Source organism: Anopheles cruzii, chromosome 3, assembly GCF_943734635.1.
Source record: "Anopheles cruzii chromosome 3, idAnoCruzAS_RS32_06, whole genome shotgun sequence".
In the NCBI taxonomy this organism is placed as follows: Eukaryota; Metazoa; Arthropoda; class Insecta; order Diptera; family Culicidae; genus Anopheles; species Anopheles cruzii.
In genome coordinates this window covers 81,700,526-81,838,773 of record NC_069145.1, presented here as the reverse complement: position 1 = coordinate 81,838,773, position 138,248 = coordinate 81,700,526, and the positions used below count along the sequence as shown (strand labels likewise).

The window sequence follows — 138,248 nt, the reverse complement described above, 5'->3', positions numbered from 1 at the left end:
GGGCTCCCCAAGGATTGCTCTCGCAGATTGGTTTCGATAACTACTATCGGTGCTTTCCTGGCACGTCAGGTTCGGGGGCGTGCCGTGTACGTGCCTTCATTCGATTCGCTTGGATTAGTTTTGCGCGCACTTGCGGGAACGTCCAATCCTAACGGCAAACCACCGGAGACCGGAGTTTCCATCAAATCATCCCTATCGATTGTCGAGCGACGTCACGGAACGTCGACCCGAAAGATGATAAAGTCTCTGGACACTTTCAATACCTTTCGTGATCTTCGTCCATCGTCCATCGGCAAGAGAACAGTCTCCCGGACGCCGTAGAAAAGTGCAACGGCTTGTCGCTATCCTTTCGCTACTTACTTACTTACAGGTCCTGTGTCCGCCGTCTTATCGGCGCGACAAAAGGGATGAAGTTAAATTTCTCCACTGCTGACGGTTACCCGCTATCGCCTTTACCTGGCGCCAGGAAAGGTTTCCGTCAGCAGCCCGGATGTCGTCGGCCAGGCTTCGCCGCCAAGAGCCTCTGGGCCTGCCCCTCCTCCGTTGCCCTTGCGGGTTCCAGTCCAGTACCTCCCTACAGATCTCGTTTGCACCTCTTCGCAGGGTATGTCCGATCCACCTCCACCTGCGCTCCCGGATTTCAATCTCAATCAGTCGCTGCTGGCATCGACGGTGGAGTTCCTCGTTGGATATCCAACTGTTAGGCCACCATGCCCGAATGATGTATCGCAGGCAGCGGTTGACGAAGACTTGCAGTTTTTGCGTTATTTCTGTGGATACGCACCACGTCTCACAGGCGTATAGCAACACAGATTTAACGTTAGAGTTAAATATCCGGGTTTTGGTGTGCAGAGTGATCTGGTTTGAGCGCCAGATATTTCGAAGACCTGCAAATGCACCCCTGGCCTTCCTGATCCGCATGGCTATATCTTTCTTGGTACCTCCATCAGGCGTTGTCTGGCTACCAAGATATTGAAAGGTTTCCACCTGCTCAACTTGTTGGCTCGCTACTGTGAGGCTGGAGGGGTTGTCAGCGTTCACTACCATTGACTTAGTTTTCGCAACATTCACTGTTAAACCTGCCGCCTTAGAGCAGTTGGTGAGGTCATCAAGTTTGCTCTGCATGTCAGTTCGACGTTGCGAGAGCAAAACAATGTCGTCGGCTAGGTCGAGGTCATTTAGCTGCTCCATCGTTATAGGGTTCCACGGTAGTCCTCGATTAGGTTTGCTGTCAATAGCTCCAGCAAGAATCTCATCCATCACGACAAGGAAGAGTAGCGGCGATAGTATACAGCCCTGTCTCACGCCAGCAGTGACCCTTATGGGGGCGGACAAGACGCCGTTGTGCAATACCTTGCACGAGAACGCCTCATACTGAGCTTCGATGAGATGGACTAGCTTATCTGGAACTCCTCTGCGCCTGAGTGCGCTCCAGATGTTTTCCTGGTTGAGTCGGTCAAAAGCTTTTTCGAAATCAACGAACACCAGTAGGAGGGAGTCCTGGAGCTCGTTGATTTGCTCCAGTATTATGCGGAGCGTTGTGATGTGGTCCACACATGATCGGCCGGCACGGAATCCGGCTTGCTGCCGCCGGAGAGTAGCGTCGATTTTCTTTTGGATCCTATTGAGGATCACTCTGCACAATACTTTTTGTGCAATACAGAGCAGCGTGATGCCGCGCCAGTTACTGCATTCTGTAAGGTCCCCTTTCTTAGGAACCTTCACCAAGATGCCCTGCATCCAGTCCACCGGAAAAGTCGCGGTTTCCCAAATAGTTGTGAATAGCCTATGCATCATCTGGGCTGACAAGGCTGGGTCAGCTTTTAGCATCTCGGCCGGAATGCGGTCTACTCCTGGCGCTCTGTTGGATTTCATACCCTTGACTGCTGCTTCGATTTCTGTCAGTGATGGTGCCTCAGAGTTCACACGGTTGATGCGACGCACTGATGGTATCACTTGCTGCTGATTCTGTTGGTCTGTGACACTCGAGACACGGAGAAGTTCTTCGAAGTGCTCAGTCCAGCGATTAAGTTGGTCTGTTCGGTCAGTCAATAACTGGCCAGCTCTGTCCTTCAGCGGCATTCGAGTATTTGTCCTGACACCACTTAGGCGGCGAGAGATATCGTACAACAAGCGGATATCACCATTGGCGGCGGCGGTTTCTCCCTCTTCGGCTAGGGAGTTGGTCCAAGCTCTCTTGTCCCGTCTACAGGCTTGCTTAACACCTCTCTCCAGTTCGGCGTATTTTTGACGGGCTACGGTCTTAGCCGCTCTGGTTCTCGCTCGCTCAACACTGGCTTTCGCCTCTCTCCGCTCGTCAATCATTCCCCAGGTTACATCCGAGATCCATTCTTTCCGTTCACTGCGCGCCTTGCCGAGGATTTTGTCACTCGTCGTGATGAAGGCGTCCTTGATACCGTTCCATTGCTCTTCGACAGATCCGCCTGGCGACATATCCGCGGCACGGGCTTGAAGTTGATCGACAAAAGCCCTCTTAACCTCCGGGTTCTGCAGCCGACGCACGTCATAGCGGCACCCTACTTTCTCTTCTCGTCGCTGCACACGTGCGACGCGCAGGCGTACCTCGGCGACAACAAGATGGTGATCAGATGCGATATCAGCGCTACGTTTGTTGCGTACATCAAGCAAGCTCCTTCTCCACTTGTGGCTGATGCAGATGTGGTCGATTTGGTTTTCTGTTCGGCCATCGCGAGATACCCACGTGACCTTATGTGCTGGTCGATGGGGAAAGAGCGATCCACCAATCACCATGTTATTATTGCCACAAAACTCTGTGAACAGCTCACCGTTTTCGTTCATTTCTCCTAGGCCGTGGCGCCCCATGACACGCTCAAGGTCCGCGTTATTCGAGCCTATCTTTGCGTTGAAGTCGCCTAGATGGATCTGGATATCCCCTTTTGGGATTTTCTCAACCACGCTGTTCAGCTGACTGTAGAAACTCTCTTTCTCGTGTAGGGCGGCAGCGTCTGTTGGTGCGTAGCACTGGATGACTGTAAGGTTTCTAACCCGCGTTCTGAATCTGGCAACGATGATTCGGTCGCTTATCGGTTCCCACTTCATCAAGGCTGCGTGGGCCCCTGGACTAAGTAGGAATCCAACTCCACGTTCCCGAGGAGCGTTTTCGCCTCGTATGCCAGAGTAGAGCAAAACTTGTCTGGACAATGCCTTGTGCTCACCAGTATTGGGCCAACGGACTTCGCTCAGCCCCAGAATTTCCACTTTAAGTCGGCTAGCCTCCCTCGCTAATTGTGCTAGTTTACCTTGCTGGGCAAGGGTCAGTATGTTCCAAGTTCCAATTCGTGTCCTTGTTTTCATGCTCAGGGTCGTTGCCAATAATCCAGATCGAAATTTTTCTTCATTTTCCGTAACGTAGTGTATTTTCGGGTACAGTAGGTTGTTAGCCTAAGGTCCCTATCCCACGGTGGGGCTGCCACCTTAAAGCGTGTGGGAGCCGCTTGGTTTGTAGTCTCTTAGCGTTACCCAGGGTGCGCCACGCGGAGGCGAACTACAGTCGCACCCCCACCTTTCGCTACGCGAGATGATTTCATCCGGGACCATTACGGTTGATGAAGAACGTTACCGTTCCGTGCCGCCCATTCCGACTGTCCCTTAATTGCAGCTGCAGCTGCTTGCTCCTCTCGTCCCGCCAGGGTGGCCGATGGGACGAAAACGTGCTAATTTGTATTTATGTGTGCCCCCGTTGTGTGGCCGGAGTCGAAAAACACCATGCGCCTCCATCTGAATGGGCGACTGTTGATGAATGAGGCTAAGGCGCGGTCAACGTTTGTCGCTTTGCACCTGAGGCATGTTTCGGTACTAAACTAAATGGAGTCGAAGCCAATGGAATCATTGTGTGAAATTGTAAACGATTAAACTGTTAATGAACTTGATTGTGCTCTTCGTTAAAGCGGAGCGTAATGAATTTATTAACAGTAGCTCAAACAGAGTCTGCCACTGAACGGTACCAAACAATAACAACACAATCTATTGCTTTTCATTCGTCACCCGTTGATTGACCAACCGCCGACCATCCAACCATCCAACTGCCGGTGGGCAGGATTGAGCATCAAATGTTACAACTGCGACTCGACCAGCAATGAAGAATGCATGGACCTGAAAAGCAATTCCGCCATCACCGCTGAGGTAAGCTTCTTGGGGTTCTGCCCTGTTCTGTGTGCGTGTGTGTGTGTACGTAGTGCACTTCAATATTAAATATCAATTAAGCTGCCACACCGGCGAGACGCGGCGAATGATTCAACATTAAGAGACCTCGCCTTTTGTATCACCTGGTGCCGATCCTTGATACTACGCTCCGCCACATAGCATCACACAAACAACGGGCTGGACGGGTCCTTCGCGATGAATGCCGCAACACAGGGCAGCCATATTTATTATTCCCTGACCACCATGAGTGACACGCCCTTGTTACTGTGACCTTAGTTGCACCGACGGCGGACTTAGTGGGCCACAAAAACCACACTCGGGTGTCCTTCAACTTTCAATCGAAACCGAGCCGTGGAATACGCGATTCAACACACAACTCCAGCGCGGGCTGATAAATGGCGGTCGAGCTGGAGTGGACCGCGTTGACGATTTGGCTCGACCATCAACCTATCGCCCGTTGGATTTTTTTAACCTCATTATACCGGCATTAGGTTTGCACAGTAGAGTTGCACACTTTCCGTTTGCGAGTTACGGGCATTCGCTGATATTTTTAGCGCCCCGGGGCAGATTGAAGAGAACATATACTAACGGTGTCTTTCATCCGCTCTTGTTCCAGGTCTGTACTCCGAGCAAAATGGCTTCGACCACCGGGAACTGGCTGGCGGACCTGACGCGTATCGAGTACTTTGGCGGAGCGGAAATCACTGTTCCGATGGTGTGCCAGAAGATTGTCGCAACGAACGGTAAGCCCGCCGGCCTGGTCCCGTACGGAGTGCGTAATTGATCGGTTCCCTTTTCTTTGTTACAGAAAACGGTGACATGATGACGTTCCGTGGCTGCCAGCTGGACGGCGGCAAGACGGACCCGTGCCAGATCGCGTACGGCAAGGCGAAACAGCAGCGTGGAATTAACATCGAGTTCTGTTCCACCTGCAAGGAAGACGGCTGCAATGCGGCTCCCCGTACAGCGGGACGCGTCTCGTTGGGCCTTCTCCTGCTGGGCACCCTGATGGCACTGGCTGGCTCGCTGGCAGTTTCGCGCAAGCAGCAGCTCCTGTAAAAGCCGCTCCCAGCGTAGCGGCTAATTCGAAGACGGGTCGATCGTTCGCGATCGCGACACAAACACCCTCCTGTACATATGATTTATTGGACAAAATAAATCAACTTGCAACGATGCACACGTGGAATCTGCAAACCGCATTTGGCCCCTAGCGCCGTAGCCCCATGATACTAATAATAATCAAACATTTCACTATGAAAAGGCACATAACATAACATGCCATCCCATTCTTAATGTAGCAAACAATGGAAGGGCACGATCCGGCACGCCAGAGTCACGGCGCGTCACCTTACAATGCGGTCGCGACGGGCGAGCTTAGTGCCCCATGATAAGCGGGACATGATTCATTTTTATCTTCTAACCCAATAGGGCAAACAACAACACCGACCGGCGCCGGGTTGAAAGGTCGCACCGCGCATGATGAATTAGCACAGTCAGGCACCAGATACTTCAGCAGAAAAGCACTTGCCAGGAATGGAAGAAAGCGGCCCGACTCTTAGACGGCATAACAGTTAGCTTACCGTTTAGGCATCTGACAATTAATTCGTATGAAAATTGGTAAAAAGAAATCAAATTCACGCATATGCCTTCATTCGATCGTAAACTACTTGTTGGGAAGCATAAGTTATGGTTAAGACGTAAGTTTGGCAACTTTCAACTACAACCCCCCCAGGCGAACGAAGGAGTGACGCATCTAGCATCACTTCGATCGAAGAGGTTAATGAGGAAGATCTTCTTAGAACGTAGCACGGATCGCATTGATTAATTCGAGAAAAACGTAGACAAATAATTACCACAAACGTACGGCTTAGCCACAATTTAGGAAGGATCCATTGTCACACGATCACATAGACAGAAGAGCTTGGCAAAAAGCATCGAGGTAGCCAATAGCAGAGACATTAGAAACACCATACGCACCGATACCGAACTAGCGACACACTCTCAATTATGCTTGTCAATTCCTGTTTTATACAACTCATCCTCACGATACAACTCTACACACCAGTCGCGTTTAGACGGCAATTATGAAACCGAACGTAGCGAATGTAACAACATTCCAAACTCAACACTCAATAGAAACAATGGAATAAAACAAATGAGACTATTGCCGCTTATCCCGAGTATCAGTTGAATGATTTTAGTAACTTATGGTAAGTGCCGGTAAGTCATTATGATCATACACCTTAGTAGTTTTGATCGGTCCTTTAGGAATCGTTTTCATTTTTAAGCAACTGAACGTGAAAAGAAGACCTCATATGTTGGATAAGTGTTGTTACAAACAGCCACACTTGGGCATGACCTTAATATCGCCATTGGAGCAAGTATCCGGGCGGTCACAGCTTTGTGTCACTCACAGGCGTAGACAATCAACATGATTAAATGATCACTCACGTGACCTTTCGCATCAGTTAACACAGCGAACGTGTTGCTTGCCTATTCTGTCGGACTTTTTAAGTGATTCCCGACTAACAAAGGCACAATTACTATCTAATGTTCTTTAAAGGTATTTCCCTTCCTTCCCGGGTTCCCGGTTAGGTGATTCATTGCCCTGAACTCTGTCGCTTACCCCCGGGCAATGTAATGAGCTAATGATAACGAGCCACCGTTTGGCTGGCAAATTGTGTGTACTCTCCGCCGGCAGTGGTTACAGCCAACCGATTAACATACGGTTATCCTTGAACTACTAACACAATTTTGGGGCGCCTGTCACTCACCCGTTCGGCGGTTCGGGTAACTTGGGATCAGAGGATATGCTGTTGCTTCGCCGGATAGCCACCGAGCCGATGTTTTCTAGTTCTCCGTCGGGCAGGATGACTGCATAGAATGATGCAGACGTTTCCCCAGAAAGTGAGTCACTCGCCGAATCGGCACCAATCGACTTCCGAAGGGTAATTAAATATCCATCGATTCCATTACGTGCGACCTTACCCGAAGCTAACGGTGTTAATTTTCCACACACCCGCCAACACCGTTTAAGCGTTTATTGAGGGGCGGGTAAGTTTACGCATTAGATGGCCGCGCGGGGTTCGGTGCGTTCTCGATTACGATTACGGAGCCGATAAGACGAGCCTCGGGAGAAGGTTGGTCAGGGGTCGCGAGCGGGCGGGCGGACGGGCGGTGCGTGGAAAATTAAGCCATCAGGTACCGTGGCGGGGCGGGTCACGGTTTTTGGGTTCCATATAAAAGCCAAGCCACAAGCGGAGGAACGACTTCAGTAGCGTACCATCTTTCGGTCGGTTCCGTTGCGCGTAGTGAAACGAGTCGCCCCCGAGGCCTGAATTACTTGCACCGGCTTGTGGCCACGTGTGCCACGGTTCGTAGGGTGAACTATCAGTGTCAGTGTTGCTAAAAGAAACCCCCTCGAAGCTCCACAATGAACGCGAAATCGGTCGCTTCATGTCTGCTGCTGCTGGTGGTGACTTTGCTAACAAACGAAGGTACGGGAACGCTGTTTGAGGCCGGGTAGTGTCCGTCCGTTCCGTTGATTCGTGGTCAACGATCGATGCTGCCCGCCAAGTGGATTACTAAAAGGATATCTTTCTGTCGCACGCAGCTCACGGGCAGCTCCAGTGCTACGTGTGTGAAAACTGTCCCGACCCGTTCGATAGTTCCGCCCATTCGCGGCAGCGCTGTCCACCGGATGCGGCCACCACAACGACGCTAGCGCCCGGACAGACGACAACCATTATCCTGACCCCGCCGCCACTGCCCGGAGTGGACACGACGACGATCGTGCCACCGACGCCACCGATCGTTCCCAATCCGCCGGTGGTCGGTCGCCGTAGACGTCAGGTGGACAGCAACGCGGACTCGTACCGTTGCTACCGGATCGAGCACCGTAAGTAGCGGACGTTGCCGCTATCGTACGGCAATTACCTTAACCCTCTCTTCGACAGTTGGCATCGTGCGCCGGGGCTGTGCCGCGTTCATTAACAACGCCCAAGACACGTGCCAGTCGGTGAACGGTGGAGTCATTCCGACGGACTGCCACGTGTGCGATTGGGACGGATGCAACGGAAGTGCGGCCGGTCTGCGGGTATCGGTGATGGCGGTGCTACTGGCGGCACTACTCACCACGCTACTGCGGGACTAGAGAGAGAGTGTTCGCCAAAGTGCCACTAGAGTGCAGGATCCGTAGAGGAATACACTACTCACGCCGTCACCATCGTCGAGCTTGCTTCCAGTAAACCTCCGACGAGGTTGGCCGCATGCTATTCATCACCCTTTTTAATTTAGGGTTTTGTGTGCTACACAAAACGTAACATATCGCAAATATGGATAAGACTTAATGTAGGCCTATTTAATGTAGTAGATAAATACAGCCGTCCGGCTGGGCGGCCGTCTGAAAGTGCAATAATGTTCAATGATTAAATAAAACCTATTCTAAACAACTCAAACCGTCGTTTCGTAATCAGCATTTAGGGGGGAGGCCGCGGCGGAAGTACTCGATGACGAATGGCGTGGCGTGGCTGCATAATTACGCGCTACGCTGGCACAGTTTGGTAAGTGCCCCGAACTATGATGGATGCCCTTTCGGAACCGGTTGTGATAACGAGGGACACTGGCATAAACCGAGGTGCAAACAATCGAGGTTTGGATAAACTGGGGCGAGGCCACCCAATCTGCACACCGCACGGCGGAAGTTGATGGATGTGCGACACTGGCGTGGCGGCGATACCGTTGCCGGGTTAAGGTGGCGACTAAAATCTGGTGCCAGTCGTATTTTTTTTCCTATCGCCCCCCTCGGATTTGGTCATGCGTCACTGTGAAATGGATGATGGAAAGCGTCATAAACGGTTAGCCTCTCCTGTGCGGGAGCCCGCTATCTACTTCCGACCGATGTGTTTTCCTAATCGCACGATAAAACCGCCGATATCATTTCGGACACGAGCGTAAACCCCGCGCGCGATAAAGTAAACATGTTTATGGTACCTGCAGCGCACATCCCTCACTTGTTATTCAAAAAACTATCTTATTTCAGGGGACCACTTCAAAGGACGTCTGGTTGGAACAATTCAAACAATCGAGTGCTTTCGGCGAATGAATGTAAAGGACTTGGTTCGGTTCCTTGGTCAACGCGGACGAGTTGCACAATATGACGAAACAATCTGAGCCGGTCTCTCTACGCCGCTCTTTGATGAAACATGTTGAAAGCTTATCGCTTATCGCCAGTGATAGGCAAGCTGATAATGAACTGATATTAATCCCATTAATCCGTTTGCGGTTTTTTAGTTGTCATCGTGTTAACCGATGAGAACACCGACGAGACCTTTCGGTTGTCAGCCGGTCAATCGATCATATTGAACTTGATCGTTTATTGAATAACAATTAAATTTAATTCAATTATCACTAAGCAAACCAAGAATCATGCTCCGTCTGAGCGAGAGAGCGCAAACCCGGAGTTTATTCTGAGGCAGATAAACGGTAAGGCGTGGTCAGCGAGAGAGACAAATATTGTGCGGTTACCCTTTCGCTCTTATCTGCGCGCGATCAGCTACCCGATCGCGTCATGATACCCTGTTACTTTGGCTGGATTTGGACGATTCGTAGGGGTTCGGTTTTCTTTCTGTGCTTGTTGATGATCGATCTTCGTTGCCGCATGCTACCCGATCATGAATCCCTGGTACAATCGCTTGGCAAAATGGAACCGGGCAAAACTCGTTTGAATCGGATCTCGATCTGTTTACGATAAAGACTTTAATGCAACGCAAGACAGAAACTTTTCTCCCGTACATTTCAGCAGCAACACATAAACCATCGATCGCTTATTGTATCTTGTATCGCTTACATTTTCGATATAATTTATTACCAGCAATCAACAAAAAAGCTTCTTATCTACATATCAACATTGTTTTATTGAACCGCCATGTGCTCAATTTGGTCACCCTATTCATTGCACAGCGAATAGCTACAAACTCGGCAACTGAACACTCCGTCGACTGGACCCAACTCGAACCGGCAAACGTCCATGGCGTGTCCTTCGATTTCCGCACAACCGCGCCGGTGAATAAGGTCCTTCGTTTCATCTTGTGCTGCAATAAAAGCTGGTTCATTACTAGGAATCGACCAAGGCCATAGCGGTGGCGTGATGAGAGGCGTACCTTTACTCTGGACCGTCACACAAACGAACCGTTTCTGAGCCATCCTCCGAGCGTCCTTTCCGAACGGATATACGGGCGGTGGCGTGAGAATCGGATACGGTGGCGTTAGCAGTGGATCTCCCCCGCCACCACCCACCAACGGAGGTGGCGTTAGTAGCGGATCTCCCCCGCCACCACCCACCAGTGGAGGTGGTGTTAGGAGTGGATCTCCTCCGCCACCACCCACCAGCGGAGGTGGCGTTAACAAATGCGATGTTGTAAGCATTGGCGTCGTGATTACGTTGGCACGAAAACCACTCAGATCGATCGATCCACTTTCCGCCCCACACTGCACGATCACCGGTTGTTGTTTGGTGCAATCGTCACACGCGAAGCATCGAATGTTGTCGGCACGAACGCCAACTAAACACACCGTCACAAGGGTCACGATTGTCACTCCGCTTAAGCTCATGTTCCGCTTACGTTTAAGGCACTCTTGCTGCACCGAATAGTATCAACCTTCGTTTGGTCGTCTGATAATGAGCTGCCGTTCCTTTTATTCGTAGCGCGTTCTTCCGGCAGCCAAATCGAACCAGATGAAGCCCTCGATTCCACCAATCACCGCGCTGATCGATGAGCCAGCGGACCAGGGTATCTTATCGGTGCCGGATCGGTACTGATTCCGGGTACATGCAAATTGCATCTCGTTTCGGCACCCGTTTTAAATTTGCCTATACGCCGTCTTATCAGTGGGACATGAACCGTGACGTGAAATAGTTCAACATCACATCAGATCGAACACTATCTAAGGGAGAAGCTGATTTTGGCTTATAATTGTTGTTGATCGGTTCTTCTGTATCGCTGACGGACAGTCTGGGGTGTTCGATGAATCAAAGATTGGGCGGTAAAGGAATGCAAATGTAACGGTAAAGGGCGATGATAATTTGACCCACCGGGGGACGGTATGATAATCAGCATCATTTCACTGTGTCACGCACCCAATGTGACACTCATGACGCAGTAACGAGCGCGCGGCTATCAATGATAAATCACACATCTACAGATAGTGCAAGCATCCGGATTCATTGCGAAAATATCTGGATCTTTGCGGGTATCTTGAATTTCTGTTTGGTACACTGTTATGACACAGCAGGTCGTTGCAGGGCTTACAGAAACACGGTAAACCAGGAAAGCTAAAGCAATCTATAGGCATATGGTCGCTCCAATAAAATCCAGATTAAATCGTCAATCGGCGGAGGTTGAGGACAACGGATGTGCCTCTACCAACTGAATCGGATTGATAAGACCCTCGGCCTAGGACTGGAAACTCCACATTCGTTCCTGTATTACGCTCTAATTAGATTGGTAAGCAATGGATCGTTATCTATTAAGCTAGCTTAATATCGAGCACGTTTGAAGTGAGCCACCTGGTCTACCAGGCGCCTCCATTGAACTCCTCTCATGATGTTAAACAATTTTCATGACTTATAAAATGCGCCATCTTCACCGTGCCAGACGCGATGTCTGAAGACAGTAAAGCCCACAATCCTGGGACTCAACGACAACCTCGTTGTATCGTTTCTCTGTTGCATAATTTCTCAAACCACTACTTACTCGTTTCTCAACATAACAAAAAAGGGCATTTCATTTATTACAAAGTTCAGATTCAATTCAGTTTATTTTTTTCACCGGAATTGTGAGACTGCTTTCGAAAAACGGTTCAAACAATTCATGAACATGTAATATGGCGATGGTAAAGAAAAGAAAATCGCTTCCCTCCGCAATTCAGGAAGGGCACGCGTTAGATAGAGAACGTATAGTGGAATAGTAACAATAACAAATCCGTAGAGCTTAGGTAATCGATTTGCGTGAAAGAACAGCTCATATCGTAACCTTTACGACTTATATGGTGGTATAGTTCGAGTACAGGAAAAAAACGATGAAAGTATTATCACCTAAAAATAGAAATAAATCCCCATTAGTTAGCCGGAGATTAAACGGCTGTGTATTGAGAAGAATAAGAGAAACAAGTTACATTTTAACTTCTAATAAAAAAGATAGACAAGGTACATGAAAGCAAGTTTAACAATAGAGCGATCACCTATGCGATCTGATTGAATGAGATAAAACCGATCTTTTGTTTGTTTTCCATAGCGCCGTCCGCTCGCACGCCTTAAAAGTGTAGCACCAATGTTTTTTTCAATTCCATCTTATTCGTATGTCCACATAGCTTTCTTAACCAACGAATATTGGCGCTCTCGTGCAATGTTCTTAAAATTGACAAAAACATCATGTTATCCGTGTTTTTCAAATGTTACGACAATAAACCATATTTCCGTGCCGTGCCTAGGTTCAATAAGAAACAACGAAAATACTGTAATAATCGACCGCACATCCTTTCGTCATGGAGCTCAACAAAATACCTGTGGTTCTGTGCGCGCCTCTCTCTAGGCGCCGCTGTGATTCTTGTTGTTTTTGACGTTTATTTTACAAAGTTTTAAAAACACCCACACCGACATCTCTTTACAACCTTTCGCGCGCTCACAGAGCACAACAAACGAAAGCAAAACGCCTCTAGACACACTAAGGCACAGAGTTGGTAGCGATCGCGATCGGCCACGTTACCGGTCCCTTGAGCACAATGTCCGCGAGACATTGCTTGATTTTGATGAAGCGCCGCTTGAACTCCAACCCGCAGCCCTTCGAGAGCCGAAAGTCGCACAGTATTTTGCCGTCCATCTCGACGATGTTCGCCTTGAAGGTGAGCTGTACCTTCCGCCGGTCGATCGTGGAAATGGTGATGATTCCCTCGTCGTTCGACTTCCACCCGTAGCCCAGCTTCTCGAGGGCGGCCGAGAGACGCTTCAGCGTTTCGTCGCAGCGCGTCGACACGAAGAAGCGCGTCATCCGCCGGACCAGCCGCTGGAAGGAGTTCTGCGACTGCTGCTGCTGCGTGCCGACACTTTGCGTCGGGTTCAGCTGGGTGCACAGTATCAGATCGTCCAGCATGGTCGGCTGCGAGAAGCAGAAACCGTGGCGGGCCTCGATGGCCTCCTCGACGCCGTGTACCTCCCGCTCGGTGTGTACCATCGTTGGCACTGGCTGCGATTGGCACATGCGCGACGTGGAGTCGTCCAGGGGCGTTGAAATGTCCTGATTCGAACACAGTCGTTTAGCACGAGGCGAGGGCCGACCGTCGATCACGTCACAGCCAGCGCCCATACCAGCGCCGCCGTTGTTGGCACCGATGTCGGCAATACCTGCAACGGAAAAGAGGTTTGCAAACCGGACAAAGGCAACGATTAAAAACCAACCAACTTTGAGCGCAAATTTCACTGTGATAGAAATGGAGCTTATTTCACTTCGTACAATAATGGCTGTAAATCCCCGTTTTACCTGCTTTTAATCACAAACTGTAGCAAAAACACAAATTCAAACAAATTAAGAAAAACGCGTCACACTGATTCGGGGGGATGCGGTGCCAGGATTAATGTATTTTTGCGGTGCTTGAAAAACAAAAGAGTAACGAAACAAAAAACAGGTGGAACTTTGAAACCAAAACGAACTCAAAATGTACTCACACATTAGGTTTTTGGTGACAAAGCTATATGTGGAATGTGTACATAAATCATACAGCTAAAATCACCAAAGACCCAATAGGTGGCAAAAGAGGCAGGCAAAGGCAGGCAGCAGGCAGGCATAGGGAGAGGGGGGCAGAGCAAAGGAGCAAAACAAAAGGGGACATATTTTAAAACTCAAGCGGCAGTCAAAGAAACGATAAAGGCAGGCAGTAAATAAACACTAGAAAATCAGGACATTGATTGAAGGAAACAATATTAAAGCCAACAAACGATCAGAAACGAAGTTCCTTTTTAAGGGGGTTTGGAATCTGGCGCGTGAACACTTTAGTGGTAACATACATGCTTTATAATACTGTGCAAACACAAACGCGCAGTGCAGAACACAAAAGTTTGATATTAGCAACAAACAATCTTTAAAAGGCCTGATGACACACACGTTAAATGTTAGAGCTCATTGATTTGTTCCGATCGCTTGGGGCTCCTCTTTGGCGATCGTCAGTGGAAGGATCCTGTGTCGTGTTTGTTGTTCCCTCTCTTTCGTCTATGCTTTGGTAATCTAGCTTTATGAAATACTTCAAATTCTATCATACAGCTAAAGCGCCAAAGCAGAGAAAAAAGAGCTTCCATTTTCTTGAGAAGGCACATCACAGCTTCGTCGTCGTTGAGGTGACCGGGCGTCGAGCGATGACAGTGGTCCACACCCGGCCAGGTACAGGATTCCCCTCAGAATCGCTTATACAACTGAGAGTCATCCAGTACCTGACCATGTGCGGACCGCCTTTTTGCGAAACCCTAGGTTATAGCTTTATTGCTGTTGCGGCGTTGTTCTTGCACTGGCCAATAAGGAATTGGAACATTCAACTGAATACCGCTTATTCTCCTTTCTGTTTGTCCTCGTTACCAATTAAGAACCGATTCGGACGGTAGACCCCCACCACGTGGGACTGTTGCCAAAACGTGCATATTCTTGCTAAAAGCTTTTCCGACGAACCGATTCACGGAACATTTTCGTGATGCATGCTCCACTCGAGAGAACAAGGGCGAGCGCGCCGCACCCGAGCAGCAATGTTAGTTTAGGAGTTTCTGTGCTCCAATTTTAAATGGCCATTAGTGCAATGGTGCCGCATGTGGGGTGCGTCACGACCAAAGACAAATACGGGTTTTGTTCGCTTTGGGTGCGCGCCGTTCGTTCACTTTCGTATGTAAGGCCCCCGCCGCTGGGAAATTATAAAAGAAAAAACGAACGGAAGCAAAAGTATGAATCCGGCAACCGGAGGAGCTTACCTTGCAAGTGAAACTGCGTGTGGCACCATTTGTGGTCTTGCAGTTTGTCCAGCGTCAATCGTTGCGCCGGATTAGGCACCAGAATCTTTCGCAGAAGCGACAGCGTCAGCGTGTCCAGCTTGCACCAGGGCGTCGAGGTAGTGTACTTGTTGTCCTTCCAGCAGAGATACTCGGCACAGCCGGACGATGGCTGGTTCCAGGGCAGTTCTTTGTTAACATTATTGAACCATTCAAAAGCGCGTGAAGAAAAATAGGGCAAGACAGTAGGAGAACACATTATTTCCAATGGTTGCTACCGATGGTGGTAGGTAATTAAGTGTGGTGAAATCATCATGGCTATATAGTGAAAGACAGTGATGGTGTGACGATGATTGGAGTAGGCCATGCAGCAGAGAGCTGCAGCAGAGAGCTGCAGCAGAGTGTGATGCTCGCTCTTCGTGTGTTTTAGAGGGTCAATACATTCGCAAACACAAAAAAGCTCAACTCGGTGCCAAACGACAAAACCAAAACACGTGCGGCAGCAGCAAGGTAAGATCACACACTTCGGTTTCACACACTCATATTATTATTCTTTTGCATTTTTGGATACATTTTCAAGGCACTTTTCACAAGCATCGAATAGGGCACGATGGCGCGGATGCAACGGCGACAAACACAGACACAGAGAGAGAGAGTGAATAATGGTTGGCGATCGTTGTACAGGCGAGGAAGTTCACACATTCACGACACAAAACCGGAACACAGCGAGCGTGTGGCGAGCGATTGCGAAGGAAGCATATAGCATATACGAGCGAGCGGGGGAGCAGAGTGCAGTTTCTAACTTTATTTGCATAAAATAAAGAACATCGATCGAAGGGGAACACAAAAAGAATTATTTTATTTAATTGGCGTACTTTGGCCACAACAACAATACACATCTCGTTCGAGCGAGCGGGCAAGAGCAGAATAGTGATGGTGAAGAAAATGGTGTTTATAAAACCAGGATATAACGGATACGACAACAAAAAATACACCGAAACTGCAATCGATAGCACACACACACAACACACATATCGCAATCGTAATTCAACACACATTATAGTTCATAGAGCATATATATAGATTAAGGTAAAATGAGGGAAAACAAAAAGTATCACAACAGTGCAGCAGTGCAGCGGCAGCAAGCAATTCCCAGTTGGACCTCTGGTACTAAAGCTTTAGAGATATTACAATGAAAACAACATTCTACAGCTAGAATACCAAAGACACAGCCGGAAATCAATAACCGAAAAGAGAATTGGTGGGGAGCATATGCAAAAAACAATCGTTTGGTTGGTTTTCCATTTTGTTTTGTTTTGTTTTTGTTGTGTACGTGTTGGTGGAGGTTTTTTGGCGGGCCTATGATGCGAGCTTTGTGTTTTTTTGGCGAACGAAAAGGAGAGCACACACACACATGGAATAAAATGCAAACGGAAAACACACGAAAAATGAGCACATCACACAACAGACAATAATTCGGGTGGCGTATCGGGGAAAGAAAGGGCTAGGGAAGGGAGGACAAGTGTGGCGTTGACAAGGCAGCAGTGGCATCGATTGTGTGCGTGTCTGGATGGGAAGTGAAGCAAATGACATAAAAGTCCAGTCCAGCGACGAGTGATCGATATCGCATGGATCCTCTGTGATCAGATGAAGAAGGATCTTTTACACACCACACACAATCCTTACAAAATGGGCACATTTAAAGAAAGGCCACATTTGCACAGAAATACATAGAAAGCATAAATTATGCTCCAATTCTTGTCAACTGGCTGGGCCGTGCGGTTGGGTGCAAACGTAATTCACACGAGGCAACGTTTATTAAAAAGGTCTCACTTGTTGGCGTAGGATAAGTACTTTACATGGAACAGTGAAAACGATAATTCATGCGTCAGAGAAAACGTGTTCCACGTGCTTGCGGAATTTGCGTGAAAAAAGTGGCCGAATTCCTTCACATGCCGGACGATCGCATTCCACCGGCAGTGAAGTGTGTTAGCAAAAATTAAAAGCATTGCAAGAAAAGCTTAACGTGGCGTTATCATCTCTTTACAGGGGGGGCATGTGCGTGCAACACACTCGGTGGGGAGCGAGCGCATTGTGCGTCAGACAGTGTCAAGCGGAAGGGAACGGGTGGTGGTGGTCGTGAGGGATCGGCAAAAGCATAGCGACAAACAAGAGAAACTTACCTCCAGCAAGCATCGTGACTAGGATGATCCCGCAGGACCAGAGGTCGGCCGGTGTTGCCCGGTACGGTTTAACCAACACCTCGGGGGCCACGTACGGCAGTGTTCCACACTTTTTGTCCAGCAACCGTTCCCGGCCTTTCATTCTGTAGCGACATGGCAAGAGAAATGGTTAACCGTTAGAGATCGCCGTGAAGAAAGTAGGACGCTCGCTGTCAGTCCCCCCCCGGGTCTGTACCTAATACCTAAACATGGTGGCCATTCCAAAGTCCGATATCTTAACGTTGTCGTGCTCGTCCAGGAGCAAATTTTCTGGCTTCAGGTCACGGTGCGCCACGCCTCGCATATGCAGGTACTCGACTCCGGCCAACAGTTGATTGAAGTAACGTTGGGCCTCCGGTAGTGGCATTCCAACGTCGGGCTCTGTGGCACAGGGAACACCGATAAGTAAATGGTGCTTTCGTTAACAGGGCCGCCACAGGTCACTTACCGATGCGATCGAACAGTTCACCACCGGCGGCGTACTCGAGGAATATGTACTCCATGTCGCCCTGTGTCCGCTTGCCGAAAAACTTTAGGATGTTTGGGTGCTGCAGAATTTTCTGTATGCACACCTCCTTCTTCACCGAACTTTCGGCGTCCGGGTGCGCCGGGTTTCGCAGGTGGACCATCTTCATCGCGACCGCTTCTCCCGACTGGCGATTGATGAGCAGCTTTACCCTACAACGTGTGTCCAACGATTAGTATAACAGTTTAAAATCTATCGATTCATCCCCATTTATTGCAGAAAAGAGAACTACTTACTCTCCGTAAGCACCTTCGCCTAGCGTTTGTCCCAGTGTCCAGCCTTCGACAAACTCTCGGACACCTGCGTTCTGCGACGCGCCCGACTGTACTACTGCCGCTGACATCATTTTCGTTCTTCGCCCAAAGCTCGGAACCACCCCCTAACTAGGCTAATCTCGTTTACCACCACTTCTCGCTGACCGCACGACGTGAAGCAGCACCGTTGCCAACAGATTGAACACCTTGTGTGCACGGCTGGGGACGGACGACCACTGTTGCTGCTGCGTTCCAAGTGAAGTTTTTATCTCAAATTAGCAGAGCGAGCACTGGCCGCCACCCACCTACTGCTGCTGCTGCTGCTTTTTATCTTTTGTTTTTATACGCCGTTGACCGCCCGTTGACCACGCCGTGCCAGCGACGACGACAGCGATGACAATTGGGCTAACCAATGTCCACCACCACCACTGCTAAGAAGAGCGGGTGATGCTTCTCCCGTGGCCGGGATTTTTGGCAACGTGCCCGAGCAGTGTCCGAGCCGGGCGATGAGACACCGTTGGCGAAGGCGATGCCGATTGCTGGACGACATGCGACAATCGAATCCGGTTCGGCCCGTCCACTAATCCTGGCGCACGGTGAGCCGCCGCTGCTTCTTTCCCTGCCGTAGCCGGACCCCCTCAGTGGTGCAGCACCGATCCTGATACTGGCGGTCATACGATAGTAGCAAGCGCACCTACTCTCTGCAGAGTTTTACCCGATTTTTCGGTCGGTCTTCGTCTTTCGTGTTTCCGCTTTTCTGCAGTAACCGGATTACAGCAGCGCGTTTGCGAAGAACTCGCCTCTCTCACAGGTTGATGTGGTGCTGAATTCAAATATTGATCCGCGATCCTCTCCTGCCGTGCACGCGCGCATGTGACTCTCGTCCCTCTTTTGGGTAAAATTTTCTCGGAAGCAAACGCAGATCCGTTGAACACGCTGCTCATCAGTGAGTAAAGCGTGGCGTCGGCTGCAGCAGCGGCGGCGGCTGCGGGCGGTGCCTACTGACCTTCGGGTGCCGATGAATGCACCTCATACCCGCCCCAAGCGGTAGAGAGTTTAACGATTTTACCGGAAGCGAGCGAAAAGGCCTCTCCTAGCGGTTCCTGTTGTTCTCTCTCGCTCTTTTCTTAGTTCCGGTGGTGGGCGTGTGAATTATCATTCATCTCAACACGGAGAGCGTGACGACCGACTGCTGATAATCCGTATCGATACAAGAGAGATACACACCATTAGTTTCCAAATTTATCAGAGATTCCTCTGTCAACTTTGAGATCTTTTGAGCAACTTTGGAACACTTCTGGAGCAGATTGTGTGTGCGTTCACTGAAATTTGCTGACCAGTCGGCAACGGGAGTAGGATCAATCCGAAGGGCAACCACCCAGCCACAGTCTACCGGAAAGTGAAGGAGGAACTGTGGTCGCTATGCTTTTCACGCGTAATGGAACCGTAGATTGCTCACAGAATCAACGCTCGGTGCTCTCGCAATCTCTCTGGCAAGCCCGGTACTTTGGTTTCGCTCACCAATCCGTTCTCTCCGGTTCCAGTGCAGAGCTTGTAATACAGCGTGCAGTGATGGAGAGGTCCTTTGGCCGTTGCGACAACGGTCAGAGAGATCCGGCTGTTTCAGCTTTTCCTATGTATTTTTCCCCTGCGGAACTATATATCGGAATTTTTACTTCGCTCCGAGGGTAATGATCCGAGGCAAAATCGCAGTGATAAGAGGATATTTCTTCTTTCTCCCTCTCTCGCTGTAGCTCGCTCCTTGCTTCGTTCACTGTTCATACGACGACGAGGCCACTGCTTGGTCAGGTGAGCGACAGTGCAAAGTGAGGGAGAAAAATCCTCCTTCCTGGCGAAAAAAATAAAGCAAAAAACAAACAAATTAATCGTCTGCTGCTGATCTATATAATCGTTCCCCACTTGCTGCAAATGTCACATAAATTTACGAGAATGAACCGAAAAGATCAATCTGTAGAACCATGGGATCCGACTACAGGGCGGGGGAAACTGCTCAAGGTCATGAACAGGCAAAGGACGCGGAAAAGCATTTTGCTTGGAGACGAGGCTTAGAAGCAATCTGGCACAACGGGCCGCGGAAAACACGTGAATGACTTTTTTTTATCACACAATAAAAAAACAACCTGCCAAGTTGGCACTAAAAACCTCGAGACCGAGGCGGGTTGGAATTCTATCCCGCAAACTGCACGCATAACACAGCAAACGACAGTATGGGTCCACCACCACAGACGGCTGTGCCGCCCCGCCGCTTCTGCTGATAAACGTGGTAATAAGATACACTCAACGACTCAACGCATGCCATGAGCTTCCTCCTCGCGCTGTTTGTTGCCTTGGCAATAAGACAGAAGTGACGTTTGGGCTTAATTTCTTTTTGCAACGCACACACAAAATACATTACCCACTTTAGTTCCTTGCCGCCAATATGCTGTGATGGACACATTTTCACATGTCTGTTAGCCCGAGCTCTGTCGTTTAGTAAAAATTGTAACACAAAAAGGGCCAACCACATTTTTGGAACAGAATTTAACACTATGAATTACATAACGTAATTTTTTTTACATATATTTGAAAGCATCCACAGCATTATGCGTATCTCGAGAAGGTGTGTAACAAAACGAAACTTTTGCTTCACAGCTTCCATACAATGTGCGCCACTTGTATTCCTTCAATTTGTGACATCTGTGACAACACAACGACTCAGCATCATAATGATCCACTGAGAGCCATAAACGCACCGATTAATCCAACACTTACAAATAGCAAAGCGAGGCTAACGTACCATTGAGCATCCTTTACTATTTTGTGTCTCTATCATGCGGCATGATTGACCATCACCTGGCGGATGTCCCGGAACGGATATTTCATGTGACTTTTTTATACTTTGTTATGTTTTTTCTCGTGGACAAAACTCATCACTCACATTGCGAACTTGGATGGTCGGTCGTCCTCGATAGCACTTCCTTGACACGCCATTCCGTGCGGAGACACAGATATCACCGCAGGCCGCGCCATCGCAGCAGCAAACTGTGGCGGTGGCCTGCACACGCACACACCCGACCAGCCAAAGCGAAGAGAACAAGGCTAGTAACCGTCGGAGAGATTTGCAAATTATATGCTGATATAGAAGCCGATACACCCCCGAGAGCGCGCGACCACCACGCGGAGGTTTCTTCCTGTTCCCATCTAGGGTTGTTACGGTGGATTCGGATTCGAAAATCCTTTCTCGTATGCTGTGGTGTGCAACAAAAATCAGTGCAACTTTCTACAAGCCAAGCAAGCTTCGACTCTGGCACAACAATATTGTGTGGTGCAAGCAACAAGAGAATGCCATCAACCTCCTCTTAGCCAAAGCACATCGTGGCCGCCCTTGGCTTTACTCTCGAAACGCTGGTGTACACGCACTAGAGAGGTCGCTGAATTTCAACATACCGGCGCACCGAAAGCAAACTGGAAATACCCATTTCTTTTGCCCACGAACCAGTTTCTAGTGCGGCTTGCGCTCCGCGGTCGCTAGGCCACTGTGGCCGCTGCTACAGTGTGTGATTCTCTCTCGCCACGCATCTCTTTCTCAATCTGTTTCTCGCTCCCATCCCTGGTAGGCTTTGCGTTTCTTCATTCTGATCCGCGAGCTGCGCCCGTGTGCAGCCACCATCAGAGTAGTGCGTTCTTCTTCTGCTCCCCACACTATTTGTTCATGTTCGAGCTTCTTGCGACACCCGAGGAAGATGATCCTGTGCTGCGGCCGCCTGGAGACTTTCTCCATCGGGCGATGGAGCAAGCAAAAACACCCATGAACGCTGCTATTCCGAGATTCATTTGCGTACGAACGAGATGATGTAGAGAGTTAGAACGCTGGAACGAAGACAAATAGAAACTTAAGAAGCACCCGAAAGCGAACAAACAACTCCAACACACAAAGAAAAGGTGTTCTTCGCTTTACCGCACCCAATAGCACACAACACCAACCAGAACCAACCGACCGGCGTCCGGTTGAAGTGTTCGCGATGCTGATTCCCTGGCTTCTACCGAAAATAATGCCTCTGTGCAAGTGGTGCAAGTGATATTTGGAAAATTACTTCATCCCAGACGACAATTAAAAGCTTTTCTCAAAAGTATGATTGGGCCTATAGAGATGAACTGTTGCGGTTGTACCGCATGCGCCTACGCTTTGCTCTGACACACACACGGGGTGGAACTCTCTCGAGAACGCGGCAAAAGGATAGATTCCACATTTGCGTTGAATGTCCTCCAGGTGATATTTGCTTCTTACGGCACTCTGTGGCAGTGTTGAAGCTAGCTTTTCAACTAAGTTGAACATAGTAGACTATTGCACCTTCGATGCCTACCGGATGGCTCATTCCCTTCGAACGTGATGAGGGACGATTATAGAGCTTTCGGAAGACCCATTCTACTACAATTTTCTCCCGATTCTGTCTTCTATCATACTCTCTGGGAGTCCGTCGCCCGCGTCTCCTCATCAACACATACCGTTATGTGCCAAAAAAGAAATCCAAATCGAAGAGCCTACTCTAACATGGCAACCTGCTGCTAGTCTCCCCGACTGTTCTCGCGTTATTCCTGTCTCGCTCCCTCTTTTGCTTTCTCTCGCAATCGAAAGATTCTCTCATGTTTCGTTGGTGGCTCACTGGTACCCCTTTTGGTCATCATCTCTCCCACGTCAAACCGTGTCCCACACACCACACCTTGGTGTTGACCACCCCACCCACCTCTTTACGCACACACACACACACGGCCGCCCACTCTCCCCTCCGGCGTCCTTCCTCTTAACATCCTCACAGGGTGGGTTCGAAACGGGTTCCAAAATGATTTCGCGTTATCGTTCGTTCATTGCTCCAGGTCTTCCGCCTATTATAGCTCGCCTGGCCGATCTCGTTCCTTCTCTTTCCCCACGCATTCGCTGTGCTCCTCTGCGAGGCGGCTACACACTCTCACCCACATCGCTTCCTTCGGCTGTATCGCCAAGCCTGTTGGCCTTTCGTTGTTTTATTGCGCTTGTGCGTGTGTGTTTCTTCTGATTTTGTGCGCGGGCGCGACCGTTATTGTTGTTGTCTGTGCAGCGGCGTCGTGCACACATCGCGACTAGGAGTTGTTCAACTCCTCCACAACGCCGCCACTGATTCATCGGTCTCTTGCACGGACCACATTGGGCGCGTTCAGTAAAGAGTTCCGCATAGTACCGCATGTTTTTCTTTTACATTAGCTTCAGACTTTCCATGGCAATGCAACAGAACAGCAGGCGCGACGCGCATTGTTCGCGAGAAAAACGAAACAAATGGTGCAACGGAAGAACGTGTTTCTCTACGGCAGGGAAAGTGCGGCAGAAACACTGATTTTTTTCATCCGCATATAACCCGACTACAAGGTGGATCTGAAAAAGATGAGGAAGACACCACCGCCAAACGTATAGCAACAACCGATTCGCTGTTTCGCAGTGGAAGTTCGACAGAGAAACACTAGAAAGAAAACATTGATTACTTTTCAACCCATCAAAAGAGGGAAAGAGAGAGCGAGAGAAAAGGAAGGGAGAGTTAATAGTGCAAGCAACAGCACGGATATTTCCCGACGCTTCTTTTTCCCCGCACCAAGCCGGGGGTCGGTCGGCAAGCGTTCTTCTTCTGCCAGAAGTACACCGCAAAATTCCACACTTTGCCAACGAACGAGACAGGTTTTTAGCAAACCTCGACCTCGGCTAGCTAGTTGTCGGCAACGTCTCCCGTGTTGCTCTCCGAACAGAGTAGGCCATGCCACAAATGAAGAGCGAGCCCACAGCCTCCTCTGCCGATGCAGAGAAAAATGCTGACCAAGCATACTCGCGCTCGTGAACCGGAGTAACAATAGCAGCGCTGCCTGTCACGGCCACGGTACATCCGAGTCAGCATCCACAACCTGCGCGACCAGCATCATCGTTGTGAAAAGGTGCACACACCATTGCCACACAACCTGTGTGCCGGACGGACCGGGGGAGATCGTGTATGTGCGCGCTGAGGAGAAAGCGAGCGAGAAGATGAACAAACGGAAGAACGGGAAAGGCGCAAAGGTACAACCGCATGGAACCGAGGCAAAGCGGCAAGAACTCCTTCGAGGACGTTAGTATAGGAACCAGCGGGATCCGCTTGGCAACAGAACTTTTAGGCTTGAATTATGGCCGTTGGAGAAAAATGATTCTTCTCCGCGGTTGTTTTTCTCCGTCCAACGCGAGTCGGAGCGAGACGGAGATTAATACACCGCCTGGAAGAGCAAACGAGAGAGACACCGTTCAACGCACGCAGGAACTCGATGATGGTGGTTGAAGCAACTTTTCAGAAGGACAATTAAAACCAGCCAATGTAACGGGCTGTGAGGATTGGGCAAAATAACATAAAGTCTCGGCAGCAGCAAATTTGTTCAACAATTATGGCAGCCAACAGCACTGAATAGTGGGGGGTTCGCCGCAGCTGATCACAATAGGAAAACCGTGTCCTCCAGGGTAGCAATTATACCGAGACACCTTCGTGAAGGTGGGTCGTTGTCCGAGTACAAATGCTCACCAATCTCAACTCACCTGATTGGAAATGTGGAATGATGCTTCAAACCAGAAGCCATTTTGTCAGCACGCTTCGACCGGCTGGAGACAAGACACCATAACCTCTACTTTCACGTTTTCCATGGCTGCTGCGATTCGGTTCATTCGCTGGCTTCTCGTTGCTGTATCGGGAAATTGCTTAGGAACATCATCCTTCCTCAAGGTAGGCTAGGGGATTCACTTCTTTCTGCAAGTTTCCAGCGCGTGTAAGCACGATTCTGGAACCGCGTGGTGTTCGCTCGGCAACCAAAGGATCTTTCTTTTTGGAAGCGGCCGTCATCCCTGCGCTCTGGCGGTGACCGCGAACGCAACGATTGTGTTTGATTAACAGACCCACGCACACTCGCGACGTGTCACGCATTGCGATTTGCAAAATAATCTATCACGCGGATTCCGAATTTTCGCGGGATTTTAATCACCGTTTCAGCGTTTTCTACCAGCTGTGGTTGCTACGACGGTGAAAGCGGTCTAACTTCGACACTTTTCGCGTTGCGTGTGCCTCGCACGATTGGAAGAATGGAAGCCAACTGTGGCCCACAGGTTTTTTGACAAATGGTTCTGTGGGCAAGGTTCGAAAAACTGTGGCACACACAATCAAGGCTTCTCCAGCAGCAGCAGACTTGATTCGCAAGAACGAGAAAGCGATGCCGATGGAGGGACAGAGACGAACGGAGTGAGCATGCAAGAGAATCGAAATGACCACTCAACTCTTGCACAGTGGGTAACGAAAAAAGGTTGGGAAGAAATCCTCGAACGATGGCCAAGAGAACAGCAACAAGAGAAATAGAAGCTGACCTATTGTACACTTTCTGGCGAAAACTGTACTCACACTCTGGCTACAGACGCTTCTACACTGTGTACAGGCTGGCCAAAAAGCTGTGCCGCGTTTCACGTACGCACACCTTCAAGGTTTCGGTACCGGTTCCCGAAAAATGAAGTCCACACGGTTCGTCTACTGCACAAGACTGTCTTTCTCGCTCGGACGAGTGCAAAAGAATCCCATCCCAAAGTCACTCTCTTTTTCCACAGACTCTGTGTGTTGGTAGATTTTAGCAACCGAAGTTTAGTAGGCCCTGGACGCACACACATCAGAAACCCAGCAAGCGAGACCTTTCACTTTGCCTCCCTTTTACTCTGACATGAAGCCCGCCAGCAACCGTCGTAGCCTGGCTGCGATTCCTTTCGGTTTTCAGTGCCGGCTGCGCCGTTGGCTACCGGTGAAAAGTGTGAGTGAAAGAGTACGCAACAACCGGAGCCGGAGCCAGCAGCGTGCACGAGTGTGTGAGGGCACGCGCGCGCGCGCTTTCGTGTCCGCAATGAGCGAAGTATGCGTGTTGTAAAGCCAATGGCTTCGCAGAAAGAAAGGAAATATCTTTGCACACGGCGGCGCACACTATGATGGGTGTATTTTGTTGAAGAAACTTTTGAAATCCATCAAATATTGTCAATTTTATCCTTCTTGATGATATTTGAGACCGTGCTCACTGATTGCTGAATATTAACACGAAACAATAAGTGTGACGGCAAAAGTTTGAGATTAGCGGCTTAAAAATGCCGCATGAAAATGCCTCCATCTTAGCGATCGTCTAACGCCGCCATCGGTTTTCATGACAAACACGCGCTGAATTTCCTTTTTCAACGTTCACTAATGATTCGAGACAAAAATGTACACGGAATAATGCAAATTTGTATCACCAAGGATCTGTTTCCCAACCTACAAACGCTGCCGGTGGGGTGGCGCCCACTGTTTTGCCCGTTCCCTCTAATGTTTGGCGCACTTACCTTGTTATCTCAGGTGCTTGTCGTCGTCCGCGGGCGATTATCGATAATCTAGTTCACAAAGCATTCGCCGACGTCGTCGCGATATTCTTGCTGCTTCATCTAACGCGAGCCTGATTACCGGGGAATAATAGGTCCAACAAACCATCACCCGAGACAAACTGGTGTTCTTGCGCGACCACAGACTTTCGCACGACCCTCTTTTTCTACACTCTACTAAGATACTGCACCGGACAACTCACCATTATGTTACACGCGGTACCAGAGTGTAGCGGTTCCGGTAGAATTCGGCAAATCGCAATATGCGTCTTGTGCCGGTGAAAAATCAATTTTCGAATGAAGCACGTCGCATGAGCGGGTGATTTCTCGTCTGACACTTGGGCGGAATAGAAAGAGAAGAAATATCTTTTCATCCCTTACATTCAGCATCCTTTTGACATTGACGTCGGCAGTGTGCCTCGTGAGCGGGAACTAGAGTAGCATTGAAAGTTCCGAATGATGCAATTTATTAGTTCCAAGTAAGCATTTTCACCTAATATATTAACCAAATCATGTTTACAAACTGCCTGCTTACTCATGTTGTAAACAAAAAGCCAAAGCAAAAGCCAAAGCCATTTCCGTTTCTCATTCTTCATCGTTGGGCACTCACGCGGTCTAGTACTTCCCCGTTTATTCAGCGCTTTTGACATTTGCAGTTTACAGATGATGTCTAACCTCAAACGAGGCCGAAAAGAACCGCTTAGTTCGCGGAGTGTAAACAAAACACATCAGCGGCAAACTACCGCTTCGTTTTGAGCATAGTCGCCCTAGCAGAAGAGTAGTGTATCGGTTTGACCCCAATGTCTGAAAAGAAGGTAAAATGGGTTGGAGTGGGAACAGAAGGTTAGGTAGAAGGTGAACCATCGTAACACGCCCCTTAACTATGCTCTAGGGATCGTCAGCTGCCAGTGGTCCGGGTGGTGGTGGTGGCGGTGGTACTGGCGGCGGTGGTGGCGGCGGCGGTGGCGGAGGTGGTGGTGGTGGCGGCGACAACAAAGAGAAACGCAGGAAGGAATCGATTCTGGATCTCAGCAAATACCTTGAGAAAACGATCCGTGTCAAGTTTGCCGGTGGTCGCGAAGCGGCCGGCGTGCTGAAGGGCTACGATCCACTGCTCAACCTCGTGCTGGACAACACGATAGAGTTCTTGCGCGATCCGGACGACTACAAGCTGGCGGACGATACACGGCACCTTGGGCTGGTTGTGTGTCGCGGAACGTCCGTGGTGTTGATCTGTCCGCAGGATGGTATGGAATCGATACAGAATCCGTTCATCACCCAGGAAGGCTAGCGGAGGCGCCACCTTGCTGTGATTTTGCTTCATCTTTCAGCGGATTACCCCTTCGCTTTCATGCATTTTCTCGCACATTTTGCGTAATATTCCCTCGGTTGTTAGGCAAATGATTCGTTACAGCAAGCATTTTGGAGCTGATTTCTTTCACGTTTTGTTACCGTTTATGGCTTTGTTTTCTTTCTCATCATCCTTATCATTCTACTCATTCATTACACACCACCCATTCAATAGTAAAAGTTGTCACCAGGCATCCCGGGCAACACCCGGGCAGGAACTGATGGAACTGTGGCGTTGAACATGCCTCTAGGTTTCTGAATGATCGGTTAATCGATCGATTTATTAGCTTAAATTACTACTTGCTACTACGTGCTACGGTTCATCTGCTGTCCAAGCTGTGACGATCGCTGCCGATCGTCTCGCCCTGTGAAGGTGGACATGTTCAACCCTCACTTTCTGCGTGGTTGTTGGCCGGTGAAATAGTTGTTAAAAATGTAACCAATAGAAACGGAACAATTACAATAACATGATACCGGGAATGTTGACCGCCAGTAACAGTAACAAATGAACGGTCTCGAACGATCAAAGAAAAACATTCGTTCAACAGAAACAAAAGGAAATACAAAATACTCAATGTTATGAGTTATTTTTCTTGTAAATAAATTCCAAACTAAACCAAAAACCGGACTCAGTCTAATCCGAACTCGTTCCTGATCCACGGGTATTGGGCCGGGCATTCGTTGCAGGTATAAAGGTAGCGGTCTTGCTGCAGCACTCGACTGTGCAGCTTACAAGTACGGGGCAGATTACAGGCTTGCTCCTGCGGATCAAGCTGCTTAGGTCGGCACTGCCAGGGTTCGAAGCGGCCAAGCTGGTTCGAGGTCGTCGGATTACGCATCCACTCGATGGCCTGGTTGCCGGTAACGAAATACACATCCGGATATTTGGCCATATCGTCCAGGAATCTCTGCAACGCGGAAAGCAAGATCAACCGTGTACGGTTCGAAACTTTCTTAAGACTAAAAAGGCTCACCTTGAAAGCATCCAGATACTCCTGTTTGCGGAACCAGGTCGAGTGAAAAAACAATCCGAGTGGAGCCCGATTCGAGTGGTAATGGCGCTTGAAGTTGTGCACAAACATCCGGTACGCGTCCTCGCCGTTCATGTGCGGTGGGCAAGTGTCTACCATGCCGCACGTGTAGTCGCCGGCCTCGAGCTGGTTCATTACCAGCTCCCAGATGCCCGGATAACTGCGTGACGGACAGTACTGATGGACGCCATTGCACGCGTGCGGCATCTTGTAGTCAAGGGTATAAGGCCACAACGGGGGGTTGGAGTGGGGGGCCACCATCGACGAATCATAGACGAACCCAAACTCCTTCATCATCAGAAACTGACGGTTCCAGCCGACGCGCAGAAACGGAACACGCATCCCGCGAAGCTCTTCCATGCGCACGTTCGCGAACCGATTAACGATGTTCGCTTGGCCAACCATTTCATCGAACCAATCCTCGATGGTTGCGTTCCGCGACCACCACTCTTCCGGGCCGCGATGGGTGATGGAGTGGATCGCAATTTCGTGCCCGTCGTTCCAGAGACGCTGCACCTGGGCATAGTTGGTGTACTGATGCGAGACAAAGAACGTCGCTCGGATCGGGCAGCCGTTCGGGTTTTTGCGGCCGGCCGTGAACAGCTTCTCGGTGTAGAGTTCCCAGTTTTCAAAATTGACCGCATCATCAAATGTTAGCAAAATCATCTGTGGCGTGTGGTATCGCTCCAGTCGGCCCGGAATCACCGTGCCGTCCTTGGAGCAGTAACAGTCCGGCAGGACGCAGACGACAGGGTCACACGGATACACGGGGTCCGGATCGTGGTCTGCATCGCACCATCCCTCGTCCGATCCGTCGGCACAGTCTACCGATCCGTCGCAGAAGTACTCCTTCGGCAGGCAGGTGCCATCGCCACAACCCAGCTGTGATCGTTCTTCACACTTTGCATCTTTAAGCAAGGGTTTCGGCACGCGGGCCTCTGGGGAAGGAGCAAACGAGAAGGAGCAGATTAAATGTGTGGCCGCTAAAGTATGCGGCCGGTGACACTTACCCGCCGTAACGTCACAGTTTTCGACGTTCTGCTTGAAATCACAGATTTGGCGCGCAACGTCGAACAGCAACCCAACGGAACACTTGAACTCGAACACTTCCCCGTCCAGGCACAAGTAGTACTTGGCGCACTCGGTGTTGGTCCACATCTTGTGCACCGGTCGGTCGGGATTTCTGCATTGGCGATAGATAAAATCGTTAACTAACAGCTTGGAAGAGTGCTTTTTATGGATGGGGAGTCGGCGAGAAGCCTGGACTGACCTGTAAAACAATCCATCCTCGAAGCAGGGAACTGTGTTTTTGAGACTCCGCTTAACGAGGTTGCTTCCGTGCGCCGCTGAAAGGTGTCAGACCACAGGGTAAAAACGAAACAAACGAATGAGCAAAAATGCATTCCGATATGCTACGGTGGTTCCCGCGACAATCGGATACACGAGAATTAAAACGACCCATAATGCACCGCTAGATTGGCTTCCGAGGTGTATCAGAATGAACTAACTCTCCTTCTTCTTCGTAGGAATCCGAATAAAATCCCTCTTTCGAGCGGAACGACATCGAATGCGCTGCGCTCGAAACGAATGGCAGTATCAAGACGGAAGAAAGGTGGAAAATTTAGGTTAAAGCATGAGAAATGTGAACCATATTTCTTCCGGAATCTTGCCTCTGTGAGCTGGTTCGTCCGGCGCGCGCTGAAAGGAAAGCGACCCGAACCGGAGCGATAGAGTCATTTCAACGCGATCTATGCACGAAGTGCACGTGGGAAATCCGCTTCAGCTAGGGGATTCGAAGAAGCAATGCAGCGAACTAGTCGATATTGCAAAAAGAAAAGGCGAGCTTTTCCAGTACTCGGAGGTCGCTGCTGTGCATTGTTGTGTCGAGTTTTGTGGTTCGCCTAAAACGGTTCCAAACAAACAGAGTGAACTTTCGAAATTATGACATCGTTTGGTTTGGCGGGGCACGCATTAATTTCAGCTCTTTCACGCTGAAACTATGCTGAACGGACCTCTGCACAATGGGTGGGATTGAAATTTCGACCCCAAAACCGACGCTTCTTCCTGCTGCTCCGGAGGCGGGCACGGAGAATGCACGGTGCTTCTACCAGCAGCAATCCGCCTGCCACCGCAAGATTCTTCCACTTTCTACTTTTTTGCTATGGCTGCGCTAATTGAATGAATCATTTCCAGTAACTAGCCATTCCGTGGGCCCCGTTGGGCGGTGGGGCGGTCAGTGTTGTTAATCCAAGCATTACAACATTGCGTTTCGGTTCGGGTTGCGCATTGTTTTATTCTCTATTGCGTAAACTCCGTCGACCAGAACAGCCGACGGGCGGAACAGTTGGGTTGACTAAACCGGACGTGCAGAGTGATGAAATGCAGAACTGGAAGCTGTTTTTAATACGATTGGAGCTGAAGACGTCCAAAGTAACATGTCACACATTCTTAAATTTAATCCGTAGGACGTATTCGTCCTCCGCATATGGCGATTGTTGCAACTTTATTCTGAGGCAATTTCGTTAACAACCTTGTTGCGAAAAAAACAGTGGCCAATTGAACCCCATTTGCCGTCCCCAGATGCTGCTGATCACCGATAAGGCGATCACCACGCGGCACGGTGCATGCGACACGTGCATTTACTACGCTGCACCATATCGCTTGTGGCGTTTTCTCATCACCTTTGGCTCTTGGGGACCTTCGGATCTAAATTTTCGATTAGATAACCCAGTCCGGCGGCGATCGGGTCAAAAAAGGTCTTCTTCCAGCGCGTCGTGTTGCACTGCAGTCAGGCCGGCAGGTTGGCTCAAGTATCCATACGTAATTACTGGCAGGGCGCAATGTGCCATGCGAACGTGCCACCAACGCGTGGGCCATTTTTTCGAACCATCCGACGAAAGTGTTCGCTAGTTTGCGAGATGAAAATGATAAGCAGCGTACAGGTAGGGACGGCAGGAAGTGGTGCTACAATGCCCCGCTCGAGCCCTCTTCAGGAGCTCTAGAGCTCGGAGGAGAGGAGGATCACATAAGACCTGTTTTGTTTTTCGAGATTAAACAACGACCGCACGTAAGTGTCTCGTCGAACATGTTTGCGGGATTCGGTTCCAGCCGCAACCCGTGGGAAAATGTTTAGCTCCGCAGGAGTCTTAGGTCCCATAAGGTCTAAACAATCGACCGCCGACTGTGACGGCCACATTCCGGCGAAGGGAAACTAACCTAACCGGAGACCGTACGCAACCGTGGCGCGAAAGCCGATCGTTGGCCGATTAGCGTAAGTGTCGATTGCACTTTCTTACTTTCCGGGGCCAACTGCGGCGTGTCACAAAACCGGAAATGTATCTCTGTATGCTCCACCTAGGCCATTCTCTCGCTCGCAAAAAAAAACTGAACCAAATAGACGGCAGCGCACTGCACAACCCGCGGGGTGGCCAAGTAAACCCACCAGTCTCGCTCGTAATGTCATGATCAAATAACGGCTCTACGCCCGGTCGATCGTACGCTACCCAAGGATCGATGCCCGTGGTTGCAGAGGGGAAAATATATTTGTAATTCAATTTTCCATGTCACCATTTCCAGTTTCCAGTTTTTCTCGCCTCAGCCCGCCCGGCCCGTCGGTTGATAAGTACCGTTTAGCGGGGAGGGCTGAGCGCTCGCCCAGCGGCAGCGGTGGTTCCAGTCTGATTTACATTTATTTTTCTCGATCATTTCCTTTGCCTCTCGCTTTCCAGCCACGGCAAATGCCACCGAGGGTTTCCTTTCAACCCAGTTTTTCGAGTGTCATTTTCCACCGTTTGCCCAACGGTGTCGTTTTTCTTTCAATATTATGTGGCACATATTTTCCTTACCGCTGCCTTTGTGTATAATAACGCTTGTAGAGCTCTACAGCTGGCCCCGTGTGCGATACTGCACTCGAATGAATCATTAATTACCTTCAGCGCATCTGGTGCAGAAACGCAAGGGGAACCAATTTTTCAGTTTGTTTGATTTAACGCCAAACTGTGGGCTTACTGGGTTTGCTTTCTGAGTGTCGTCCCGGTTTCGATCAGCGTTAAAAATCAGCGTGTTGCTTTAAAATTGTTCTTCCAGACCCTGGCCCGGCTTCGTTTAGTACAGTTACCAACATTGCAGCATCAGAAATTTGTAACATCAGATGCAACGATCGACCCAAACGGCGGGAAGCTTCTAGAGCGTGAACCACCACAAGAAGCTTCTAGAGCGTGTTCCTGTTCTGTGTTTCCCCGAAGTGCTCAGCCGTCCCATTTACGGCTCGAGAAATACAAAGTACCTCATAGGTAAAGTCACTCCATCGTTGCAGATGCATGTGCGGTTTTCCGTCTTCAACACTTTCCATGTTTCCGTGCGGTTTCTGTGTGCGGGAAATTTCACTTCCGGCCGTCGTTCCGAACCTAGCCCAACACGGCGCCACAGACTCGTACTCGTAAGTCTTTCCACTGGAACACACATTCCCGAGGCGACAGCAACCCGCGGCCCGGCCGCCCAACTCGTTGCTCGAAATCAAAATCTCTCGTTTCCGCACCCGGTTTTCAGTAACTAGAAATCCGAAACGCAATGCAATTTTTCCCTTTCTTCGTTTAACCCCGTTGGGATTGTCGCTTTCCCAGTCACCGCGGGTCGATCGCTCCGCGGAATGGAGACGATCTTCTCAGCATCGCCGCTCCCCGATGCATCGCGCTGCAACCACGAATGCATCATTACTTCTGAGCGGTGCTGCGTTTGCGGTTTCAGTTTTTTATCTTTAGTTTTTCTCTCCCGCCGGCAGCAGCAGCAGGTGGTTAGCGCTGACACGCCTAACGCCAGAAGCCAAACCCTCACTTCCGCGCCAAATCTACTCGCCCTCGAGTAGATCTGGGATCTGGCCCACCACGTACCGTTTCCAGTGAAAGTGATCAGCGCCGACAGCGTGCAAAGTAAAAATAGACCCATTCCGGTTAAGTTGGTCATTTTTTCACGGTGGCTGGTGACTCGTACTGGTGTCGTTGAGCTGCTCCTTCTTACAAACTGGCCTCCTGGCCCGGTGGTGGTTTACGTGATGGGTTTCGGGTGTTTTCTAGCAGTTTATATCATTTTTAATTTCTTAAATGCACTCACAATATCACTTAAAGCACTGTCACACTTTTCAATCGTTTCACCTTATCGTAGCGCGCCATTCTTGATGGGTTTCAGTTTCACACTTGTGACACGCATACCAGTTCCGGTTTGTAGTCCTGGTCCGGAAGCAGAACTCGTCAACCGGTCGAAAAGAGCTTCGCGTGCGCAAGAAGTGCGGTCAGCAGTTGCGCGAAAGCGCTGCGTATCAAGCGGTCGAATCCCAGATTTGCAAGATTTGTGCGACTTTTCTACTTTTACTTTCACCGAGCCTGCTCCCGGTTCCGTAGGAGAGTCTCAGCCAGTACTAAGACTCATGTTCGACGATTGTTGATATGTTGCTTTTTAGTTTCTTCTTGTAACATTCATCCACCTTTCACTGAAGCACTGCGGGGGATTGTTGATTACTTTCCGGTCACCGATCGTATCGAAACCGAATCGGCCAATCGAAATTGTTGACACTCTGCGTAACTAACGTCCGATGCAAATATGCAACCGCGAACCGCGAACAAAAAGGGCCACCACGAGGCCGAACTCGTTTATCCGCACGCGCGCGATCGTTCCAACTTCTTGCCAGCTACTGAGAGGCGTTTCAATTTAGTTTGTTAGTTTTATAACGTAGCCGACGCGAAACATGCGTGAAATTGCGGAGCGTGACTCGAAGAGAATCAAAGAGCGCGAGAGAAAGCAAACCAAGAGATGAAAGAAAGATCTCTCGATCCACCTCGATCTGTTTGTGATCGCTCTAGCAAGACGCTAGCAAAGCATGAAACATTTCACCGAAGGAAATATTTTCAACTGTCAATTTGTTCATTTCGGTGTTCATTTTCACCGCGCGCTGTCAAACCGGCGATAACCACCGGAATGTAAACAAACCCGAATTCCGGCCGTATTCGATATGGAATTGTGATTCACAGCCCGGTGATAACACGGTTATCAGATCCTGCGGCATATCGCAGCACTTTCTAGTCAGTGACGTCGTCGGCGGTACGTTTACCTTCTCCAAGATGCTGCTCCAGAGGCCATCGAATCGGCTTATTGTGGCCTTCGTGGCGGTTTGTACGCTCGTGAACCATGTTGCCTTCGCTACACTGTCCCCATCTGATAAGACTAAGGCCAAAAAGGTGAAAGAAGTGAAGCTGAAAGTTGGCCCTCAGCCTGCGAACGTGTACGAGCGCGGCCTGGTACAGGGAGAGCCCTCTGCGAAGGACATAATCGTGGAGAACGGGGCGTACTACGAGCATACGTCCAACAAGCTGTTCGATGGCAAAGTTCTAGGCTTCGTAACGCCGGTAGGTTCCCAATCGGTGAAGCATCATGATTTCCGAAAGGATCCACACATTCATATATCGTTCCTTGTTGTTGCAGTGGAATAATCATGGATATGACGTGGCCAAAACATGGGGCGCCAAGTTCGATTACGTGTCACCGGTTTGGCTTCAGGTTCTGCGGAAAGGTCCCAAACAGTACGAAATCGCCGGAGTGCACGACATCGATGATGGATGGGTGAAGGATGTCAAGAAAGCGGGCTCATCGATTAACAATCGAGGTACACCGTGCCACCTCGTGTGCAGTAATCTTCACTCACGTTCTGTCGTCCTTGTTTTCAGTCGTGCCACGGGTTCTCTTCGATCGCTTCACCGATCGCGACTTTTCACAGCTACTAACGTACCCCGAGGAACGGTTCATCGTTGCGAAACTCTTGCTGGCCACGGTCCGCAAGCACAAATTTGATGGATTCGTGCTGGAAGTTTGGTCACAGCTAGCGGCGCGCGTCGAGGACAGTTACCTGACTGGGTTGGTGGAAGAAATTTGCACCACACTCACCGCGGCTTCGTACGACTGTATCCTTGTGATTCCGCCGGCACGGAAAGAAACGTACGATCTGTTCTCGCGCAAGCACTTTGAAGCGCTTGCCCCGTTTGTGACGGCCTTTTCGCTGATGACGTACGACTTCTCCAGCGTGCAACGACCGGGGGCCAACGCACCACTCTATTGGGTCCGGAACGCTGTGCTTCACATCTGTCCGGATGGGGCGGAGAACTTGGCAGAAAAGCGTGCCAAGATAATGTTGGGCCTCAATATGTACGGTAGCGATTTCACGCCCAACGGTGGCCAACCGATTGTGGCCCACGAGTTTTTGGCGTTTCTGAAGCATCTGAAAGGCCACCTCACGTACGATGAGCACGATGTGGAAAATTTCTTCGAAGTGAAGTGAGTTTCCGATACCGAGCGCCATAGTGGCCAACCATAATGTTTTCTCCCTGTTTCTCTGTTTCTGTCTCTGTCGCTTTACCAGGACTTCCAACGGGCGGCACATGGTGTTCTATCCGACACTGTTCTCCATCGACGAGCGCCTCAAGCTGGCGCGGGAACTAGGAACGGGCCTGTCAATTTGGGAGCTCGGCCAAGGGCTGGATTACTTCTACGATCTATTCTAAGGTGGCTCTAAGAGGAGCTTTAATTACCACACCTGACTCCCTGGAATCAGTAATTCCAGACCGTTCGCAAGCAATACATTATGGATGAATAGTTTTATTTGCTAAACAATATTTTCGTGATCCTTATTATTAGTGCATTAATTATCTTAATGCAATGTTTATGGGTTTATTTCGATAATACAGTACTATAAAAAATTTCGCACGTAAACGGTCACAATACTATCGGGGACAATAGGCCGTTTCTGCCGGCAGTTCCCCCGTAGGCATAGTTAAAAACATATTCGAAAGAAAAGAAATAACGATACGTTATGGATGACAGCACGGGAGCGTTGTTGTTTGGGCCGGGCCGGTCCTTAGCCGCTTGTCGCTTTGCCCCGGCCACGGAATCCCATCATCGTTTCCGGTCCCTTCATCACTCGGTACATCAGTTCCCAGCACATCTTGGCGGGCAGCAGACATTTCAACGGCAGAAACATGCGCACATGGTCCGGTAGTGTGCAGGTTACTTCGTTCTTAAGTATCGATCGCACCATACTATCGGCGACGTGCGTCGGTTCCAGCATCGGCAGAAGGCGCGGCTTGCACCCGGCAAACATTCCCGTGTTGATGTAGTAAGGACAAACGAGCGTCAGGTGTATGCCATCGTAGCCGTGAGTCTGCAACAAATCGAATGAACACACGTTAGATTGGTCACTTGTCTCCGTTAGTCCGTTTTTTGTTTCCGTACCTTCAGTTCCGTGTAAAGGGCTTCATGGAACCCGACGCAGGCGAACTTCGTTGCACTGTAGTCCGTACACCCGTACGTGCCGAGCAAACCAGCAACCGAGCCTACGGTGACGATGTGGCCGCTGTTTGCTTTCATCATTTCCGGCAGAAAGGCTCGGGTGGTCTGCGGGAAACGACGAAAATGCGTTACAGGACCTGAGACATCTTGCAAGCCGGTTCTCTGCTTCCGATGCTACTCACCCAATAGTGTGACAAAATGTTGACGGCATAGGTACTCTCGATCGCCTTATCCGAGAGCTCCCACAGCGGACGGCAGGCCACGATTCCGGCATTGTTGATAAGCACCCCGACGGGTCCCACCTCCTGCTGTACCTTCTTGGCTGCCTCGTACACTTGCTCGCGCTCCGATATGTCCACCAGATACGTTCGGCAGCGGTAGCCCTCGGCCTCCAGGGCATCGGCTGTGCCCTTCAGTGCTGTGGGGCCAGGACAGAAGAAGACAAATGAAAATCGGAGAGATAACATCAGAAAACCTTCTCTTGTAATACAGCATGTTTCTTTTTGCGTAACCCTTAGACCGCCGCGTCCACACGGGTTGGCCTTTGATCAGTGTGTTGGGACCATTAATCATGCGAGCTGGTGGACGAACGGAGTGTGTAGCATAAACCACACCATTAAAATATGCTTTTCTACGGCCAAAGATGGCATAAATCAATTGTCAACCAATGGTTGGCTAATTTCTTGGCTTGGCTAGAGTACTTTATATCACACCATCAGCGGGACGGGTTCTTTGGCTAAGCAATTTAATCAATAAAACTTACACCCACTAGAGACTATTGTAATCACGTGACGAAACGATCAAGCGGAAGCCAAGAAACGGTGCAGCCCTTGATCGATTAATATTCTCCGGATAGAAAAATAAGACACAACAATCCCGCCCTCCAATGGACCATTGTCGGTGTAGGGTGCAATTATCTGTCTCGTGCCATGAGCAATCTGATTAAACACGTTGATCTCTTCATAGACATTTCGTTCGAGGTAAACTGAGGTCTCGGCGGAGCGCGTGTCGCTAGACGCGAAGTTTTATGATAATTTTATGCGCCGGCAACGAATTAGTAGATAAACTATCTCTCTCTGTCATCGCTTGGGACACATGATTAGCCGGATGGGGCTTTTCTACGTACGATAGGTCTAGACAGTATGTGCCCTGTTTAGTTTGGTGCCAATTAGGTGCTTGCTAAGCAGACCCTACGTTGGTTGATCTGCTCACTATGACGGCAGCCTTAGTATCAACGAGTCCCGGGAAATCGGACCGTTCTATTTTGTGGCCACTGGGCACATGACCGGTGATGTAATGATGATTTTCGCACATTATTGTTACGTAAGTAGATGGCTCGCCAAGCAATTTCCCCAGCTACTCATGCGCTTCGAGTTGAGCGCATGATTCATTGAAACTTGTATACCTCCCGAAGCCGCCAACCAATCGGCATAGTTAATTGGGACCAATGCGGAAGCTGCAACAATAAAGAAAGCGATTCGTAAACTCGCTGAACACGTTAACCTATTTCGTGTGTGTTTTTCGCTTTGATCAACGATCATAAGAGTCAAAACTGAGCCGGTTCGCGGTCAAGCAGGTGCGCAGGTGATGCTCTTCGTTGGGGACGGACAGGAGGGCACAGGCACGGCAACGGCGGATTGTGTCCGTGTTTGTGCATAATTTTCTAACGGTAACTTGCGTAAGGCCGCCAAATTCAAAGGAACCGCGTACTGGATGGCATTTTCAGCGCATTTCAGGGACACATGTTGGCTAAAATTTACATTTTACGTCCCGATCGCGATATGATACCACAAGCATTCGACACCCGTGTGCCTGCACGATCGTTGCTCGATCGATTTGGTCGATCGTTGCTCGATACAATTGATACAGCCCGTGACTCTGGCTGTTCACTGCTGATCCCGCTGGATCCCAGATTATCCGGTATCGTGCTATTTGAAACATCACATCGTTTTGTTGAATTCAGATTGAGTTACACCAAAAAAGGGAAGATTCATTAGCATGTTGTATGTCACCCAAGCCACACCTGGAGACAATTAAACCACTATCATAGAGGAAGTGCTGTTAAGTCACGTTTCTGCCAGTTTTGGTGTTTCTATGAACTGCCGCTGGATGCTGGATGCTAAATGAATGGTAGACTTGTCTATTCGTCTCCTAATAGGTTGTCCAGGGGCTAGTTTTCTAGCTAATCCTTTGTGTAAGTTATCACTTTCGTGCCGCATCCAAATTTGTCCTACGCCGTGCCATCACGAGCTTACAGACAGTGCCATTAATCAGTAGCCGCTAGTGCTAAAACGTTTATTTCGACGATGGCTAGAAAATCATTCCCTCCCGGACAGACGATAGACAGCCGGATTAGGAATTCATTCGTCGAGGGGCCATGTCTCAGAAAAGCTACTCTCTACGTTCATCCATCACTGGACAAGGGTTTACAAGTGGTGAGCATATATATTTGGCTTTGTCGCATCGCAGTAACGCATGCGAAACTAGGAAGCAGCTCGTGCCGTGCGAGGTGGCAAAGTGAGAATTTATGTAAAGTGGAATGCCTGTGCTTACCGTCTTTATTGATGTCCCAGATGACGACCCGGGCCCGTAGGCGCGCAAAGTTCAGGGCCACTTGGCGGCCTACACCTCCTCCACCTCCAGTTATCAGCACGACTTGGCCAGCGACATCCTGTGGGGAGATAAAAATTTCTTTAAACTCCATGTTTGGGTTTTGGGTGCGGCGTGGCATTTGGGTCCTGGCGCACTAGCGCACCGCCGGCTGAACATGCTTTTTAGCGATCCACACCATTCGATAGGTTGGCGGTCGGTCGGCATAATGAGGTCGAGAAAGGGCTTGGCTCTGTGAGCTGACCACACTGCAAACAGCGGCTTGGTTTGTTGTGTTACCTACTGCTGCCAGTCATTCGATCTGTCGATCGGTTTATTGTCACTTTTAAACGCATCTCTCGCAGCCGTTACTCGGCGGTTTTCGATTCTTTTCGCAACCCCGCGCGAACGGAGTGGAAATTAAACGTAACGCTCCCATCGAATGCTTTCAAAACAGCGTGCTTGGCGTTGGTGACACGGACTTTCTAACAAAATCCCCAGGGTTCATTGGACACTCGTCGCAGGTCAACCAGTCGGATGTCGGAGTTCAGGTTTGGCTACCAGGTTGCGTCAAGTGGGAAGTCCATCATCATTACCCGGTCACATATTTGCATTCGCTATGCCCGTTGGCTCGTAGGCGGGTTAAAAATATCACATGCTGGTGATAGATTGATTCCTCACGATCCTTCGCTTCGTTGGAGAGCGATCGAATTATGCTAAGCGTTGCTGCGCTTGCACAAGATTGCTTTGACCGCGCCAGTTGAGTGATTGCCGAAGTCCGCTGAATGTGTGATCGCGGCAGCCAGCTTGCCGGGACGATTAAATATGACCGATCGGCTAAATTGGTCGATTATGCAAGTGGAGGTGAGTGGACACTATAATTGTTTAATGAATCAATTAATTTACCGTCGACGGAGGTGTCATTTGATCGCAAATTTATTTTCCTGTCCGTGTGGAATGGAAACTGGACACTAAGCTACCGTTGCGGTACAAGTCTATCGGACAGGAGGTTAATTAGTTACATAAAATGTTATTGTTTTTAAGTGTTGTCAAGCAAAATTCCTCTAATACCTTGTAATGCACCTACTATTTCAAAAAGAGTGTGAAAATTACAACAAAACGCGAACCAAAAACGAGGTACGACGGCGGAGTGATGTGTATCGTAACCAAGTGTCACACCTTTATCGTCCACCAAAGCACACTGGAAAGAGCCGTAAGTGCTTTCGTGGCACCGGCAAAACCATAAGGCTCCTTCCGACTCCACTTAATGGCCAGTCAAATAAAGCACGTCTCAACGATGACGCTCGAGAGACAGAAATGGCTTTATCTTCTTCAGTTCATCACTGGGTGGACACGTATTGACTGGCATATGGCACAGAAAATCGCACTACCCTTCGAAAAGGGACCTCAAACAAGCGGCCTGGTTGGCCTGTTTGCCAATGCCACGATGACGTGATGCAAAATGAACAAGAGCGGCTCGCCCGCGGCAGCTATTTGGCCAGCTCTTCAGTGACAAAGCCCCCCCGTCAGCTGCAGTGACTGTGTCCGTTAAGTGCACTACAGAAGGTCAACTGCAGCCGCTACCCACGCCCATCGATTTCACTTGCTAGGGTGATCGGTAAAAATGGGGAACCCCTTTGTTTTTGTATTTTTGCGCGCTTTTTCTGTGTATTTTCCCCCTTTTTTCTACACCAAACTTAGCCGGCGGCTTCAATCTTATAAATTGAACGTAATAGATAATGTGATACTAATGGGCGCCCCCGGGCCACGCGGCACGCTGTCAGCGCCACCGGATTTTGTTGTCCCGTCGTCGCGTAATTGCCCATTAGGCGCCGCTCCCGCTGACGCGGAGAAATTGCGTTCGAGCGCAGGAAACGATCGCACGCGGACCGGATACCAGCGAGTAATTTTCTCCGGCGCTCTATTTTCGGTCCAAAGCGCTGCTGGATTTTTGCATTTTGCCGCCCGCGGGTTCGTCGCTTGAGAATGGCGCTCCACGCCCCGTTGATGTCTTTTGTGTTTTGGTTTGGTAGCTTTCGTTTTTGCGAATACTGTTTGTGCCCCATTCGTAAGAGGATTGAGGGAGATTTAACGTACACTTACGTGAGCAGGGGTCCGCAAAAAATACGTTTTCGCAAAACATAATAACCTTCGGCGCTCCGGCGTAGGGTAATTGACATTTTGAATGTATACGGGAACAGGGCGACTTTCTTAAGCTTCACCAACAACCGGTTCCATTTGGACGTGGAAGGTGCTACGGGTGCGGTTTTAATTTTTTATGCGAAACAATTGGGTTGACAATTGTGAAACGACTGCACTGTCGAGAAAGCTCACATGATGCTGAGCTGAGCCGACGAAATCTTTGCAAAGAGATTTTAACGATTCAATTCACTGCTTCGAGGGTTTGAAGGACAGGACACCAAACTTAGGCCCCGTGCTCAACAGTGGTTGTGTAACACCCTTGTGGTGCTCTCTCATCGGTGGGCATATGTGACACGATTGTTTGGTTAATTTATTCTTTTATGGTCCAGCAGACTAGAACGGATTATTAATAGTGCAACCAGCAACACCGTCACATAACGTGGCCCACCGTGGTTACGGAACAACGATCCGTAAAACGGCTTAGTATGGCAAAAAATCATTAAATACCAACTCTCATTCATGGGTTCAGTGGTAATGGTTAAGTAACGCATCCTTCCGATTTTCCCCTCCAGGCTTCTGATCTTGAACGGGCGCAGTCAATGTTCCTGTGTGTCACTGCGCGTTACACACATAATTTCTAATCGCTGCAAATGAACGATCACTTGACGCTCGGGACACCGCTTAGCGCCATTGCAGTGACACGCAATCGCATGGTAATGAGAGCCACGCAAGCGCACCGTTTATTGACAATCGTCAGTTTAAGCTTTCCCCACAAACGCGAATGGCGAAGTTCGATCGTCCGGTGATCGATTTCACCCAGATTCAAAGAGCTGCAGCTCGGGTCAACGAACGTTTTGGGCTCGGTCGTGGGTTCGGAAAGCCTTCCGAAAAGGAACTGATAATTGAATTGTGATGTCAACCAGGCGTTTCGCGCCAACCTGTTCGTCAGATTAACTCCCCGAGGTCCCAATTTGAGGCGTTAAGCAAAAAGGTGTGTTTTTCTACTGTGTAACGGTTTTCGTTTCACATTTTCGCAACATGCAGAATGCTGCACTAGAAACCTAATTAGTGACGGAAAATTAAGGGCCAGGCACTTTATTTTCAATCAGTCTATGTTTTATTCCATTTTGTGCCTAAAACACTCCGTAAAAACGAACAACATGTGCCACAACTGTACACGTTTCTTTTGCCCGAATATTGAACTCGGTCGGTGCGGATAGTGATAATGAGTTTTACAAACATTACACACTCTCGCTAATTTTGTGACCAGACATTTATCGGTCAGTGGCCAGTTTGGGGTTGGTATCGAATGCTATAGAATACTGTCCCACAGAGGAGTGAAATGAGCCAGGGAGCAATGACATGACCCAGTTTATTGTGGTGAAAATGGACAAGAGAAGCTGTTTTGTTTGGGTTTGACGCCAACATAAACTCGTTTCGTTTCATGAGCAAAAAATGTAGACCACCGGAAGAACTTTTGAAGGAAAAGTGGGAAAATAATAGCACCAATCCCAATGTAGAGAGTGAAAGGAAAGCGTAAAGAACACTAGGAATTGCCAATCGGCAGCGGTAGCATAATTTATATGGCATATGCTAATGTCTTTCCTACTCTTGGTTCCCAGTCACTTTGAACTAAATAGACAAAGTAACGGGACAAGAACAGAATAGAATGAAAGTTTCCCGAATGAACACAAGCAGACGCGTTGCGGAATAGGGCCGAGAAGGGTGGAACAAATTTATTCATCCTTGGGAACCGGTTTCGCGGACCGTCGGGTATGGGGCACGGAGCTGGCAGTTGGCAGATGGGTAGTAAAACATTTCAGGTATGGTTTCGAGGCGTGCGCAAGTGATTGACGGTCACTGGCGATGTCCACAAAAATTCGTTTTCTCTTTCATCTGACCCCATTCGGTGCTGATAACGAACGGTGGTGCACAAGACGTCGGCGATCGCGATGCAAAAGATCGCGGGAACGCTCAATCTGCGGTAATGAAGGGCGTGAACCGAAGGCACATAATGTGGTCGGAGTTTTGTTTTTTGGCACAATAGTCTCCTGTTTACGTCATGCACCGTGCACACCCATCATTTGCGCTTATTCTGTTCAACGACGATGGCCACAGTTATCGCTGGAGCAAGGCAACAATAATTTGGGTGTTTCTCGTTGCACGTTTTACTGTTTTTAAGAAGATATTTTCGAAACGATATTTTGCCTATAATGATCGTTTTGTTGAACATATCTTTAATTGATCATTCCAAGGCAAGTATTTTGCCTTACTATCCCATTCAACGAAGGCTGCAACACACCACTCGAAAGGCGTTTTTCAAAAAGGGTGAAAGCATACACTAACCATCAATTGGCTAGTGTCTTGAGATCGATATCGAAAGTTCGATTGAAGTGGTTAAAAGGCTGCTGCACACGGGAAATCAAACCAACGTTGCATGGAACGTTGCATTCTGTTTTTGTTTATTTTGTGGTCGCATCAGCCAAAGCCGCTCGTACTTGAGCGAACGGTATGTCGATCATTTTAGCGAACTACAATGGAATTTTTTATATTAACATTACGTGATAGAAAACAGGGGCTGTGCAAGATAAGAATCACTTTTGATTAACAACAAACCACTCGCCAGCCTCACCAAATCAGTATGCCCATCGTCTCACGCATGAAAAGATGGTCGGCAATTATTACTTCAGGGTGCGCCATTCCGCCATTCAGTCAGTCATCAGGAACACATGTCACGAGAAACGGAAACCTTCTGCATTTGCATTCCAATGAGACCACAGGAGAGACCTTCTTCACGCTTTGCGAAAACCTTGAACAGGAAGATTTACCTTCAGCTTCCGAAATCGGTACGGTGTCAACGTGAGGGCGATCGTTTCCAGTGTATAGTAGATGGATTTGACAAAAAAGATCATCAGGTCGATCAGCAGCGAGAGGAAATGGTCGACCGGGTTCTCGTACATCATGTCACGCATTCGTAGCACCATTTTGGACGATTATCGCGTTCCGGCGGAGCGTTGTTTTCAGCGCCCGGCCGTAAAGGCGTGGAAAATAACGCCCGAAACTTTCCAAAACGTAGCGCCCTTGCCCGTGGCGCTAATTCGCACTGCACTTTTTGGTCTGAGTAGTAACTTGTTTCTCCCTGCTTGCTTGCGCTCACTTGTGGCCCCTACGGTGACCAAACTGTTGATCAACTTGTGGCAAAAAGCTCCGGATGCGGAACACAATGTTCAAATCCACACAAACCCACTGCCGCTTACGATCGCACAGCAAACATAATGCGCTATGCTCGCTTCCCGGTTCTTTTCTCCCCGCTATTCGGGTCAACCGGTATGACGCGTACACCGTTAGCAGTCGAGCTCCAGCTCTAGCCGCATCCGAACCGATTCGGCTTTCACGCCGTTCACCAGCGGACACCGTTCACGGAGGGCTTTCTTTTCCTTCTTCGACAGCCACGAACCCGATGGGGATCTCTTTCACTTGGCCGATAGCACGGACGATCCAAACTCTTGCGCGGTCCAAAGCCGACTGTAAGATGAAGGCTCACCCGGGAGCTTTGGACCACCGGAGGTTTGTGTGGAGGCCGCCTATCACGTTCCAACACCTGCGAAACGCCATACGGCGTGCTCACTCACGCAACTGAATCTTACACGATCGCCGTAGCCCTCGGAGTCCCGTCATCATTTCCATGATCGTGTGTAGAAAGCTCCACACTAAACCCTCTCTCTTTCTTTCACCGTCGTTCGGGGGCCCTTCCGATGTTGCGATGAGAAAATGCAGTGGGGCCTCTCCAAGGGCCGATTGTTTTGATACTGAAGCACGTGAAGCACCCACCGGATCAAACTGATGCAACTATGCTGAGTCGCGTGCATTTTTGAGTTTGTCGATCAGATTATGATGAGAAAACTGACCATGGTTGAAGTTAGCAGCATGTTTGATCAGTTGTTTTATTTGTTTCTTCCCCTTCCATCGGTAAATCGGACATCCGACGGCCGCTTTAAAGCGTTTTTGTTTCTTTTTCTTTACCGTTTTGTGTCCGTAAAGCAGGTCATGTTCATTTGACGGTGGAAAGCCTACCGAACGATGGGACCCCTATTTGATTTCGGTTCTTTCTGTCGTGCAGTGTGTAGAATAGTTTCACAGACACAAGAGCTATTAAATGTCACAATTCAATAGTTTAATTTCAACCTTTCAGTCGTCAAACAGTGTTTTCGAATATTTCTACCCAGCGGGCACCGAAAGACTGTGATCTTCGTTCCAAAACCTACGATCAACAGTGTGATAAGTTTCCACAGGTACCATCTTATGTAAAATGAAATCGGAGCGACTCGAAGGTGGCTGGATACGAAATGACGGTCCCTTAAACCTGTGCATCTCGACCAAAAATCTAACGAAACGCCACCAAGCGCCGGCCCGACCGGTTGCCATCGATTGTGAATTCCTAATGAAGAAGGAAAAGAGAAATTTCTTTCATCATCTCGTTTTTGGCCCGAAGAAGACACCCATCGAAATCGTCAAGGGCTGACTACATCTGGACATTGCACGCATGAGAATGCTGTTCAAATGCATGCACTACTGTTCAACGGTAGTTTGTGTGTTCAAACGAAATTTAGTTTTATTTTTTGACATTAAACAGCGACAGGGTCATTAAACCATCATCATAATCATCATAATGCTGCCACTATTGCCGACCACAGGGCCAGCGCTCCGAAGCGAAACACAAATGTCACACGGAAAGTCGTTACTATGCGTCGAACTTTTCAAACCCTTTGGCACCGCGGGCGGAAAGGTGAGAAAGTGCTGAGGCCACGTTTCATAATCAGCTTTGACTTATCCAAAGTTGGGTGCGTCGGGTGTGAAGATGGCCTTCAGTTGCGCCACTCGGATCATCCACGGGACTGTGCGTGGTACAATTGAATCGTTCGTCTCCGGTGGTGGATGCCGCCAGACAAACAAAAAAAGGAAACAAACGTGGTGATTTTTAATTTATGGGCATATTTTGACCCGTTTTACATCTTCGTTTGGTGGTACATCAACGAATGGCACTAGCTTGCGCTTACCTTCGAAACCAAATCGCACCAGCGTTGTTGACGTACGTTATGGATAAGTCGTGTACCTCGAGAGTTGCGTCCATTTTGTTGAGTTGCATGACGCTCTGCAAGTCGCCTTGCCAAGCCCAGCCGTTTGTTTAACGCGCATTTGTCTAAAACTGTGAACTTCCATGGATCGGCGAAATGAGGTTGTAATGGCGACTCGAACGTAACAATTCAGATTGCTTTTCTTAAACTATAGTAATTGGTTTTTATGAAGAACCAAAATATGTAAAATTGAGCATGCGATAAGATTAACGATTCGCCAGGAAGTAGAGAAATAGCTTTGATTAATTTGAATTTAAATAATCGTTAACGATCATTGATGAGCCACATTTCCGCAAAACGCCTCAAGTTATGCAATGCGCAAAACATTGATGTACAATTTTCAAAAAATGTTATGAGTTTAGCAAAATCGAGTATTTTAGATGTTTCAAACATTTCACGTAAGTTTTGTAATCAGAATATTGATGAAGTTTAAATGAATGTCCCATTAGTAATAAAAAAAGTTGTCTGAAGATACTACTGAAACCACAGTCACGACTTTTCCTTGGACTGTGGGAATCGGCGTTCCAGTTTGCAAATGTGTTCTTTTAGCATAATATCGACCCTCACAAGTAACTTACAGCCGTTTTTAATTATACCTTTCTATACCACGGCCAATGAACTGTTCGGATGCATTAATGAAATGGACCAAAAAGGCACAATGAACAAAGAAACGCAACTGTATGCTCAGGTTATGAAATAAAACATAAGTACAAATAGTGGTTTTTTATATTTGATCCATCGAGGGCAAGAAAGGTGAAGCAACGGGATAGTGAAAACTGAATCCTGGTGGGAGACGTATAGAGACTATTTCCGTTTTGTTGGCATAGCATAAACTAAGTTCCGAAACCGAAAACTCCACAAGGTACAACGAAACATAACATTCGCTCCATTCCGCTGTTCCGTGTCTCATCGAATAGTGTAGAATTGTGTTATGTTCTTTCCGCCAACTGTTTTACAACGGTAAGCAGACACATTTGGATTTAAGCATGACAAGTATACACCTTAGTGCTTTCCATTTCCTTCTTTCGCACGCAACGACGTCGTGCTTTGATCTTCGCCATCGTTCGGTTATCTCTCGAGTGCAAACTACGCCACCGTAATCGAAGCATAAAACTTATCTATGATCTGTGTTTTGTATGGGAACATTTCACTGCCACAATTAAGTAGAGTGCGTCTGTAGCACGTTCTGTTTGAACTAATTGAACAACCATGTATTTCGATTGATCTTTGCAAAGGAAGGGTGGCTGTGTAGTTACTAATATCGATTGAAACGTCTTTCAAATGACAATTTTCCCATCGTCCGTATCGGGCGGAGAATCGAAACTCACAGCTTTCAGGATAATTCTGCTTTCACGCGCTTGTTGCGCTCACACTACTCACACACTTACAAAATTGGCAAACAATTGGGTCGCGATTGGTGATTATTTTGTGGGCGTTACAATGTGGCTTCTAAAATTGTGTTTCCCTAGCTGCTGATCGTACCGATCCATAAGAGTGTGTTTTCTTTGGTAGCTGCTCATCCGTTTCGGTTAATTTTAATAGAGTTTCATAAGGTTTAAAGTTACATCTGAAAGATCGGCCCGGAAAGGCGCACCCCACGGTGCACCCTCTCGCTGGTAGTTGTGTAAGGATGATGACCTTTTCGTCCCCTTTCGCCCACTATCGATCGTCGAGTTTGGCTTCTTTTTACAGCTCTACTAAGTCAGTGATCAACGCACATTCTGCACCGATTGTGTCATAGATTTATCTTCCTTTAAGCCTATAACGCTTCGCGTTCTCGAACCGGCATCGTTTCCCGTTTTCCATTGCCCTCCTTCTCTGCCGCTGCCTCTGATTCCCTATCGGTGGCACAGGTGTGCACATCTAACATATGCTGAATGGATGATACTTTCAAGTGGTGCAGGTGCCGCTGGCCGGTCAATGCAAGAAGTTCGTGGATTTTTTTGTACGGTTACTCCATTTTTATTTTACACGGCACGAGTAACGGAAACGAGACGGGACAACGGTAAATAGTGTACAGATACTGCTCTTTGGTTAATGCATATGTGTGTTTAAGGGTGGTCAGTATATATTTATACGCCTCTGGTGATGCGTGGTAACTTTGGTGACACCACCCCGACCGGATGTGCCGTTTCGTTCTGGACATTCAATCACATAAAGATAAATATGAATATGCCTCTCTATCTGTATCCTTCGGCAAGTTCTTCAAGCTTTCATTGCACATTTCCACCGACGTTGAAGCAGCTTCGATCCGATCGAAGTTTAGTTGCGAAGTAAATACAATATGGTGCACTTTTGCACGAGATCTAGCTGCCACTTTCTAGGGGTAGTAATCCGTAAAGTACGCGTTAATAGTGTTAACGGTCTATAGTATTTCTACATTTTACTGTCTGCAGGTAAGTAACACCCTATGTGTTAAGTTTCTCCATTGTTTTTTTTTTCTTGCTGAACGCGCCAACTCCGCAGTATCCGACCCGAGTGCTGCTAGTACGGAATTTAGAATCCGAGCCCTAGGACCTAGACCGAACGGCTGCGGGTTGGCGCGCCCGGTTGCTGCCATTGTTTGGACGACAAGTAAACAGTAAACAAACACAACGACGTGGAAATGGATTGTATTTCTTTTCCTTTTTGTCTTTTAGTCTTTAGTGTACACACGTAATACTAGAGGTGCGTTGTTAGTAGATGCAAGCCCGGGTGAGTTTGCGGTGCGCTTACGAGTTTGCACAAGACTGAGATTGTATTGATCGTGAAGTTGCATATCATCGTCCGTCTAAATATATGTTTATATACCTGTTTATCAAGTATGGATGGGAATGCTACTAATTTCTGTATACAATAATATGTATATATGTATATGTATATATGCATGTATATAATTCATATAAGAAGTGGGATTTAACTCTGCGCACCGAGGTGCCACTTGCCGTTTTGTTCGCCGCAACATGCTCGTCCCCACGTCCGTCATGTTATCTCTCACTTTTCATGTGTTTTTTTTTTCATGTTTTCTCCTCTTCAACTGTATATGTATATATATCTATATAATTTATGTGAAATAGATCAAAAAGTATCGTTTAGCGATCCGTGACAGATTTGCTTTGCGTGCGTTTTTCACGTTCATCCATTCGCCGTTGGCCGTCTTTGTTCCAATGCAGTGTCGGGTACCGTTTTGATCGTGCTCTGCTGATACTGTGTTCTGGTTGCTACGGGGGGCAGCTACTAAGTTCAGTAAGTTTGTATCAACTCATTTAGTTGTGCGTTAAAACATTGCAAGTGCAGCACGGCCTGGGTTGCCGGAATAGAACGTCCTTAAAACCGGGTCAAACAAATTGGTGCTAAATAAGTTTCTGAAGACTGTGTAAAACGCAAAACGTTCTAGTTTTATTGTATTAGCTTTCTTCCCAGTGAAGTGTCTCGGTATCTACAGACAATAACAACGGTTTGAAGTTAGATCAAAGTAGCTTCTGCTTCATGTTGGTTGTTTGGTTTTTGTCAATGATTTACTCAGTCTCTGATTAATTCGATTTGAATCCTCTTCTCTTGTGTCCTGCGATGAGCTCCGTGAATTGCTTCACCCTTCTCCGTCCGCAAGACGTTTTTTTGTAAAGTGTAAACAAATCACCGCCGCCGTTTTGCCAAAGTTTGCTGTTGCTGTTGCAACACGTTCTACCATACCATTGCTGGTTTAGTACCCAAAGCACCCAAAGCATCCCGTTCGGTTGGCCTGTTTGAGGCTGGAGCGGTGTGGAGTGTCCGGATTGTGTTGATAAAAAGTGGCCAAAACCAGAACCGTACCGCGGAACCGCGTCATCCTGCCATGGGTGATGGGAGTTTTTTGTTAGACGTTTCGTGAATAGGAAAGGAGTTTGTGCGGCGTTCGAAAGTTCTGAGAGATTTCTGCCAAACGAGCCCACGGAACGGGACTGAACACCGGCGCTGTTGTTTCGCTGGTCCGGTTTTAGATGCGATTCCGATGCTCCGACTGCCGGACCCGGGAAAAATCAGTGCACCACGAAATCCTCAACAGGCTGGAGTCGAGATCTTTGTGGTGCACTTCCGAGATCTGTGTGGTTCGTGTTTGGCACTGGCATCGGAAAGGGGGTATGCTTCGGGTGCATCTAGGATGAAATATTATAGTGTTTTTTTTTTGGTTAGTGCCAACCATCCCGCGGCAGGGCGGAAATTTGCTCGCCTGCGCGCGGGAAATGGTGACGGTTGTCATGACGGTTGATCATGGCTTCTTGGTTAACGTTCGCCTCTTGCTGTCGCTTGTTGCTTGTTTTCTACTCTCTTGTAATAACATGCATACGAAGAATCAGACATTAAATCACTATTATTGGATAAAATGGAATAAGCATAACGGTTGTCACTTTTTTAAAGTACACATTTTCATCGAACAATTACTGTGCGCACACGTCTGTCGGTAAGAGCGCGCGTTCCGTTAATTTTACTGTGCTGTTCCTGTGAGTTATTTATGTATACAACTGGACAAGCCCAGATCCGGTCGTTCGGGGCCGCCAGGGGCGCAACTAGGGCGGTATGCTCGGTCCCGTTGACGTTCGAAGTCGTGCTCGCCTTCGCCACCTGGACCGCGCGAAACGACCGGATCCGGCCCGTGCTAGAATAAAGGAATCAAAAAATATATATTTTTTCGCCATCGCGACTCGTTTCCGGTTCCTACTGCGACACTTTTCCTGTGGCCTTTTCTCCGTGCGTGGAAGTGGAATTTGGATGCGAGCGCTCATTTCATGAGCCCTTCCAGGGGTTGCTGTGCTAAATAACTACGCACTACGCACGCTCGAGGCTAATCTAGTAGCCGTAGCCGTTCCAACCTCACATTAGATGCGATGAACGGCAATGATTCTACTACCATCTGTTTGTTGTCCTGTAACGCTCTCTGGTACTCTGTTGCTGGATGATGTGTCTCTGTGGTTTGGGATGATTAATTCCTTGCGGTTGCCCTCGTTCCTGTGTTGTCCCTTCTACCTGCCCCCTCACCATCCACATGTTAAAATATATACTTTTCAATTCACTAAACGTTCGTCTTCATAATCATCATTATCAGCTCCAGGTTGAGGGGTGTGATAGCTTAAAATATGTACGTGGATACTTTAACCCTCTCGGCCGTCTGCTCTAGATAATAATATATGTATGTATATATGTTTTGTATAGATATATGTATGACTTTTGGTTTTCCTTTTTCATTTGTATGCTTTATATGGGTAAGTAAGATATTTCTCCCTCTAGTCGTGCTAGTCCCGCCTGCGCCCTACGCAGGATTCAAATGATTCCGTTTGTCCCGCCATCCGCAGTTCCGCAACCTATTTTCCAATGCTCAAGTTAACAGTTAGGAGGTACATATGTGATTTCTCGTAGGTTTTCCATCTACCGTCTACCCCATACGATTGATACTACAATGCAATGATAGTTTGTTTGTTTGACTCTTACTACCCGTTCCCGGGGTGGGAGAAGTGAGCCTAGGATTTCCCATGGGCCATGATGTAAAAAAACCGGGAAACTTTCTAGTGGTGCTCCGCACGTAGCGTATCGTGATGGCCCAGGACCCCTACGGACCCCCGTCCGGGCCTCCCGATCGATCAACTTTGCAGGCTGGTTAGCAAAGCTGACCGCCCGGGAAGCGATCGTGTCCTGATCGGGCTGGCGGGTCCAATGCGCGAGTTGGTGCGTTGGTGAACGAAGAAAAGGCGACTCCGACACCGGGACGGTGCCAGATTCCAGAATTGACTGTAACTCTTCATTGAGACCATTCGCGAAAGTTATGGCTGACTTACTTCTCGCAACAGGGAGATGTGCATCTAAAATTGCAGTTATGTTGGGCTAGAGCCTCTTCCATTCCGTGCCGTCGTCCGCAGCATATGTTTCGAGTTTCGTTTTGCATGGGTCTGATACGTTTCGCCATCGATACCGCCGGTTCATCGAAAGCCGTGTTTGTCTCGTTTGCCGTGTTTGCCCCCCCTCCCCGGAGTGGAGAGCTGGTTTCGGTTTGGTTCGCTTCGTTTGTGCACAACAGTTTTGTGTGTCCTTGCTCGATTGGTGCCGTTTGTGCGTTAAAACTAAACCAGATTGAACTAAAAAGAATCTCCAACAACGTAAACAGGGCATCACTACACAATATCGGGGGACGAGGGTCAGATAAAACCCAACAAAATGGTTGGTTGTGGGGTATTAAATCGGAACACGTCCGCGTCCTTCAGTGCGCCCGCGCATCGGTCAAACCTAGCTGGGGCTTGACCGTTTCACTCGTTCACTTCACTTCTCGGTCGATTTGTCTTTCGGTGTGTCCTGCCCATTCGCGCCCTCCTTAGTGCCGTTCTCCAGCTCCTGCGAGCCCTTGCCGGCGCCCGTCGTCTGTGGGAGCGCCTTCAGGATGGCGTGCACCTCCTCGGCGACGGCCATCAGCACAAACTCGAACTGCTGCCGGGTGGCCACCAGGCCAGCCCGCTGGTCGCGCAAGTGCTCCAGCGTGGCCGCGATGTCGATCTCCCGGGCGCCCTTGTTCATGCGGCCGAGCACCAGATCGAGCAGGATGTACGCCCCGGTGCGTCCGGAACCGTTACTAGGGAAACACGATGGAAGAGACTTTCGGTTACTCCGGGCTCAAGAGTCGCTTACCGCGGTGTCGCTGCTTACCTGCTGTGCACGACGATGGGGCAGGAACGGCCGCGGTAAGATTTGTTCACCTTGCGCCGGAAGTCGAGCAGCGCCTTGGCGGACGTCGGAACGCCACCCTGCGGCCACGACAGGAAGTGGAACTGGGTGACGGTGCGCGTCTCGCCGGTGCGCAGGTTCTTCAGGTAGAACGACCGCACCAGATAGTCGTCGCACCAGATGTGCTCGCTGACCAGGTGCACCTCGTAGATGTGGTACACTTCGGCCCCTTCCTCGGGCCAGTAGCGGGCGCAGGCCGACTCACCGTTCTCCTGCAGCCGGCAAAGGGACACCAGCACCACGGCGCCCTGCTCCCAGACCATCTGCCAGAAGTGGGCCAGTGTCGCCTGCAGTGGGCCCTGCGCGGCCACATAGGCCGGGGCGCGCGGGTCGTGATCGGTGATGGTGGACGCGTTGATATAGTCCATACCCTCGGCGTTCGCCAGGTGGTTCAGGACGACGCGCGAGTGATCGTACGGCAGCGGAGCACCGGCCCGGTTCAGCGGCACGCACTGTGACTGGAGGGCCGCATCCCGGGCACTCGGTTCCGCCTCGTACCGACACAGGGCCTCCCATTCGCGCTGCAGGCGGCCCTTGTTGCGCAGGTGATCCTCCATGTACGACAGCACCATGTGGCCGGTTGAGATGTCCATGTTCGTCAGCGCCGGTTCCTCGCTCCACGACGAGGTACTCGATCGGGACGACGGTGGCCGCGCTTCGGCTTCCTTCGCCAGTGCCGTAATGCGCCCGCCACTCGGTGAGTCACTCGGGGTGCTGCCGGGCTTTCCGCCGGCCATGCGCGCCCGGCACAGGTCCTGGTAGTCCTTGCTGGAGCTATCGCCCGCCCCACCCCCTAGACCCGACTGTAGGCCACCGAGTTTGTCCTTCTTCTTGTCGTGCTTGCGGATGAGAAACAAAGTCATGGTGATCACGATCCCGGCCGCGGCACCCGCCCCGGCAAACATGTACGCCATCACGTGCGTCACGTTCGGGCCGTCCTCGACCCGCTTGAGACGCTGCGAGGATACGGCGTCCAGTTCCTTGGTTTTATCGCCGACACCGGCCTGAATCACGAGCACCCCGAGGCGCCGCGAAAGGTTGTTCTTGAACCGGCTGTCGTTGATCTGCTTCGCCACGTCCGCCGCCGTCTTGCGATCCGGGTTCGCTTCCACGCGGAACGACACTTCGTGCCGGTCGACCCGCGGGTGCGTAAAGTAGCCTTGCATGTTCAGCAGCTCGGCCAACGCGCCCACGATCCGCGCTCCATCCTTCCAGTTGTCGATGCTGTGGAAACGAGGAGATGTGAAAAATTTAGAAAAGATTACGACACACACACACCAGTCTTGTCTAGCGGCCACTTACGGGTTCTTCAAAATGACGTGGGCGTACTCCGTGTCGACCGAATGGGGCGCGTGGTCATCGTCCGTGTGGGCAAACAGTTCCTTTTTCGACTTGGAACCGAGATCATCCGCCCCATCGGCCGCACTGGCGGACGTGTTGGTTTTGTGCTCGGGCGCGATCTCCTTCGGCGGCTCGCTGGGACTCTGGCCCGACGGTGGCGGGGCCGCCGGTGGACCCGGTTTCTTCACATCCAGCCGCTCGCGTCTCGTAAAGCCCAGAATGTTGTCCAGCAGCGTGCGCGCATCGTCCTTACCCGGCCGTCCACTGGCAGTGCCCGACTTCGGCACGTACACGAAGCCACCCTCGGTGTACAACCCGCCATCCTCCGGTCCGGAGGAGGGTGCGTAGGCCGCGCTCAGTTCCCGGAAGCTTCCGACCGGAATCTCGTTCCGGATTTGCGGTTTGTGTGCCTTCTTGAAGAACTTGTCCGCGTTCGGCGATGCGCCGTGCCCGCCTTCCAGCTGGTGCACGTTCTCCGGGGCAAAGTTCGAGATCTTCGGAATGTGGTGCTCCGTCGCGTACTCCCGGAACGAGGACGTCTTCGGGTAGATGTACTGGAACTCGGCCCCATCGTTTGGCGTTAACCGCTCGACCAGCTCCCTCAGGGCGCGCTCCTCGTCGATGTCCTGCTCGTGGCGCTGCTGCTGCTGCTGTTCGCGGAAGATGGCCGTCTCTCCCCGTTTACTCGAACCGGCCGCCCACTGCCGTTCGGGTGCAGCTTTGAACGGTAGCAGCTGGCTTTCTTCGATCTCGTTCGGTTCCGGTCCATCCAGGTAGTCCGTCACGTCCGGCGGATGCTGCCGCATCCCGGACTGCACGGCTGCGTCGGCCATGGCTGCCTCGTACTGCTTCAGCAGGCGCCCAAGTGCGACGCGTTGCTGCAGGTCGCGCAGTTCCACCGGGTCCTGCACCTGCGGTCCGAGTGGGATCACTTCCGGCAGCACGTCGTCCAGCTCGGCGAACGCTTTCTTCGGCGGTGGATAGTACACCTCGTCCGCGTACTCCTCGTTCGGGGGCATGAAGCGCACGAACGCTAGCGGACTCTGCGGGGCGAGCACTTCCGGTGCGGGCGCCAGATTGGCGCACAGCGTCTGCGGGATGTCGGTGTTGGTCCGGATGGCAAACAGGGCGCCCTGGATACGGCACTGCGTAAACGGGTGCTCCCAGCCGAGCCCGGCACCCTGCAGCTCCTCCAGCATACGCGCCAGGATGCGGCTCTGGTCTTCGTCCAGTGGCTTCCGGAACAGTTCCTCCGGTTCCAGCCCGTACTGTGGCAGACACTTTCCGAACGCAAAGTCTGCCGCGAAGGTCCGAGAAGAAAGAAGCGATTCGTGAAAACCCGCGCCATTAATCCCCGGAAACCCGCTTCCGCGGGAATCCGCGGCACAAATAGGTCGGCCAGAAGAAGAAATTTAATTAGAAAAGTTGGCACCCCCGGCAATGAGGTTAGTTTGGTTCGCTTCGTCCGAGAACTTATCCTCGGCCAACATGGGCCCAGACTGTTGCCTGTTGCAATCGTTGATGAGAATGACTGTGGTTCGCCGGACCGGCGGTCAACGGTGAAATGATTCATTTATGGAATTAATTACAACGATGAGGGGCGCTGCTGGTAGATTCCAATGAAGGTTCGGCCTCTGGATGCCACTTTTGCTCACTAGCTTATCTGACAAATTGAACTACAAGTTCCGAGATACTTACCATCGTAGCACCATTCCAGGTGTTCCAGGCAGAGTGTTTCCGTGAACAGGCAACCTGCAAGTGGGCGGTACAAGATAGGACATCCGAGATTAGTAAGCCCTGCTCGACCGACGCCCTTCTGTGGGCTGGCAAAGGGCGCCATTGATAGCATTAAAGAGTGCACGCTTCGGAGCACGCTTCAAAAATCACGATAATACCGCTCAAGGATCAAGCAGACCATCGAAGCAACCCACGTAATGTCGGCTTTTCAGACCGCTCAGGGTTTTAATGCTCGCCGTGAAGTGCACGATCACGTCCCGGGGTCCCGTGGTTCGTGCGAATCTTCGGTGTTCGGTGGCCGTGGCAAAAACTTCGACGAACAAAGTCAAGAGTTCGACACTTTGCAGTGAGAGTGGCCACGAGCCGGCCACAGAAAACCGAAACCGAAGAAGAAGTAAATCTCCGGCGATGCTTCGGGGATTACGAAGCGATAGCGAAAGGGAAGTTTATTGAAAAAACAAGAGGCGTTGCTGGGAATGTTGAACCGATTAAATTAGATCGGTTTGTGCGCTACAAAATCAATCTTTCGGAGCCTTAATGTTCATCATGCTTCGGTTCGAAATTAGTGTGGAATTTCCCCAAAGCAAAGCGAAGCAAAGGTTTTTCGCCAGAAACGGCACCGAAATCATCCGCCGCCAGGCAACACGCGCCCCGATGGTGGGATGCTGCTTCAAGGACACTCCCTTCAAGGGTCCCAGTTTCGTTGCGCGTGCTTGAGTTATGTTTACGCCTTGTTGCGCCCATTCTTCGCGTTCCGCTGTCAAAGCAGGCAGCCGGCTCTGTTTTCTGGGGAAAACGGATAACGTCGTTTGCTCCGGTCGCCGGTCCAACCTCATTAGGCAAGTCCCCACTAAGCGGGGTCCAAGGCAGGGGTGAGGAAAAGTTTTCGTTTCCATGCGGCTTCGGATGCGAAAAGAAATGCCAAATGACCGGCACGACGGGATCGGTGTCTCCGGGATGATCCGCCGCTTTCTGCCGGTCCGTGGCGATAAACAAGAGCCCAAAGGCTATCGCTAACCTGTCTGACAGTTTTATTACTTTCACACGCTCAATCGCTTATTAATTTGATCTTGCTCAGGTTTCCACCTCGTCGCGGACCAAGGCAGAAATGGATGATTTATGAGGTGAGCCGGAATCGAGCGTTATTATTTATTCATCGTTGACATGTGCCTCCAGGCGCTTTTTGTTAAGAAAACACAAACCAATTGGTTGGTGGGAAACCGGAGAGTGCGAAGTTTGGGAAAATTCTTTGTTGCCGCTAATTCGGCAATAAAAGTTCCACACGGCAAAGGGATGGAAAAGTTACGAGAGGGTGATGCGGACTGAAAAGGTCCCTTTTGAAAGGACATTGGTGTTCCGATTACCTTAAAAATGTAACGGTCGCAGCATGCTTTGGTGCTCTCTTGAATGTCAAAAAAATTGTGATTTGTTTTTGCATCACAGAAGACGCATATCGAGAAAGGACCGACTGTGTCGAAGGCAATCGAAGAAGCCATCTGCAGGCGACATTCGAGAAACACTGGAAGAAGGTTTTCTTGTAATCCGTTCTCCCTTTACAACCCACCATCTTGAATAGGAGTAATGCTTTCAACATGACACACTTTATACGACGCAAGATGTCGACCTTGTCGCGGTATCGGTAAGGTCTCGTATCGGGCTCGGTTAGTCAATATTAACCTTCGATCGATATCGGCCCGTGTGATGGAATCACACGCTATGTGCTTCACTCCCCGACCGGCTGTCTATTTTTAGGCCGGCCAATTAGTAGCGAATTCCCACGGCAATCATCACAATTACGCAGGACAAACAGCGCCCGAACACCCGAACGGTTCCATTTCAATTTCGGCCATCAAATCGAGCGGCCAGCTGCTGCCTCCGACTGGTTTTTGATTGGCCAAAATTCCCATCGCTTGCGATGGGATGCGCAAGTAATTTCAAACACGGCGAGCAGCGATTTTCGGTGGAACTTAACGGGCTGTGGTCCTGCTTCAACGGGAATTGTAAACAAAAAATATTCCCGTACCCAGCAAGCCAAGGAGCAGGCTGTCCCACCGAACTTCCTTTGCGAAGGATGTTGACGGCAACGCTGGATGGTGCGCATGTCGCCGTCTACACTCGCCGCCTCCACCGCCTATGCTGCTGTTGTGGACCGGGGCAACATTATGCTCGCCGTGGGTCGATGTATTGAAAACTCACGCTGGCAGCTGAGAGATCGGTCGAGGAAGGATGGGTACGGGCTAAAAATAGATCGTCGGCATCCCCGGGTAAAGGAAAACAAGCTACTGAACCTCAGGTTCGCTCTTTTTACCGGTCGCCAACAGGCTGAAAGATGGCACTTCTGGGACGTGAGAACGGACTCGTGTTGTCCGAGATGCTCGCATGCTTGGTCGTGTTCGTATGGCCGGATGTTTTCGATGATGATGATGTCGTATGCAATGACATGCCTACAAGTACCACGGCCGCCAGTGGGCCAGAATTGGGGAGCCCGAGGAGCCTGGAGGCAAAAGTTGAACGTGCATGTTTGAGAATTCGCGTGACCGACCCTTACCGTCGCTTGCCGGTAAAACTTTCTGCCACATGTTGTAACGGTAACGGCGAGGAAAAGTAATTATGAAACAAAATGACGTCAAACCGATGCACACATATCGCACTTTGAAACCCGTAGCCAAGTAAATTAACGATCCCACATTCGCATCAGGTGTCGCCCTGAGTGAGGGAGAATCTAATTTAAAGTTAAGAGATAATAGTCGAGCGAACTAATTACAGGCCAGTTGAGGTTCTTCGAACCTGATACCAGAGGAAAAAAGTGAACCCATACATCAACACTGTCAAACGCTTCTTACCAACCTCTAGTTTTTCGCAATAAATTTATGTTTTTTCTTCATACTATGTGCCTACTAGGTCTGTCAAGTTGACGTGTATGACGTGAGTGGAGCGGGGATCCTGCCCTGACCCCGTGCGTGTTACGTTAATCCTCCAAGTGTCGTGAGTGCCTCCGAACTGTGGCCGCCTGCGACGGTGTGTTCGGAGTACGATTTCCACAGAGCTTTTGCTTCGGGAGTTGAATAAATGAACATCAACATACACCATTCACTACCACCCACAGGCGGGCGGACTTCAACCTCTGGGGACACTCAATCGAAGCACTCAATCCACGGGAAGCAAAAGTTCTATCCTTCACGGCAATCGCGTCTTCGGGTCGAAGGAGCGACCGGAGACCGCGGATTGGACGTGCTGCATACAGAATGACGTCAAACGGCGACGCGGTCACGCCGTCATGTTCGAAGTCGCGTTTGTTTGTGTCCTGCGCCTTCGGTTGCTCTTTTTTTGGCGCCAGCCGTTTTCACACTCACTCCGAGTCCCCCGTTCCGAGCAGCGGGAGGGCAAAACCGAAACGCTAAAAGCCGCGTGGGACGTTGTGAGCTTTTCACCATCAGTTTATGAGTGTGTGCTGGTGGGCTGAATGTATTTAATGTTACTTCACTTCCGGTTTTTCAGCCCCGTGTTATATGGTGCTTCGGTTTATTTCTCTTTCTTTTGTAAGCTGTAAGCCGGTTTACCAACTCTATTTATAACCGCCGATAGAACTGCCTTCTAGGGCCTGGGGGGTTTTCCTTTTTCCTAAAATAGCCGGATTCGCCGGCTCAACACGAGTATCGATTACTTCACGGCCAAAAAGGGTGGTTTCCATGGTCTGTAATATCCACAATAAAATTTAAACGGTAGCCTCAATAAATGTAATTCATCCCACACAAAAACATACACGGCACAGGGACACACTGCCCGTAACGCGCTTATAGCGTGCCTTATTTTGGTGAATGATTCCACGAACCATAATACCAGCAGCAGCACATGTGCTTGCGGTTTTATGGGTGCGAATTATCGCAACACTGCGCAACAGCGCCATCAGTGACGCTCGTTCGGGTACAAATTATAACCCACTTACGCTGTAACATTACACCGTCAACATCGGCATCGGTCGTGGTTCTTTTATGTTGCGTTGCTACCCAAAAACTAACAAGCCGCGCCACCGACGGTTGCGCGGAACATTATCTCGCAGGCAACAGCTGCTGCGAGGCGGAATAGATTGCAGAACATTTACGTTAACGAATGTTGTTCGAGACTAGCTACAAGCTCCGTACGCACAAGGATACTAATTTGACTGTTGGCGTCGAAGATCGAAGCAAGCGCCGTTGCCATAGGTAACACATTGGGGCTTATAGTTTTCTCTCCTTTCAATTACGTCACTTAAAAAGCTAAAAACACGGTTCCCACTATCTGGCACACGAACCTCGTTGTGGTTACGTGTGACATACGTGTGTCTACCTAATGCTACACTCACAGCAACGACAAGGAACGCATTAAGGTTTCTTATTTCCCAGGTGGGTCCTGTCAGAGCGTCTTTGATGGGTGCCCGTGCTTCAGTGCCGTTCGCTTTCATTCATCGCCATGGCACATTGTGAAGTATTCATCTATTTTCATTATCCTTCCTTCCACCCACTGTGACACGGTGTTGCTCGTACCTTCTGAGACAATACCGGCGACACATCCTGGATCTACACACATCTCATCTTCAATGGCTTTCAATGGCCGGACGATGGCTCTACAAAAGGCTGCATTCTGTCGTGTTGATTTACCCATCACGTTCAATCTTCCCATCGCTGGCTGCTTGGATTTATTTCTATACCTGGTACCGAGATGGTTGTTTCAAAACGCCATCCCTGACACATGCATTGATCATAGCTTTCAACATACAATGGACACGAAAGATTACTTTATGGGGCCCTTTGTGAGCGTCATCATATTTCGTTCCACAAGAGGATGTCAGATTGGTAGTTTGTAATTTTTGGATAATCATATCAAATCCAAGCTCCTGCGTGGACATGGTGCAGGCAGGCGCCATAACCGCTAACTTCGTAAAGCCCAAAATACCCTCTGGTGTATATCAGTGAATGCAAATAACGTGTTTAACTCACGCGCTCTTCTTCTCCGTACACGGTGCAAACGTTGGCTCTCGTCAGGCTCACCAGAAGGCGGAGTCGGTCGCTCCGAGCAAAATCGCGTTTGAATTAATCCTGTAATACCGCTGAGCCCTATTAGCACGCTGTAGCTCCGGAAGAAGCTTAGCGCAGGGCACCGACTGTGCCGTTCGTGGCGTACCAGCACGTAAACCAGCAAATGGAGCGAAGCTATTCGGGAAAAGCGCAACGCTGTCCCATTGCATCGCCACAAGAAACATGCACCACAAGCGTGAATGTGATCGGCGGCGGGCAAGGAGCTAAACGTCCGTCTGAGCCGGTCCACTTTGCGTTGCGTCCGGCATTCGAACGTTCCGGAACAGGAAACTAGGTAGCATCGGTGCAGCCTCAACGGGCGCTACGTGACCGTCGGCCCCGAGTGGGGCGTCTGGCTGGCTGACGGAGGAATGCCACGATGAGTACACTTGTTCGCTGCTCACGATGAGGCGGTGAGCGAATTAAACTGTGACTGACAACTGGGCTGGGTGCAAAAAACTAGGACACGCACCGAGGCACGCTCGCACGCACTGGAATGCAATTGTCCTTCGAGAATGATCTTATTTGTACGGAATGAGCTCGGCCGATAAATCGATAAGACTTCACGGCTAAACGATTCAAATGGGTGGATCGGTTCGAGTTTTGATACGGAAAAATCTCATCTAATCAATAAACTTGCTCATTCAATCTCGGTCCACAACCGGGCACAGATTTGCGTTCACGGAGCCCACAGGAGAGCCGTTTTGCCAGGCAAGGTACGGCAACTGCAATATTAGTTTTGAGCTGGGCAAGTGGGCGATCCAAGGCCATCGAGGCGCAGAGCAGAGTATGCAGAACCACACCGGGTACACACTAACGGGTTCCGGTCCATCCGGTGGATTACTTGTTGCATTCCGCCTTTCGGACGGTGGCCCATTGGCAAGGCGCACGTGGGCGAAAGGCGTTAGCTGCAGCGCCAGCTAGCTCCAGCAGTCATCCCACGCTGGATGGTCAGGAATTTGTGGAGAATTATTTGCACCAACGCCCGATGCCGAGCAGAGCACGTACCAAAGTGCGGTGCAGCATCGACATTATGATTTACTGACAGCTCTTATCAGGCGAGGCAAGCCAATTCCGGGTCTGATGTAACTGGGAGGGAATGCAATTTATCGCTTCTCACGTGTGCATAAAACGAATTATAAGACACGAGTGCGAAGTTAATCAATAGTAATTTCCAGCTGTTCCAGGTGGGATGAAGGTAATTTGCAATTAAGTAAAAGACATTTGTGATTGGTTTTATTTGGAGCAAGATCTCTTGAATTCTTCATCTGGAATTCAATGCTTATGCTTTGAATATGAAGGTACTTGAGGTCGCCACACTAGCCCGGCAGATACTAGTCTTCCTTAAGCAATGCTAGGCATTTCAAAACGGCATCCATAAGTCAAATAAGCGTTCTAATACCCTTGTAAACATATACATACAACGCCCAAAAAAGGGCGAAAAATCTATCCGATCCCGATCCACCCTCATTATACCGGGGTTGGCTAGCGGAGCAAAAAAAAACAGAAAATTACATCTAAAATTCAGCTCACATCCCCGCCGGATATTGTACGGGCGATTCTCTTTTTCAGGTCGGGATGGTGATGCAATATTAATATGGGACACGTTCATCTCTCATCGATGGCACGTTAACCGTCCTCATCCGTCGACAACCGTTGGAGACAGCAACATGCTGTCGCCCAAAATAAAGACCCTGCCGAAGAACCATGCTCCATCACCGACCGAGGGAGGTCATTGAGGCCACAATATGAAACCCACGGCTCACGTGAGGTCACCCGAACGCGAGCAGCCATGCAGGAACTTACCGATATTGCCTTCGGCCGATGCGAAGATGTTAGCGCTGCCGCCTGGGGCACCGCCGGATAGCAGTGCCAGCAGAGTGGCGGTGGCCAGCAGCAAATGTCGCCAGATGGTGGTGAAAGAAGTAGTAGTAGTGGTTGTTGTTGTTGTTGTTGTCCATGCTGCCACTGTCGCCGATCTGTCAATATTTGACATTGTGCGGTCTAGATCATCACTTTAAAGTTGTGCGGTTTCTGGTTGTGCGGCTTCTTTCGAACCTGGCCCGGAACTTCGACTGCTCTTCCCCGCTCGGCTCGTTGCAACCTTTCTAGCCGGTTCTCTTCTTGCCCCACAGGTCGTCTAAATGGTGTGTAAAAGCTGCAGGGTGAATAAAACAAAATGAAATCAGACTGGAGCTATGTAGTGATAACAAAAGCGATAAATTTTATCTGCCGCTAGCTACCGAATCTATTTGCCACACGGATTTGGCGAACGTTCCGCGTTGCCAGGTTACGCGAGTGGGCTTTACACCGCCTGCTGGCAGCCATCTGGAAGCAGTGATGCGTGGAGGAAGTATTGATCCAAAAGTCAGATCCCTTCCAGGCCCAGGCATCCGTTCGCTTATTTCCTTATCCGCATCTATCCGGAGCTTCCGGAATGGGCCACCATTCGAACGGCTCCCCGAAGTCTGAGGCTGAGGCTTCGATCCACAAAACCCACGGACGGACCACGTACGCTTCGAGCGGGGCGTTGAACAAACGTGACGCTTCGATGTTGGCACGTTCGCCCGGAATTCGGCCCTCGATTGACTCGTTTCGACGGAAGCGTAGGAATGTGTCGACCCGAGATTTGGAATTGAAATACAAAATAACATCCCAAAAGGCGGAAACTGTGTTTGGATTACCCCACACCAGGTGGGCGCGGCGCGTAGATGGGCCACGATTGCCCAATATCCGGTTGGGTGGCCAAACTTTCTGACACTCAACGGGTTTGTAATGGTAAAACAATGATACCATATGCCCGCCAGGCTTTGACATAAATTGTTCCGTATCATGCCATTTCAAGAGGAATCGAATACACTGACTGAGGACGGAGCTACACCAACCACGAAACCGAACTGGATTATAGGTACGATCCGAACGTGAACTGAACCGTCGCGACTCGCAGGTGACACCGTAAAGGGAGACATTAAATTAACAATACCTTCCGTCGACAATTAATCTGTGTCACGGGAAAGTAATCGCTCGCTTGCCAATTTAATTAATTATTTTCCGTTCTCAATATCGATCTTCTGGAGTTAGTAAGTGCGACGTGGTACTACCTACCAGGCGTCTCCATTTAGGGGACGTTGAATATTTTTCCTTCAACCCTTCACTCCGCTGATTACAATAGTTTGACGAGTCCATTCAAGTTCACGGTCGAACCGATCTGCCAAAAAATATCCGAAAATTGCAGACAAACAAGTTCGTATTGTATAGGAATGCAAATTAGTTGACTCTCACCCGTGCCACGGTACGACCTTCAACCCGCAACCGGATAACGAAGGCGTAACGATGATTGCTGCGCAATTTGCATGAATGGTTTGTTTTTATGGCGTTCATTAAAGTTCCCCGCGGGCGAATAACAAATTGCGGAATAGGTACGAAAAGAACAGAATAATGTAGTGCAGAAAATTAGAATACATGCGTTCCGCTGGCTTACAGCGTTGGTACCGCATGCAGAGCAAATGTCATCCAATTTATCAGCGTAATGAAGGGAACCGGCGAAAGGTTAAATGTGCATCCGCTGCAGTGTCCTTTGGCCGCCCGGTCCCATTGGTACGATCCGCGGCAAGCTCGAACAGTGTACTACGCGAACGGGTGCTACATACGTGAGTTTAGCGAATGAAAATTTTCCATGACCAGAGAAGCAGAGGGGAACTAGTGCAAAGCTAGTACAACAATCTGGAACATGTAATCATCAAACTTACATGCAATTTCGAACTAAAGAGTAGATGGTTAATTACTGGTTAGCGAAAGGCAACCAGTCGTCTGAAGCATTTCGTATAGCGAACGCCACTTTTGACCAACAAACGGTAAATGTTGCTTTGAGACTGATTTCACTACATCCAGCGGTTGAGTGTCTCTATGGCTTACAGATAACAGCGTTTGAGATTTCCCGTTTTACGATTTCCACACACACTAAGGGCTTTGGTTGGTCGAGTCGGTCAATGTTTGCTACATGCAAACAGAGAGTCTCTTGGCGACTATCGATAGTCTTCGTCGGTCGGTTCGCAACAAACCACCGCAAGTCGTAAGGAGCGTTTAATGTTTAGCAAAACTGGTGACCACCTCAGGCGCCCCGGCCCAAGATTCGGAGGTGGATAGGGGAACAATTTTGCTTCTGAAATGGCAAAAAGTTCAGCTGTTTGGGCAGAATGTCATCACGCAAAAAATCAATTTATTTAAATTTTAACCTGTGCTCCGGTGAACCTACTCTGCGGTTCCGCGTTACATAGCCGGCAAAGGCCAATACCATTAAAAGCCGGTCTCACGCAGCAGGCCTCGACGCAAATTTACAGTCAACTACTGCAACGCATCCGACGCTCGACTCACGGAAGGTGCGTGTTTTCGTGCGGTAACTCCCGTGGCGTAGCATGCCGTTTGGCTGTTTGACGCTACGACGGCTCAGTCAACAGGTCCTTTCACTTGGTGTCCCCTTTCATGTTTTATTCATTTTGGCTATGTTTAAACATTTACACCAACGTTTTTTTAATCGATCAAAGTGTGCCGGAACCCGGAACGTGGAGGCGCATCCTGATGGCACTGATGGCCAGGCGAAGTTCGAAGCGAAATTTGTGTTACACTCTGGTTAATGAGTGTGTGGGTGTACCGGTCCAAGGCAGCAGCACCGTGATTGAGTGTCCGGTACAGGCACGGTGGCGCTTCGTTCGCGAAAGACACCAGGCGCCTCCATCGCCGGATCTCAGCGCAACCGTGAGAGTTCGGCGAATATTATCTTGTCCGAAGCGCGGTGGACCGAGTGCCGGGAAAAAGCTTTACACAATAGGTTGCAAAAAGTGTGTGGCTGTATTCGTAGCGTGTGGGGTGAAAAAATACTTTGTGTCGCTCTTTCTCTCTCTCCGTGACACGCTGGTTCCTCCTAAAATGGATCATCAAATCATTTCGCAAGTCTTCGCCATTAGCGTGGGCGATAGCGGAGGGATTTGGTGAAGCTATTAAATACATCACTCTGAACGCCCAACACAAAGCTGGACTCGGTGCTGCTGAAGAGCATCGAAGGAAATGATTTCCCTCCGGTAAATGGAGGACTTTGCTAACCTTCGAGCCTTCCATTGATTTAATAAGATTAGGGAATTTTTTTCCCCTGTGGAGGTCCATCGAAAATGAAATCATATCGACAACTGAGGTGGTGAATCTGAAATCGAACAGGTTTTACCTTCTCGGTGGCTCCACGGGTGTAGCTCCTGCTGGCAGATGTTTACGCAACATCAAGCCGGAGAAGAAATGGAATGACCGGAGCTTATCGCTTCAATATGGAAACTTTTCGCGTCGCTTCTTGGCACGGGCGCACGGCCCAAACTGTACACCTTTCCTCCACTAAATCGATTGAAAACCGGGTCACAAACAAGGGGCCAACTTTGCTTCACTATTTAACTTTTGCACGGAACGGAACAAACGATGAAGGTACACGGAAAATATTATTTAAAAAAAAACGCAACACCAGGAGGAGGCGAACGTAGAAAACTCAAACCGAGTGAGAAAAAATGAAAAACCGAAACGAAAGAACTGAAACTTTAACGAAAACCTCCTGCTGTAGAGCAGAGCGCACTGTCGGCACCACTGTCGGCTTCGAACAGAAAGTACCGTTCCGTTTCGCCGTCGGCCCCGGGTCACTTTGGGCACGCTAGCCGCCACCTACTGCTGCTGCTGCCGTGGATGAGGTGTCCTGTGCGAATGGAAAAGTAATGAAACAGTCGCACAATATGGTGACCGAACAGGAGGCTCTAGGCGCGTGTCCGGTTTGTGTGCGACTGGCGAGGCCACCGTGGCACCAGCTACCTGCTGCTGCTGCTGCTGCTTCTGCCACAATCGCCCACGGCACAGATACTGCACACGTACAAAAGCACGCACCACGTCCCAGCGCACCACGCTGGAGGCGGGCGATAACTCGGTCTCGGTCTCTGCTGCCTCCGGCAAGCGGTGGAATACTTCTGGCCCGGGCTTCGCTTCAAGCAACGGTGGGTCACACCAGCAGCAGCAGCAATGCCATCCGAAAGCTCTCCCGGGCCCGGATTGAGTTACTGGCGGGCTCGCGCAAAAGCTTCCCGCACACACATACACACAACGGCAACCCGGGGCTCATTTAGGTGGGTGGGATTCGGCCACTCGGAGGAATGGGTGTTCATCCGGGTGGCAAGGATCGTGCGAAGGCGAAGGCACTCTCTTAACCGATATTTGACAGGTTTTATATCAGCGCGTTGTTTGTTGCGCTGTCACCGAGCACTTCTGCGTGTGCTAATGAAACTATTTGGCGCAAGCGAAAATAATACCCCAACACAATAGAAGCTGCTTCGTTCGTCCTACCTGGAGCGACCCACAGTAGGAGCGAGGTAGAAAAGAAGAAGATAGAGCCAGCCGAACATTACCTTGCGTTTCATGGAACGTACCTTTTTCGGTCCCTGGCGCGACGGACTGATAATCCTTTAGGCGAGTTTCTTCCCCAGTTTTCTTTCCAGCCCAGGGCACGAGTGCCAATCAACCCGTCGGGCACGTCGGTACGGAAAGATGACACCTTTTTCAACACATCACATTATCCTTATAGCACCCACGTCGGCCGTCGCAGGATCTTCTGGCGAGTTTGGGCACTTTCCGTAGCTTGCCAACCCTCTCTCTAGGCACTTTGTTTCCACTTAGATGTTGTCCGTCAGCTTGGACTGCTGTCCACTTCTCTTGCTCGGGTTCGGTCGTCTTAAGTTGGGCTGCCACAGTTGCTTATCATCGGTGGTCAAGTCTCCCACTAAATAACTTGCCAAACACTTGCCCGCACACGGTAGTTGTAGAAAAACATACAGCGATTATGCGTTGCGTAGTTTGCCCACCGTGGACCGCACGGAGTGCAAAAAAATGGTCGTTTCGTAGCGCGTGAGTGCACTGCAGTCGAACGAAAGTTTGTGACTGCTACCTGATGGCGCACGGACGGACTGCACGACGATGGGAATGCCTGGCTTCGGCTGCGACCTTCGGCCTATCATCATTACGTGGGTTCCACCCGCTGTGCGTGGAACACACTGTTGCGCTTCGCAATGTGGTGGGTCACCCCCTTTCCGGGCCACAAACATATGGATCCTTCAGCGCACACAGACGCACCGGGCCCGTGTACGCACAGGATCGATGGCGTTCGGTGTGAAGGTGTGTGGAAGCGACTGCGCATATCTGCCCATCAATCAGCACACGGCGGCTGCACAGTGTTCCAAACAATACGACTGATACCCCTTCGACGGTGTTTTGCTACTTTTGCCCGTGTGTGTGTGTGTACATTGCGTGTGGTTAGTATGTTGTTTGTATTCTTCCCTCGGCTAGCTCACGTCTCGACGGAACGCTGACGTAGATGCGCTACTGGCGCTGCTCATTGATAAATATCAGATTTCATACGGTGTGCGGCCGAAAAAACACACCCCACACATGCCCACGACCGAGTCGTAGACTTCTGACACACTTCATACAGAGAGAACGCACGCCTTTTTATGTAAATCGATTTCAAATTAGTTCACTAGCGGAAGTGACGGCAAAACAGGAAGGAGCTTCGCTATTGGGCGCTAGATGGCGCTCAACAGCCTTCGCTCATTTCCGTTTCACACACTCAACGAACACGTTACTTTCAGTGAATCCTACACAAATGGGCAATCAAGTACAGATATCGTCAATGTACTACATCGAATGTGGAGGCCAGAATCGTTACGAGCCCAAGCGTTCTTCGAGGTTCTTCGGCAAGGACACACCGCAGGACATATACACGACAAACATTTCACCCAAACTAGGCCCCCAATCGCAACGCTCGATAGTAATCATATATTGATGCATTTGAAAGGCTGAATGACGTCGGATTAATGGCTGCAATATCCGCCTTGTATTAAACAAACAAGCGTTTGACATCGGCACCCTAGTAGTAATAGACCAACGCAAGTGCGAGAAGTCAGTACTAAGGTCACGGGTAATCATCGAGGGTCACGTTGGAGGCCACACACCATGGAAGGCCATGTAAACGTTTACCATCCCTCCTTGGCCCAGAATAGAACGAATATGCGTCACATGCTTTGCTTATTAATCTTTATTACAATTCTTACGCAGAAGAAAGAATTCCGTTTTAATCCTGTTTTCTGTTTCTCACTTATTGCATAGCTTATTCAATAACGGTTTGTGGTTCCCCGTGGCGCCCCTCGAATCTCGATATTGCGCTGCTCTCGGATGCATTTCGGAACGTGATGTGAATGTATAAAACTACATTACCTTCCAATTGCAGCGATTTCTTATCTGATCATTGAGTGTGTCTTTTCTTTACGGAGACCCGAGTGTGCACCGCGCGCGCGCTACTCAAACTATTTTACTTTGTTCGCAAACATAAATGAAGTTCTGGTAGAATAGTATCTTTCGCCCTAACGTTACACCCAGGGTCCATGATTTCCATTTGCATTGGATTCGGGGACCGATTCGAGAGTTCGTTATGCGCGTTACGCTAGAAAAATAGGAATCACTTAGTTCTGATATGCTATATCACTAGTTTCAAGACAGTTGTTGAGCGTTCAATTTTACCCCTCACTTTCCATAGTCAATACCGGCAAATATAGGTTGAGGGAAAGGAAACGTCGATTTCCGGAATCGTTTTGTATAGTAAGACAAGTGAAGAAATTTTATCGCCAACATCTAACAAAGTGTCAAACGCGATAAACGCGATAAGAGAGCAATCAACGAGATATATAAATATACGCGCGCGCCATAGATCAAAATATTTCATTCTAAAGTTTCTTCAATCGCCGGAGCTTGCCCAATATAATTCTAGCTATCTGTAAATAGGATCCAAACTAGTGCAAACTGTAATAAATACGAATCGCATCGGTTAACGGATTACTTCACTTCTGTGGGCTTCTTAGGCCCAAACACGATTGGCGCTGCGACATACGTGGTTCGATTTCGTACTCGTACTGCTGTTGTTTTCACTCGTCCCGCTCTTTCGAGAACGAACTCATCGGTAGCTGTAAAGTGAGTGTCCGTAGCGTACCTAGCGTACGGTAAGGCACCTAGCCTAACAACGGTACAGGAAAAACTGCTAACCTATTGCTTTGTTAAGATTCTCATAAGTATCATCTCTCCGTTTCGCAACAGTCCAGTCATTTCATCGGAATTTGATCTTTCCGGCCACAAACAAAACTCAAATCTGTTCCTCGCTACAACTTTTCTTGAAAGAATGACCCAATTCTCCCGGTGACGGGGAGTTTGTGGAAATTAAATGCAATTCAAACATTATTTTCTCCTTACATGTTTTCCTCAGTTCCACAAAATCTTCCAGGCGCTCCTCTTGCTTTTCACTTTACCTATCTAAATCTGTAACGCTAAACAAGTAAATGATCATCGAGGATTCGTATATGAGAATACTAATTTCGTTTTCTTCAGCAAGATAATTATGCAAAGAAAATGCTAAATGTAGAGGAAATGTTGCGTTCCCTGCACACGCCTTCGGGACGCTACTTCACTTGTGATGGAAATACTAGGCATCTATCGATATCGAACCGATCGAACGAACTATGCATATAAACACTATAAAGGTAAAGTAAACGATAAAATGTGGAATGATAGACTGGTAGATTTAAGTTGATAAAAAGTGTGATTCGCAAAATAATCCCATCCGCCTCCGTCCTCTAACGGTACACACACGCCGCCGTTTACAGCGTGGACACCATCGGTGGCAGTACGTTAGCCGCAGCACGGACGGAACCGTCATCCAACTCTTCGCGCGTCTCATCCTCGAAGGATTGTCTCTGTTGCGGTGGTGGTGGCTGCTTCGGTTCCTCTTCGCTCTCGTTCGTATTGTCGGAAGTGAATTCGGCATCGAAAAACTCGGAATCGTTGGCATCGTCGGTTTCGGAGCCGCGCAACAGCACCAGCTTTTCGCCCGTTTTCGAGCTCAAGCTCCTGGCAGTCGTGGACGGCAGTACACTGTTGACGGCGGATGCGGATGCCGGTGCAGTGGTGGTTGGTACAGCCGTCGGCAAAACCTTTACCACCGACGGGCTCAATGAAATTGGCACCTTAATGCTTCCACCGGCCCCTTCCTGACCCTTGCGAATGGCCATCGTAAGATCAACTTTTTCGCCGGAACTGATCGCGTTACCGTGCGGCGCTAGAATGGTCAGGAGCGGCGGCGGGGCCACAAGTCCCCCGTTGCCGGTTGATGATGCACCGTCTAGCAGTGCGATGTGTTGCTGGCGGAGCTGCTGCAGTTGCTGCTGTTGTTGGCGTTGTTTAGCGGCCGAAGCGACCGAAATGTGTTGGTAGATAAAGTTTCGATCGAAACTGCGCACCAGCTTGTAGGATTTACCCATCAGGAACCGTCCGATGCTCTGCACGTACTCATCGACATCGATCAGCATTTCGTCCTCCTCGTAGTAGTGCACGAGATGGATGGAAATGATTTTGATGTGTACCCGATCGAACGGAATCGTTTGAAGGATCTACACACATTGATGCAATAAGAAAGCAAACATTGATTATTTCCAACAAATTGTACCGGCAAACTGCCACACTCACCTGTAGTTCCTGTCCGTGGCAGCCAAGGCTGAGCAGATCGATCGATGTTTGGTTGACGGCCAGCATAAGCGTGTACACGGGGAAGCACTTGACCCGCGGGTGGAACCATTCGGTTTCCTCGTCCAACACGCTATTGATCTGCACTTCGCTGTCGTCATCATGGTGCAGAGTTACCTGTAAATCAAAGAACACGCAATCGATCGATTGGAATTCGTGGTCGCGTGGTCGTCATTCTTCGCATCTTCGAGCTTACCTCCTTGGGGTAGGTGTTTGGCGAAAGGCACGCATGGATGACCTGGACGTTCGGGCGGAAAGCGTTCTGTTTGCGGAGCGAAAAGTATTTACGCGGATCCGGTTCCACCAGGTAGCCGCCCCAGTTCATCGTCTCCGCCAGCCAGGGTGCCGTCATCATCGAGTCACTGTTGCCGGCCAGCGACTGGAAGAACGTACCGAAGCGCTTGCGGCCGAGCAGATCGGAGATCACGTGGGCCATCTCCGGTGTCAGCTCGTGCCGGTTGTTGAAGTTCAGCTGCTCGGTCGGTGCATTGGCGGTGCGCATGAACGTCATCGGGTACTTTTTCATGTGAATGTCTCGCACGTACTTGATGAGGGCCGGATTGTCCTGCGGTACGCCCATCAGGTTGTAGTCGCGCGACATATTCAGACGGAACTGCTGGTGGCGAATTTCTGTAACGATTACGAAACAAAATTGTTAGAATTGTTAAAAAGGCTCCGTTGCGGCACACCAAACACCTCCTCTTTTGTTTTCCCATCGGATCCCGGTGTAACAGGTTAAACCGCACGATCGGCGACACATAAAATCCCACAGTATTAATGTTGCCACTTCCCAGCCACGCTGAAGAATTACCCAACCTCCGAGCCGAAAATAATCACATTCCAAAACCGACAACATCAACCACAAACATCCGAGAAGCGCCTAAAAAACCTGTCGCATCACGGTCTAGCCGCCGAGCGAATATGATAATGCTATTAGGACGACAAAAAGAAAATCGTCTCCAATGGCACCGAGTCCAATGGCGGTCCCCTTGCGGTGTGTCGTTGGCCGCCGTCGACCGGTGAACGAAGCCCACAAACTGCTGCCCCCGAAAACCGTTGGAAGATAAAACTTTCGACGCATCTGCCGCCGCACACGTCTCCTCCGTCTCTCGCCAAAACGATGGCCCCGGATGGTTTCAATTTCACCAGGCTCAACCCGCTCATCGATACCCTCAAGAAGCCCGTCATTCGAAGAGGTTAAATTTGGTCAACTGTTCTGCGGGTTATCCATCCTCGCCGGTGTTAAGAAGGGGTTACAGGGCGACCAACAAGTGTGTGCGTGCGGCACTGTCGCTTCGAAGCAAGGCTGACAGACAGAACGAGTCTCTAAGCCGTGTCCACTTTCTAGGGGCTTCTAAACGTATCGGGAACCACGGAGCTCCGACGGATCATCCGATATTCGGTGCTCTTTAATGCTCTCTTGTACAGCCAGACATTGCTCTTCTGGTTTGCTTCGCCACTTTGCGCACAGGATTTCGCACCCGCTGGGTGTCCGGGCTCCGCCGGCGGTAATTTGAAACTCCACCGGCCGGTGGAAAGTGAAGTCAAGTGAATTCCGATCGATGAATCAGCTAAAATCTTTCATTACCGACGTTGGGCCCCACGCCAACGGGGTTCATCAGCTCTGAAGCAATGGTTACGCACCCCGCCGCTACTGGCCGCTCTCCGACTCCGGTGATGATGGTGTGATTGTTTAATGATAGGGCTCCCTTTTTCGGACCGGCCCGGGGAGCTGATTAAGAATCGTGTGCACGTGCGCTCCCCGCCGGGGAATCCGTGGAACCGTGACCATACATAATTTTACTCCGGCCGGCGTAAGAACGAGAGACTCCGAGCATCAGACTCCACCATCCGTGATTCGTGATGCTCCAGATCGGCTGGATATTCTAATTGTCCGAAGCGCGCCGCACGAGCCACACCACATTTTCATGCGCACGTTTGCGTCGGCCCTGTTTCGCGTAAATACGAATCCGGCACACTTCGCGTGTTCCAGCAAAGCGGCCACGCATCGGTTCTCGGGTGTCGGTTGATTCGTTCTGTGCTGACTCGACAGGTCTAGCCCGGCTAACCCGTCTGGGTCTAACCATGGGCCGCTCGTCGCGTGGATGATTCTCAGTGGTACACGGTTTACTTCTCTAATTCACCCGAACACTGCACGCGCGCCCGGGGAAACCAGAGCTAAAAACCGAAAAAAGGTGCTCAGAAGCGAATTTACCTGGGTGCGCGCGCTGAGGGCACTGGGCAAAAGCAACATACGCGCTCCCGGCAAGGGCCCTCTCGGGCTTCCCCCTCCGATTACTGTGAAATTAAATGTATCAATCTGAGCAATTTGTTTCACTTCTCGCGGATTCCTCGGCGCTGTGTGTGTGGAGAGCCAAGAAAGGGCCAATTTTACCATCTCATTGAAAGTCTTTAGATGCAAATTGTTTCCCTAATTGCAACATACGGAACTATGTCTGGAAAACGTGGCCGTGGCCGTGCACGCCCGTGTTGTTGAACGTGCCAAAACGATGATCTTTTAAGCGATGCGTATGAAATTTTCTATGGGCTTCGACAAGACGAGGTTCTGAACGCAGGAAAACGATAAATGGCCTACTCATTCGATGATGTTTATCCATTAAGGAGGGCAGCAGCTTTCGAAGAGCTTCACCGAAACTTCAAACTGTCAAACTTTGAACGTAGTTCGATCGCTGAGTTTGAAAAGCAAAGCAGGCCTTGTTGATGGCTCTACAATGATCTAGTAAAACCTCTTCAACATTCAACAAAAACCAAGTTTTGCTCTCGTTTCTGTCGCATTTCTTGACACATTTTATTCGGTGTCACTTCCGGAAGCGCCCGCTGTTTGGTGTGTAATTTTGGGTTGCAGTGCAATTTACGGTTTCATATTTCGTCGGAGTTGTTGTTTTCGGTAACGGTTCCCTTCATATGACACGAAGCGCCGTGGGCTAGTTGTGCATAAATCGGCACGACTTTAGGGTGTGCCGGTGAGCTAAGCCACGAGCTACGCCAACCGGAAGCGATTGTTTATACGATCCCGGCCCGGCCATGACTGAAACAAATCGCCAACGTCATCCAGACAGACATCGCAATCGCTCGCTGGCTGATGGTGATGCAACGGAGAGCATAATTCGAAACTCGGTTGTTTATCGCTGTGGCTGGAGGTGTGTGGAGTTTTTCGGCTCCCCCTGCTGTCGTGGCAAAAACGCTTTGCTCGGGTTTCCGAAATACACTACACCCGTTTTCCGGTTCGGGTTTCCGTCGGATGTTACTCTTTTTTTGCTGCCTCAGAAATGGGGTGCCAGTTTCGAGAGAACAGACTGGCCCGAAGGTGAGTTCCTAATAAGTGCGACACTAACCATTAAAGCTACTCCCCACGAATTCTGGGGCCACCAGGCAGAGATCATGGACAAACAAGCAACGACGGCCCCGCTGTGGCTCGACGCGTTGCATGCCGTCACCGAATTAGCATCGAGCGGTCGAGAAAAGCGACCAAAACGAACGCGCGAAAAACGGATCTCCAGCGAATTAGGCCGACGGCCATCAAGGCCGTGTGTGCGCGCAAAGACAATCTCCGATCGAGCGACGGTCTCCCGAACCGAACCTCACCTCAACCTCAGAACCCGGTCAGAACCCGGCCAGAAAATAAACAAATGAGTAAGCATAAATCTGTGGAATCGCCAACATAATTCGTCATCATTAGCATCACCATCATTAGGGCCGAGGGTGATAATCAGGCTTATGACCGTTATTAGCCTCACGAGTGATGACGAGTCGCGCACCACCCGATTCGGGACGGGTCTAGAGGCCCGAAGTATTCGAAGCCAGAAGCTGAACACAGGAAATTTATTCTTGATCCGTTTGAAAATGGAAGGTAAAAAATTGAATTCCGCCACCGAAGAGAACGGAGTTTTCGCGTAGCGCAAACACGATCGGGGAGGGTAACGAAGATGATGCGCGAAATGTTTCAATCGAATCATTTATTAGCCCACTCAAACCCATCATAAACAGCGGGGCCACGACGGTGATGAGGCCACGGCCAATTTACAGTCTATTCAGATTCGTGGCTAGCGTGGCGCGAATGGTTCCCGAATGAAACGCAGTAGCACCCCACCATCTTGCGACCGAATGCGGTTCCTCCGCTAATTGATTAGCTCGAGACGCTGGGACGAGCGTGGCTTCGAAGCGAATTCGTTCTCGTCAGCTGTGCCGTAAGTCTTCAACGAGTTGATGTGGTGGTCAGCAGCTTAGTACTAGGCCGTTGGCAAGAGATAGGACTTTGCTTTCCGCGCAAAGAAACATGCACCCCATGGCGTATAAGGATTGCAGCACCGAACGGACTGGAGAGAACGCTTACGGGCTTGTTGTGAGCTACAGCGGACCCTCCAGACAGACGCATCATATGGCCGGGCCACCGCCAGCAGACCATGGTTCCGAAAGTCCTTCACATGAATGTATCGTCGTGCCAGACAAACTTCACCGTCTATCGTTCCGCATCGCGGCCGGGCTAAATGGTTCCGCCGTCGCCGCCGCCGCGGTTCGTGTCGGTAGCTAATAATTTCGCACCAACATATGATTGCGGTTGTGGCCAGGCCACTGCTACACGGACGGTGGCGATAGAGAACAACACCGTTCTCGTCGAAGGATTATCGTTTGACCTCCACCGGCCAGCCAGCGAGCCAGCTGCAGCCAGACTTGAAAACTTTGAAGCGGTTTTTAAGCGTAAAAAATTATACCTTTTCGGTGGTGTGCTGGAACTTATCATAATAATTTTCCCACCAAAAGGGCATTCAGCTAAACATAGCTGCCGGGAGCTACTGCCAGGAGCTCCTACCGCACGGTCCGTTGTTAATGCGGGCTAAATTAAGCTAATTTTCAACAGCATTGTCCGAGCGGACCGGGACAGACGAGTGAGACATAAATATTCGCATATGGCCACCGAACCGGCAGGCACGCAACCGTCTGGTGTTGTCGTGCCGTTCGTTCGCCGGAATTTAAGAAACGGTTTACAACGACCCCGTGCGCCATCGATGGTGAACCTTCGAACTGAAATTTATCAATCCCGAAACCAACGGCCAGGCAACTCACCAAAAAGAAAGAAAAAACAGAAGGGCCGAGGTAAATTCTCAAAACCCTACTTTAATGTCAATCGGAAATTGGATTTTTAAGGTCTTCTCGCGACCGCCGGCCGGTAAAGCTCCAGCCCGTCAGCCAGCCAGCCCGCCGAGGGATCGTAAAAATGTTCCTTTCGTCGTAAATCAATCGCGTTTCTCTTACTGCCCAGCAGGTACGGGCGGGCGCACCACACCCCGCCGCAGTCACTCATCCGGCGAACGAGAGCAGCTCATGTCGATAACCTGCCCTCGTCTTCGTCTTCGGGTGGCAACCAGAAACATTCATAAACCGTGGACCGTGGTGGTGGTGGCCTCCAAAATAAAGCTCCATAAATCCTTCACCCAGCGAGCACACCCAGCGTGATGATGTCCACCCGGCGGCCTGGTGTGGTGTGTTCTTTCGCTTGGCTACCCATTTCTCCTGCACACGCAACTCCGTGACCGTAGCATGATTTCCAATCCGAATCCGAAGGCGAAGAGAGCGTGACCTATTTGGTACCGAGACCGACCGAGGTTCGACATGGCGCGTACTTAAAAATTAAACTATTTTTATGGCTCCTCTCCCGGACGGATCGCGGTCGGGGCAGGACCGAGTAAAGATAATGCCCGGCGCATTGGCCGGTATCGAAGAGCTTCAAAACCCGTGCGCCTTTGTGATGTCGTTTACCGTCCTCCTTGTTGGCGGATATTGCAAAGGAAGAAATCGGTCACAGGCCGTAGGCCATAAAATAAATCCATATTTTATTGATGCAGTCAAAGCAGCGGACACGGGCCACGGAAGGCAGATCCTCCCATAAATCTCCGCCATCAAACTTCTTGCGAATTCTTGTTGGTGCCTTTGCGAGCTGGGAACGGGTTTCATTATTAGCATCTTTATCTTTTACGAAAATCGAACGCCCATACGCGGGACAGTCGTGGGTCGCGCCAAGGTCGTAAAATGGCAACGCAACGCTGTAAAGTGCTAACGCGAGTTGAAAGTCGGTACCACCGGCGTCAAGCTTCTAATTACCGTAAGTGATCGTAAGCTTCTCCTTTGGGCCTTATCACAACCATTAAGAGAGCATCGCGAAGTGCTGCATGTGTCTCGTGAGTGGCGTTTTGAGTAAGCGACAACACTCTTGTTGTTATACGCGCGCACGATCTTCATGACTCCAGAGGGTCGATCGAATCAAATATTCCAAACGCGTGCGACACCAAGAGAGCTACTTGTATCCTCGCATTGCATCAATAATTCGAAACGTAAACAGCCACGGCCAGCAAACGGTGCATCATCAATGAAGTGATCGTGTGGAAGAACCTTTACCTTTTGAAGATCTTTCTATGATCATCATCAACCCTAAAACTGTTTCATTGGCACACGATAAGAATAGTGGTAAAGAAACCAGACAACCCACCCGACGGTCAGTTTGGAACGCCAAGCCACGGCGTGGCCCACGTTACGGCTCCGAGAGAACAACGCACCGGAAATCGATTTCATCTTTGATCGTTGGCCGTGTTTTGCTGCCGCTGGCTGGCTAGCTGGCTGGCGGAGGAGGTGGCACCCAAACAAATATTGTTTGTAGAGTGTGCTCGGGAGCCGCGGGGCCCATGGGTAAGCACAGTGGGCCGACCCCGGTTCAACAAAAAGAGCTCAAATGACCGAAACAGTCCGATCCGGCGTCCCAGAGGCCGCGGTTACAGCACCGTCGTCGTCGCCGTCGTCGTTAGGCGAACTAATAATGATGGCCGACTTCTTCCAACCTTTGCTCAACCGGGGCGTGAGCGCGCGCCCGCTCCGGCCCTAATCTTCCGAAGGGCATAAATTATTGAAATACATGGAAATTACCAGAGGCAAAAGACCTCGAAAAATCAAATACCAAACACACACACGCGGTCAGCCGTCCGCCAAGGGAAAATGGACGATTGGTGGTGACCGTCGTTTATCGTAACGCGGTCGCGCCGCGGTTCGGAAGATTATCGAAAGGAAGGCCCCTTCTTTACGCCGCTGAACCTCTTAATTTCATTTCAGTCCACAAGGTTTTGGGGGTTGAGATTTTTATTACATTCGCACACGCAAAGAGCTCTCTCCGGGGCCATCCTCCCAACCCGGGGCCCACGTGGCTTCGTGATTTAAACTATATTCACCCAAAAGGAAGGTGGAACAGCAACGCAATGGCAAAAAAATGTGCTGTTTCAGAGAAATTTCATCACCACTTCCGCCGACAAGTGAAACCCTTCTCTAAATTCCTTGAAAAACACGGCCCGGCTGGCCACCAAGGCGGCACAGCAAATGGCCTTCAGAAATCTTTGGGCACCCGCCGCAATAATGGTCCCGAGAAACCCAAACCCGAACCCAAACGGGTTGGACCCAAACAACCGTTGGCCGGAAGTTGAGTGGCCTTCTTTTGCGCGTCGCGTCTCGTTCACCTTTTGCTCGGCCTGTTGCCCGGGCGCGCCACACAAATCTGAGTGGTGTAAAACGACCGCCGAAAAGGAGCGCGGCCGCGGACTCGCGTACGCACGCAAAAGCAAAAGCGCGCTACGCATAGTTTCGCTGTGTGTGGGGTGCGCGCGGTTGGTTCCTCACGCACAATCCAGGGACCGGTCCGGTCCCGAACGACCCCTCGTTCTCGATGGTTCGCTCTCATCCGGCCCCGTCGGCCACCGGTTTATCGGTTGAAAATTTGCCTACGATGATTAAGTTTCGTCCGGCAGGTGGTTGTTCGAAAACAGCGGTCCACGCGCGCTAGAGGTCCAAGGAAGTGGGGACACCTTTTACGCAGCTCCGGTTCGCGGTGCGTGTGTGATTTCTTTTTATCGCTATCTCTTTCGGACTCGCTTTATTCAAAGCGACAGGAACGCGAACCTCTCACTTCCTTTGGGTTAAACAAATTATTTTCTTTGACCGCCGAAAGCACGGCCATTATAGGCAGGGGTGTCCACCGAAACCCCCCAGAGACCAGGGATACACGTGCGTGCAGTTCGATCCGCAACCGGGGGACTGATCATCCTGCTGTCGTTAAATAAATTCAATCTCCAGTTCAAAGCGGAATACCCGCACACTCATCGATTCTCCCGATTGGCATCGTAGAAACGGAAAAACGGGCTCGCGTTTCAGGTGGCCCGTACGTCGTACTCACCGGTAGTGTCCATGTAGATGACCAGTATGCTCAGGACGGTCGCGAACGATATGACGCACAGCATCACCGGAAGCAGCTGCCAGAACGGGGACGGTCCGACGGGCGAGCTCTTCGACGGGTGCTTCTGACCGCCGGTGGCCCCGGTCAGACTGGTCGGATTCGAGCCGGGCATGGTGCAGAACTGGTGCAAGTGAGGTAGTATGTACCCGGGCGGTGGGTACTGCCGGTTGAGGTGATGGTGGTGGTTCTGCTGATGGTGCGCTGCGGCGGCGGCTGCTGCTAGGGACTGTTTCTGCTGACCAACATCGAAGTCTACCGGGCCGTCCAGTCCGCCGATCACGATCGTGCCGGCAATGTTCGGAATTTGATTCGGATTCTCCTGCTGCTGCTCATCGGTTGACATTTTTTCCTTCTTCTCCTGGACTTTCGTCCTCATTCCATACCTGTGCGAATCGAAAGAGGAAGGCAGAGGACTATTTTAGCTTCAAACCTAAAAACGAGTAACCCTGGAGTTTCCCTCTAATGACCGATTATCCGATCCGCACTACGGCGACGTAACGACGGCTTTCCTATCTTGCTAACGGGTCACCGTTACGACGCGCCGCGTGTGCGGAGAAGGTCTGCAGCACACTTTATTGATCACACTTAATGTCCCGTTCCCGTGAAGGGGGTTTCCCCTTTCTTCGTTCACCGCCGCGGCCAGCACCGGAAGAAGGCGCGACGGGCGAATCGAAACAATTTTCACGCCCGATCGAGTGTCGCAAACATGATCTTCGGGTAGGGGGGAAAGAAGCACACAGCACCGATCGTGGTAGGAGTGCGCAAGCACCGCAAGCTCTCTATTGCGCGCCCGGCCATTGTTGTTCTAAGAGGAGAAATTAAATACAAAAAACCCTAAGAACCGTGTGGCGCGAGAAAGCCGGGACACTTAACGGAGCTTCACCGGTTCGTCGGAGGGCCGCACCCATCCGGTCGCTGCCGGCGTATGTAGAAAAACAGGCTCTCGAGGGCGTACAAGGAACCGACCTCTTTTGTGGAGGAAAAAAAATCGTTAAAAATGGTGTAGGAAAAAAACTCCGGTTCCGAAACCTTAGTGAGGCTCAGAAGTTTGTTGGCCTGCCTGGCCCTGTCCCTGGCGTTTCTTCCGTTTTGTTCATCGCAACCCTTTACCATCGACATACGCTGCCGTCGTAGCGTGGATGAGTTCACATTTCAGTTCTTCCCAAGAAGGGCTGGCCCCCGGGTTTGCTCCGGTTGTGTCAGTGTGCAGTAGCACAGACACCAGAGTGCTAACCCGCCCGCATAATTTAGGGCACATAAAAATGTGTCGGGAACCGCTCTACTTCGGCGGCGCGGCCATAGATGTGCTGCTGCCGCCTCTCAAATTAAGCCCCGGCGTTCTGGTCCTCCAAATTACGATCCGAAGAGGAAGTGTGTGTCTCCGATGCACATCTTGGAAAGAAATTTTCATTTCGGAACAGAGGATATGTTGTCCTTTTTCGGTCGTTAAGAGTGCCACGAATTCTGGGATATGGCCGTCCAGAAAACTTCTACAGACCGAGAGCCATTGCGTTTTCCGAATGTCGTCAATGATCGGCTGATCGATGAATCATACACACATCGTCACATAAAGAACCCGTTGGAAAAGACGCGGAGTCCCTTTCGTTCGTTGGTGATCGTTAAAATTGCACGATCACCTAGAGAAGCCGGCATTCATCAACGCATTAAAACGGTAGCCAAACGGTACGAGACGAGATTTAGTTTTATTCGCGATGCCATTACTGTCCTCACCACGACGACGGCCCGTTCGCGCGTCAGCAGCATCAATTTAAGGCCACAAAATATGTGCCGCGCACACGCCGGATTCCCGACGTACACAAAGAGTACGACAACAAAGAGAGTGTGTTTAATTATTCTCTCCCCTTCTAACCGTTAGCGGTTCGTTGCGGATGGATGTGTGTGTGTGTGATTGAATGTCCGGCCTGATCGGATCTCAACATGGCAACAAAAGAGTAGAGAGACATAAAACATGCGATGCGCCAAACATCGGTTACGGGCGAGCGAGGTCATTCAACCGAATTATTACCCTTTGTTGCACAGCACGGCACAAACGAAGAAACACAATCTGATCAGCGGCCATTCATCCAGAAGCGGACTGAGCCGGGGCCACACTTTCCAGAAGTGTCTTCCTGGTTTGAAATCAGGTGTTTGGAGAATGTTCTGGTCACCGTTTTGCGCTACCCGTTGTTCCGAGAGTAAACGTTGATCATCCGAAAGACACAGAGATCAGCAGCTTCAAAACGTTCACTTTCTTCTGTATACCCCGAGAGGACACCTCATTTCCTCACGGATCGGGCGGTGGGTACACTTCACACGCATCCGAGAAATATGTGGGTCTAAACATGGATGCTGCTGCCGGCCAGATGCCCACGTTTGAACGTTACTTTTGCTTTTCGATATCCTTCTCCGATGTGCTTCACACATTAGGCGGTCACATATGCTCCGAGCGCGGTTGTCTGTCATCATCGTCATCGTGCGCGTCGTCTGCCATGTGTGAGCTCTGTGTGTCCCTTTTTTCTAGCCTAGAACACATGCACACGACTCCCAAGGACCCACCGAAGGGCGAAAAAGCGGAAAGGAATGATGAATGCGCGGTGCACATGTTGTGTGTTATCCTTTTCTTCGTCCCCCGGACACCGTTTGCGTTGGCTGAGGTTGTGCACTGGAAGCACTGGAGGATCCTGCGCACCCACCGAGCAAGAGCAAGTATCGATATCCTCGAGCCCGGCCGAAAGAATGGCGGCCGGCGACACATGGCAGCAGAAGGACGCCAGACAGCATCAGCAGCAACCGAGAGCCACGTGGGAGACGTGACCCTTGGCTTTGTGTGTTTGGTGGTGGTGCCACACTGCCACACACCTGAATCGGATTTTCTGGTTCCCTTTTCTTCTCCCTAAACACCCAAATCAAAGCGCATCACACAGAGCACCGATGGTTGTGAAGCGACAAAGAAAAGGACGAAACTTTGAAAAAACAACTTCCAAGAATAAAATCATGAAGCCAACATTTTTTCCCCGATCGCCAGTTGGTCGACCAGAGAGAGAGATCAGAAAACCGAGAGTAAATGAGCCTCGGGCTGGCGGCAGCAGATCCTGGACGTCCAAATGCTGTGTGTGCTCGTGGTGGTTCACTTTAATTCATCGAAATCGCTTTTTTCCGTCCACCAGGATGATGATGCCCGCCCGGGACAGCACACGGTGGTGGAACGGAAAGAACGAGCCGATTACGGGTTTCCTTATTAGAGTGGGCTTGTAGCTGCCCTAATTAGGGGCTTGTATTTACCCGTGCAGAGTGGAACTCCTGTGGTTTCTCCACGAAAAACTGCTTCAAGACCGTTTTACGGAAGCTGCACTGGGGACCAACTTTTTCGATCGAAAAACGGTTTTGCAGAAATCGAAAGCAAATGGAGGAAAAAATTGAAAGATGTGCATAGTTTGATTGTAAAACTTGAAATTATTGAAATTTGTTAGAATCCCGCCAAAGCCTACTTTATGATGGGTAACGCTCTTGCTTTAATTGATGCTTGGCGACGTTTCGATCACTCACTTTATAGCCAGAAACGTCACCATTCGCAACGAACCCACATTAAAACAGTAATGACAACTAGTTGGCATTGGCAACACATTCAACCACAAACTTCAAACAGTGAGTTATTTAATTTTCTAATTTTTATACATGTTTCTCTATCGTTTGTTCGTTATCCAGTGGGTCAGCGTGAGAAGGCGACTTTTTCTCTATAAAAACTGTTTCCCCAACACGACGGCATCGCATCGCACACTGCCACAGCTCAATGGAATTTTTAAAGCCTTTTTAGTACCAAACGCCGCTTTTCATAGAAACAAATGAAAATTTAATGTATTGCATTGCAGAGGGACACGCGAATGCAGTCGGACCAAAGTAGAACGATAATCCATACAATCGATCGACAACGGATCGAACTCGAACGGGGTGTTGATGTTTGACTGTGCAATTCCAGGAATGCTGGCACGCGGTGACATCGGAAACAACAGAGCAAAAGCTTTTCCAACACGTCTCGGAATAGCGCGAAGAGATGCGCACAGTCCACGTTTGAGAAAGATATTGAAGAAGTTCCTCGAAAAACACATTCGATCCCTCTCAAGGTGGCCCTCGGGCACAACAGCGACGGATGCTTTTGCGAAGTTACTCACTCACGGACAACCCGGAAACGCGCTCAACTTCAAACTGTACCGAGAGGTCACGCTCCGGGAGCATGAGAAACCGGATACCGGACGTGTGCTGTGTGGTGTGGGGCAAGATGTAAAACAGGGAGAACCAGGAACGGGTCCTGAGGATGGTCTTACACAACAACGGCAGCAGCAGCAGCAACACTTCACAACGCAAAGTATATGCAAACAAAAAGTTGCGTCGGCCGTTTGCATCTGTCGACCGACCGTAGGAGTGAAGACGGCGCGCGGTAATGTTATGTTGAGGAACAAATGTTTCAAATTGTTGCTGCTTCTTTTGGAACGTCCCAGTACAAGTTCCAGGATTGATTGCCAGTTTGAATTGAAGTTTTAAACAATGTTTTAAACAAACATATTAATCTTTCATATCCCGATCGGGCCGTTGTAGAACTTTCGTAATCATCAGCGTAAAGACTATTAGCTCCCCCTGCGGGGTGGAATTCCCGAGACTCTCATCGCGCCCCGCATATTTGCACAACTTCGCCCAAAGCAACCTCGAGAGTCGGGAATTAAGAACGAGAAGGACGCACCGCGAAGCGGACCCCTTTATTATTTTATCACAAGCGAAAACGGTGGGCCACTCGTCGCGCGATCGATCTTTCTTTCCGTGGTGCTGTGGCAATTAGCATAAATTTAAGCCTTTAATTCTGCCTGGCGCGTTCTATCCCCCCGGGGCTGGCGAAGCGGTGGTCGAAGGGGGGGATCGATTAGTCGTCGATTGTCCTTCATGAGTGCCCCGAAGGTTTCTTGCGAATTCCGTCCCTGACGAGACACAACCGGTAGTTATTTCACACGATATGTGTGTTCCCGTCGATCAAACAGTACCTGCGCGTGTGTGCATATGCACGGGGCTAAGTATCGCTAAGTACCATCCGGCCCCGGAGAGACACGCCCGGAAGGACGTTGCTGATGAGTGGGGTCTGGGTGCACCGTTATAAATTGCCGCTGGATCCTGAGGGATCGGCGAGCCCTGTGACAGCGAGCGAGGCGAGATATCAGCCGGTCCAGTCTTGCTGTCCACAAGATAACTTGTTGTTGTGTCCAGAAGCCAGGTTCTGATTGGAGACCGGGTGCACTGATTGCACACTTCCGGTGGCGGTCCGGACTCGGCTGCAGGGCACACTCTTGCCTGGCCACCTGGCTACGGGTAAAGGGTGGCAGATAACGTGCCACTCTCTATAGGGCCTTCTTGATTGTTGGTTACGCCACCAGGTTTTTGGAGGACCACGACGACCCATTTCACAAGGGACCACAAGGGTCGTGCGCTTCCACCTTGGGACATTTTCGGCAGGAACGGTGGCAGAAATTAAAACAGACAGCGTAATGATAAGATGGTGGGCATCGCCGTTTTTTGCAGACAGGATACTTTTTATATGATAACGGCAAAAGGTAGTTCGACGCTCCCAGGACATTTTGCCGGTCCCCAAGCGCGAGGGACGACTCTTCCCGACCCAAGTCCGGTTTTTGACTTTCATTCCAGATTGCATGATCAGCCCAAGAGCGGCAGATCGTTTCGAAAGGTAGCAATTATCGGTGTCGGGTCATCAGAACCGGCCCCGGGCCGCTTTCGGGGGATGATGATGACGACGGGAAGTGCGGGCCCCGTCTTACAGGTCGGCCATCGCACACGATGACCGCATCAGTCGCATTGGAGGGTGCTGCTTCTGGTTGTCCTCCGGCGGCCACGAAGAAGATGGCACATCCGGTGCCGTCGAGCCGCGACGGTGTGCCGTGATTCCTTCTTCCGCTGGTCGACACAATTTTCTTCAATCAAGCGCCATTACCAGGCAGGGTGGACAACATTCCGGCCTCGTGCCCGGATGCCTCCGACGAGGTGCCGTTAGATGCAAAATAAATCGACGTGGCTTGGCACACCATTATGACTGTGGCCACAGCATATGTTCAGTTCCGGATTGCGATGTAACCATCGCCCGGGTGCTGCCGGAAGTACGGCTCACCGGGCGGCGTATCGGCCACGGAAGCGTGACAGCATGTTTGCTTCTCTCCCTTCCTTTGATGGGTGATCGCCGAGAGAATCTTTACCGTCCACCAGCCCGGCTGGGCCACAGAAGAGCAACAAATCGTGAAAAACCTGAAATGCCTGAAGGCTTGATCTGCTCCTCGCCGCCCATGCGCCCTCCAGCAGACCTCCAACAAGTGTCTCATCTCACGGAGGTTGTGCTTTTTCTTACACCCCACCGGAAGTGGTGCGTACGGCAGCCCCACCGGTGTGTGTCCGGTCCGGTGGCGCTGATGATGGACGGGCGATGGCAATGTCCGGTGTTTACGAGGGAAGCATCTCGTGTCCGTAGGCGCACGCACCTAATTACAGACAACTCACACACAGGCACAACCGCCACGGCCACAATTTCTTACAAAGAAATGTTGGAAGACGGATGGACAGAGAAATACGATACCCTTCGCTTTAACAGGCCGATGATCGGCATCTTACGCGAGCCGATCATTTGGCAACTTTTCTCGATAAGTGGAAAATTGGAAAAACACAACCCGGTGTTATTGGGGAGAGATCTTGAGCCATGCGGTTACAATCGCTACGGAGACTCCGTCGTTGTGTGATTAATGTTTTAGATCATCATCTTTTCCCTCCGAAACAAGTCAGGAAGGAGACAACAACGCGATCACCAAAAATTCGTTCTTAATTTCATTTCAGAGCCACCGGAACCGTGGCGTCCGTTTGTTTTTCCTCCGGATGAAGAAGCTGTGAAATTTTGCCTTCCTGAGAGGAAGCGACAGCGGCCTCCGATGCTGCTGGGTGATGCCCCGCAAAGAAAGCCATCGATCGATGGCTTTTGTGTGCTCTTTTTCTCGCGTTTTTTTCTTCTCATTACTTGGTCCAGCCCGCCACCGGTCAGAAGAGATCATCAACCACACAAAAGCAGCAGCAGCAGCACGAACCGGAAAGAAGATACCTTCCGGAAAATGTGTGTTGTTTTTTTGTACTCTGCCTCTTCGCCCTGCCAACACCACACGCCTGTCGTCGTTATTACCATCCGTCCCATCCCTCTCTCTCTCGGTTTCCCGTCCACTTCACAAGGGTCACTCTCTTCCGATCTTCCGACATACACACTGCGATCCGTTCAGCAGCATCTCTCTTTCCGCTTGCCTTAATGATCGTCTTTCGTGCATGAACGGGCCCCGCCGGGCCTACTTCCTTCCGTTCTACGGTTTACTTCCGCTTTCGACACCCCGCCGACAACACCTCGCGTCCTCCCCTCGCGCCTTTGCTGGTTCCTTCTGTTCGATTGATTTATTCAATCATTCGTTCCCCCGGTTCGTTAACGACGACGACGATGGTTAACGGATCGTGGTGCCCCGCACGGAGTGGAAGTGCGTTTTAAGCCTCATTCTTGACGCCGGTTTCTGGTTCCCTTCGTCAACCCGCACACACACAGGCACGCCGAAGAGTCACAGTTTCTTCCGGTTTCACAGCGTGGCTATTTGTCGGATATCGGACACGATCGTATCGGCAGACGCGGTCCTAAAACAGAACGTGCGTATCGATACGCCAATAAAAACGCCATCATTCCGAGGAGCGCGTGATCTTCATCTCGATCTTCTTTCACGTTGTTTATGTAAGAATTTAATTTAATTACAAAACACATAAATCTGTCAAAGGCTTAGTCATTAACACTAGATATACCACCGTTTTCAATATACCTATTTATACCAGACCAGTCAAAATGACTGGTCATGTGAAAAATTGCTTTTTATGACTTCAAGTGTTAAAAAAAAGTCTATAAAAAAATTAAAACAAGTTTAGTAATGTTAACTGTAAACGATAAATGGATTTGTATACATTTTTATATAACAGAAAACATTTAATTTTTATCACTTTGTTGGACACAATTTCTACATAAGAACGTTATCTACTACGTTGCCGAACTACATAAGAATGCCTTCAATTTTGCTTGCGTAATTTTCCACTTTTTCCCCAAAACTCTAGAGGCTTCTAACTCTGTACAAATTCGTATATATTCCAAAATAATTGCACACATCAATGGTCTGGAGTGCCCAATCTACGATTCGGAGATCAATAGATAATATTCTGAGCAACAATTGCCCTTTTTGGCCTAAATTTGTTCATGGAATAAGGGACCAGTCATTTTGACTGGTATGGTATAAATCTCCAAAAAAAAAAAAATTTTTTTTTCCAACATAAATAAAAAAAAGTTTATTTGTGAAATGTATTCTATGCTTAGAGCTATTAAAAGTCATAACATCATTTGGGGAAAAAAAATTACATGTAGTGGAAATTTGCCATTCAAACTGCCCGACCAGTCAAAATGACTGGTGTGGTATATCTAGTGTTAACAATCTGCTGCCGCTGCTCTAGAACGTTCGGGTTTTAATGAGCGAATGGCTGCGCGGTCACTGCGTGGACGAAGTCGTGTCGGCTCCGAATAGGACGAAACCCTCGAAATTGTGGGGTGTCCTCAGTTCCACACTGATAACCCCCCTAGCGTGCCTGCCGCCCCGTGGAAAGAACCCAAAGAAGAAACATATCTTTTCTTCGAAAATTCGTTAATTATTAATTCTCTCTGGTAATTCGTGCACGAAACGGAAGCAATAGATATCCATCGTCATCGAACGGTGATGGTGTTTGGTGGCGGCAGGAAAAGGCATGTTGGAAATAAATTAGACCACAACACACAACCCCGGAGCAGCCGTCGCGCGTAGCCCTTCTCCGTACACGACACATCATGCCGCGCGCCCGGTTAAGGTTCGTTCCTCCGATCCGATCGTCGTCGTCGCCGTGTGCTGCAGCTCCCTCTCTCTCTCGCTCCAACGAAAGCATCTATGTTTTCGGCGGTGCTCCCGCCATTACGTGAAGATCTTCTTCGCGGCCAGGTGGCCCGTTTCTCCCACGGGGAATGATCGAACGCAAATGCGTTTCGAAATCGGAACGAACTCTTCTTCTCAACCACACACACAGGCCGATTTTCATAAATCACAACAAACAACAATAATTCTTGTGAAAGGGGGGAAGAGGCCCCAGTTCCGACCCCGTGACCCGCGAGTGGAATGCGGGCCCCGGAAATGCGGGCGAGGGGCAACATTTCTCAACCCGAATAAACACACACGCCTGCCTTGTTCTCGGGCGGCCTCTCATTATGGCTGCCTCACGTGATCAGGAGAAGATCCATTATGCAACGCAAAGTAAAACACATGAAGAAGCGGGTCCGCCGCCAGAATCCCGGGCCGCTGAGTGATGCGCACGTGATGTAAATATACACCCGAGATCGAGAGTTACTCTTTAAGTGTTAGAAGAAATCGTTCAACTTACGAGCTGAAGATGGTCATCCTGCGGCCTTTGGTTGACGGTTTGGCGAAGAAAGATCACTCTGGGGCCGGTCACTTCTTTCGACGCGCAAAATCTAGATCAACGAACAGACTGTAAGTGTCTGTCGTGCTGCAGTTGTGAGTTATGACAACTTTCCGACACCGTGTCCCGGCCGTTGCACCGCGCCAAGGGAAGCAATAAATTGTGTCTGTCCGCTGGTGCGCGCGATCTGTAAGCCGAAGAAAGCGCACTCCCACACTTCACGACAAGGAACTGGGCGCGCGACGTTGAAACAAAACACCCAATCTCTCTCTCGTCTCCCGGACCCGGACCCGGATCGTCGCACGGATTTTTCACTTTCGCAGACCCACGCGACGATCGATCGCGACCACAGAAATGGAACGCTTGCACCCGGCCGCCGCGGTCCGCTTCCCGTTGGCCCCGCGCAGCAATCAAGCGGGAAATTGGAGAAAAAAGATGTCAAACGACGGTGGCTCCGTTTCTGGTTTTCAACTTTCTCGTCCGTCCGCCGTCGCCGCTGCCGATTTTACGGTTGACTTTTCTTAATGGCCGAGGAAACGGAGCTCAGTCTAGCGCAGCTTCCTGCGGCTTCGGTGTGGCCGCTGGGAGAGGCAGAAAAAACGGCACACAGATGCGTTGCATCGCTCTGTGGCCAGAGCGTTGATGCACCGCACACAAACACACCACACACACTGCACCACACTCCGGGAGACACAATCCGGCGGGGGATGGAAAGATTGCACGATCGTTTCACGATCTGGTGGCGTGCGCTCTGGTGTGAGTAACGCACCGCACGGCGGTTTTGTGCGTGGGAAAACCTGCTGTGTCGCGCCGATTGTGATCGAGTTTTTAGTGGTAGTTTGATGTCCGCGTCACACGATCGCTGTCTTGTTCCGCCGAACAGTTTATCGCTTTTTCTTAGCCGATCTGAGACGACCGTAAGGGGGGCGCGTCGTGACGTCGGCGCCACGACCCGTTGACAACCCGTTTATGACACACAAACAATGGCAGCCTTCGACTGCTGCTGCTGCTGCTGCGCCGCAATCACGACGGCGCCTCGAGCGCGATCGCTGACGTAACAAACACACACACACGGGCCCTACTGGGGACGATGGTGCGTTTCTCGCGGTCACTAGTCCCGGTCGCAAAACCGTCGATCGAGTTGATCACAACAAAACAATGGCACTTGTACGCGCGGCTGCTCAAAAACACGTCTACTCTGGAAAACGGTTCGAAACGATTGCGACGAAGAAGTTACGATTTCTCCCGAATGAAGTTACGGTTTGGCACGAAGCTGCCACACGAACTAACGAAAGCACCGACCGATCGGTCGGTCGGCCGACTTCGGCTCCGAGCTTTGGCCAACGCAACGGAAGCTCCGGGAAAGCAGCATCTCTCTCTCTCTCTCGGTCATCTCAGTCTCGCAGCCACACTGTGCCGTATGCCGTTCTGAGTTAGGACGAAGGACAGGCGAAAGCGAGACAGCTCGATAGAAAGAGCGATGATGCGGTTCCGTCAGCTTGACCAGCTGTGTCAACGTTCAATTTGTAGTCAAAATTCAAGACATTAAAATGCATACTCCACGTGCTCAGGAACAGTTAATCAAATCGCAAACAACGGAGGAGATTGCAGGACAAAAACGGAGCTGCAGGAGGGTTGGAGCAAACCGAACTCAACTGTGGTTTTGAGCCAAAGATCCCAGAATGTCGTTGGCCCCTCATTGCGCCACAACGCATGGACACGACTAATTTCTTGCCCCATTACGGAAGAAGCCGTACATTTTTCGGCCATAGCTCACGTTACACCTTAATTGCTAAACTGGAAATGTCTCAGCGCCGAGGCAGCCGCTCGTTCCAAGTACTTACGATAAGAGCTCCAAAGACCTTCATGCCGGCGACCTGAAGCTTGCACGTAAAGTAAGCATTCTGGTTCTCATTTTATTTGTGCCACAATGCAACCGGTACCATTAGTGTTCTAGTGTTGAAATGTTGTGCATGTGCGGACAATGGCCGGCGATGAATTTGGTTTTCTCTCATCAGCTTCGGTTTTGAGAAGCACCATTCGCCGGTGAAGATAAACAAAGAAAACGAAAGGAAATTATGAGTCACGTCTCTCTTTGTTTTCACCTTGTTCTAGCCGGTGAGCCTGCTGAGAGCTAATTTGGTTCGTCATCTTTCAGGGCAATTATAAACCAAAAAAGGATACTTTTGAGCGAAACATCTGTTTGCCAAAATGCAACAGTTGAATGCGCTTCGGTTCCCTCTAGAATGCAGATATGCTCGAAGGGCGGCCCATCAGGGTTAATTCTAGGGCCAAATGAGAACGTTCTTGGACATGCAGTGCACCTGCGCACCTACACAGGCACACTGCGATCCAACATCAACAACATGATCTGTCAACAGGCGAACCACAGCATCTCACGATCGCGTGAGCGAAATGCTCATCTTCTCACCTTTTGCACCCTCTCGCGACGATCACATACACCAGGTTACGCCGTCGTCGTTTGGCTGCGGTAAACACCTGTATGTTTACAAGCGTGAGCTGGAGCTCTGGGTGGGTGTGCGTTTGACTCCTGCGGTTGGCCCTGAGCCCAATTCGTTGGGGGGCTTGACCCCGCGACCCGTCTAATGCTAATGGCACGGGGCCAAATGATGCTATTCTAAACCAGCTACTCACCTGGCGCTCTCAGCAACGTAAGCCCCCGAGGCTCGGCGTGTGAGAAGAATTTACGGTGGCTCGCACGGCTGGGGACGCTTTCCACGGTAGATGAAACTGCGCCAGACTGGTGCTACTTCGGATCTACCGAATGCGGCTAGTTGATATGGCCACGTTTAGCGAGTACAATGCACTTTGCGAGCATTTACTTTTACGGGCATCGAAAACCAGGTCACGAAAGCGCCTTCAGTCGGAAATCAATCGATCATTTCCACCGAAACCCAAATCACCAACCCGCGTAACACGCAAAGACGCAAGCCCAAGTTTAGGCGTGCTCGTTTCACTGTTGACGCGATGTGCCGTTAAAATGATTAGCCCTCAAAAGTATTTGAGTATTTTTTGTATGTTTTTGGCAACTAAACAAACGATGAGCTGTAGACACAGAACACGGACGCTTCGCTTGAGAGCGTCCGCAAACTGAGGCAAGTGAGGAAAGCTGGGCAGCTTAGCGTCGAACACGATTGCTTTTACGACAGTTTCTTACGGTTTATTAACACACTGATCACTGAATGGAAAGATTAAATGTGCATCCTGTGGGTCTGAACGAATGGTGCGAAGATTATTCCGGGGAATTGCAGATTATTAAAAAAATTCGCCACACGAGAACGACACGCGTACCGCGTACCAACAAAACTATGGTGGTCTCTTTCACCCACAAGGCAGCGTTATTTCGAACAAACAACACGCGTTTATGATGGAGGGTTTTGCGTTTGCTCGGTTGCTCTAATGACAATTTTACTATAAAATGCATTACCATGAATAATATTGTTCCATTAGAAGCATTGTTCAGTTAAATAAGATCGGTTTCATCTATGTTACAAAACTCTTAAATTACTTTCTCCTAGTTCTTTCGCCAGTTGAAGTGCTCAACTCTATGTCATGTACACGGGAGATCGTTTTGTTCGAAATGAAAGCGACTTTCGAATTGCCGTTTTTAAAAAGAATTTTGTAGCAATCTGCATGCTAACTATGTGAAAGCGATCTCCAACGGTACCATTGTTGCATCGGGAGTCTCTATATTTCTTCTAAATAATCGTCTGGTGTTCCCCAAACTTCTATGTGCCGTTTCCGGGCGAACAAAATATCGCTACCCGTCGGATGCGGTGCAAGCGAATGGACCACTTCGCTACCAATTCGCAACCTACGCACCTCGGTACCTTCTAACAGATCCCAGACGATTGCCGCACCCTCTGCTGAGCCGGAAATAATCTTACTATCTTCCGCGATCATGCCACATTCGATGTGATAGTCATCCACCCGGTGCCCTTTGTACTCCGACAGAAGTTCCCCTGTGTCGTTGTCGATCAACCGGATTGTGCCATCGGAGCAGGCCGCCAACACACATTGACCGTCGCGTGTTTGGACTAGGTAAGTCACCGGTACACCCACCGTGTCGCAGGTTAACTGTCCCGCTCGGAGATCGTAGCTCCGTATCGAGCCGTCGAGCGAACTGGATACAATTTTGTGTTCACCCACAACCAACGCCGTGATGCAGTCTTTCGCTTCGCGCATCGTCTGAACTGCATCGAGTTTTCGCGTCCGCACGTCCCAACAGGCAACCGTGTTGTCTTTCGAACCGGAAACAGCGATCGAAGAGTCCTCGTTGAATCGCACACAGGTTACGCCGCCCGCGTGTCCTCGCAACCGCCGGACGGGTAACCCCGTCGAGACGTCCCAATAGATAACGCTCTTGTCGAGAGAGGCAGATACGATGAAGCTGCTCTCGCAGCTACCCGCGGCATCCATCACTTCGTCCGCATGTCCGCCGTACGTTTTGAGCAGCAAACCGGACTTTGGGTTCCACAGTTTTATTTTTTTATCCGAACCGCAGGACAAACAGTACGAACCATCAACTGGAATGGAACATTGGAACAATTGGAATGCAGAAACTATAATCAATCACCCATCTCACCATTGTAGCGAACGGCGCGAACGGTTCCTTGATTGCAATTGATGACCTGTTTTGCGGCCAAATCCATTATCAATTCCTAATAGTGAGAACAAGAAATTCGTTGAACAAATGGTAAACAACAACAAACCAAAACCTGCTGTCAGGGCTACTTACAGTTTCCAGAATTCACAGGGTTGTCACTAACCCTGCGATTCGATGGGGAATGTAAACAAAGCAAAGCTTGTCGCGAATGTGGATGCGTGCGTGGCTGTGTTCGCGAATGGTTTGACATTATCGCGCCGAAAAAAAAAGTTAGAGCGAAGAAAATGTAAAGGTGAAAAACGAAATACGCATATGAAAAAGGACGCGTGGAGGAAAAGGAACGGCAAAACCGGAATATTGTGAGCAAAGCGGAGCCGAGAAACGGAGCCCCAAAACGGAGTCCCGATAACGCGCGAAAGCAAAGAACCGAGCTAAGGAATTCTGCGCGGGCTTCTGCGGGATTCGCGAGGGGAGTGCATTTCCTTTTTCTTCTTATGCGGCAGGTGGCTCTTGTGGACATTAAAACTGTCGTGCAGGAAGTGTGATAAGAGTTCAATTGGAAAATCTACTAACGTGAGCGGTGGAGAGCGGTAAATTTGGTGTGCCCCGATAACACACCAGTCAGCGAACGGTGAGGGGAGAAAATGAGATAAGACGGAAAGAGTGCAGAAAAATGATCGATTCCCGCTGCATCTGATCACACATTCCATCGATCCGAGGAGCAGCTGCCAAGCGCAACTTCTTTGCGCGTTGGGTGGTGTTCTTTTCTGCAATGGCCACCGAAGAGCGGGTTTCTGTGCGAACTGCAAGCTCCCGGCGATGGTAGGCGCCAAAATGCGACGCCACTGAATGCGATGTCCTTCGCAACGCTCCCCCTGTGTTCGTGCGTCAGTGTGTGCGCGCGCGTGTGTGTTTTGTTTGTTGGGGATTTCCACTGAGAAAACGCAACCGAGAAAACCGAAAGCTGCGCGTTTCAAGTGGAACCGTATGGAACGATGGCAAGTGGGGTGAACAGAAGGATCCTTCGCAACAACACCAGCAATAGAAAAGCAAGGGCTGGATAAAAAAAGGGTTACACAAAAAATCGGTTCCGTGGATAGCGGCAACTTTGAATGACTGTCGAACACTGCGGACAGGATGACGGAGTTTTGCGACGACGTCATTAAACTGTTTCCGCTCCGGGCGATTCCGGATGTGATCAAGTTGTTCCGGCAGCAGCTGAACAATCGTGAAGAAGAACCGGACCTGACGCTGCTTTCGATCGTCACGGGGCTGATCGAACATTCACTCACGACCAAGGTGCTCGAATCCGGCTCGCCAGCGTCAGGTTCGTCGTCGGCGAACAACAACAACAATGGGGAGACCGGTGGCAAATCAAGCCAGGCAAACGACACCGGTGGCGGAAATTTCCCAATCATCCGCTACGATACGATCGAGGGCCTGTACAAGCGCTTCAAGTCGGTACTGGCCCCGATCGAGAAGCTGCTGGTGAAGAGTACGACCGATTCAAAGTTTGCGAACCGGGAGATCATCAAGAAGGTGTCGGACATAATCTGGAACTCGCTGCTCCGTAGTTCGTACAAGGATCGGGCCCATTTGCAGAGTCTGTACAGCTATCTGTGCGGGAACAAGTTGGATTGCTTCGGTGTGGCGTTCGCTGTCGTCGCCGGGTGCCAGATGCTCGGCTATCGCGACGTACATTTGGCCATCTCCGAGGACCACGTTTGGGTGGTATTCGGTAAGACGGGCGACGAAACGATCGAAGTGACGTGGCACGGTAAAGGGGCGGAGGATAAGCGTGGCCAATCGGTAGCACCCGGTGTCGAGTCGCAGACGTGGCTCTACGTAGCCGGCAATCCGGTCGTGTGCAATCGCTACATGGAGGTGGCAGCGATCGTTTCTGCAATCAATCCATCGCTAACCGCCACTAGCGCCTGTCTGGAAGTGGCCGACATGCAACAGCAGATACTGTGGTTGCTGTACGACATGGAACACCTGGCACGTTATCCGATGGCGCTCGGATGCTTGGGCGAACTGGAGGAAGTCGAACCAACGGTTGGGCGGAAAAACTGCGAACAGCTGTACAACGAATCGGTCCGTTCGTCCCAGACCTACTACCGGAACCATCACGTCTATCCGTACACGTACCAAGGCGGATACTACTACCGGAAGAACATGTACCGCGAGGCCTTTGCTTCATGGGCCGACAGCAGTGATGTGATTCGATTGTAAGTTAATCTGCTCCGTTTTCTCATCGCTGGAAAGAAGGTGGCTGCTTGGATAAATTGGTCTGATCGCGGTTTCTTTTAAGGTACAACTACTCACGCGATGATGAAGAGATCTACAAAGAATTTCTCGACATCGCCAACGAGCTGATTCCGCAGGTGATGAAGCTGGAAAGTTCGGGCCACTCGGCCCGAAGCATTCTCCGGGATGCGTCCTGTTTCGCCAACCTGCTGCGCTTCTACGACGGAATCTGTAAATGGGAAGAGGGCAGTCAAACGCCCATCCTGCACATTGGCTGGGCAAAGCCGCTGGTTGCTACGATTGCCAAGTTCGATCATGACATACGCTCGCAGGTCATCATCAAGTGTGCCGATCAGGAGCCGCAGGCACAGCACCACGTGTATGGTCACGAGAATGGCAAGAATGGCACGGTTGCTTTGAAGGATGAAGCCTTGGCCGCGCCCGATAAAAGGTCCCACCAGCACCAGCAACATCACAACAACAACAACATCACAAAAGTGGACGCAAACATTACGAACGTTGGCCGATTGCTGGGTGGCAAGGGAGCCACTGCCGCGGCCACCGCGCTGCCGAAATCACTCGAAGCACTGGTCGGCAAGTGTGGCGAGAAGCTGCTCAATCCCGAGTTTCTCTTGCAGGGCGGTGGACAACCGTTTACCACGGAGGAAATCGGTACACCGGTTGCGGGCGATGATGGTGACAGTGGGCTGCTGTCACTGACTCAGCCGACGGCTGAGCATACGGTACCGGCAAGCAATGGAGTGCCGAAGGTAGGTGAAGCATCCGCGATTGCACCGAAAGAAGAGGAACCCACGAAGGGAACGAAAGACGAGCTGGAACCGAAGCGACCTATCATCGTACTGTACAGTCAGAAGATGAAGGGCCTCAAGGATCTGCTATTGGCCGAGAAACTCAATACCAATGCGATCTCGCTTCAGATTACGGCCCAAAGCCAGGTAGGTGGAAAGAAGCTTCGAGGCGCACAGTTGCTGGCCCTGGGAAGCTCACTAGCTGCCAGTGCGCTGGCCCATCACCACGTGACGGGCGATGGAAATGAGGGTAATACGCGATCGAAACGAGCGCGTAGAGAGTAAAAAGCGGCGTCATCGGAACCGGATTATCTTTGACGAAATTCACTCTCACTTTACGCGGGAACCAACAAACAAATGTGGACCGTTTTTCTGCTTATTGTTTTACTATTTAAACGTTCACGTTCATTCCAACACAAATTGTGACCGCTGCTAGTCCGGGCACTGTAAGTTTCTGTTTATTTATGATTCGCTGTTTTTTGTTTAATGTTTATGCGATGCAAATTATGTTTCTCACGATCCTGCGGATACGATCCGTTTCGAGCACTATTCCGTTCTGTTCTGAGGATCGAGCCATGGCTTCGGTCAAGCCACAAAAAATGTTTCGTAGAATCATGATCTTTTTCTTAGCATGAAATGCGTAAACTCCACAGCACCAGGACCAGGTTCGTGCACCGGTCGTTCGTTTTAATTGATATTCCTTTGCACACCTTTCAGTCCAACCTGCACGAACGACATCTAGTATTGCCTATATATTGTGATCATCTAAATAACTCTTATTTTAATCTTAGGTGTAACTGTATCATTTTCGCGTGCGTTTGTTGCGCAGATGGGTATGCAGCGTACCCATTTCAATATCCGCCGACTGTAGGCTCATCACTTTGAATTGTTCGGTTAAGCTTTGTTAAGTTAAAAAGTAAGTGTTTCTTTGTGCACCTATGAGACGTGTTACAAGTAAAATTAAGGAATGGTTAAGAGAGACGCAGAGGGACAAGAAGAGAGAGAGAGACGGGGGAGACGAAGAGAGCAACAACAATCAAACAATGTATGTGACATGCAATAGATCGTAATCAAAATATGTTGTGTAAATATTGGTACTATTCGTTGAGCTTGTTTAACTTATTTTTTACAAGTCTTTCTTTCACTTTGCTATTCTATTTATTGGTGTGATTCTGTTTTAAGCCTCTGTTATTCTTGTGAAGGATTTTTGCGTTGATTTGCGTTCGAAAAGCACTTCCTTAGGAAGTTAACTTGTATAAGATGAATTCGAAAAATATAAAACGAAAACGATTGGCAAAGCCAACAGGAGGTTCATGCTTGAACAGAAAGTACGGTGCGATTGAAAATACATTATCTGAAGACACTGAACGCATCCGTTCCGTTACGCACTGACACAATGGTTTGCGAACCATTGTCCCTTTGGTGGAAGAAACAAAATCATCACTCCTGAGACGGTAAGAGAAAATCCATCGACTGCATATTGACCTGAACAGTTAAATGATCAAAAAACATAACTATTAGCCCTAACATACAATCGAAATTCGAAAGTACAAACGATGAGAAAAAGATAACCATTAGAGACAAATCGCTCTCCCTCGTGTTGAATATACTCCTCATTTTTCGTAGCAAATGAAAACCATTACGAGCCACTTTTGAAATTCCCATTACACCGGAGCGTCTGGAGAACGCAACGTTTTCGAAACCAATTTCACAGTCACTAAAACAACAATACAAAATATTCGAAAGATTTCCTTCATCTTTTTAATGAAACCCACGTACCTTTTCCTAGTGGCAAGGCTGCTAGTTTGCGGGAAAACGGTCATATGAAACAAAACGAGCCAATCAGGAACACGAAAGCAAGGGTACAACAACAAAATTACAAAATCGGAACTGCTAGTAGTATAACAAACCATGGCTTTTTGCGAAGCCTTTCGTTACGTCTCGGTAGACGTTCATCGGGGAGTACAGTAAACAATAGAAACGAGATAGAGCGAAGAAACGTATTGGCAAATGTGCATTCCAGTGCAAGACATGTTCATAGAGGAGGATAGCAGAAGCAAACAAGGAGTGGCAACGAACGGAAAAGGATATCTTTCACGAATGAGTGACATTCATCAAGCACCGGGCAAAATAAGAACGAGCGATCAAACAAAACTGACTGACTTGAACCTGAACGTATGATACGGAGAAAAGGCTGCATGTTGTAAAATTGTAATCAAAACATATATAAAACACACTGAACGCAAACTGTGGGGGACGTCCCCGGGGACCGGTGTTTAAATGGAATGCGGAAAGGCGATTTTGCGTAGCACAACGCTCTCCAGCGTTCGTGTTGTTGATGTTGTTGGCTTGATTTTCCACTTTAGCTTCAACTTTTTCTGATTGTTGGTAGTTTACATTTTATGCGTTCGAAATCATCGACCGATCAATCGCTTCGCAGCATAGTTAAAACCAGTTAAACCGTGTAGTAGGAAATTGTCGTATTGTCGCCCTTAGAAAACAAAAAACTCAACCTTCTCTCCAAATAACCTTGAAACCGTATTGATTTGGCGTTGAAGTTTTAAAGGATACTTTCCGCTTCCTTGCTCTAATGCACGTTCTTTAATGATACTGCATATTTTCTTCACAAACCCTCATAGTACACAGATAACAAACAGTCCATAAGTCAAGTACAGATAAATAATAATAATTCAACACACAGCACTTGAAGCTAATAATACATAGATTACAAGTATAAAGTCGCTTTATGTTATAAAACAACCTATCCATGTATTAACAGCAGGTCACGTGGGTTCTTGTCTTTTGGCCATCGCCTGGTTGGAAATAACGGTTCGCTGCAATATTCAAACCCAAGCGCTCACATAACCAATAGTCATCAATTTTACCAGTCACGGCTTTGTGGTTTTATTTTACGACCTAGCGATCACCAGATGCAAAAAAAAGGACAAACACACATAACAATTACAATAATAAATGAATAAGCGTCACACAAAGCGAGCCTATTTAAGCATGTACCGTTTTATCTTGTCACTGTTACATTCCTTGTTCAATAGCAATGTTATGGGCCACAAACATATAGCGAATCATACAAGAAACACAGACAAAAGCAAGCACAACCACAGTAACTGCAACGAGTTAAGGTGCACGAACTTAATACAATGTGCCATCCGTATTTATCGGTTTATTTGTGCGGCCTTAGAGGGCGGCCGTGCAATCCTGGGCAAGAGCATCGTATCAGACAAACAGCAAACCCTAGTTTGGAGCCAATAGTTGTACTTATCAAAGTGGATAGGCAGTGTTTGTTGATGGCGATGCGTGCACATGGTTCGCTTTTTAGTATTGTTCCATATTATACATTAAAGTCACACTTAGTTTAACAAATTGTCGCTCATACACACTGCAACATCACGATAAGCCGGAAAGCAGCCACAAATAGTTCCACAGGCTGCTTGTAGAAACCCATTCACAAATACATAGCTGGAAACAGGCGTACGATACAGTAGAAGAAAAACACATTGAAAAACAGTACAATTTAATGTTGTTAATTTATGGGTGCCGCAGGAACAAACGGGAAAGTCTATGTCCTAAGTAGGGCTACAGTGCATACCACCACCTGCGCAGTGAGACGGAGTGAGTCGGGCTAGTTACGCACTGTAGCTTGCGCCTTGCAAGCTTAATTTAATGTTCGTTTATCAATGTAGGCGATGGGAAGTGGAATAATATTAAACCCTGAGGAGAAATAGAGGCTATTGTTTCCTTCTTACAATTTTGTTACGCCATAAAGCATCAAGTTTTAAACAAGTTTGTAAGCTTAAGAACTCTGCTGTGCGTTATAAAACCGAATTTTCGTACAACCTAGTGCTCGTTCAGACTATACCATTTGTTATTCCTATCGCCTATTATTCCTATATTCCTGTGTTAGAGAGCAGCATTAGAGTTTCACACTTTTCACCCGTTTGCTGGGCGCTGGGTTTTCCTTTTTCCTATCGTTTTAAGTGCCGCGGCTGATGAGGCGTGTAGATCAAAATAGTGTTGGTATGTTGTTGCTTTTCTGGGGCAAGTTTCTTTAGTACATCGGTGTTAGTAGTGTGATAAGCTAGTTTTTGCGCAGCAGTAGATGGACTGTGATGGTGGTGATAAGGAAAAGCATTATAGGGAATAGTTTATATGTCGAGCACACGCTTCTAGTTGAACCACCCCCGCACGGCGCAGCACTGTTGAGCACCTAATCCAAGGGAAAGGCAGGAAGAAGCACATGAGAGCACTAAACAGTGAAGCGTTGAACACAACGATGTGGAGCTGTAACAGAGAACAATAGAAATCCTCTCGCAGGAGTCTGATTATACATCCGTTAGAAACCCTGAGGCAAAGCCAAAGTGAAACGAGAGCAAAACGGAGAGAAGCAACATTCATCATCTTAATTCAGACAGCATATTAAAAAATTGCTAAAATGTTTTGGACGCGGGATTGGAGGAAAAATAAACAATGTAACAACAACAAAAGTCATGCAATGAATCTTGGAAACTGGAGATTAATAATATTGAAAACCATATATATGGAACATTTATATATTTTTGAGATAATATTCATATATTTATACATAAGAAATGTAATCAATCAGAGGATGCAAACAAAGAATACAGAACAGATTCAAGAATCATTAGCCGTACAACAACAGCAGAAGGGGCAAAAAAAATTGGACAAAAGCACGACGCATGATGGCAATCTTTTGCCTTGAAATGATGAGTTGTTAACATCGCTGGAACCCAGTAACTTCTTCACTCGTAAATATCCCAGAGACCTACGGATCAAAGGCGCAATGTGTGAATTGGCGCGCCATTGGTGCACCACAGGATGCTCCTCCGATGAACATTACTCAACAGATATCGGAATCAATATTTGAGAAAGGAGCAAGTGCGGAAAGCAGAAGAGGGCGCGAAAAGAGCAGATAAGAGAACCTACAAATAGAGATAGCCGTGGGATGCCCGTTTCTTGCCTTCGTGAGTATAATGAATTCTGAAAAGACTCACTGGACAAGGTTACACTGAAAACTGATTAATGCCCTACCGTAGAAGTAGCCAGAACAACAACAAAAAATACTACCTTTAGAACATAGCCATCAGCAGAATCACAGCAAGTAAAAACGAAGCAAAAAAACTCAATATACAATGTGAACACATAAAACACTCCTGGAAAATAATAAAACAATGATTGTATGTTTCCGTTTATTTGTTTGGCGAAAGAAACGGTTTGTCTAGCACCGTTAATTAGTACAGTTTTGCCTTATTTTCGAGATAAATGGAGCACGATTTTATCAATCACCTTTTAGTTGTCCCCCACCTCGTCTTCTAACGGAAAAGTCCTTTGGTGTTTTTGTCTAGCTTCGCTGCCCATCCTAGTTGGCGTCGTAAAAATAGTGCGCCAAAGGGTAGCGTATCGTGAAGGCGAATAGTGCGCAAACGAGCTGAAATCCTACCAGTAGCCGATTCAATCGGTCCTCCCGTATGGGACCGGTTAGCAGGATGGCAAAATTGATAATGGTGAAATTGTTGCACGTTACCGTCCGTCCGTCGTCGGAGAGTTCGTAACGGATCAGTCGCAGATGGCGGAACACGTGGTAGCAGAGGCGCCCGATCGCGTTCAACTCGCTCACCCGAAACTGGGTGCTGCTGATGTGCAGCAGGTCCGTGGCCGGATCGTGCTTGGGCATCCGGTGTCTTGGGCACGGTATAAAGCGGAAAAGCTGCGGAACGGAGTAGAGAAAGTTGAGCACCTGCGGGATGAAGAACAGCAGCACGGTTTTGCTAAAGTGGCCCAAAATGCCGACCACGGCAAACGTCATTCCAGACAGGTAGTTGAACGTGTCGCCCACAAAAACCTCCGAAGGATATCTTCAAAAAAAAAGAAATGTATGTAAAATTAACCGTTAGTGAGAATTTGAGATCCTTTTATGCTACGCAACGGGTCCTTTTCGGTTTGTTGTGGTTCGTGTCCCAGATGACACGACGGCACACACACCACTACGAGAGTGAATGTGCTTTGACAGCTGATTGCAATGAAACCATCGTAAGTGGTGCCAGAAAACTCATTCTACGCTATTTAATTATGTTGATTCGCAGTGTTTAACATGCTGTAACCCATTTTTGGGTAATTTTGCATGTAAAGTAAAATAAATACGGTTGATTATTGAGCGCATATCAACCGTAAGTATCTTTAACAACATCTTTTCGTAGCTTCGGAGTCACAACTGATGATGTCAAAACTGGCAGCCCGGTAGTCAATTTGATCCCCCAGCTTACTACGAGCTGCCGGGAATGAGTCATTTTTGTGCGAAGCAAAACTGTGTAGGACCAGGATTCGGTCGTTCATTCATAAAACATTTACCACCCGGAAAGCACCATACGCACTTCAGTAGGCCAGGCGCAATCGATTTAATTTGCGAAAAAACCAAAAGTGGCCCCAGTGGCCCGGTGTAAGATGTGAGAAGCAGCTCCGTGCAAGTGTCTCAAGGACAGTGAACGCCCATTATTCCTGGGGGGCGCAAATTTAGTGACAATATCCTGGGGTTGGGCATTACTTTTTCACTATCGACCAAACCTCTGAGAGCTTATCTCGGCTCTTCCGGTGCCCGATTGCTGGTGGCCCGGGAACACCGAAGCCGCTCGGATGTATCCGGGTAGCAAACGCAAGTTGGACGTCCGGCTGTTCCTATGGGGTCTGTTTCTGTTACAAATTTCGCTCATCTGCCTCTTTCTGCTGTTCGGCGCACTGTTGGTGTCTACCAGCGAAGAAAACGCCGTAGACGATGGCCAAACAGCTGAGGGGCAGCTGCCCCTTGGGGCGGATACAGCCAGCACCAACCAGCGCCAACATTCCGGAGCAGTTTCTGGGTGGTCCGCTGTGCGATTTATTGCCAATCGGACAGCGGCGCAGACGGGCAACCAGAACACACCCGAAGGGCGTATGGCGCACTCTCTGTCTTCCCACTCTCAACGTGAGAACGCACCGTACCGAGCGTATCACGACGACGGTGCTTCTGATGGTCAGCTGTTGTCGGAGAGAAAACAGCTGCGGCCACGACATCCCAAGTATCGACCATGGATCCAGCGGGACCTGCCGGCTCCCGAGCGTGCCAAGAAAGTGTTCAGGTATGTCACCGAAAAGGCAACCTTTTAAAATCCCCTCCCGGTTTTTTTGCCATACTCTCTGCGCTCTCGTCGTTATCGTTTTGAAGGTGGAACTGAGAATAGTCTGAGATCAAAACCATTATCCACCATCAGCCTGGAATCTCTCTCCAAGGGACAATAAACCTAAGAACCATCCAAAAATATTTGCATAACGTCTGTAGCGCAGCGCAGAAACAAATCAAAACCGACGCTGCTTCCATTCTTTTCAATTGACCCAATCAAGTCGCGCAAATTATGCACAAATCTTGGCCGCTGTCAAGCGACAGTGATGCGAGCAATAATGAAGAGGACTAGGGACACCGAAACTCCGTGTCTGCAACGAATGTAGGTAATCAAATCACGGATTGGCACACTTTGCCCCTGCCGCCAACGAGGACGACGACATCCGCTAATGGGGTTAATGGTGCAAAATAGGTCGATGGGTGACGAACGAACGATTCCGGTGCTCTTTCCGGGTAATTGGTTTAAACGTATCCAATTTCTTCGACCGGCTCCGGTACCGAAGCGCCAGAAAAACATCCGGGTTTAAAGTGCGAAACAAGCTGTTCATGTTCAACCTTACATTTCGTCTCTTTCCAAAGGTCCGTGTCGTATGGCGATTGGCACGGGAAACGCCACGAACGGTTGTGCTTTATTGAGGGAACTCGCCAGAATGCAACAACGGCGTCACAGCGATCAGCACGTGGCGGAAGTAAAACCAATGAGACTGAACTGATAGATACAGGAACGGACACCGCCAAAGTGGCCAGCGTGGGAAAAGAAAGCGAGCTTAGCAACGATTACAACGACGACGACGGCGACAGTAAAGTGATCGACGACGAAGGAAACGTCGTGGCGGTGGGTGACGACGGCGTAGGCCGTTGCCGATGCAACGCCCAATGGCACGGGCCCGATTGCGGTCAACCGGAAGTAATCTGGCGTGCGTTCATCACCTCCAGGATAGCGATCGACGACCAAACGGCCACACCGCGCACGGTCGCTCGCAATGTGTTCTACATCGTGCAGAGCACGTTCGTCAGCGTGGAGATCTTGGAAGTGCAACTGATGGAACTGCACGATCAAGTAAGCCTGTTCGTGCTGTGCGATCGGCAACCAAGCCCTTCGGCATCGCCGTTACCCAAAGACGTTGCGATCGCGGATCACGTCGAGACGACGGACTTCTTACGGGGCCTGCGAAACCGTTTGCTGATCGTGTCGGACGCAACGTGCAGTGGGCGGAACGTGTTCAGGAAACTGCAAAAATATACAACGAAAGCATCGATCCGACCGGACGATATCGTGCTGGTGAGCGGAACGGACGAGATACTGAATCGTAAGGCAGTGGCCTATCTCCGGTGGTACGACAACTGGCCACAGCCGGTACGGTTCCGCTTGAAGCACAACGTGTACGGCTTCTTCTGGCAGCATCAGCCCAACAGTACTGTGATCGGTAGTGCGGCCGTGCAGGTCAGCACCCTCCGTGAGGTGTACGGATCCGATCCCGACCGTTTGCTGGCGATCGATAAGCCAGTGATGCTGATCGGTGATTTAAATCACTTTGGCGGTTGGTACTGCAGGCGATGTTATCAGCCGGGCGCGATCGTACGGTACTATGAGCAGCGAGCCGCCTACCAAGGGCTCACCACGGACGCTCGGACGCAGCTCTATCTGCCGGATCCAAAGCGAACCACCGTCTTGAATGAAGCGTACGTGCAGCAGCTGATCGCCTCCGGGAAAGACCTGGAGGACGGAGAGCGTGCACTGGAGCGACTCAGTCGCCGAACCGACCGATACTACGAACCGGAGTACGTGCGTGACAACAGCTGGAAGTTTGATAATATTGTACTGAATCTGTACGCCCGCTGGGAGGACAATCTGGCCGATGATGATTACTTTAGCTAAACTCTGGCGCCTTTTTAAGGTCCCTTCGGTTGTACCTGAGTCGGGGAAACGTACCACACCAAACCACAGATATCCAGATAATTGATAGACTTCTTCCACTGTCCCCACGTTCGAGTGCCGGTGTCGGTGAAAAATGAACGAAAAACATAATCATCCAACACAACTAGTCAAATCGCGTATCGCTTGAATAATCTCTATCCTTCGTCCCATCATCTATACGCTCGAATCTCATACCCTCATCGTATACCAAACACAAGGCAATTAACGACGAGAATCGTTCGTGGTTTTTACCTCATCTCAGACATCACACTCGCAAAATACTTATTAACGCTGCATTCATCATAATCGATATTTATATACACGTACAACTTAGCAGTGTAACGACTGGGCCACCCTGGACGGGTGGCCACATGCTCACCCAGCAAACGGATGGACGGCCGAATGTGAACTTTGCGTAGTGATAGGCGTGGTGCGGTCACGAGGATTCGAAATTCTCATGCCGCCGAGGATGTGAACCCTACGATAGATAGACACCAATTATGTAGAGGAACGGGGAACCCGTTGTGAAATTCGCAATCGCTTTGCAGGCGACATGAAAGGGGCGCACAGAATGAGCGACGTAGATCGTAGGCGAGTGATCGGGATCGGCATGGTTACTTTTACAAACGTACTGTATAGCTGAATAAGTAGGCCTGGGAAAAGGATGATAAAAAGTGCGTGACAGAATGTGATCGAATGAAAGGAGGTAAATAGATAAATGTAGCGTATTCGTAGTGCAACCGAATGCTACGTTCCATTCGCCGGCACACACCAGCCCATTGGTCATTGGTCGGCCCATGGCCGGGGGAAACATTTTGAATGATTTTTAATCCACCAATTCTTTTCTACTGGAAGGCGAACGGCCAGACTGGACTGCTGCTCGTGTCGGTTCGATGCGAGCACGATCACTGCTATAGACTGTGGGGTTGGGGACGTAAAAGTAAGACTAATTGCTAGTTACTTGTTTTGAAATTTAGGTAAATTTTGCTAAATTAAACAATCGAACGTAAACCGTAAAGCGAGTGTTTTGAATGTTACGGTGTAAAGCGAAAGAAACAGTGGCTGCTTACCTGTTGTATCGCCACAAAGCCAACGTTGCCCCAATGTACGGTAGCATAATGTAGAGTGAAAACTCGTGCGCATCATTGTGATGATCGCACCAGATTTCTGCCACATTGAACGCCACGATCGAACCGGCGATGATGAGTGATTGGCACACTTCGAGTCCATTGATGCCGGCCAGAATGTTGATTGCGTTCGTGCAAAACACCGCCAGCATTCCCATAAACACGTAGTACAGTGCACCAATGTCCAGCGAGTGGCCGAGCAGAGGGCGCACCAGCTTCGGCAGAATGATGGTGGTCGAGTTAAAGTTGGTGTAGTACACCATCAGCAGCGGCAGCGAGGCAATCGTCGGTAGATACAGTTTGTCGCGCCACCGTAGGTTCAGCACGTCGTCGGCAAACCCGAGAAGGATCATGCAACAGATGGACAGCATCGCGGCCACAAACTCTACAAACTGATGGAAACACGTTGGAATGCTCGATCAACCGATCACCTCAATTCCGTTCCATCCGTTACCTTGTCGTGAGGGAAGTTACCGGCCACGTTGGTGGAAAAGTTGCGCAAAAAAGGCACCGGTATGAAGAGAAACAGCGACACAAGAAACACACATCCCGTTACGACGCCAAACGCTTCGGGGCTGCAACAATAGATGGGGGACATTAATAAATGCTACTTCTAATTTGTTCGTGTCGTTCGGTCGAGGACGTACATTTTCGGATTCGACTTTTTGTTCATGTCGATTCCGTACAAGTTGGCGTTGATGAACATGGTTTTCATCTTCGGTATCAAACTACGCCCGGCAAAGTAGGCTCCGATGGAGATGACGACATTTACAATCAGTGGCACCGGAAGCTGGACTGTGTGCCCAAAGACCGGAAACTCGAAGGAATGGAGTAGAGTCATATCGTCGAACCTTTTATCCTGCGAAACCGTCACAAAATTCGAACGCAACCTAAAACATAATTCAGTTCACTGGAAGACTAATCCGCCAATCAGACAATCAGATGTTGTTTACGTTTTGAACTGCAAAATGCAAAAATCCACATCGCCGGTTTTGAGCTGTCAACGGGGAGAGCTTAGTGTGCTTACTTCCAGAGGTCGCCACCAGCCTGTGGAAATATATTCATTCAGAACTCAACGAACAGAAACGGCAAGAGATTTTTGAATGCAACACAATGTTTATTGAAACAGCTTTTCGGACGCTAATTGGCGGTGTATTATTTTAAAAACTTTTTTATGTTACTCTGGGATATGAGTACGAGTACGGGTCTCTTTTCCGGGTCATCGAAGCTGTCTGACTGGCTGGTTCTGCTCCTGCTGCGCGAACCCCTAGCACTTCAGCCAACTGCGGGTACGTGGGGAGCAAGATATTGAAGGCCTCCTGGAAGCGCGTGATTGTTTTCTGTTGCTCGGCCATCTCTTTCTCCACGGTGGCCAAGCGCGATTTAAGTGCGTCAATTTCTGTGCTGTCCGTACCCGACACCAAGTCAACGCTATTGTTTTTCCCTTCTGGAGATTGTTCCTCCCGCCCAACCACCGCGCCGGCTTCGGGCTCGTCAAGGTCCTTCCATTCCAAAACTTTCGGGGGTTCCTCCTTCATATACGCAATCTTGAACTGGGCAGAAGCCTTCGAATGGGCTATTTGGAATTCTATGATAGAGTTTAGCTCTGGACTGTAGTGTTTTGTTGAGGAAGCATAGAACGTTCCTTTTTTACCACTATGTACACATGTTGCACCAACTAATTCATATATCATACGCCATTCCCATTGCAGTTGTTTCCATTTCGTGCGGCACTCAATCTCAGGAGCATTAATTTCCATAGACACCCTTTTCCACGCGTTGTTCCTTTCCTTGTCTGTATAACGCTCATGGTATTCTTCGTCGAACAGGCACACATGATGTTGAACGGCTACAGCAAGTTTTCTTTCGAAATCGTTCAAAGCGCCCATCTTGGTATGCTGTAAGAATGAATGAATGAAAGTGCATGAGAAAGCTATGGTCAAAGTGAACTTCAAGTAATCGATAGCCAGAAGATGGAACATTGGGAATCGAGAAGCTGAAACTTCCCACCGGCGACGGCCTCTTTGATTTAGCCACCGTGGAATGCCGCAGCTGTTCGGTTCAAGATCACAAATTACAAACATCGGATGACTATCGTCAAATTTAGAACCTGGCCGGATCGTGGCGCCCTTTCTGGGCGCCGGCTGATGAGTGTTCTATGCCGGAGCCGTGTGCGCCGTGATGGACCAAATTATTCAAGCTAATTAATATCGTACCGAAGGAGTAAACTGCTAAAGTATGCGACACGAAAAAACACAAAACAATAATTTCTGGTTCTGGCGCCAAACTGTCAACTTGGAAATGTCTGCTGTCATCGCTACGGCGATGCGTTTATATTGTTTCTTCCAGGAGATTGAACATGTTTTTCAATGTAAAATTTAATTCAATGCAACCAAACAGTAAACCAAAGTGACAGTGAAAAACAAAACAAAATTAGTTATTGATTTAATAAATAACATAAATAAAGATTATGTTACATCTGAGCAATGAATAAGCCGAAACAAAGTGGGGAAAGTGTTCAACCTACACATATAAAACATTTAGTTACAGCGGCGAGCCTGCTATCTCGCTCTAGTGTCACCTTTCTTTCACGTCTGGAAGTTAGAGACCGGTCCACACGCAACGATTTGACTGCTACTTTGATCTGCGCAAATCAAAGTCGTTATCGGATCGTAGAAATCCGTGGAGCGTTCACACACGCTACGACTTCATAATGATTTACAATCGCATATTCGATAAGTTGTGCTCAGTGTGAATCTGTGTTGGTTAAATACAATAAAAAAGAACGTACCAAGAGTACTTATCGGTCACAGTGGTATGTATTATACTTGAACGCGTGTATTACACATAAAAAGTTGAATTTAATCAAAACACATTCAAAGACAACAAAACCGTTGAAAAAAGTCGGTAGATTCTTTCTAAATCAAAAGATGTCCTCCTTTCGAATACAAATTCCCCACTGTGCGATGAAAATCATCGGCACTTGGTCAGGTTCGAAGGTTCAAAGTTATGTTCAACACGGTTGGGATTCTCAGAGAAATGGACAGACATTATTTTTTTTAATTCCAACCAACTTTTGCCGGATTCGGACGCATTTCGCGTGAAGAGATAGATAATTTTCCTTCGAATTTTACGTGTTTTCCGGCTCCGGGTGAAAAATAGAACGGTTTGTTACACTCGTACATAAAGCAACCGGCAAATCGTCAACTCGCGAAGTGTTGTTTTTAAACGAAGCAAGGGGTTTTTAAATTTTCACATTTCTAATGGATTGATAATTTTCCCCGTTAGTGCGAAAAGGAACGTAGTGTTGTGGCCGCAAACGGCAACACGGAATGCATCAATGAAAAAGTGCATCTTTACACACCGGTAAATTGCATGTGTTGATTGTGGCAAAGAAAATTGACCACTAACGAATTGTGACCATCGAAATCGACAGATTGAAAGAATATAAAGAATTGCACTTCGACCGAACTCGGTCGGGCTCGGTGTCCAGTTTAGTGTTCCGGGAAAACCCTCTCCCAGCGTGTTATTTATTCCGTTTTTATGCGTTAACGTCGACACGTGGATTGTCGCGCACGTGTGTGTTGGTGACGGTGGCTGGTTGTTTCCTAAACACTATTGCGTCCCCCTACGACTCTCCGTAACCGTTTACAGCGTTCCGGGCACGTTGCGGGCGTGTTGCATAGAAGCAGACGCCGAGTAGTAAAAAGACCGCAGCAACGATTGCATAAACCACAACCGGGCCACAACCCACCACCACCCAAGGTAATTATCCGCCACCGCAACCAGCACAATGTAACTTCTCCGTGGCCCCCGGCCGTTCGTTCCCCGTTGCGCTGGCGAACGTTTGTTTTGGGTTCTGCCGGTTTAATTTAATTTCTCGCTACCTCAATGTTATCATCATAAAATGGGGCACAAAACCTGCCGCGAATTGTAACAGACTCGTGTAAGTGGTTTCGCGAGCCAACAACTTCGCACAACTGTTTTGTGGACACCATCTGCTGTTTGTTTATTTTTCTTTTGCCTGGCCGCAGGTGGGACGATAATGTAATTTATCGCCTAGCATTAACCGTGAAACGGCCTTTTCTTTTCCTGGTCTCTGGTAGCGCAGGAATAGAGTTTTGTTTGAAATAAAATCAAATAAGCAAAGATGGGACTATTTTCACGCCATAGTGTATGGTCATGTCGAACGTTTATGAATATTAAATGGCTTCGAGAACCGCTCTATCCCGACGAATTGATCGACTCCGACCCGTACTAATTCGTCAATCAACGATCCATTAGCGGTTCATTTAAGGGAACTATTAGCTAAGCTTCTCAGGTCGGGAAACCTGACTGGCCACTGCTCATGCACATGGCTGCATTGAACGTGTCGTTAATCTAATTCAATTCGAAAGGCCGACAACTGGTTGTCTAGAATTGCCCAAATGCAATGTAACGAGAGGCATTCCGACGAAAATGGGAATGAGTCGCGAGTGATGCGGGCGCGGCGTAGACGACGAGCCGGGGATCGACAGCGGCTGCTGTGCACGACCTCGACCTTCTGCGTTCTCCCATCAACCGGTATCCAAAGCTGAGCCTGTGGACGTGCGGTGTCCCATTTTGGCCAGCGATGTGTGCGTGAGGGCTTGCCGGCCCCCAAAGCGGCCGGCTGCCGGAGCATGATGCGATCAGGAAGAAAACGCACAAGGACCGCGGCGCGCCCGGATCGCAACGCGATCGCAATGAAGGAAGGGAACATGAAAGAACACGATCGTTCGGTCTCGGACCGCGGGTGAAAACTCGTTTCTCGGGCTCGATTTCTAATTGGGCCTGTAATTGCGAGAGGCAACGGCAAGAGATAGTAAGAATAAGAATAAAACCGAGGCGCGCTGGGAGAGCTTTCGTCGGAAAGACGCAGCAAAACGGAGGCGAATCCATCGCGGCGGCAGCAGGAAGGTCAGGCGTGTCGAAAACCGTGAGAAGTGGTGCGAAGCATTCCGGCGGAGTTTTTGGACTCTCCGTTCCGTTGGTCGGATGCTGGCTTGACCCTTCGCGAGATGCCCACCAGCCACGGATGTGCCCTGGGAATCGTTCCCGTTTTTTGGAAACACGTATTTCTGGCCCGGTTCCAAAAACATGATGGAGCCATCAAATGCTGGACGCCACCTTTTTGTCCTCAAAGCCCATGTTGAGGAGTCTTCCTTCAGAGAGTTTTTAGGGTGGCTCTTATTGTATTTTGTCCGATGGGTGTCCTTAAATCCTCACTCTGCTATGTTCTGACGCCCCGGCGTTCCTGCGCCTCTCGTAGCCACTCACTATCCGGTGGCAACCGGAAGGCCACAGACTGGAAGGCGGTGCGAAAAATTGATTTTATTATGAGTGTGTGTATGCGTGGTTGTGCCACAGTCTGCGCTTTCTGGCGTCCTACATCGGCCGGCTGCGGGACGCCGACCACGGCCTGGATTGACCGATTTCCATAAGATTCACATTGCGTTACCCGTTGGCAATCGCCCGGGGGCCTGGAATGCCCTGGTGACGAGCGCAAATTGACCCATTTTGTGTCGCACAACCACATTATTTATAGCTAATAGATATTTTTAATCTCCTTGTCCTTTCGATACAATGTAAAGGAGGTTAGGTATGAAACAAAGCAACACGGAACAGGATTGTACCATTGCGGTCACCGTCGGTACGCGGGGTAATGTGATACGCAGGAGGCCACGGTATCGGTTTTAATTACGCGAAGGCGCTAGGTCCGTCCATAATGAGCGGTTCAAGTGTTTGTAATCTGGACCACCATCATGAGATGGGATGGTTCGCGTCTGGTCTCCCGGCACTAATGAGATTAATTAAGGGATTCTGCAGCAACACGTAAGACATGGAAATGTATTCCAAGGGATTCAAGTTTCTTCCAGTCCACGGGCAGCCTTCGCTTTCGCAATAGAACCATCCGATTCGGCAACACTGTCATCGTCTCGAAACAAACTAATTGCCTACGGCGACTGGTCCGCAGATAATCATCTTATTGTGAGCTTCAAAAGCTACCGCTCCGAGGGCACCATTTTATTGCACCACTGCTCTTGACGAATGTCTTCCCTCTGCTCTTCACGGCCTTGACCACGGCCGATAAAAGGGGGGGCATAAAAAAAACCGGGTCGTGCTCCCACCGAAACGCATCGCTGACCGGCCCCACAGTTTCCCAGGCCTATTCAGTGTCGAGCTCGGGCAGTTCCAGGCTTCCGTGATCGAAGTGTGACCCCGGTGCGAAAATAATCGTGGCCGTGTCTTTTCGCCGACCAACAGGATGCACTGGGTGACACACGGAGCGGAGTGATGTAATCGTCGGTTGGGCAATTTCGGTTAGATCCTCTCGTTAACTGATGAGCGAGCTGCAGTTACAGATCGATTGACTCGCGTACGTACGAGATCGTGCGTTCCAGATGGTTGCGCTGGCTAAGTGCAAAATGAATCATCCCGTTGCTTGCCGTTCAAGATCTAGAACATATACGATCATGTTTGCTGCTACGCAGGACCGGTGGATGCTATCGTAAAGAAGTTACCGGGTGGTGATTATTTGTGTGGAAAACAATTATTTCTGCTCCTCCGGAAGGGGATTCCCATTCCGAGGTTGTTGGGCGCTAAATTGTTCTCGGCGAAACGGAGAAAAAAAGGCAGAACCAAGCGCACCGATCGCGTAACGAATTTAGAACCGCTGAAGCCAAAGAACTTCCAGACGGGAACGCCGGTTCCTTGGTCGAAGCCTCGGTAACGTGCAACACTATTCGATACTCGTGTGAGAACCGCCCCAGCACCCTTCGCGGCCAGAGCGTATCCAGCAGCAACCGTTATGCTTAGTTGAGCATTCCGAATGCCGAGATCCGTACCGGCGAGCAAGCACGGCGAATTGCACTTAACAGCTGTATACGGCTGGCTGATAAAATCAGGCACCCGATCGGACGAACCCGCAACGAAATGTTCTATTTGTGTACGTAGCAGCTCAGCTTCGCGATCCGCGATCGAATTACATTTCAAACCCCACATTGTGAATCCATCCGGAGAGGAGTGGTGTTGGTGTAAGCAACAATGTGCTGTTCGCAGCATTCTACTGGCCAACGATCGTGGAGCGCGGAGAGGAACAAGATCCCAACAAGATGGTGCCCGTGATTTGATATGTGGTACTATAATTATCATCAGGCGAGATCGGGAGGAGAGTGTTAATCAACGCTTTTGATACAATACGCGACCTTGAGACGCTGCTGACAGGTCTGCGGGATGCTGTGCCCAAAAACCGCCTCATCTCTCGCGGCGACCTACGCAGCCAGACGTAGCAGGACCACCCTAACTTATTGCCGTGGCCAGTAAGTGGTTTAATGGTTTCAGGTGTCACCTTGACAGAACTGTGTGACAGAGAGTCGCGGCACAGATCGTCGTTCCGCCCGCCTGTTTCAGTCGTCTGTAGTGCTCTTTGTTCCAGTACTTCTCGCGCAGCATGAGACGGGGATTGACCTTGGCGCGCTTGGGCACTACTGGAGGCAACGTGCTGAAATGATTCATCGGTACGTTCTCATGATTGTCGGACAGCCTTCGCTGAGATCGCTATTAACCTGTCTGCCGCGAGCTCGTGAGTCTCTAATTGGTGAGCAATGGTCAGCAGCAAAAATCAACGACAATTCACACACCGGATGAACTGATTGAGCGCCGGCTCTGTGGTGGTACAACAATTTCTATCACACTCCCCACATAAGGACAGTCCCCCACCTAGGGGCTCCGACTCTAGGTCCCATTAGAGCAGTGGCCAGTAGAGTGTCTTGATTGGGACGTGCAATAATTGTGCAGCTCCATTTACGGTGAGCCGCTCATAAACAGGCATTAGAAAAGCTCCCACGATAGCAGCATTCTGGGAGCATTGTTTGCGGGTCCCAGTTCCATTGGCAACATGAGCGGCGCGCTTGGATCGAAAGTCACTTCGAAAGTGTGCTCGAATGTTCAATGAATCCGTAACACACTATGTTACCGAACTTCCTACGATCGTAGACAACGTGGCCAACGACCGGACCCGGGCCGTGGGAGGGCTCCCGCTCGAAATCCTTTCGAAATTTATCTCCCGACGATGCGGTGACCACTCACATCCTACGCACCACCGCAGGCCAGGGCTGTGAAGGGGTTATTAAATGCGGTTCTTCATTAATGCATGCAGCAGGCTGCAGCAGCTGCCAGTGTGCGTAGGACACCCTACCGGAATGTGGACACCTGATACTTGACGAGATACACGCGGGTCGCCACCCATTACCGCGCTCAATCGATCTTCACCCCATCGATTCATGCGCTGATGAAAGGGGGTTCTTGTCAAGGTATCGGCCACCACCGGTACGGCTGCGCATACGTGATCGGTGCACACCGCAAGTGACATTCTTGGTTTGGGGTCGGTGCAAAAAAGCAAACACAACCACCAACCAACCAGAATGAGCCCATCGTGCCCAACTAGAACAAATGCCACACGATCACCACCACCCAGTCGGCGCCGCGGGTTGAAAAACTCGTTTCGCGACCGGTTCTGGCGCCGACCGGGGGGGGACCATCGCGACCCAAGCCAAGTCAAGGTGTCGCCGGTCTTGATTAGAAACCGGCAGCAGGTGGTGGTGGCCAATCAGTCAGCACGTCTGCTGTTACGCCACCGGTTTGCGAATGGCAGTTTTACGATAATTTCCCGTACGGTCCGCTTTTAAAGGCGGGTCCGTTGAGCTCAGGTCGCCCGGTCTTGAAGTGCCAAACCCTCCACGTCTAGAAGACTCATTAAATCGCGGTTCTGCGCCGCGAATGATGGAAGGGTCCGGCTGGGACTCTGGACTCTGGAGGGCGCAAAACTGCGTCCATCGAACGTGTCTCGTGGCTTTATCTACACCGGAGCGTACGCTTGTAGTTACGATAAATCTGAGTCACTAGAAAAAAGAAACAGAGACCTCCGATACATTGCGCAAGCCCTACACTCACCGCGTAGCGCGTACCAAGCTAATCTTATCAGTTTGTTTGGCCTAAATAAAAAAAGAACTGTTGGTATTTCCCACAGGAAGCGAGAGAAAGTGACGGGACGGGATCGCATCTTTTGCGAACCCAGCGTGGCTTGTGGTTGGGCTAGACAAGTGTCTCGATTGGCACCAATCGGTTTCGCAATCCCTTCTTAAAGGTGTAAAAATAACACGTGTACGTTGCGTAAAAGAAAATGGTGGAGCTAATAATTCAATTTTCAGGCCACACGGCGCGCGGGTCAAGCAAAGTGCATCGATCATAAGCTATCTTTCGGCACACGTTTCTGGCAATTGGCGGCCGTCCGATCGATCGATCGATCAAGACGCTAATGGGCGGCCAGATTACATAACTCACCCCGCCCCAGTGGTCCCGTGTTCGGTGATGGGTTGGTTGATGACCGCTCAAATGGGCAAACGTTAGAGCCCCGCTCGGTGATTAGATGCAATCAAGCTGCCCACCAAGTTGACCACCATTCCGATTCCGCGTTTTTCTTTACCTCGTTTCCCGTTCCGGAGAAAATTAAATCAAAGAACGAGGCAGTTGCTGCTACTGTGAACTGTATCTGGTCATTTCCGTTCCGGACTGCACGTGGCTCTAAACCGGTAGCCACCGCATTACGAATCGTTTAACCGACGACAACGACACCGGACGGATTAACGGATTCCCGCGGCCACGGCACGGTTTTATGTTGACCAGACAGCATCACAGCACAAATGGGCAGCCTAATTGCGTGAAGCTAACTGGCACCAATCCTTCCGGGCAGACCTGGCGTTGAGAGGAAAAGTAGAGAATGGCACCAATTTTTGGGGCCGGCCCAAAGAAAAGCAGAATGGGGTTTTTCGGTCGCCTTCGGCTGCTACGGGAATTATGCGCTCGAGTAGATTCGAGTTCGTTAAACGCAACGAGCGCGATAAATTGTGTCCACCGCCTGCGGACTCTGACAGACAGACGCGGCCATTTAGCATGAAAATCGGTTTTCGGCGACCCATTTTCGCTCGGTGCTCGGAAGTTGCAGCCAATTCCCGTCTCGTTGGTGACATCGCTGACATCGGAACAGCTGCTCTCCGCTCCGTTGTGATCGTAATTCACCCGAAATAGGGTTGGCTCGTTGGTCCGTTGCTGTTTGGGGCACATAAATGTGTGATTTAGATGGCCAGGCGGGGTCCGCCAAGTGTTAATAATGATCCTTTTTTTGTAGTAAAGCTCTTAAACAGACTGTCCATCGGTCACGTAGCGGCGTGCGTTATGGTTCAGCGGAAGCCGTCCCGCCCCATGCGCGGGTCCATATTCGTAACGACCCGCGTCTGGAATCGGCGGCCCATTTGTGGGTTTGTGGTCCTTCTGAGCGTGTGGTCCGCGCCAACGACGAATGGTGGAGAATAAAAATGGCCGACACGCGGACCTTGTGTCCACACGGAGCTGCATAGCTAGAGTAAAGTTTCACCGTGCAGCAGTCGGTCACCATATTTGAGCGGTTAATTTCGCCGTCGCTTCCGACGTAGTGGCCAACGGGTGCTGTGATTCACCCGTGCAATCCGCAGCAACCGGTCCGGGTCTGTGTGTGTGTGCCGTTTCGTTGGAAGATTGTGGGGGGGGACGCTGACTCATCTCTCTCTCTCGGTCTGTCTGTCACATCTGTTGGCCCCATCTAACCGGTTCGCGGGCGGCTTCGACTTTCTAACGCGAGACATAAAGGTGGTAAACTGGCCCGGGCCCGGAAGCGTCATGCAAGCGCAACCAGCGCACCGTAGCGCGGTGTGAAGCGCTCGAGTGTGGATTTACGGACGCATAATTAAAAAGCTATCGAAATGCAAATGCGGGGTCCAGGGGTTAATCCACGGTTGCTTGGGGTAGATTCTACACTATCTCTTAATCTGATGACACATCTTGAGCAGGCTCTCCGAGGGGTGGTTCCTACAAAATTGTGATGATCTCATTTGCTGCTCCGCTGCGCGACTGTGAGGTGCATCCCATGGCGTGTAGGAGATACGGCTGACCTTTCTCGCCTACACACTTGTGTTGCGATTTACGTGTTTTCCAGTTTTTGCTATCCTTCCAACGACCACCCGACCGTAAAGTAGCTGATCCGTCCCCCACTCGTACGATCGTAATCCGGCACACCAATCCGGGGTCTCTTAAACTATCGATTATCTTGAGACACGGTGCCGGGGTGGGTTTGATTTAAAATGTCATCCAAAAGCAGGCAAATGGAAGTGGGCATTCCGGAAAAGGTCTGACCACAAAATTAAACCATTCAGAGTTGTGGATTGCAATTTTAAAATACGACTTTCCAGAAGGCTCAAATTATGCTCATTATCGATCAAACTTTGCCACCTCGCCGTTGTCGTGAGACGAGGGAACATTACCAAACCCTAGGTACCCCTAGGTATCTTCCGCCACGCCGCCCATTCGCTTGCTGGCCATCATAATTTCAGATTGTGGCTTGTGTCTGACCGCAGAAAACGGGAACATTTCGCCGTCGCCAGTGGGCCTAATGGACACCCCAGCTTGTCTCCAGCTCGGCAACAATTACAACTGTGTCCATTAGCGTTTTTGGGAGGGGGGGAATGGCAGTCAGAGTTGGTGCTGTCCGAGACTCCGCTCCGCAATCCGCTCTCTGCATCAATCGGCGATGTTGCTCGGTGTGCAACATGGAATTGGCTTCACTCTTTCAACATAAACCCCATTTTTGTTGCCAGTAATTTGTTTTGTTTTTCTACTTAGCGCCCCAACATAATGCCCCGACCGGAGAGACCTCACCGGTTTCTTTCTTCTTTGCGAAGGGAAAGCCTTATGTTACGGCAGCAAGCCACACCGGCCGAGCATAGTTTCTCCTCCGATCATGCTGATCGTGCCCTTACTTCATTGAAATTATATCATCATGGTGCACGCAATTTTCTGCGCCCGGCCCCGGAATGTGACAATAACGGCACGCCACGGATGGTGCAACGGATCGAGATCGTTTCTTTCGTGTGTTCGCCCGGTAAGCTGCACTCGAAACAATGCCAATCCGTGGCCGAGCGCGCTCTTTTCCTAGAAAAAACGGACTCAAGTTTTTCCTCTTGAATATTTGTCATTTCACCACACGCCTTGGTGTTATCACTCAGTTCCGGAGAAACTCGTAGTAGATAAACCCGACACGGCCACTGGTTGCAAAAAGAACGCCATTCTTTTGTGTCTGTCTGGGGAATTTAGTAATATGGCGTCGCCACGACGTTAAGCCCCGTTGGGCCGTGCGATAAAGTGTGGATATAACTCAAAGTTGACAAAACAGATCGATTTCGGGGTCCCCCCCGGTGGACATGCCTTTGCTCTAATCTTGCCTATTTTTATCTGTACATTTCAGACGTTCGTCGTAAGCGGTGGCTCACGATGGATTTGCCGCAGCAGCAGTAGCCATTGGACGCGACGAACCGATTCGAAGGTTCCGCGAAATTTCACGGACCAAGTGAAGGTGTTAATATAAGTTTGTTTTGAGCATTAGCCACGTCGAAGCGTCAACACAACCGCACACAATGTCCGACATCTGTGACTTCGAGTGGTCCAACAATCGGTACCGACACAATCTGACCATCTCGGAGCTAAAGCTCGGCTTCAATCGCAACGAACCGACCGATCGCAGCCGGGCACTGATCGCGCTGAAGGAGCTGATCGGTGCGAGCCGGGATTATGCGCTGAAAGACAAGTCCTGCTTCCAGGACGATGAGTTCCTGTTTCGGTTCCTGTACGCGCGCAAGTTTGCCGTGAACGAAGCGTTCCAGCTGATCATCAACTATCACGCGTACCGACAGCGCAACGCGGTGCTGCTGCAGCGGCTGTCGGTGTTGGACGAAACGATACAGATCGCCCTGCGGGACGGGTTTCCGGGTGTGCTGCCGAACCGGGACCGGCGTGGCCGGAAGGTGCTGGTGTTCTTCACGGCCAACTGGGACTACGCGTCCTACTCACTAGTCACCGTGTACAGGGCGATGCTGCTGTCGATCGAGAAGCTGCTGGAGGATAAACAGAACCAGGCGAATGGGTTCGTGGCCATCGTCGACTGGACCAACTTCACCTTCCGCCAGTCGTCCAACCTTAACCCGAAAGTGCTGAAGCTGATGATCGAAGGATTACAGGTGAGCGTGACCCAACCAACGGCAACGTTTCCATCGAACGCCATTTAATCGGTGTTGTCCGATGGCGCCATTGTTTTTTTTGCTATCCGCTGACCTGCAGGATTGCTTCCCGGTGCGGTTCAAGGCGATCCACTTCATCGGTCAACCGTGGTACGTGGAGGCAGCGCTGGCCGTGATCCGGCCGTTCCTGAAGGAGAAAACTCGCGACCGGATAAAGCTGCACGGTAGCAACCTGTCGACGCTGCACGATTGTGTCGCCCGGGACATCCTCCCGACCGAGCTCGGCGGTGAAGGTCCCACGTTCAACCCGCTCAACTGGTACCACGAGCTGCTCGAGTCAAGCCAAACCGTCACCAAGCCGGCCCCGTCGTACTGTTTGAGTCAAACGCAAGTCTACACCAAATCGCCGGCCCAGTTCGTCCCGGGGGAGCACCGGAAGGACGCGGACCGCTCGCCTACGCCATCGCCACCTGCCTCGCTTTCGTCGTCGCACGGCACCGAGTTCCTGAAGGCGGCCACCAAGGCGGCGGCCGTCAAGATCGGAGTGCTCACGGCGAAGGCCAACGATCCGGCGACGAACACGCTGCTCGGCGTGACGGCCGGTGCCGGCGGGTGCGACTTGTGACGCTGGTGGCCACACGGCAGGCAGGTTGCACACGGCAGGGCAGACGCCGCCCCGCCACCACCAAAAGACTGGATCGTTTCCGTGGCCAGCGGGGGCCAGCACTGCGCGATGATGATCTCATATCAGGTACAGCAGCACTCCTGGTGGTAGCGATCGCGTTCGGAAGCATAAGCCGTGACAGGACGTGACGTCGTTGGTCTGGAAAAGTCTGGAACTAAAGCAGGAAAATTCATACCGCACACACACACATCCCATTAGCACATTTTGCCGGCGAAGCCAACTGTGGCTTCTGTAATTTTGTTTACGCGCTTCGTGCGCAGCGAATAAGAAGTAAAGCACGGCCTGCTTTGTTTGCCGGAAGCGATGAAATCATTCTTTAACAACAGCAGCAACCGCGGAGTCACGCAAGCGTGACAGTGGAATCGACAATCGGCCAACATCCAAATTTAGGAACCACGTGATTTTGCATGTCCAATGCATGTTTGTGTTGTGTTTTTGGGCGTACGCCGCAGGGTGACCCCCTCCGGCAAAGTGTTGTCGGTTCCGAGCTGCTGTTGTCTTGAATCTCTAGCGAGGCGTAGAGGCCACAGAGTACATGCGCCGCAAGTCGACGATCAAGGTTAGACAGCGGCGATCGAATCCGGCAACGCCCGGTCCAGTTTGCCTTCTACGGAACGCCGGTGGTCTCTAAACATCCTTTTATGCAGAAGGCGGGAAGGCTGGTGTCCTTCCCCGGGAAGTCGGGGGTCGGCGAAAAGGGAAATGCGAAATATTTGGAACACCGCAGAGGTGTGTATGTGTTCCGGGCTGGGTTTCTTTTAGTAGTGGCCGCACGCACGCCTCGCTGACAGACGCGCCATTGCGGTCGCAGTAATGCAATACCTCAAGCACGCTGTGGGCCATATTTGGTGTACACCGTTTTGGGGAGAAAGGCACCAAGGGGCGCATAGTTTTGCCGCCTGTCGTCTTCACGGCCGGCTGACTCACTTTGACGTGTTGACCGCCACAAGGGAACACGTTCAGTGGACAAACCAAGTCTAGCCGCAACGATTGCGGTTGAAGGAAGGAATGTCCCCCGAACAAACTGTAAACTGGCATCCGTTTAGCAGTGGCAAGGCAAGGCTCCTCTCGGAGTGTGTCTAATCAGAGAGTGAACTTGATAACCATTTAATGTACCACTAATGAAGTCGGAGTAAAATATTAATTCCTTCCTGGTGTACGCCCTCGGCTTCTTCGATTACTTTCGAGCCGCGCGTGGCCGCCCTCCGTGCGCTCGGTGTTCATACATATTTTAATGTTTGCCCCCGGGCCTCCCTGGGTTCGTCTTTCGCTTGCCGCACCGATTTGCGTGCGGTGCATGTATTTTCCCTGCCGTGGTCGGTCAGGTGGCGCCATTCGCAGTGTGCCGCACACACTAACGGAACCATCCGCGTTACCTTTTTACCGGCGACCCTCCGGCTCGCCGTAATCGATCGTCGCTTGTCTCCGTGAATCCTGTCGGACGAGTTAAAAAGGGCGAGGAAAAAAACGGCAAACGGTCCCCCTCGCGGCGGCGTGCGAAATTAATTTCCTCCCTTTCCAGCCGGGCGGTGGCGACGACGACGCCAATGTGTCCCTGATTTATCGGCGGAAAGGTTTCTGGCCTAACCTAACAGTGAGAAGCCCGGCCTCCCGGTGTTTACGCAGGGTTTCGCTAAGCCTTCCGGTGCACCCCACTCCGGCGAGGAGAAATATAAGAGGTACAGCTTTAATCTTCTTTGTCGCCACATTCAGTGCGCGCCCATTTGGCCCGGCCAGACCCGCCGAATGGCCCCTCTTTTTGCGCACCTATAAACTTACCCGTGACGCACTCGTTCACGATTTTGCATTTAATTGCATCGTAGGTAACGATAATTATTGCCATTACGGACGCTCCAGGCAAACGGGTTGCTCCAACGGTGGCCCACTCGGAGGAGGGTCGATGCGACACTTTTTTTTGCACATCCTTAACAGCAACGGGGCACGAGAACGGAGTGCATAAAAGAACAGCGAGAGACGACCGCCTGTCGATTCGATTGGGCGGGGAGCCTCAATTTACTACTTTGTAGTGCGTAGGCCGTTCGGTTGCAGGAAACCCACGGACGGAACCCACGGAGACGGTGTTGCCTTTGGCGACGCGTTGCTAAAATCAATCGGTATAATGAACGAGCAGAAATTACGCGGCCGCCGCCGCCGCCGCCAGGCGTTCCGATGTTTATTCGCTTCTTTGAGTTCGAAACAAAGGCGTTCCGGAAGAGTTACTCTGGCCAATGTTTGTCTGCTAGCGGCTGTGTCTCCGTAGAACGACTGATTTATGACTATCGTGACCCAAGAAGCCGTCCCCATCCTGGTGGGTGCAGCGAGCAACATAAACGGAACATGAAATACATAATTCATCAACAGCCACTGATAGAATCTAATTCACAAAGACGAACATCGAATCACCATTCACACCGTGGATCTGCTTTTAGTTGCCTCCTTTTCCAGACCGACGCTGATCCGATACACGAAACGACTCGAAATGGTATAGAAAGTAACGCTTGGCAGCTGGCCAAGCTGCAACACGCTTGCATGACGATTTACTAACGCACAAGACGGCACTCGAAGTGCTCTTTTAGTGCTGCCCCCCAGGGAACCGCGCGAGCATCGCATCGGCGGCAGGTTGCAACGGAACGAAAACGTTAACACGATCAGACTTGATAACTAATGCCTTGGCATGTGAAATGTGAGAGTTGCCTTAAGCGAGAGGATTCGCGCGCGCGAAAAGTAGTAGATTTCCCAGCGTACTGATAAGACGGCTAGCGTTTAGATATAATAACGAATGGTAGTGTAGTGATGATATTATAGGAGTAGGTCCCTCCCTTCAAGACGTTCCCGGTTCTGCCAAAGCGAGGGTAGGCAATGGGCTCAGCTACTCCTCGGCCTGCAGGAAGGTGGTTCGTTTTGGCCATCTTCCGTTCGCGGATTTTGTGGAGCTTCTCTGCGTGAAAATCGTTCGTGCGTACGATCACTTTTCCGTCGTTCGGTTCCGATCCGAGCGGGTTGAGCGAATTGAAACACTTGAATGGTTTGCAGCTGGGAGTCGGAATCGGGGGGAGAAAAAGAGAGGGACCCCTCTTTCGGATTGCATTTGTAAAATATTTCGTACTTAAAAATAAATCAAATTGCAGCTCTACGAAAAAAAAACTGTGCGCAAATACAAATTCCACACCACAAACAAGGAAGTTCAAGGTGTTTCGTGTTTTATTCATCAGCTAACGGTAATCCGAACGTCTTCTGGTTTTCGCAGGCTACCGCACACGAACCGTGTGTAGGTCGCCCCCGGTGATTCATCGGTTCATGTTTCGGTGCGATCAGAACCATCAGCTTCGTGTCCCGTAGGTGTTCCCGAGAGGTGGTGCAGGAAAGCCTTCTCATTTCGTTGCAACGACGGTGCAATAACTCACCGATGCACCCCAGATCGGGGAGACCAACTGCCGGGGACTCTCGGCAGACTTCGGCTGGCTGACTCATCAACTCACGGTTTATCGCCCGGAACGTCGCTGCATCGCTCCTGCAAACCAGTCAACGAAAGCAAAATATTGCAATTTTTAATCTGTTTTCTCCACGCGTCTACACGCGCTCCGCAGCTCTGCGTTGGCTCGCGGGTCAGAGCCCGGAACGGTGCGGTTCGTGCGTCAGAGAGGGTTGCGAAATGAAAATTCAATTAAATTAAACACAAACGGTAAAGGTGGACGGTCTGATGATGTTGGCCGCCTGTAGCAGCCAGCGAGGCCAACAGTGGCCCAAAGATGCGGAGCATCCGTGCCATCCGTGAATCAATGGTTTATTGTCCCTCTCCGATGAGTGGGAAATTCTTTTAAAGCGCGGAAAACCTTCTCCTAAATGGAAAGCTCATTTCGGAGCGTGAAGGGCTTTGCTAGTGATCACGCCGATGGTCGCGCGTTAACAATGGCAAACACGAAAGACCGCGACCGATGGGAAGCGACGAACCCTGAGTTAGTTCCGATTCTTAATTCAAGCCGGGCCGGGGCAAGGTTGACGTTGCTCAAGCAGTGTGTTTTCTCACCTTCTCCGGCCGGCTCAATCAACCCGACGGTTCAATGGGGATCGTGCGGCCCATTAATGGGCGCTCCAGATCGCAACCGTGCACGCCATGTGCAGCCGGCCGAGTTTGCCGGTCTGGTATCCGGTTCCAGAACCGTGGCCTTTCACTTCATTCAGCTTCTTTCTTCTCCACTTTCCCACCGCGCGGCATCGCTGGCCATAACTCTTGCGAAGCAACAATTTTTTGCGATCTTTTCCTTTTTGCGAGTATCCTTGAAGGACGGGCCACGGCCAAACAACCTACGCGCCGCCCATCTGAGAACGCGAGACTGGACTCGGCAAGGAAGCGAACGATCATCATCATGCGCCTGCGCCCGAAAGTACCGTGCTGACCTGTTTTCCCTTCTCGCAAGAGTTTTCCCTTTTTTCCTGTTCGTTTCGCCTTGCTCTTCGCTCGCTGTCATTGAGCCCGGGCGTCGCATTCGCCTTTCGCAACGATCACCCCGCGGCCGGCGCGCGGTTCTGCGCGCTGATCGTTCGTTCGCTGTTTTGCAGCATTTTAGTTTTTGCCACATTGAACTCGATGCGCGATTTAAGGCTCAGGCACCATCTGTCGCGGTTGCAAAGCGACCAAAAAGCACGGCCTCTCAGGGGGGTTCGGTACTGAGCTTCACTTTGAAAGCCATCCAAAGAAGGAAGTGGCGCACAACGAGAGAGAGAGAGCAAAGTTTACAGTGGGCTGAAACAAAGCGAAAGAAAGCCCTTCGTTGATTGTAAGTAAACATAAAAATGCCTCACCTCGCCGAGACCCACGTAACACTAGCGAGTGTCCGATGGAAGGGTTCGGTCAAGTGAGGCGCGTGGTTTCAAACAAGCCTCTCCTCGCGCGATTTAAGTCGTTACGTGGTTCCTCGTTTTTGTGTTTTCATAAAGCGTACCTTATGACGTCTTTACTTGCACAATGAACATAGGCACTGCCGGCCCCATTAGCGCCACGATCGCAGCGCACAGGAAGGAGATTTTTTGGCGTGATTCTCTTCACCGCCTCTTTTTCGTAGGCCATCTAATGGATGGGTTCATCATTTGATTTTTTCGTTGATTAAATCGAGCACACATTTTGGCGACGCTTGCTAAGATTCGGTCAATGGATTCAAATGCCTCTTGTTCCCTTCTTCAATCTCTGAATGTATGGAAAACATATCAAACTCTTTTTAAGTCCGAGCTTCAAAAGAATCCGTCGTCAGAACCGCTACGGGGCGGAAATTGTTTTTTGTTTTCCACTCGCGTCACACGCTTCATTTCCTTTGCAACGGAGCCTGCGGATGGAACTGAATTCCTGCGCTTCGTGCACTTGACGGAGAAAAAGGGTAAAAGAAAAAAGACATGCTAATTGATGCTAATTAACGGTGGACAACAAACGTCACACAGCGCCACATCAGGGCCGCGGTTCTGTGCCCGTTGCTGGCCACGGCTTTATTACCGCGATTGAGTTCAAACGGGGAATGTTGCCAACGGAGCATCCACAACTAGAGAGTTGTCATGGTGAACACATGGATAAGATTAAAGCAAAATTCATCAGTAATTTTAGTTTAGTAGAAACTGTTTAAATCTTTTGTGTTGTTCCTTTTTTAATGTGATTTAATGTAGAGTAGGAAAGAAGCACAGAAGCGACAAATTAATGCTCATTAAGTATTCCGCGAGCATAAGCCGGAAGCGCCACATATGGCAGGGCGTGTGTTGTGTTTCCGTTTGTTTAGCCGTACAGTGCAAACACCGGTCTACCACAAGCATTAGAGTTGAGGTCTAATCGCCTAATCAAGCCGGTCCTGGAGGCTTCGCCTGGGGGTTCACGGCCAGCAGCACCTCATCACAACAGGGTCAACAACACGCAACGCGGCGACTCTTCTGCCGTGTCCGGTCTTGGCGTGAAAACCCATCTGCATGCGTAGCGTGGCACGTTAAATTGTTTCCGTCAACAGAATGTCGGTCCGGTGGCCACTGGTGAGGTTCTATTTCTAGATAGCTACACAATTTCGAGGAGGATTTCACTTTTAGTAGCACTCCCAATAAGCCCGACAGAAGGTAAGCAAGATGTTCGTCAGACGCAGATGAAGTGGCCCATAACACCCGCGTAACGGAACGCTAGCTTTGCTCTGCGCCGATGCTTGGCCAACCGCACAACCCGGACAGCTGGCCAGAAACTCACCGGAGCGTTACGGTAGCGCACCCAACCCTGGACGCGCTTCGAGCTTGGATACTCCGGCGGCAAGTCTTGCCAGTTATTGCGTTCTGCTTCGTTCCTGCAACCCTTGCAGACTATGGCCACCATTTGGTCATTAGCCATTCTCGCTCCCCCCCTCTCTTTCTCCATGGTAGCGATCATATTGTTCCGCCAGCTCGGCGAGCAACTTCCAAAAGAAATGAATAATAACTTCCGAAACCGGTAACGAGACGGTCCAAACAGGGAACGTTCCTGCTTCCGGTCCCGGTCGGAACGCGCGATTCGGTGCGATACGGGACACGCGGAAAGAAGGCTGAAAGAAGGCCGAAAGCAAAAAGATACAAAACCTATGCAACGGGGCGTGTGCCGCAGACACAAACTGACTACGTGAGCGCCGTTTGTAATGACCGTCGCGACCCCGCGGCCAAGTCCAGCAGCCAGCATAGGGGAGTCGGTTCCTGTAAGTCTTTTTTTGCATCTCCCATCATCGAATCACTAGGTCGGAACGAACTCAGGAACTTTATGGTACATGGAGGGAAAAACTATTGACATGAAAGAGCAGACTTGGGGCTCTTAAACGCTCTTGGTACGATCTTTCGCTTTGCCCGAATGCTTTATATGATTTTATACTACGGACCAAACTAAAAATAAAAAATTGAAATAAAAAAGAGAACATAAAAAACAACGCGAGAAGCATAATGTTATGCGCATGCCAAATTTGCATTCAAGACACTGTGGTTCACTTGCCACTTGTTATTGTGAAAAAAATTAACACATTACGCTCGTGGCGGCCTCACATGGTGTTCGGATGATGATAGTTTGCAACAAAGTATCGACTGCGCTGAGTTTATAAATTCCATACTTCAGGGATCTCGTCTTACTCGCAGAAGTTACAGAGGAGACAGTGAAACACGTCGTTAAAATGGCTGTAATTAAGTTGGGTTTGCTTTCGCCTTCGTCCTCTTTGCTCACTTGATGCATCAATAAAAAAAAGAGCCGTCCATCGATCAGCGCGGATCAGTTCGTTTAGTTCGTGCATAATAATCAATCGCCCGTATCCTGCTGGGGTTACTGTAATTTATAGCATGAAAATATTGTCCACGAGGGCCCGCTTCAGCTCTTCTCAGGTGGCCCTCTGGATCCTTTTCGGATGGTGTTCGATTTAGCGACGGTTGATCGAAGCGAAAAGGGGAAATGTTTGTCTGCGATTACTTAATAAGAGTTTCTCGGTACGTTCAGCATGCTCGCTCGTATTCCCTGCGCTGATTCTTTCTGATTGGACCGCACATCAAAGGAGAGAAGGAGAGTTGGCCGCCGTATTCGAATGGCCAGCCTGAATGTTCCTCGACCGGCAAATGGCAAAATAAGCGTGATCGACGACGTCGCATTTTACTCCGATGATGGATATAAACAAAGAATAATTATAGGTTTCAACAACTTCAGGTATCGGGGACAGGCAAAAACTGAACTTCACCCTGCAGGACAAAGACCTTTAAGGTCCGTGCTGTGATCACCGTGTGTTTCTCGAGTGATATTAAAATAAAATGTACAAGAGGGGAAATTTCAAATTCCTCATAGCGACAGAAGCAACGGTTCAAAACGTAGTTTTATGGAGGTTTGTTATTTGGAGGTTATTCGGGTTGAGACACCTGGTTCCCCAATCTTTTAATGGGCTTCATCAAAAGCTAGCGAATTACCTTTTTGGGTAACAAATACTAATAGCGTAGCCGTCACTTGACATTACTGGAATTGCTAAACTAATATTGAGTTGTGAGCTGCTTGCTGCAGGCCAAAGGCACTAAACTACGATCGAACCAGTTTGTTACTCATCATGACCCGAGATTGGGTCGAGATTGTAAACGGGCGACAAGCACGAACCTGTTCGCATCTGCTGCTTTAGAGTGGCGGAAAGTAACGGCCCCAATGCACAGTTTCTTCGCGCAGCATGCAAACGCGAAGATCGGCGAACACAGAAGCAAACCTCTTTTGCAAAGGCAGATTAATAAATTTCAACCTTGAGGCGGATCGATTTGCCTAGAGCACGTCTAGCACGCGATTCATTGCCTTAGTTGGTATTGTTGTTAGAGATGCAAAAGAGTGCCTGCAACATTTCGCTAAGACATTGTTTATTGGCTTTGTTTTAGGTGTGCTTACTTACTCACAGATACTTATGTTTTAAAAACGAGAAAAACCTGCAATTCAACTAATTTTGATTGCAGCACAGTTTGTATAGCAATTGGAATACAAAGGAAATTCGATGATTCGATTGCCGAAGAAAATTATCGTACCAGTAGTTTCATGTAATTAAGTACACTAATTTTTTGTTCAACTTTATGTGTTCGCGGTTGAAGAAATGTGATCTCAGTTGAGCAGATTGTTCAGTGTTTTTGTAATTTCCACTGTAACGGCCCAAATGGGTTAAGCACTTCAAATACTTTGTGACCCAAACATCCCAAATGTGGCACCCCTCCGTATAAGCAATATCGTTTTCACCGGGGCAATCGCAGCGTCGTGCATCCTTTGTTTACATCACCAGACGTCAGCAATAAAAAGATAAATTCCGAGAATCTGATTAAGAAAACAGATTTTCATCTGGTGGCTTTAAACGCTTTCCATTTGCGTTAAGTAGCAACTTGCGATGCTGAGCAGAGTTTAAACCTGTTGATCAGTCTCAACGCTGCAGAATTCAACACCAGCACACCCCCCACGGCTAGGCGTTCCGACAATAACACAGAGCACGACATACACGCAGTAGGGAGTATGGAGGTAAATGTGGCTCTGGTTGAGCAAACCGAAGAGGAGGACTACACAGAATCGGATCACACGCGACCGTCGATGGAGGAAGATTTCCCAAACTTCCGTAGCTTCCAAATCGTGAAGATGGTCAAACACTTTCGCGTCATCACTGACGGCTCGGATCAGCGTTTGCGGCTCGGGTTTAAGTGTAAAACATGCGGGCATACTTTTAACAAGACGATGCAACTACTCGGACACATCCGGATGCACTTTGAGGACGAGCATACGTGCCGCGAGTGCGGTAAATACTTTTTCGACCCGAACAAACTGTCGACGCACATCAAGTAAGAGCACGGTGCACCGGGCGATTGCACATTCCAGGCTAACATCCAGTCCCTTTTTACCCTTTATTTCAGAGCCAAGCATACCGTGAGCATGGTAAAATGCCAACTCGGGTGCACCAAGTTCACAACGACCACGTTTAAATGTTTACAACTGCACTACGAGCGGTACCATTTCGTGAAGATACGCATGCGAGAGATGCGTAAGATGGACGAAGCAATACGCAACGGTGGAACGGTGATGACGGAGCTGGTCAATAGCCAGCCGAAACGCACGCGCAGTCGAAAGGGCCAGCTCAAAATAAACGACGAAGAATCGGAGGAATCACTGGAAGAGGTCGCTGTCGAACAGGCAGAGCCGGAGCAGCGACCAGAGCCGCCGGAGCCAGGTGACCCAGGCATGCCGGTGGGTAGTGATGGCGAAATAATTGCGGATGAGTACACGATCAGCGACCAGATGCAGTGTTGCGTTTGTGGCGCAATATTTGGCAACGAACAGCAGCTGGCACTGCACGAAAGCACACACACGTCACCGTTCGAGTGCAGCTTCTGCGAGACGGAGTTTCTGCAGCTGGAAGAGATTCGCGAGCACTATCAGAGCAAACATCAAATGGTGGGTAGCGCCACACAGTTCGTCATCACGAGCACACATCCCGGTTCTCAGCTGCAAGTTCAGCAGTCTCAGCCGCACCAAATGCAACAGCACCAACACCACCACCACCAGCTGCAGCTTCAACACCAGCAACACCCGCAGCAGCAGGTGCACCATATCGCTCCGACGGCCCAGTTCATACCGAATCAAAACCCTGGCACAATGACCACGATGCTGGTAATGCAGAACGGTATGCTAATCCCCGTACAGACGATCGACAGCTCCCAGCTGGCGGCAGTTAGTTCGTTTCCGCAGACAAGCATCACGCAAATTGGCCAGAATCAGATCGCCTGGCCTATCACGGCCACGCCGATCACGTCAAACCATCACCCCCAGGCACAACAGGTTTTGCCGCCGGTTCATAATCAGATCGAAATAATTCCCCTACACGGCCCAGCTCCGGTGACACAGGCGGGAACACCAGTGAGCGCGGTTTGCATTGCACCGCAGCATTTACAGGCGGCCGGCGGAGGTGGAAGCTACGTTATCAACTCGATCGCATCGATCGATCCCAGCTATCTGAAGCAAGTCGATGCAGTCACGGTACAGCAGCACCAACAGCACCAACAGCAGCAGCAACAACAACAGCAACAGCAGCAGCAGCAGCAGCAGCAACAACAACAGCAACAGCAGCAACAACAACAACAACAGCAACACCACCAACAGCAGCAGCAGTTCCAACAGCAGCTGCAACAACAGCAATATCACACGTAGTAGACCGTGGCTGGGGCCAGCGACAGCTTTCCAGTAGCTAGAGCATCGATCGCAGGATACATCGGGAAACATTTACAAAATCGGTAACGAATAGAAGCCGGTTCTAGGGAAACGTATCGCCCCTTCGTCAAAGGAGCTGAACAACACTTCGGACGGTCAACAAAGGATTTTCTTTTATCATGCATACGTAAATGTGGACGAATATTTAGTAATAGTTTTTTAAACATTGCCGATACGCGGAATTGGAAAGGCGTCAGTCGGAGTGTTTGTTTTTATTTAAGACAATCGTTTATTTCTTTCTGTTCGTCACAACGTATTCATCGAGCGGTTTAAAACGATTCAGTGTACCGAAAGGGAAGCGTACTGTTTGTTACGCCCATCATATTAATCTATATTTCTTATCGGACATAAATGGGAAATGAAATTTGTTTACAATGCAATCAGTCGATGTAGCGTTTTTTTGCGAGTATCGTTTCCCTACGCCTGACCGGAGCCACCGGCATCATCGCCATCCGGTGGTGCCTGTGAGTCGGCAATGGCCACCAGGCTTTGGGCCAGCAGCTGGCGCAAAAACCTGAACCGCTCGTGCTCCGGCTTGTCCAGTTTGATCTGGTCGAGACGGTGGCAAAAGTTTGGATGGCAAACGTCGATGTGGCGAGCGTAGTTTTGTACGCTAAATGTAACCTGCGAGCACTCGATGCACTGGATCGTATCGTGGGCATGCGAGGCCATATGCCCGTGAAGACCGGCGGCGCGTGTGAACGTTTTGTAGCAGACGATGCAGATAAAGGGTCGAGCGCTGGTGTGAATGCGCAAGTGGATCAGCATGTAGCTCTCCTGGGAGAAACTTTTCTTACACTCCGGACACTTGTACGGCTTCGTATTGGCGTGCTTAATGCGCATGTGCTGCCGCAAACCGAACGGCTCGTTGAATGTCTTGCCGCAGATACCGCAGGTAGGAATGTTATCATCCGACGAACTGAGCACTTTCTCGGGCCCCGTTTCTGGTACCTCGTCGGGCTCTGGTGTGCGCGCTTGAAGTTCCATTTGGGCGAGACTTTCAAGAAACTGCTCATCTACGGTCGCCACGGAGCTGATCACGAAACCTGCGTCGGGAGGGGCTTCCACGGGCATAGGTTCCGGTGTTCTCAACGACTCCGACATAGGTGGCTGCTCCTCGTCGTGGTCCGATGGTGCTAACAATCCACCACCCGGTAGTTCGAGGCGCTCTCTCATCAACAACCCGGATAAAATTGGATTAGCTTCGATGGGATTCACATCCAAATCGGAATCGGGTTTTCGTATTGGCACCAACTCCACCTCCGAGTTGATATAGTGTCTTCCGTGGGTAACTTCCGACACTTCACCGGTGCACTCATCCGAGTGCCGCAGAAGGGCTTGGGTTTTCTCAAAAGTTACTCCACAGCGTACGCAACTATGCGACTTTTCTACGAAAATGTTTTTCTCCATCAGGTGCTGCTTCATGTGCTGGTAGAGTTTGATTTTCGGGAAGTTATCGCCACACTCAATGCACCGCCATTTGGCCGTAGAATCGTCGTTCTTAACCGATATCTCTAGATTCGGGCTACTGGTCGTCGCACTTGCTGCGCCATGTGCAGATTTTGGGGACAGCCTGGATACGCGTGTCACCGTCAGTCCTGGTTGCGGTTTCATGATGCAGTGAACCTTGAGGTGGAGCTTCAATCGCGTGGAATTGGCGAACGGACGCTGGCACAGGTGACAAACGTAAGGGTTCTCGCCAGTGTGCATGGCAATGTGGCCTACCAGGTGGCCGGTGCTGCGGAGAATCGCGTCGCACTCACTGCACTTGTACAGTGGATTGTCCGCAGAATCGTAGAGAACTCTGTACAAGTTGGACATGGATTGGGCAACCACGTCGTTAAGGTAGTCGGAAGTAATAAGAGTGCCGTTGGAGTCATATAAATCCTCATCGTCTTCGCCGTCCTCATTTTTCGATGCTTGTAGATAATAGTATGCCGGTGGCGGTAGTTTGGCCGCCGAACTCATCTGTTTAACGCTGCTCGCGGATCCAAGTAGCGTCCAGTGTCTTAAAATATGCAAACAAAAGGAAGGTAAAGGAGCGCTGGACATATTGTTCGCCACGGTAAAATCGTTACTTATGCCTTCAGCAAATGTAGAAAAGAGTCCGAAGGAGCAGGAACAGGATCAAGGATTACGAAACAGTAAGTGTTCCAGCTTCTAGCTGTCTCCTTTGGGTGTTTTGTTTTGTAAGTTTTGTAAATGAATGTCCTTTTGGTCTCTTACCAGAGAAGAACATAACTAAGAAAAGAAAGAAGAACTAGAAGAAGAAAATGACAGATCACACAGTGCTGGACGGAAAAATGTTCAGTTTCGCAAACCAGTTATGATCACTTCAAAGTTATGATTGGGTAAAGTTACTGTGCGCAATTTGGGATAGAATAAGTTAAATTTTTGCTATTTAAATTAAACTAAAGTAAAACACAAAAAGGAGAAAAAAGACTTCGAATTCGATGTCGATGTCGACTTCGCATCTTTTAGCGACAAAGTTCACTCTTATGGGACAAATCCTTGCACCAACACAAGGACATTTGGTAATGGACGCGTCACTTGAGCTGTCAAAACGAGGAAAACTTTATGGCTTTTCGGCTGTGTCTTTTACAGCCGCGTTTTCCCACAATTTTCGCGTTCGCGTAAACAAATTGTTAATTGGTGAGAAAAAGGGGCACAAATCAGCTCAGCGCGCCAAAGACCGATTGGCGACTGGCGCTGTTGGTGTGGCCGGTTTGCAGTTCGAGCTGCAAGTGGATTTTCCTGCTCATCGTTTTGGTGGAGAGTTCCGGGTCCTCCCCTCACTCCTCTAGCCCAGAAAGATGTCGGTCGTCATCGAGACCACTATCGGTGATATCACCGTGGATCTGTTCCTGAAGGAGCGTCCGCAAGCGTCGCTGAATTTCCTGAAGTTGTGCAAAATGAAGTACTACAACTACAACCTGTTCCACACGATCCAGCCGAATTTCATCGCCCAAACCGGTGACCCGACCGGCAGCGGCGACGGCGGCACATCGGTGTGGGGCTTGACCGATGGCGCCCACAAGCGCTACTTCACCGGCGAGAACGTGCCGAAGATCAAACATTCCGAACCGGGGCTACTGTCGATGGTGAGTGCCGGTGAGCATTTGATCGGATCGCAATTTTTCTTCACCCTCGGTGGCGACCTTACGTCCCTAGACGGGCAGCACATCGTTATCGGCGAGGTGATGGAAGGGCACGAAGTACTGCGGAAGCTAAACGAGGCGATTTGCGACGACCGGCATCGGCCGTACAAGGATGTGCGCATAACGCATACGGTCGTGCTGGATGATCCGTTCGAGGATCCGAGTGCTTTCCGGGAACCGAGTCGTTCGCCGTCGCCTTCGGTGGAACGGTTGCGGGGCGGCCGCATTGCGGCCGACGAAGACATTGACGACCTGGACGGCAAAACGGAGCAAGAGATTGCGGAGTTGATCGCCGATCGGGAGGCGAAGGCACGGGCAACGATCCTGGAGATCGTGGGCGACATTCCGGACGCTGACATCGCCCCTCCCGAAAATGTGCTCTTCGTGTGCAAGCTGAACCCGGTGACGACGGACGACGATTTGCAGATTATTTTCAGCCGTTTCGGAAAGATCATTGGATGCGAAGTGATTCGCGACAAGACGACGGGCGATTCGCTGCAGTACGCGTTCATCGAGTTCGAGGATCAAAAGTCTTGTGAGACTGCGTACTTCAAGATGGACAACGTGCTCATTGACGATCGGCGCATACACGTGGACTTTTCGCAGTCAGTCAGCAAAATCAAGTGGCGTGGCAAGGGCCGTGGCATCGAGTTTTCCGATGGAGCCGACAGACGCTCATTTAAAGATCACGACCGCTCCAAGCAGCCACACAGCAACAACGGTGGCAAGCGACATGTTTCTCCGAAGCCGCAGCGAACTGAATCTCCAAGACGTTCGCGCAATACTCGGTCGAAATCACAGTCCGATTCGAGATCACAATCACGATCCCGTTCACGGTCGCGTTCTCGCTCGCGGTCACGATCCGCGAAGCGTTCTCAGCGGAAGCAGCGTAGCCGAACTCCGCTTCGCACCCGGGACCGGTCACCGGTACGCAGCCGTGACTGGGATCGCAACCGAGAACGGAAGCGTAACGAGTCGCCCCGACGCGTTGCGTCGAACAGTCGGATCCGGAAGGCTAATTTGACCAACCGGAACTCTGCCTACTTGGAGCAACGGAATGGACGGGACATCCGCATCAACCAGGGTAAAGTGGACTACAAGAATCGTCCCTATCCGAGCAGTTTCATTCAACGCAACGCCCCGAAGGATAAGGCGGCTGGGCGTGGTTCCAGACCGGGCGGTGGCCCTGGCGCAGGCCCTGGCGGCAAATGGCCGGATCCACCACCACGGCGTCGTTCACCGTCGCGATCTCGCGATCGGCGCACGCGGCGCTCCCGTAGCCGTTCACGCTCGCCGCACGGACGCAGAAGCTCCTCGCGCGACCGAAGACCCCGTTCGAGCTCGAGGGACAGAAATGGCCGCAACCGTCAGCAGTCGGATGGTGGTGGACCCAGTCCATCGGGCTCCTCTCAGCAGCACCGGAGTATGGTCAGGGCGAACCAGAAAGCGGAACCAGAGCCAGCACCAAAACCATCCAGCCAGTGGGAAAAGAACTCGCGATCGGCTGTCGCTAAGCGCCGCTCGAACAGCACCGACTCATCGTCCTCGTCCAAGCGCAATAAGCGGAAGAAACGATCCGCTTCCTCGTCCTCGTCCTCGTCGTCCTCCTCGGGCAGTTCGTCCGCGTCTTCGGACCAGTCGGACGAGCGGACGGCCAAGCGGAAGAAAAAGGCATCCAAAAAGAAGTCGAAAAGCAAGTCCCGCAAGCGCAAGGGTTCGGGTTCGTCGGACGATGGAAAGGCACGTAAAAAGAAGTCAAAGAGTAAGAAGAAGAAAAAGAAACATTAAACCGCCTCGCGCGACGGGGGTCACCTTTTAAATGAATGCTGGAATAGAAGTCGATGTAATGGAATTTACTGTAATGTTTACGTGTGTCACTAAATGCCAATAAAACGTAAGGAACCCAACGAGTGCTGCGTTTTGACTCATTAAAATAATCTTTGATTTGCCGTATTTCAAAGTTGAAGCGAAAAATCATCTCTCCGCAGGACCCTGAACGGTTCCCGAACAAAAAAGGGACTCATTTTCTCCATACCCCGAACAAAATAAGCACTCAAATTTTCATTTTTTCAGTCGCAGATCTCAACCTG

General features: G+C 49.8%; 16 protein-coding genes across 17 annotated transcripts in view; 8 read left to right on the top strand and 8 right to left on the bottom strand.

Moving 5' to 3' along the window:
• Positions 1-5,244, top strand: part of LOC128271133 (uncharacterized) — a 6,191-nt gene extending 947 nt beyond the window's left edge. Inside the window, exons 2-4 of the mRNA XM_053008571.1 lie at positions 4,079-4,164; positions 4,802-4,928; positions 4,994-5,244. Of these exons, the coding sequence (XP_052864531.1) occupies positions 4,079-4,164; positions 4,802-4,928; positions 4,994-5,244 (464 nt within the window). The remainder of the gene's footprint in view (positions 1-4,078; positions 4,165-4,801; positions 4,929-4,993) is intronic.
• A 2,374-nt stretch (positions 5,245-7,618) lies between these two features.
• On the top strand, positions 7,619-8,338 carry LOC128271132 (uncharacterized). The gene is made up of 3 exons (XM_053008570.1): positions 7,619-7,682; positions 7,799-8,083; positions 8,142-8,338. Exons 1-3 carry the CDS (start codon positions 7,619-7,621, stop codon positions 8,336-8,338), a joined length of 546 nt encoding a protein of 181 aa, XP_052864530.1.
• Positions 8,339-10,131: 1,793 nt separating this feature from the next.
• On the bottom strand, positions 10,132-10,797 carry LOC128271131 (uncharacterized). Its single transcript, XM_053008569.1, has one exon. The coding sequence runs from the start codon at positions 10,795-10,797 to the stop codon at positions 10,132-10,134; it is 666 nt and encodes a 221-aa protein (XP_052864529.1).
• A 1,285-nt stretch (positions 10,798-12,082) lies between these two features.
• LOC128272127 (serine/threonine-protein kinase grp) lies at positions 12,083-18,299 on the bottom strand. The gene is made up of 6 exons (XM_053009875.1): positions 18,193-18,299; positions 17,879-18,108; positions 17,634-17,811; positions 17,392-17,534; positions 15,146-15,397; positions 12,083-13,519 (listed from the first exon to the last, which is right to left on the bottom strand). The coding sequence occupies exons 1-6, from the start codon at positions 18,297-18,299 to the stop codon at positions 12,909-12,911; spliced, it is 1,521 nt and encodes a 506-aa protein (XP_052865835.1). The 3' UTR covers positions 12,083-12,908.
• A 9,273-nt stretch (positions 18,300-27,572) lies between these two features.
• Positions 27,573-28,505, top strand: LOC128275720 (U6 snRNA-associated Sm-like protein LSm7; the record flags this gene model as incomplete). Its single annotated transcript, XM_053014318.1, has 1 exon — positions 27,573-28,505. A coding segment is annotated over one exon (348 nt), but the record flags the coding sequence as incomplete, so codon positions are not given.
• An 11-nt stretch (positions 28,506-28,516) lies between these two features.
• On the bottom strand, positions 28,517-33,972 carry LOC128275719 (chitin deacetylase 1). The gene is made up of 5 exons (XM_053014317.1): positions 33,900-33,972; positions 30,281-30,356; positions 30,021-30,193; positions 28,954-29,948; positions 28,517-28,887 (listed from the first exon to the last, which is right to left on the bottom strand). The coding sequence occupies exons 1-5, from the start codon at positions 33,970-33,972 to the stop codon at positions 28,609-28,611; spliced, it is 1,596 nt and encodes a 531-aa protein (XP_052870277.1). The 3' UTR covers positions 28,517-28,608.
• Positions 33,973-35,069: 1,097 nt separating this feature from the next.
• On the top strand, positions 35,070-36,734 carry LOC128272555 (chitinase domain-containing protein 1). The gene is made up of 4 exons (XM_053010381.1): positions 35,070-35,408; positions 35,485-35,665; positions 35,727-36,330; positions 36,416-36,734. Exons 1-4 carry the CDS (start codon positions 35,124-35,126, stop codon positions 36,555-36,557), a joined length of 1,212 nt encoding a protein of 403 aa, XP_052866341.1. The 5' UTR covers positions 35,070-35,123; the 3' UTR covers positions 36,558-36,734.
• A 176-nt stretch (positions 36,735-36,910) lies between these two features.
• LOC128273723 (estradiol 17-beta-dehydrogenase 11) lies at positions 36,911-45,056 on the bottom strand. The gene is made up of 5 exons (XM_053011754.1): positions 44,901-45,056; positions 39,895-40,012; positions 37,524-37,759; positions 37,285-37,446; positions 36,911-37,213 (listed from the first exon to the last, which is right to left on the bottom strand). The coding sequence occupies exons 1-5, from the start codon at positions 45,054-45,056 to the stop codon at positions 36,911-36,913; spliced, it is 975 nt and encodes a 324-aa protein (XP_052867714.1).
• An 8,418-nt stretch (positions 45,057-53,474) lies between these two features.
• Positions 53,475-64,061, bottom strand: LOC128271130 (receptor-type tyrosine-protein phosphatase-like N). The gene is made up of 5 exons (XM_053008567.1): positions 63,872-64,061; positions 56,973-57,026; positions 55,236-56,571; positions 53,856-55,157; positions 53,475-53,781 (listed from the first exon to the last, which is right to left on the bottom strand). Exons 1-5 carry the CDS (start codon positions 64,059-64,061, stop codon positions 53,475-53,477), a joined length of 3,189 nt encoding a protein of 1,062 aa, XP_052864527.1.
• A 7,723-nt stretch (positions 64,062-71,784) lies between these two features.
• LOC128271129 (protein Star) lies at positions 71,785-90,807 on the bottom strand. The gene is made up of 5 exons (XM_053008566.1): positions 90,507-90,807; positions 80,937-81,379; positions 72,903-73,336; positions 72,650-72,823; positions 71,785-72,573 (listed from the first exon to the last, which is right to left on the bottom strand). The coding sequence occupies exons 1-5, from the start codon at positions 90,521-90,523 to the stop codon at positions 71,785-71,787; spliced, it is 1,857 nt and encodes a 618-aa protein (XP_052864526.1). The 5' UTR covers positions 90,524-90,807.
• A 3,446-nt stretch (positions 90,808-94,253) lies between these two features.
• Positions 94,254-95,287, bottom strand: LOC128271128 (WD repeat domain-containing protein 83). The gene is made up of 2 exons (XM_053008565.1): positions 95,152-95,287; positions 94,254-95,092 (listed from the first exon to the last, which is right to left on the bottom strand). The coding sequence occupies exons 1-2, from the start codon at positions 95,216-95,218 to the stop codon at positions 94,254-94,256; spliced, it is 906 nt and encodes a 301-aa protein (XP_052864525.1). The 5' UTR covers positions 95,219-95,287.
• A 1,022-nt stretch (positions 95,288-96,309) lies between these two features.
• On the top strand, positions 96,310-98,634 carry LOC128273460 (menin). Of its 2 annotated transcripts, XM_053011428.1 has the most exons (3): positions 96,310-97,400; positions 97,484-97,829; positions 97,881-98,634. In XM_053011428.1, the coding sequence occupies exons 1-3, from the start codon at positions 96,310-96,312 to the stop codon at positions 98,511-98,513; spliced, it is 2,070 nt and encodes a 689-aa protein (XP_052867388.1). In that variant the 3' UTR covers positions 98,514-98,634. The 2 variants fall into 2 exon arrangements, with proteins under 2 accessions (XP_052867388.1, XP_052867387.1); XM_053011427.1 differs by having other exon boundaries at positions 97,484-98,634.
• Positions 98,635-103,425: 4,791 nt separating this feature from the next.
• Positions 103,426-109,410, bottom strand: LOC128274537 (UDP-N-acetylglucosamine--dolichyl-phosphate N-acetylglucosaminephosphotransferase). The gene is made up of 4 exons (XM_053012766.1): positions 109,110-109,410; positions 108,917-109,037; positions 108,406-108,854; positions 103,426-104,119 (listed from the first exon to the last, which is right to left on the bottom strand). The coding sequence occupies exons 1-4, from the start codon at positions 109,301-109,303 to the stop codon at positions 103,624-103,626; spliced, it is 1,260 nt and encodes a 419-aa protein (XP_052868726.1). The 5' UTR covers positions 109,304-109,410; the 3' UTR covers positions 103,426-103,623.
• On the top strand, positions 104,714-108,126 carry LOC128274536 (beta-1,4-mannosyl-glycoprotein 4-beta-N-acetylglucosaminyltransferase). The gene is made up of 2 exons (XM_053012765.1): positions 104,714-105,376; positions 105,997-108,126. Exons 1-2 carry the CDS (start codon positions 104,895-104,897, stop codon positions 107,294-107,296), a joined length of 1,782 nt encoding a protein of 593 aa, XP_052868725.1. The 5' UTR covers positions 104,714-104,894; the 3' UTR covers positions 107,297-108,126.
• Positions 109,411-120,986: 11,576 nt separating the features above from the next.
• LOC128273695 (clavesin-2-like) lies at positions 120,987-122,211 on the top strand. The gene is made up of 2 exons (XM_053011721.1): positions 120,987-121,586; positions 121,687-122,211. Exons 1-2 carry the CDS (start codon positions 120,987-120,989, stop codon positions 122,209-122,211), a joined length of 1,125 nt encoding a protein of 374 aa, XP_052867681.1.
• Positions 122,212-131,118: 8,907 nt separating this feature from the next.
• LOC128271126 (uncharacterized) lies at positions 131,119-138,037 on the top strand. The gene is made up of 4 exons (XM_053008564.1): positions 131,119-131,577; positions 131,650-132,880; positions 134,831-134,869; positions 135,805-138,037. Exons 1-4 carry the CDS (start codon positions 131,258-131,260, stop codon positions 137,944-137,946), a joined length of 3,732 nt encoding a protein of 1,243 aa, XP_052864524.1. The 5' UTR covers positions 131,119-131,257; the 3' UTR covers positions 137,947-138,037.
• Positions 138,038-138,248: the final 211 nt, after the last annotated feature.

Excerpts from the sequence above, each read along its gene's own strand:
- LOC128271126 (XM_053008564.1), top strand. The coding sequence starts at position 131,258 with ATGGAGGTAAATGTGGCTCTGGTTGAGCAAACCGAAGAGGAGGACTAC. Across the intron at positions 131,578-131,649 it reads AAACTGTCGACGCACATCAA|AGCCAAGCATACCGTGAGCA; the intron begins GTAAGAGCACGG and ends CCTTTATTTCAG. Across the intron at positions 132,881-134,830 it reads AACAACAACAACAACAGCAA|AACCACGTCGTTAAGGTAGT; the intron begins CACCACCAACAG and ends CATGGATTGGGC.
- LOC128273460 (XM_053011427.1), top strand. The coding sequence starts at position 96,310 with ATGACGGAGTTTTGCGACGACGTCATTAAACTGTTTCCGCTCCGGGCG. Across the intron at positions 97,401-97,483 it reads AGCAGTGATGTGATTCGATT|GTACAACTACTCACGCGATG; the intron begins GTAAGTTAATCT and ends GTTTCTTTTAAG.
- LOC128271129 (XM_053008566.1), bottom strand. Across the intron at positions 73,337-80,936 it reads CATCTACATGGACACTACCG|AAATTCGCCACCAGCAGTTC; the intron begins GTGAGTACGACG and ends TAATCGTTACAG. Across the intron at positions 72,824-72,902 it reads CAAACACCTACCCCAAGGAG|GTAACTCTGCACCATGATGA; the intron begins GTAAGCTCGAAG and ends TTTGATTTACAG.
- LOC128274536 (XM_053012765.1), top strand. The coding sequence starts at position 104,895 with ATGTATCCGGGTAGCAAACGCAAGTTGGACGTCCGGCTGTTCCTATGG. Across the intron at positions 105,377-105,996 it reads CGTGCCAAGAAAGTGTTCAG|GTCCGTGTCGTATGGCGATT; the intron begins GTATGTCACCGA and ends CTCTTTCCAAAG.
- LOC128273695 (XM_053011721.1), top strand. The coding sequence starts at position 120,987 with ATGTCCGACATCTGTGACTTCGAGTGGTCCAACAATCGGTACCGACAC. Across the intron at positions 121,587-121,686 it reads TGATGATCGAAGGATTACAG|GATTGCTTCCCGGTGCGGTT; the intron begins GTGAGCGTGACC and ends GCTGACCTGCAG.
- LOC128272127 (XM_053009875.1), bottom strand. The coding sequence starts at position 18,299 with ATGTCAGCGGCAGTAGTACAGTCGGGCGCGTCGCAGAACGCAGGTGTC. Across the intron at positions 17,535-17,633 it reads GGAATGGCCACCATGTTTAG|AATGAAAGGCCGGGAACGGT; the intron begins GTATTAGGTACA and ends ATGTCGCTACAG. Across the intron at positions 13,520-15,145 it reads ATACTTTTGCTTCCGTTCGT|GTCGGCCCTCGCCTCGTGCT; the intron begins TTTTTCTTTTAT and ends ACGTGATCGACG.
- LOC128271131 (XM_053008569.1), bottom strand. The coding sequence starts at position 10,797 with ATGAGCTTAAGCGGAGTGACAATCGTGACCCTTGTGACGGTGTGTTTA.
- LOC128271132 (XM_053008570.1), top strand. The coding sequence starts at position 7,619 with ATGAACGCGAAATCGGTCGCTTCATGTCTGCTGCTGCTGGTGGTGACT. Across the intron at positions 7,683-7,798 it reads GACTTTGCTAACAAACGAAG|CTCACGGGCAGCTCCAGTGC; the intron begins GTACGGGAACGC and ends TGTCGCACGCAG. Across the intron at positions 8,084-8,141 it reads TTGCTACCGGATCGAGCACC|TTGGCATCGTGCGCCGGGGC; the intron begins GTAAGTAGCGGA and ends TCTCTTCGACAG.
- LOC128272555 (XM_053010381.1), top strand. The coding sequence starts at position 35,124 with ATGCTGCTCCAGAGGCCATCGAATCGGCTTATTGTGGCCTTCGTGGCG. Across the intron at positions 35,409-35,484 it reads TTCTAGGCTTCGTAACGCCG|TGGAATAATCATGGATATGA; the intron begins GTAGGTTCCCAA and ends TTGTTGTTGCAG. Across the intron at positions 36,331-36,415 it reads GAAAATTTCTTCGAAGTGAA|GACTTCCAACGGGCGGCACA; the intron begins GTGAGTTTCCGA and ends TCGCTTTACCAG.
- LOC128271130 (XM_053008567.1), bottom strand. The coding sequence starts at position 64,061 with ATGTCAAATATTGACAGATCGGCGACAGTGGCAGCATGGACAACAACA. Across the intron at positions 57,027-63,871 it reads ATCGGCCGAAGGCAATATCG|GTTGCCTGTTCACGGAAACA; the intron begins GTAAGTTCCTGC and ends GCCCACTTGCAG. Across the intron at positions 55,158-55,235 it reads CACGTCATTTTGAAGAACCC|CATCGACAACTGGAAGGATG; the intron begins GTAAGTGGCCGC and ends TCGTTTCCACAG.
- LOC128271128 (XM_053008565.1), bottom strand. The coding sequence starts at position 95,218 with ATGGATTTGGCCGCAAAACAGGTCATCAATTGCAATCAAGGAACCGTT. Across the intron at positions 95,093-95,151 it reads TCGCGCCGTTCGCTACAATG|TTGATGGTTCGTACTGTTTG; the intron begins GTGAGATGGGTG and ends GTTCCATTCCAG.
- LOC128275719 (XM_053014317.1), bottom strand. The coding sequence starts at position 33,972 with ATGACCAACTTAACCGGAATGGGTCTATTTTTACTTTGCACGCTGTCG. Across the intron at positions 30,357-33,899 it reads GATCACTTTCACTGGAAACG|CGGCGCACGGAAGCAACCTC; the intron begins GTACGTGGTGGG and ends GACACCTTTCAG. Across the intron at positions 28,888-28,953 it reads AGTATCTGGATGCTTTCAAG|AGATTCCTGGACGATATGGC; the intron begins GTGAGCCTTTTT and ends TCCGCGTTGCAG.
- LOC128273723 (XM_053011754.1), bottom strand. The coding sequence starts at position 45,056 with ATGGTGCTACGAATGCGTGACATGATGTACGAGAACCCGGTCGACCAT. Across the intron at positions 37,760-39,894 it reads CTGGGACATCAATAAAGACG|CACTGAAGGGCACAGCCGAT; the intron begins GTAAGCACAGGC and ends CTGGCCCCACAG. Across the intron at positions 37,214-37,284 it reads CCCTTTACACGGAACTGAAG|ACTCACGGCTACGATGGCAT; the intron begins GTACGGAAACAA and ends GATTTGTTGCAG.
- LOC128274537 (XM_053012766.1), bottom strand. The coding sequence starts at position 109,303 with ATGACTCTACTCCATTCCTTCGAGTTTCCGGTCTTTGGGCACACAGTC. Across the intron at positions 109,038-109,109 it reads AAAAAGTCGAATCCGAAAAT|CCCCGAAGCGTTTGGCGTCG; the intron begins GTACGTCCTCGA and ends CTATTGTTGCAG. Across the intron at positions 108,855-108,916 it reads GTAACTTCCCTCACGACAAG|TTTGTAGAGTTTGTGGCCGC; the intron begins GTAACGGATGGA and ends TGTTTCCATCAG.